This window comes from Balaenoptera ricei, chromosome 10 (genome assembly GCF_028023285.1).
Source record: "Balaenoptera ricei isolate mBalRic1 chromosome 10, mBalRic1.hap2, whole genome shotgun sequence".
In the NCBI taxonomy this organism is placed as follows: domain Eukaryota; kingdom Metazoa; phylum Chordata; class Mammalia; order Artiodactyla; family Balaenopteridae; genus Balaenoptera; species Balaenoptera ricei.
The window spans coordinates 63,189,477-63,314,778 of NC_082648.1; the positions used below are offsets into that span (position 1 = coordinate 63,189,477).

The window sequence follows — 125,302 nt, forward strand, 5'->3', positions numbered from 1 at the left end:
TTTTATAGTTTTTGCATACAGGTCTTTTGTCTCCTTAGGTACGTTTATTCCTAGGTATTTTATTCTTTTTGTTGCAGTGGTAAATGGGAGTGTTTTCTTAATTTCTCTTTCAGATTTTTCATCATTAGTGTATAGGAATGCAAGAGATTTCTGTGCATTAATTTTGTATCCTGCTACTTTACCAAATTCATTGATTAGCTCTAGTAGTCTTCTGGTAGCTTCTTTAGGATTCTCTATATATAGTATCATGTCATCTGCAAACAGTGACAATTTTACTTCTTCTTTTCTGATTTGGATTCCTTTTATTTCTTTTTCTTCTCTGACTGCTGTGGCTAAAATTTCCAAAACTATGTTGAATAATAGTGGTGAGGGTGGGCAACCTTGTCTTGTTCCTTATCTTAGAAGAAACGGTTTCAGTTTTTCACCAGAGAATGATGTTGGCTGTGGGTTTGTCATATATGACCTTTATTATGTTGATTTAAGTTCCCTCTATGCCTACTTTCTGGAGGGTTTTTATCATAAATGAGTGTTGAATTTTGTCAAAAGCTTTTTCTGCATCTATTGAGATGGTCATGTGGTTTTTCTCCTTCAATTTGTTAATATGTTGTATCCATTGGTTGATTTGTATATATTGAAGAATCCTTGCATTCCTGGGATAAACCCCACTTGATCATGGTGTATGATCCTTTTAATGTGCTGTTGGATTCTGTTTGCTAGTATTTCGCTGAGGATTTTTGCATCTATATTCATCAGTGACATTGGCCTGTAGTTTTCTTTTTTTGTGACATCTTTGTCTGGTTTTGGTATCAGGGTGATGGTGGCCTTGTAGAATGAGTTTGGGAGTGTTCCTCCCTCTACTATATTTTGGAAGAGTTTGAGCAGGATAGGCGTTAGCTCTTCTCTAGATGTTTGATAGAATTTGCCTGTGAAGCCATCTTGTCCTGGGCTTTGTTTGTTGGAAGGTTTTTCATCAGTCTCAATTTCAGTGCTTGTGATTTGGCTGTTTATATTTTCTATTTCTTCCTGGTTTGGTCTCGGAAGGTTGTGCTTTTCTAAGAATTTATCCATTTCTTCCAGGTTGTCCATTTTATTGACATATAGTTGCTTTAGTAATCTCCCTTGATCCTTTGTATTTCTGCAGTGTCAATTGTTGCTTCTCTTTTTTCATTTCTAATTCTATTGATTGGAGTCTTCTCCATTTTTGTGTTGATGAGTCTGGCTAATGGTTTATCAATTTTGTTTATCTTCTCAAAGAATCAGCTTTTAGTTTTATTGATCTTTGCTATTGTTTCCTTCATTTATTTTTCATTTATTTCTGATCTGATTTTTATGATTTCTTTCCTTCTGCTAACTTTGGGGTTCTTTTGTTCTTCTATCTCTAATTGCTTTAGGTGTAAGCTTATGTTGTTTATTTGAGATGTTTGTTTTTTCCTGAAGTAAGCTTGTATAGCTATAAACTTCCCTCTTAGAACTGCTTTTTCTGCATCCCATAGGTTTCAGGTCATCGTGTTTTCATTGTCATTTGTTTCTAGGTATTTATTTTTTCCTCTTTGATTTCTTCAGTGATCTCTTGGTTATTTAGTAGTGTATTGTTTAGCCTCCATATGTTTGTACTTTTTACAGCTTTTTCCTGTAATTGATATGTAGTCTCATAGCGTTCTGGTCGGAAAAGATACTTGATATCATTTGAATTTTCTCTAAATTTACCAAGGCTTGATTTGTGACCCAAGATATGATCTACCCTGGAGAATATTTCTTGAGCACTTGAGAAGAAAGTGTATTCTGTTGTTTTTGGAATGAATGTCCTATAAATATCAATCAAGTCCATCTTTTTTAATGTGTCATTTAAACTTGTGTTTCCTTATTTATTTTCATTTTGGATTATCTGTCCATTGGTGAAAGTGGGATGTTAAAGTCCCCAACTAGGATTGTTTTAATGTTGATTTCCCCTTTTATGGCTGTTAGCATTTGCCTTATGTATTGAGGTGCTCCTATGTTGGGTGCATAAATATTTACAATTGCTATATCTTCTTCTTGGATTGATCCCTTGATCATTATGTAGTGTCCTTCTTTGTCTCTTGTAATAGTCTTTATTATTTTTTTTTTAATTTATTTTTATTTATTTATTTATTTATGGCTGAGTTGGGTCTTCGTTTCTGTGCGAGGGCTTTCTCCAGCTGCGGCAAGTGGGGCCACTCTTCATCGCGGTGCCCGGGCCTCTCACTATCGCGGCCTCTCTTGTTGCGGAGCACAGGCTCCAGACGCGCAGGCTCAGCAATTGTGGCTCACGAGCCCAGTCGCTCCACGGCATGTGGGATCCTCCCAGACCAGGACTCGAACCCGTGTCCCCCGCACTGACAGGCAGATTCTCAACCACTGCACCACCAGGGAAGCCCCAACAGTCTTTATTTTAAAGTCTATTTTGTCTGATATGAGAATTACTACTGCAGCTTTCTTTTGATTTCCATTTGCATGGAATATCTTTTTCCATCCCCTCACTTTCAGTCTGTATGTATCCCTAGGTCTGAAGTGGGTCTCTTGTAGACAGCATATATATGGGTCTTGTTTTTGTATCCATTCAGCCAGTCTATGTCTTTCGGTTGGAGTATTTAATCCATTTACATTTAAGATAATTATCGATATGTATGTTCCTATTACCATTTTCTTAATTGTTTTGGGTTTATTATTGTAGGTCTTTTCCTTCTCTTGTGTTTCCTGCCTAGAGAAGTTCCTTTAGCGTTTGTTGTAAAGCTGGTTTAATGGTGCTAAATTCTCTTAACTTTTGCTTGTCTGTAAAGATTTTAATTTCTCCGTCGAATCTGAATGAGATCCTTGCTGGGTAGAGGAGTCTTGGTTGTAGGTTTTTCCCTTTCATCACTTTAAATATGTCCTGCCACTCCCTTCTGGCTTGCAGAGTTTCTGCTGAAAGATCAGCTGTTAACTTTATGGGGATTCCCTTTTATATTATTTGTTGATTTTCCCTTTCTGCTTTTAATATTTTTTCTTTATATTTAAATTTTGATAGTTTGATTAATATGTGTCTTGGCGTGTTTCTCCTTGGGTTTATCCTGTATGGGACTCTCTGTGCTTCCTGGACTTGATTGACTATTTCCTTTTCCATATTAGGGAAGTTTTCAACTATAATCTCTTCAAATATTTTCTCAGTCCCTTTGTTTTTCTGTTCTTCTTCTGGGACCCTTATGATTCGAATGTTAGTACTTTTAATGTTCCAGAGGTCTCTAAGACTTTCCTCAATTCTTTTCATTCTTTTTTCTTTATTCTGCTCTGTGGTAGTTATTTACATTATTTTATCTTCCACGTCACTTATTTGTTCTTCTGCCTACGTTATTCTGCTATTGATTCCTTCTAGAAAATTTTTAATTTCATTTATTGTGTTGTTCATCATTGTTTGTTTGCTCTTTAGTTCTTCTAAGTCCTTGTTAAATGTTTCTTGTATTTTCTCAATTCTGTTTCCAAGATTTTGGATCATTTTTACTATCATTACTCTGAATTCTTTTTCAGGTAGACTGCCTATTTCCCCTTCATTTCTTTGGTCTGATGGGTTTTTACTTTGCTCCTTCATCTGCTGCATATTTCTCTGTCTTCTCATTTTGCTTAACTTACTGTGTTTGGGGTCTCCTTTTCACAGGCTGCAGGTTCGTAGTTCCTGTTGTTTTTGGTGTCTGCCCCCAGGGGGTAAGGTTGGTTCAGTGGCTTGTGTAGGCTTCCTGGTGGAGGGGACTGGTGCCTGTGTTCTGGTGGATGAGGCTGAATCTTGTCTTTCTGGTGAACAGGACCATGTCCAGTGGTGTCTTTGGGGTGTCTGTGACCTTATTATGATTTTAGGCAGCCTCTCTGTTAATGGCTGGTGTTGTGTTCTTGTCTTGCTAGTTGTTTGGCATGGGGTGTCCAGCACTAGAGCTTGCTAGTCGTTGAGTGGAGCTGGGTCATAGTGTTGAGATGGAGATCAGTGGGAGTGCTCTCGCCAATCGATATTACATAGGGCTGGAAGGTCTCTGGTGTTCCTATGTTCTGAACTCATCTCTCCCATCTCAGAGGCTCAGGCCTGACACCTGGCCGGAGCACCAAGACACTGTCAGCCACATGGCTCAGAAGAAAAGGGAGAAATACATGAAAGAAAATACATAAATAAAATAAAATAAATAAGGTTATTAAAATTAAAAAAAATTTTAAGTAATAAAAAAAAAGAGGGCAACCAAAGCAATAAACAAATCCACCAAAGATAACAAGCGCTAAAAACTATACTAAGATACACATAAAATTCAGTAACTAGTCAGTCACAGACAGCAAACCCCAAGTCTACATTTGCTCCCTAGGTCCACTGCCTCAATTTTGGGATGATTAGTTGTCTATTCAGGAATTCCACAGATGCAGGGCACATCAAGTTGATTGTGGAGATTTAATCTGCTGCTCTTGAGGCTGCTGGGAGAAATTTCCCTTTCTCTTCTTTGTTCACACAGCTCCTTGGGTTCAGCTTTGGATTTGGCCCCACCTCTGCATGTAGGTCACATGAGTGCATCTGTGGGCACCCAGACAGGACGGGGTTAAAGGAGCAGCTGATTAGGGGGCTCTGGCTCACTCAGGCCGGGGGGAGGGATGGTACGGATGCAGGGCGAGCCTGCGGCGGCAGAGGCTGGCATCACGGTGCGCCGTGCGTTCTCCTGGGGAAGTTGTCCCTGGATCATGGGACCCTGGCATTGGCGGGCTGCACAGGCTCCTGGGAGGGGAGGTGTGGATAGTGACCTGTGCTCGCACACAGGCTTCTTGGTGGCAGCAGCAGCAGCCTTAGCATTTCATGCCCATGTCTGTTGTCCGTGCTGATAGCCGTGTCTCACGCCCATCTCTGAAGCTTGTTTAGGCAGTGCTCTGAATCCCCTCTCCCCGTGCACCCCAAAACAATGGTCTCTTGACTCTTAGGCAGCTCCAGACTTTTTCCCGGACTCCCTCCCAGCTAGCTGTGGAGCACTAGCCCCCTTCAGGCTGTGTTCACGCAGCCAACCCCAGTCCTCTCCCTGGGATCCGACCTCTGAATTCCGAGCCTCAGCTCCCAGCCCCCGCCCGTCCCGGCGGGTGAGCAGACAAGCCTCTCGGGCTGGTGAGTGCTGGTCGGCACCGATCCTCTCTGCGGGAATCTCTCTGCTTTGCCCTCTGCACCCCTGTTGCTGTGCTCTCCTCCACAGCTCCAAAGCTTCCCCCCCACCCCCTGCTTCCACCAGTGAAGGGGCTTCCTAGTGCATGGAAACTTTTCCTCCTTCACAGCTCCCTCCCAGAGGTGCAGGTCCTGTCTCTATTCTTTTGTCTTTATTATTTCTTTTTTCTTTTGCCCTATCCAGGTACATGGGGAGTTTCTTGCCTTTTTTGAAGTCTGAGGTCCTCTGCCAGCATTCAGTAGGTGTTCTGTAGGAGTTGTTCCACATGTAGATGTATTTTTTAATGTATTTGTGGGGAGGAAGGTGATCTCCACATCTTACTCCTCCACCATCTTGAAGGTCCTCCCCCTACATGGCTTTTTAAATGAATGAGATAGACTTTTATGTACTTGTACAAACCCTCAGCCCTACTCTATAAAAATGGAAGTTACAAGATACAAACACTAAAGGTCAAAGTATCAATTTCCATCTAATACAAATCCCAGAAAGAAAAAAATAAATAAGAAAATGGAGAGGAGGGACTCCCCTGGTGGTGCAGTGGTTAAGAATCCGCCTGCCAATGCAGGGGACCCAGGTTCGAGCCCTGGTCTGGGAAGATCCCACATGCCACGGAGCAACTAAGCCTGTGTGCCACAACTACTGAGTCCACGTGCCACAACTACTGAAGCCCGTACACCTAGAGCCCATGCCCCAAACAAGAGAAGCCACCACAATGAGAATCCCGCTCACCGCAATGAAGAGTAGCCTCCACTCGCCACAACTAGAGAAAGCCCACAAGCAGCAACGAAAACCCAACGCAGCCAAAAATATAAAAAGGAAAAGATAATGGAGAGGAAAGAACTACAGATATAATAGTCATGAAATCTTCATAACTAAAGAAAAATACATGCCCTCAGGTGAGAAGCCTCATAGAGTACAAAGCAGACCAGAAAACATAAAATAATACATATTTATAAATAGTACAGAAATATTTTAAAACATTAAACACAGAGAAATTCTCAACATTTGTAGGGTAAAATGGTAATGTTAAATTTGAATCATTGGCCTGAGGTTCCCAAAGAGCAACATTGGATGTAAAAAGATAAAAGACTAAAGTACTATATAGAGGATAAAGTATGGATTATTTTGTGAAGGATGTTGAAATAATTGGTTCACTATACTATGTAAAACACAAAGGAATTACGACTCTTCACAGAAATAAGCTCCATGGATCGAAGATACATTGCGAAAAGAAAAGCAGAATTAGTGGAAAGTGTACTCTAACATCTTTTCTCTCTCTATGGAGAATGACTTTTAAATAAGACCAAAAGGCATTAATGAGGTAAAGAAAAATCATGTATAATATTACATCAAAAATAAAGATTTCCTCAGACAAGGCCCCCTCAGATAAAGTTAGCAGTAAGAGGGTATTTGCAACATCCAAAAGTGACAAAAGGATTAAGATCTGGAATATCAAGGAAGTCTTAAAAATTATCAAGAAAAAAGGAAACCAGTAATAACTTATAATGTAAAATAATATGAAAAAAATTATATATCTGGATCACTTTGCTGTACTTCTGACACTAACACAATATTGTAAGTCAACTATACTTCAATTTTTTAAAAAAGGCTATAAAAGAAATAAGGAAACCACAAAAAATTGAGAAAGGATATGAATAGGCAATTTATAGACACAAACACCATTAAATATACAAAAAGGAAACCAGCTTCAGTAGTAATCACAGAAGTGCAAGTAAAAATAACAATGGCTACACTGCATGTTCATCATATTGGCAAAAATTCAAATAATATCAAGTATTGTTGCAGATTCAGGGAAGCAAAAACCCTGATGCACTATTTTTGGATGTAATCAGTAGCATTCATTTTGGAAATAAAATCTGTTAGTTAAATAAGGGTATGTACATCTAGAATCAAAAACAAGCTCTAGAGAAACTCTTGCTCAGGTACACAAATAGGCATGAATAAAAATGCTCATTGAAGTACAACAGTAGAAAAAAATTGGAAGCAATCTAGGTATCAATCAATAGAAGACTAGATAACCTAGGTGAGTACTAAAAGAAGATAATTCCAATATATTTATTTTTTAATCCAGTTCCATATGGGCTGAATGAAAAAAGTAAGAAATGTAATGCAACACATGTAGTAATATATGAATCTAATATTTATATGAAACATATAATTTATATATACATATATAAGTATATATGCATTATATGAAGCAATACTATATATTTTACCTTGACACATGTCAAGACATTTATGGAAGTATGAATTGGCAGGACAAAAATTAAGCACAAAAGGAAAGAAAGCATAAGGGGATGGGATCGTGCTGGGAGATGAAGGGTATAAAAATACAAAATAAAAATTTGTCATAGACTGACTGATAACATACCGAGAAATATACCTCAATTTAGTTGGATGCACTTGAGATCCTCCTTCTCAAATTATAACATTCCACATGGGCAAGGGCATAGTGAAACAAGCACTCACATATACTGCTATTAGATGATACTTTTCAGGACATAAACTCTAATCTGTGTTTTTTTGGAATGTGTAATAAACTAGTCAATTTCTAAGTCTATATTATTTTATAGGAGCAATTTCACCACTCTTGACTATCAAGGCCACGTTTAACCACCCCAGTCTTAGCCTTTATCTAGTTTCTAAGATATTTCTCTTTTATTCATTCAACAGATGTTTACCAGACTCCAATTACATTCCACAAACTCTCTTAAAAATCATCCCTGTCCTTTATTGATTCCCCTTCCACTTCTGATTGCTCTATTATTTTATTTTTTATAATTTTGATCTACCTCTAAATCTGAAAATCTCTAAAATTAAACCATATTTTTGCCTAAAATACTCTTTAGACTAATCTTCTATTCTTATACTTCTCTATATTGTCAATTTCCAAATCCAAATCTATTTTTTCATCTGGATATTTACGCTTTCATAGCATTCTACTACCTCAAACTCAACATAAATCAGTTGAATCTCATTATCTTCTACCCCAAAACATCTCCCATTGCCAATTACGGTTGGCTTCTCTGGATGCATTGTTATCCCAATTGACCACTTAAATTAAAAAAAAAAAAAAATTCATATATTTGTTTTTCTCTTTTCCTTCCCTGATCAATCACATCAACTCCCATAAATTCACATCTGTATTGATCTCCTATTGCTGTTGTAACATATTACTACAAACTTAGTGGCTTAAAACAACATCAATTTATTATCTTACAGTTTTAGAGGAGAGAAGTCTGAAATGGGCTAAAATCAAGGTGTCAGTGGGACTGCATTCCTTACTGAGAGTTCTAGGGAAGAATTCATTTTTTTTTGCCTTTTCCATCTTCTAGAGGCTACCCACCTTCCTTGGCTCATGGTCCCCTTCCATCTTCAAAGCCTGCAATGACTAGTTGAATCTTTTTTATGCTGCCATTTCTCTGGTTCTATTTTTTCTGTCTCCTTCTTCCTCGATGACCCTCTGGATTACACTGAACCCACCTGCATAATCCAGAATAATTTCCTGCATTAGCTGATTAGCAATCTTAATTCCAATTTCAACCTTAATTTCCCTCTCACCATGTAACATTCACAGTTTCTGAGGATTAGGATTTGGACATCTTTGTGGAGCCATTATTCTATCACATTATCTAATCCAAATCAATTGAAATATCACCCCCCCACCCTTTTTTTTTTCCTTTTTTTTGCTTATTTCCCCCTTATTTCATAATTTAGGACAAATCCTATGCAAAATTCTTCTCCTTCCAAGCACTTCTGGGAGTTCCACCAGGTACCTCGCATGTACTTAAACCAAGTCATATTTTTTAACGTTTCACCTGTACTGTTATCCCTCTTTTCTTCCTTAGCCTTGTTCATTAAATACAAGCGTGTCTTCTGGTTAGTGATGTAGCCTTGGAGGATCACGTTCACTGTTCCCAGCCTTGCCCACCATTTCTGCTGATGCTACAATAGTGGCACTCAAATCCCAGAAGCATCAAATTTTTGAATTGGAGGAAAATGCTTCTTTCCACTTTTTGTGTTATGTTCTACTAAAGGACAACACAGTAGAGTTGCTTGTTCCCACCTTAGAGACTTTTTTTAAAAACTTAGTTTTTACTTTAAAATATAGATCCATAGAGGAGACAAATGTAACTGGCAAAAATGATGTGTACTCAGCATCACTATTCCTCAAGGATGAAAAATGCCTGGTTTTGGTTTGAATATCTACAGATTGAGTCATTGACTCCCTCTTCTCTTAGGTCAAGTTTTCATCCACGAAGCCTCCTCAGTTAGGCAGGATAGACTCTGGTAGACCTAATCACCATCACACAGACCACATCTATCTTAAACCAATGGTGGAAACAGCTTGCTTAAATCAGCTACAACCACAGCCTCTCACACCTATTCCTTCTTTACTTTTCCATAATCGCAAAGCTTGCCCTGCAAGGGAGGTTCACGTAGTATTTATGTAATTGCAATAGCCACCACCATCACCCTATTGTCTATATAATCCTCGCCCATCCAACATGACATCATTGATTAAGATTCCTAAATCAGTGCTACTTTTTATTTGAGGATGTATAGTATTTTTCTGTGACCATTCGAAAAAAATCCAAACAATCTATCATTCAAATATCTTTCTAAAATTTATAATATGACTTCCATTGTTTTGTTTTTAGCTATTGCCTTTCTTCATCCTAGTCCTTATGTCACACACTTCCTTTTTCAAATTATCTAAGTCGCATCATCTTTAAGCATCCACCACAAATCCCCATTACCTCTCAATACAGTTGGGAAATTTTCTAGGACAATTTTAAGTCTTTTTAAAAATTCAGTAAATCAGTTGATGCTTAAATGACTAAGTACGGATTTTGTTTAATAGACGTCAGCTGATGCTTTATTGTACCTAGGTGAGAAGAGTATCTCTTAAAAATAAAAATTAAACAATTTATGCTAGGGTTAGCATTACTTTGTTATTACCCTCTCAGGCTAGCAGACCATTGATAACAGCCCCAGGTGTTACTCTGTCCTTTCTTGCTAGACTTAAACTCAATAATTCCAGATTAAGTCTCATCCTGATATCCTGAAAAACCCAATTTGGCAATTCTATTATTTCCTGTCTGTACCCAGTACCCTTAGCAAGTCTCCTTTCCTGAGGCCACTGCCTGCCTTTTTAGAAAAATTCCCCTTTATCAGTGGCTCCAAACTCACAATATTTTTCAACTGGCTTGCCTTCAGTCCTTCTGGAAATGACTGCTGCTCTTTCAGGCTAGATCAAAAATATATGTCTTTAAATTCCAGAGTTTCTCATAAAAAGTTTATTTCACCATTCATAGCCATACCAGGTCAAATTACTGCCATATGATTATTAATAAATCATGAAATTAGTTTATCTGAAGATAATGTGATCACCTTCACTGACAGAGAAAACAGGGACTATAATTCAATATCCAAAAACATTTGAGGAAGGAAGTGTTCTTCACAAAGCTTTCTGGTTGAAAACTGCTGCAAAATTTCAAAATAGCAGAATCATTTGGGCAACAGAGGAAACGAGCTTCAAGGGTTCTGAGGTTATGTCTTTACTCTGATGCATTTTTAGCGATCTCTCATGAGGACAAAATAACCCTTAAGGAGGAAAAAAATGCCAGTGTTGCTGTAATTTTTGATAAAAGCAAATAGTTCCAACAAAAGAACCGGGATTTGAGACACTGTGAGCCGAAGGCCAAAAGATCTGATACTTGGGCACCTAAAAGTTAAATTTGCTGAGAAACTCGGTGTTAGCAGTTTACATGCATTTATTGTCTCTCCTAAGGAGGTGGAAGAGACAAGCATTATGAAAACCAATTTTTTAAAAAAGTAAAATCGTGTCTTGGGGTCTTCACTGGTTATCTCTGACCTGACAGAAAAGAGTTACTGAGCTAAAGTTAAGTCATCTCATCACCATTTCAATTAATTATAAGATACATGGAGGGTTATGATGAAGGAACTTAAACTAATGACTCACGGCTTCTAACACCATGAAAAACCCTGGATTTATCAGCACTCTTAACACTGGCTGAAATCTCCTCACATATAGTCCTTACCACGTGCCTAAGACAAGCAGGGTACTGTACTTCCCACACAAAAATGACTTGTGCAAAAGTTAGAATGGAAAATATCTGAGAACAATCACCTGTGAACAATCTTCATTCTTGTTTTTCTTAATCACTGAAAAATTGCAACATCCTACACTTTCTCCTCTTTTCTTTTCCTGGGCACCTGCACAATTACTGTTTTCAAATGTCTCTTCCTGATCTTTCTCTATATTAAACAGCACAACCTCCACCTTATTCGTTGCCATGCAAGAGTCCTTTCTGTGGATAATGAACTGCCTTGTGTCCTTCTCTTTCAGGACCTCTTCCCCTCCCCTTACCTCCTAGATAATTCTAAAGTTTTCCACATACGTGACAGTGAAAAGAGAGTCTTTGGAAGGAACCACAGGACTAGCCCAAAGCAGCATTTCATAAGTGTAAATTTTCTTTGTCATTTGCTGTTTTATCATTAATGTACATAAATTTAGCATCCTACTTCAAAATGGATCTGAGTTTCTATTAATCTGAGATGTATGAAATTTTTTACCAAGCATGGAAATTGATGCTACAGGAAGACAGACCTTGATTAATTGTGACTTTTAGTACTCCCGTAAGCCTCTCTACTGAAAGCTATTCTTTTTCCGATGTCCACAGGAAAGTGGATGTATGGAGAGATAGTGGAGGTGACATTCTCCTGATTCCCTCATTCTTCTTCCTGACTTTTACTCTTCCATCTGCCTGTAAAAGTCCATCCTCATTTAAGACTATTTATTGTACATCATCCTTGTTAAGCTCATTTCATTGAATGTAGACTTTCAGATACTGGCTCACAGTATTTTTCTGCCATACTTCTGCCATAATTCTAGGAGATTTTAGAGTTCATGTAGACAAAAGATGGCATCCTAGTTTCAAATTCTCTAGACCTTTTTCACCTTACCCTTTCCTCCTCTGCATTACGGCGCTCCTCTAAAGAACACATTTTAATAGCTCACTCAGAAATTTCAAAGTTTCATATTCTATACTTTGTAAACAGATTTTTGTTTTTTCACCTCTCTCCTACTATCCTTCCCACCAAATCTGCACAACAAATTCCACAAACCCTCCAGTCCCTGGATTCCCCATTTTCTTTGGATTTATCAGTTCCATCCTAGGCTAACTTCCTTCCTTACTGAGCTTGGACCTCAGAAGTTCAGCAACAGCAGCAACTGCAAAACCCAAATCCTGGAGCAGTAACAGTTAACCTTTTTTGTTTCTACATTTTGATAGTTGAGAATACTGGATAAAAATCTCCCAATTCTTGGATTTTGCACTACTGTAAATTCATGATTTTCAGCCCTGGCTAGGACCTCAACATCAACCTCAGTACTCTTACTTTCCTTGATTAGTTCCCTCCAACCTTCCCCTCAAAACACATTCAGAACTTGCACCACTCCCCTCAAACCTCATCTTCACTCAGACTCGACTCTTTTATTCTCAGCAGATGTCAAAGTCTTCTACTTTATATTTCATCATGGGGGAAAAAAAGGTTCTCTCTTTACCTCCCTACATCCTTACCAACAAAATACATTATCCATATGGAAAAGTAGCTAAAAATTATTTTATTCAAAGAAAAAACTAAAGTGCAAAATTTAAATCATTTTCAATCATTTGAGAGGTCCTAACCCATTTGATAGCTTAGAATATGAAAATAAACCAGATCTGATCTGAATAATTATAGACAACAGGTGTTCCAGTCTTTGTATTCCTACCTAGATAGGGGCTGGACCAAAAACTACCTACTTCCCCATTTATTGCTTATAAACTATATGTATACTTTAAATTCTGACACAATGTAATTAGATTTCTAAAATGGAAAACACAGAGAGTGTGCCACTTTTGAGTTGAAAAAGACAGTGCATCTTTGATCACTGAGATGGCGAGAGAACTGCTGAGACTTCATTCTCTAAAACTCACATCCTCCAAGGATTCACTTTCACTTCATCAAGACAACAATCTTCTGGTATTGTTGACAACTCAGGAACACCACAGTTGCTGTCTTGGAGGGTGTGGGATCTGTGCCTATAGACAATCCAAACCAACTTCTTGCAACATTCAAGAGAAAATACCCAGCTAGTCATTTAGAAACTATTTACTTACCTCCAGTAAAAGGACTCAGTATCATCAATCTTTGAATACTTTATAACAAGCTGGAGAAACTGCAATAACTTAATAAACTACGTTTCTACTTCCAAATTGAGAAGACACAAAGTTAATACAGATGGCTTTGCTTTTGCAAAGACTAGTAGAAAATTGCAAGCTTTCAGCTGAGCTTCCAGTTTATCAAGGCTCAATATTTCTTTCCTTTCTGAAATATGAAGAAGTATAATAGTCTTGTGTAAGAAAAAAAAAGTTTAATACAGCAGTATGTTCCATTTCATAGTTCTAATTTTTCTTCCAAAGTTATTTTTTTCCTTCATTTTCTGTCAGAAGCAGTGCATTTATGTTGACTAATCCAGATTACTTCATGAGAAGATGAATCATTGCATTCTTCTTCAACTCTTCTGGCAGGCAGCAAAAACAACAGACTCTAGTGGAAGACAAATTTTAGGTTTCACCTTCATAAAAGCCAAGGATCTGTCCAAAATATTGACAACCAGGATGAAAGTTTATGTGCAAGATTGAAAATAAAAAAGTTGGTTAAATCCCTTAAATCTTGACATGTCTGTCTTTAACACACAATGTTATTGTTCTCAGGGGAAGCTTTCATCAAGCTCAGTCCTTTTTTTGTGGTTGGAATTTCTGTTCCTATTCCAAGTAGAGTTTCAGTAGCTCAGAGAGCTGAACTTATTCCAGACTGCCAAGACCTAAGCCCCCAGATCCTTCACTAGGTGGGAGAGGCAGCATCTGGCCTGGGGAGAGCTGAGCACAGAAGAACACTATGGACTCTTCCCTGGGTCAGTGACCCACCAGCTCAACAGTGCCCCCAACAAGCATCCAACCCTCCACCGCCTCTGCCATCTCCTCTGCAGCCTCACAGCCCAGCTTCACACCGCTGCCCATGCCCACCCTCCTACTGGCAGCACCTCCTCCTGCAGACTCTGGTCTCCCAGAAGCTCTTGGGCCATGCCATGCCATCAGCAGAAGCTGAAGCAAACCTGTTCTGGTTCATCATATTTTTAATTTCCAAAGTTAAAAATTGTTCTTTTTCTATAAGATACCGTTTTGGTTTCATAAACAGATAATCTTTTCTTCTATCTTTGATGATATTAACTCTGACTTTTTTTGGTTCTCTGTTCCATTGATTGTTTTTGTCCAAGTTGTTTTCTGTTTGTTTTTGTCTCTGCCTCTTGAGTTGTCTTTTCTCAAATGTCCAGTGATTATCGGCGTCCCCTTTATATGTAAAAATGAGAAGCTGATTGGAAGAAGTGCATTGGTGTGTGTTGGTGGAGGGCAGCAACCTGGCTGTCTAGGATTCTAGGAGCAAAGCAGGAGAAGCCGCCTGCTAGTCCAGTATTTCAATACGTAGATGTTTACATAATTCCACTATTCTTAGCTCCAACACTCACCCCTATCTTATCCTATGTCTGTTGTCTCTGAATCCAGAGCTCCTGGGCTTAGTTTCTCCAGACTAAACCTGTTGCTGCATACGATGGAGGTGGGTAGAGTCGTTCTCTGACTGCTCAGGGAAGTGCAGGGGAGCAGGCAAGTTCAACCAGTTGATGTACAGATATTAAACCAATCATGTTGCCAATTACACCTCAGCCCATGTTCTAGGCATTCTTCAAGGCAAATTAGATAGATTCTTATAGGTACCCCACCTCTTGCAGGTATTTGGATTTCTACTTCTTCTAGTCTGGTAAGTTCATTAAATCTCCGCCATCAGTTTGTTGTCTAAACATTTTTTGAAATCTTTCATCCATGGTTTTCCCTTATGTTGAATTTACCCTTGTGGTTAATACTTTTTTGATTCCTCACTGATATTTTAATGAAGTTTTTGGCGGGAGAGCTGATGGGCAAGTGTGGTCAATCTGCCGAACTTAACTGGAAGGGTTCAGTAGTTAACTGTTGATATTTCTAAAACATTGGACAACATCATAAGTGTACATATGGGTGGTTTGGGGGACAATAGGTAATGCCATATACCATTTGCAACATTAGAATATCCTTTTGACTCTACCTTCAAAGTATGATCAGAATTTGAACTCCCCAATAGCTGTCATCCTAATCCAGTGATATCATTTTATACCAGGACACTACCATCTGTCATGTGGATTGAAACAATGTAGCAAATGAGAAAAGCCAATCTGGATTTATCCTGATGCCTGAAATCTGCCCAATAGCTGACTTGAGCCCCATACTATGCCTGCTAGCATTTGGAGAAGTCCTAACTAATGCTTGTACTGTTCAATGAGTAGATGCCTAGCAGTCATTTCAAGGAATAGGCTTTCAGTTCCCCCCCAGAGTTAAATCTAACCTAACATTCATTTACCACCTTAATATGTGCTCACCAGCCCCTTAGCTCCCATTCATGGCTGCCCTCTGTAGAAGGGGTATAGACCACTGACAACCATATATTCTATGTCAAGAAAAGGGGGGTGTAGAATATAAAATGCATAAGCCTCTTTAATACAGGAAAAGATCTTTAATACATGAACCTCCAATGACAAGAACAATCTTGGTTGATGTTTTGTAGTTTTGTCAAAATAAGAGTAGTAAACTTTCATTGAGTAATCAGCCTCCTTGTGCTTATTATGTACATGCAGTTCCTATTTTTGCTTTCAGCAAACCCATAAGAAAAATGTGAACCACATGGTCCTGAGAGGAGGTAGCCGATCCAGTACTAAGACTAGGAATTTATCCTTGAACAGTCGACCATAAACTCAGTTAATGCAGCTGGGAGAATGGTCCTGGGAGCATATGAAATACTACTTTCAAGCCTCCCAGAATAACTTGGGAAAGCTTCAAAGTGAGCTTTTTTTGAATAGCCACTGGACACAGGGAAAATGCACGCCTCCTCATCTCTACCCCAATTTTTCTAACCACAAGAGAGGCCTGCCAACAATTAGGTTACATCCATTCTCAGCCAACTGCACTATTCTTTCTCAAGAATCTTAAAGTTCATCCTGTGTACCCTTGACCCCATCTTGTCCCAAGCTACCTAGTACTCTATCAGTACCTCATATTTTTTAATCTCCTTCCCTTTTATCTTCTGATTATTCTTAAGTAGTGCCCTTGCTTTATTCTCATAAATGCTTTTTGCCTTACATTGTTTTGTCCGATATTAGTTTAGCTAGATCAACTTTCTTTTGGTTATTTTTTGAATGGTATATATTTCCTCATCCATTTCTGTGTGGTTTTGATTTAGGTAATTAATTATTTAACTTGGGTGTCCCTTATAAGTAGTATGTGGCTAAAATTTTTATTCTTTTTATTCAATGTGTTAAAATCTGCCTGGTGAAATTAGCCCAATTGTATTTATTATGGTCACTAGTATACTAGGATTTTATTACAATCCTATTTTGTGGTTTCTGTTTATCCAAAGTTTTTCTTAGATTCCTTCCCTACTTACCTTCCATTTGATAAATATTTTTATGTTTTCTTTTATCTATGATGATTTTAAAACTGTAGATTACATTTTTATTCTTTTTGGTGACTTCTGCTAAAATTTTGACATGAATACTTAACTAGAATTTTTAGCAAAATGTAACAGTATTTCTACCTCTACCCCTAGCCAATCATGTCATCTTTCACAATCCCTTCCTGCACAATGTTATTGTTGTTTACAGTTTTCATTTTATTCTTTATTTTAAATGCACACACAAAATAACTTTTTATTGTCAGTTAATTTCATTTAATATTTTGTCATTTGCTTGTATTTGGAGCAGAAGATAAGAAGTGTCTTGAGTGCAAGCCCTTTAATCTTTGAACATGTGTAAGTCTCCCCCCACTGTTCTGGAGAGGTTCCAGTGCTGTCAACAGATTCTCAAAGGGGAACATTATCCAAAGATTAAGAACCACTCACCTTCAGTATAAAATCCAAGTCCCTTTATAATGCATACAAGGCTCTCCAGGACCTGCTCTGGGCTTCTGCCACTCCTTGTTGGACTAGTCAAATTCCAGCAAAACTAAACTGTATGGGAGCATACACACACACACACACACACACACACACACACATCCCACCTACTATGCTGGTCCTTACTTCTGTGCATTTGCTCATGCCTTTCTCTTCCACACTTCTCCCATCTCCATCCCTGGTATTCACTAAATAACTCCTCCTCATCCTTTAAGAAGTATCTCTGGTTTCAATTCCTATAAGAACTTTTCTCTGGTTAGCCACCACCATTACATTACTGGGACTTCCATAGTTCCTGATATTTTATAATTTGGCTTATATTTGTATAACATAGCTGTTTCCCATATGAGACAGTCACACAAGTGTAGTAACTATGTGGTTTGTGTTTGTATACTCTCAGTGCCTGGCACAGTGCCTGACATATATAGTAAGTATTCAGTATATATTTGCTGAAGGAAATAACAAAGGAGAAGTACTATGGGCCTGCTTAAGGGTAAAAAACAATTAGGCTAAATGCTTTCAATTAAGATTAGTGTTTATCGTTGAGATTAACCAAGATGGCGGAGTAGAAGGACGTGCTGTCACTCCCTCTTGCGAGAGCACCAGAATCACAACTGGCTGCTGGACAATCATTGACAGGAAGACCCTGGACTTCACCAAGGAGGATATCCCACGTCCAAGGACAGAGGAGAAGCCACAGTGAGATGGTAGGAGGGGCGCAATCAGAGTAAAACCAAACCCCATAACTGCTGGGTGGGTGACTCACAGACTGGCGAACACTTATACCACAGAAGTCCACCCACTGGAGTAAAGGTTCTGAGCCCCACGTCAGGCTTCCCAACCTGGGGGTCAGGCAACGGGAGGAGGAATTCCTAGAGAATCAGACTTTGAAGGCTAGTGGGAATTGGATTGCAGGACTTTGACGGGACTGGGGGAAACAGAGATCCCACTCTTGGAGGGCACACACAAAGTAATGTGTGCATCAGGACCCAGGGGAAGGAGCAGTGAGCCTGGGGGAGACTGAACCAGACCTACCTGCTGGTGTTGGGGGGTCTCCTGCAGAGGCGAGTGGTGGCTCTGTTTCACCGTGGGGATAAGGACACTGGCAGCAGAGGTTCTGGGAAGTTCTCCTTGGCGTGAGCCCTCCCAGAGTCTGCCATTAACCCCACCAAAGAGCACGGGTAGGCTCCAGTGTTGGATTGCCTCAGGCAAAACAGCCAACAGGGAGGGAACCCAGCCCCACCCATCAACAGTCAAGTGGATTAAGGTTTTACTGAGCTCTGACCGCCACAGCAACAGGGAGGGAACCCAGCCCCACCCATCAACAGTCAAGTGGATTAAGGTTTTACTGAGCTCTGACCGCCATAGCAACAGTCAGCTCTACCCACCACCAGAGCCTCCCATCAAGCCTCTTAGATAGCCTCAACCACCAGAGGGCAGACAACAGAAGCAAGAAAAACTATAATCCTGCAGCCTGTGGACCAAAAACCACAGTTACAGAAAGATAGAGAAGATGAAAAGGCAGAGGGCTATGTCGCAGATGAAGAAACAAGATAAAACCCCAGAAAAACAACTAAATGAAGTGGAGATAGGCAACCTTCCAGAAAAAGAATTCAGAATAATGATAGTGAAGATGATCCAGGACCTTGGAATAAGAATGGAGGCAAAGATTGAGAAGATGCAAGAAATGATTAACAAAGACCTAGAAGAATTAAAGAACAAACAAACAGAGATGACCAATACAATAACTGAAATGAAAACTACACTAGAAGGAATCAATAGCAGAATAACTGAGGCAGAAGAACGGATAAGTGACCTGGAAGACAGAATGATGGAATTCACTGCCGCGGAACAGACTAAAGAAAAAAGAATGAAAAGAAATGAAGACAGCCTAAGAGACCTCTGGGACAACATTAAACGCAACAACATTCGCATTATAGGGGTCCCAGAAGGAGAAGAGAGAGAGAAAGGACCAGAGAAAATATTTGAAGAGATTATAGTCGAAAACTTCCCTAACATGGGAAAGGAAATAGCCACCCAAGTCCAGGAAGCGCAGAGAGTCCCATACAGGATAAACCCAAGGAGAAACACGCCGAGACACATAGTAATCAAAGTGGCAAAAATTAAAGACAAAGAAAAATTATTGAAAGCAGTAAGGGAAAAACGACAAATAACATACAAGGGAACTCCCATAAGGTTAACAGCTGATTTCTCAGCAGAAACTCTGCAAGCCAGAAGGGAGTGGCATGATATACTTAAAGTGATGAAAGGGAAGAACCTACAACCAAGATTACTCTACCCAGCAAGGATCTCATTTAGATTTGATGGAGAAATCAAAAGCTTTACAGACAAGCAAAAGCTAAGAGAATTCAGCACCACCAAACCAGCTCTACAACAAATGCTAAAGGAACTTCTCTAAGTGGGAAACACAAGAGAAGAAAAGGACCTACAAAAACAAACCCAAAACAATTAAGAAAATGGTCATAGGAACATACATATCGATTATTACCTTAAACGTGAATGGATTAAATGCCCCAACCAAAAGACATAGACTGGCTGAATGGATACAAAAACAAGACCCATATATATGCTGTCTACAAGAGACCCACTTTAGACCTAGGGACACATACAGACTGAAAGTGAGGGGATGGAAAAAGATATTCCATGCAAATGGAAATCAAAAGAAAGCTGGAGTAGCTATACTCATATCAGATAAAATAGACTTTAAAATAAAGAATGTTACAAGAGACAAGGAAGGACACTACATAATGATCCAGGGATCAATCCAAGAAGAAGATATAACAATTATAAATATATATGCACCCAACATAGGAGCACCTCAATACATAAGGCAACTGCTAACAGCTATAAAAGAGGAAATCAACAGTAACACAATAATAGTGGGGGACTTTAACACCTCACTTACACCAATGGACAGATCATCCAAAATGAAAATAAATAAGGAAACAGAAGCTTTAAATGACACAATAGACCAGATAGATTTAATTGATATATATCGGACATTCCATCCAAAAACAGCAGATTACACGTTCTTCTCAAGTGCGCACGGAACATTCTCCAAGATAGATCACATCTTGGGTCACAAATCAAGCCTCAGTAAATTTAAGAAAATTGAAATCATATCAAGCATCTTTTCTGACCACAACGCTATGAGATTAGAAATGAATTACAGGGAAAAAAACGTAAAAAGGACAAACACATGGAGGCTAAACAATACGTTACTAAATAACCAAGAGATCACTGAAGAAATCAAAGAGGAAATCAAAAAATACCTAGAGACAAATGACAATGAAAACACGACGACCCAAAACCTATGGGATGCAGCAAAAGCAGTTCTAAGAGGGAAGTTTATAGCTATACAAGCCTACCTAAAGAAACAAGAAAAAGCTCAAGTAAACAATCTAACCTTACACCTAAAGAAACTAGAGAAAGAAGAACAAACAAAACCCAAAGTTAGCAGAAGGAAAGAAATCATAAAGATCAGAGCAGAAATAAATGAAATAGAAACAAAGAAAACAATAGCAAAGATCAATAAAACTAAAAGTTGGTTCTTTGAGAAGATAAACAAAATTGATAAGCCATTAGCCAGGCTCATCAAGAAAAAGAGGGAGAGGACTCAAATCAATAAAATCAGAAATGAAAAAGGAGAAGTTACAACAGACACTGCAGAAATACAAAGCATCCTAAGAGACTACTACAAGCAACTTTATGCCAATAAAATGGACAACCTGGAAGAAATGGACAAATTCTTAGAAAGGTATAACCTTCCAAGACTGAACCAGGAAGAAATAGAAAATATGAACAGACCAATCACAAGTAATGAAATTGAAACTGTGATTAAAAATCTTCCAACAAACAAAAGTCCAGGACCAGACGGCTTCACAGGTGAATTCTATCAAACATTTAGAGAAGAGCTAACACCCATCCTTCTCAAACTCTTCCAAAAAATTGCAGAGGAAGGAACACTCCCAAACTCATTCTATGAGGCCACCATCACCCTGATACCAAAACCAGACAAAGACACTACAAAAAAAGAAAATTACAGACCAATATCACTGATGAATATAGATGCAAAAATCCTCAACAAAATACTAGCAAACAGAATCCAACAACACATTAAAAGGATCATACACCACGATCAAGTGGGATTTATCCCAGGGATGCAAGGATTCTTCAATATACGCAAATCAATCAATGTGATACACCATATTAACAAATTGAAGAATAAAAACCATATGATCATCTCAATAGATGCAGAAAAAGCTTTTGACAAAATTCAACACCCATTTCTGATAAAAACTCTCCAGAAAGTGGGCATAGAGGGAAGCTACCTCAACATAATAAAGGCCATATATGACAAACCCACAGCAAACATCATTCTCAATGGTGAAAAACTGAAAGCATTTCCTCTAAGATCAGGAACAAGACAAGGATGTCCACTCTCACCACTATTATTCAACATAGTTTTGGAAGTCCTAGCCACGGCAATCAGAGAAGAAAAAGAAATAAAAGGAATACAAATTGGAAAAGAAGAAGTAAAACTGTCACTGTTTGCGGATGACATGATACTATACATAGAGAATCCTAAAACTGCCACCAGAAAACTGCTAGAGCTAATTAATGAATATGGTAAAGTTGCAGGATACAAAATTAATGCACAGAAATCTCTTGCATTCCTATACACTAATGATGAAAAATCTGAAAGAGAAATTATGGAAACACTCCCATTTACCATTGCAACAAAAAGAATAAAATACCTAGGAATAAACCTACCTAGGGAGACAAAAGACCTGTATGCAGAAAACTATAAGACACTGATGAAAGAAATTAAAGATGATACCAACAGATGGAGAGATATACCATGTTCTTGGATTGGAAGAATCAACATTGTGAAAATGACTATACTACCCAAAGCAATCTACAGATTCAATGCAATCCCTATCAAATTACCAATGGCATTTTTTACTGAGCTAGAACAAATCATCTTAAAATTTGTATGGAGACACAAAAGACCCCGAATACGCAAAGCAGTCTTGAGGCAAAAAAATGGAGCTGGAGGAATCAGACTCCCTGACTTCAGACTATACTACAAAGCTACAGTAATCAAGACAATATGGTACTGGCACAAAAACAGAAACATAGATCAATGGAACAAGATAGAAAGCCCAGACATTAACCCACGCACCTATGGTCAACTAATCTATGACAAAGGAGGCAAAGATATACAATGGAGAAAAGACAGTCTCTTCAATAAGTGGTGCTGGGAAAACTGGACAGCTACATGTAAAAGAATGAAATTAGAATACTCCCTAACACCATACACAAAAATAAACTCAAAATGGATTAGAGACCTAAATATAAGACTGGACACTATAAAACTCTTAGAGGAAAACATAGGAAGAACACTCTTTGACATAAATCACAGCAAGATCTTTTTTGATCCACCTCCTAGAGTAATGGAAATAAAAACAAAAATAAACAAGTGGGACCTAATGAAACTTCAAAGCTTTTGCACAGCAAAGGAAACCATAAACAAGACGAAAAGACAACCCTCAGAATGGGAGAAAATATTTGCAAATGAATCAACGGACAAAGGATTAATCTCCAAAATATATAAACAGCTCATTCAGCTCAATATCAAAGAAACAAACACCCCAATCCAAAAATGGGCAGAAGACCTAAATAGACATTTCTCCAAAGAAGACATACAGATGGCCACGAAGCACATGAAAAGATGCTCAACATCACTAATTATTAGAGAAATGCAAATCAAAACTACAATGAGGTATCACCTCACTCCTGTTAGAATGGGCATCATCAGAAAATCTACAAACAACAAATGCTGGAGAGGGTGTGGTGAAAAGGGAACCCTCTTGCACTGTTGGTGGGAATGTAAATTGATACAGCCACTATGGAGAACAATATGGAGGTTCCTTAAAAAACTAAAAATAGAATTACCATATGACCCAGCAATCCCAGTACTGGGCATATACCCAGGGAAAACCGTAATTCAAAAAGACACATGCACCCGAATGTTCATTGCAGCACTATTTACAATAGCCAGGTCATGGAAGCAACCTAAATGCCCATCAACAGACGAATGGATAAAGAAGATGTGGTACATATATACAATGGAATATTACTCAGCCATAAAAAGGAACGAAATTGAGTCATTTGTTGAGACGTGGATGGATCTAGAGACTGTCATACAGAGTGAAGTAAGTCAGAAAGAGAAAAACAAATATCGTATATTAATGCATGTATGCGGAACCTAGAAAAATGGTACAGATGAGCCAGTTTGCAGGGCAGAAGTTGAGACACAGATGTAGAGAATGGACATATGGACACCAAGGGGGGAAAACTGCGGTGGGGTGGGGATGGTGGTGTGCTGAATTGGGCGATTGGGATTGACATGTATACACTGATGTGTATAAAACTGATGCCTAATAAGAACCTGCAGTATAAAAAAAACAAACAAAACAACTAATACTAAACTTTCATTGGGTTATTTGTATGGAAATATGTTAATATAAATGTTTCAGACATTACATGAAATTTCTAAAAATCTTATATTTGTATTTGTATGGAAATATGTATGGAAATATGTTAATATAAATGTTTCAGACATTACATGAAATTTCTAAAAATCATATTTGTATTTGTATGGAAATATGTATGGGAATATGTTAATATAAATGTTTCAGACATTACATGAAATTACTAAAAATCTTATATTTGTACTTGTATGGAAATATGTATGGAAATATGTTAATATAAATGTTTCAGACATTACATGAAATTTCTAAAAATCTTATATGTTCTGGTATAATGTTATAAGTAATAATCCTAGTTATTACTTTAAAATGTATATCTCAGAAATAACTAATTTTCTTGTCAACTGCATTATTATGAACTGTCATCAAATCTTTAACTGTGGTCATTGTTAAGTCTTTTGTCATTTACAGACAGTTCTGGGTGTACTCTGATGATTTTGCAAATATGTTCCTATAAAAGGGTTTCATCTTCAAGAAATACATGGAAAAGACTCTGACAAGTACAGGTTTCTGGTAACGGACTGTACTGCTGAACTGAATGAATAAGCATTTTCAGAACTCTAATGAAAAACTGATGAACTCATAAAAGTGCTAACAAAAGATCAAGACGAAAAAAAAAAATTAATTACATGGGACTGAGTGAACTGATGAGGATGAGTATAATTTTTGTGACTTTCTGTCTGAATTTAAAAAAAAAAAAAAAAAAATTCCACAAGGACTCAGAGGCAAAGAATATACAAATCAATTTTCACTGCAAAGTAAAGGAGCTGTTACAGTGGAGGATTACTGGACTGAATGTCAATACTATGACATAGTATGAGTGTGTTTCATGTTTGGTAATTGCAATCATTGTTGCTTTTGTTGTGGTCATCCATGTACAATGCTTGGTGTCAGTCGATTTATCTCTTGTAAAAATAAAATACAATGTGTGTGTGAAAAAAAAAAAAAAAAAAGATTAGTGTTTATCTGTAGCTTCAGAATTAGCCAACAATAAGGAACACCAGTGAGACTCTTAATGAAGAAACTACAATTCAGTGATTTAATTGGAAAATAATACTGAACAGGGATTGTACAAAATAAATGTGTGTGTACACATACACACATGCATACACGTATTTTTGTTTCATTTTTCTAAAAGATAACTTCTTCTTACTGAGTTCTGAGGAAAAGCTGGCTCAGGAGATGCAATTGATAGGTCCTAACTTGGGGATGGGACGGGGGAGCTTGCAAGGTAAAAGGAAAACCAGAAAACATTAATCTGACTCCACTGCGAAAGAAAGAACTTTAATACAAGTAAAGGATATAGTGACATATAAACATGGATCTTTAATACAAAAAAAAGGATATAGTGACATATGAACGTGCCATTTATAAAATAGAAGATAGTCAAGAAAAATATGGAGAACAGCAAACATTTAATATAAGAAATATGGATATGGATCATCATTGCAATCCAACCTTAAAATATTCAAAGAAAATACCTGAATAATAGAGCAAAATTGATAATCCACATTATAATGTAAAAATTCTGAAAAATAACTAAGGTGAGAAATGGAAAAATCAGAAAATATGTCTGGTGTTAAATGAACAAGCTGAAGTCAACACTGGGATATGTCCTAATAAAAGCCTTAAATTTCAAGAAAAAAGAATTCACTAAACTTCAAAAGCAGAAGGAGAGTGAACAGATTACCACCAGGAAACCAAATTTAAGAGTGCTTCAGACTACCAAAGACAGTGGAGTGACGTCTCCAAAAGCCTGAAAGAGAAAGCAGGTGATCTAAGACTAATCTCAAGTTGTCCCTACTGCATGGTGGCTATAGGAGCCATACTAAGAAAGGCCAATTTCCAACATCTTTTCCACTCATACATCTTTCTTCAAAGGACAATAAAGTATAGCACTTAGAACGTCAATAACTAAAAGATTACAGGAAAACTCAAAAAAAAGTCTTTGGATGTTTTATAAACTAACTACTTTAGTGATTCATAAATAATAAAAAGAAGATAAAAGTGATCATTTAAAAGGGTAAAATACAAACATTTAGAAGAAGTTGGTGTGGAATTTAAATAACTCCAGTAACTTTTGAACATAACTTTCAAAAATATCAGTTCTTCATATAGAAATCATAAAGAATATGACAGGATAGACAAGATAAACAACATAAAATATATGATATAAAAATGATCCAAAAGTCGTGGTATTGTTGAGGTAGATACAATTTTATGTATTATGTCAGTGGACAAATATTCATTTTCTATTTATGTGCCAGACACAAAACCAGGAATTGCACTAGACTATGAGAATATAGTGATGAACAGTTAAAAATGTCAACTGCCCTCTCAAGGAAGATAATAATTGATTTAGACAAATACTAGTGGCAGAGTGATACAACAGATAAAGAGAATCTTATGGAGGGTATAAAAAAGGAGTCCTAATATTTCTGGCATTACAGATGAAACCTGAAAGTGGGTTTTAAATTGTTCACAAGAAATTTCAGAAATAGAATAGTTACCTTCTAAGTGATACTGAAATACAAAAGAAAAACATAAATAGGAAATACATCAAAATCTTACCCTCCCTCTGCCTTCCAGCCTTCATTGCCTTAGGTAACATTTAAACTTGCTTACGTATCATCTTCTTTGTCTCTTCCCCCATTGTCATGACACATATACAAATGCACATGTGTTCACTTAGAGTATTATTTCTATATCTATGTTGTCAATCACTTGTCACACTTACTATAATCATTGACTTCTGGATCTGCAGTCTCCAGGACCCATAAGCCTTTTTGAGGACAGAAAGCACCTTTTATTCTACTTTGTTACCATGAAGATCTAGCATAGGAAAACCCTTTCCTTCTCTGTCCCAGTAGAAACTCAAATTTTACTCTTCCACTCCAGGTGAACCCATATCCATTATAATCTACTTAAACTCCGTCCAACATGCGCACACACACACACACACACACACACACACTCAAGATAGGTGAGGTTCAGATCCTGATTTGAGTTCTTGGCATTTCTGCTTCAGACCTTGGAACAATAAAAACAAAAGCTTGCCTGTCTTCTTGGAATAGGACTGGAGGGATCTCTTTTACTCTCTTCTGTATCTTATAGGAATAAGAACCAAACATAAATTATTATCTCTACAAATTATCTTGCCATATTTATTTGAGTCATTGGTGAAACTGTTAGAGGAAATAAGCAAATATTCTCAGCAAGAAAATTATATGATACTTAATTTAAGACCATAATAAGTAAACTATTTGCCAGAACTAATATAATATAAAGAGTAACTGCTGCAGTGGTAAAATAACATGCTCTGCAAGGTTTTCATTTTACATTACGATTCAATTTGGTTTATCTTTCATAAAGTATGACCTTTTGGATTCTGTGTATTACACATTCCATCAGATAACTTTCTACCACACAACTGAAATCATATAGACTTATCATGTCTATTTTTTCCTTTAGTGTCTCAAAAGAATTTTATAAACTGTTGCCATATAAATTAAATTCCCTGAATATTTGACAAAATGTTTTTAATATCCTTGCTTTATTCAAAGCTTAAGGATTTGTTTAACTATTTTTATATAAAAGTTAACTCCAAAACTTAGCAGGTTAAAGCAACCATTTTATTTTGCTCTCAAAGTTATGGATCAATTATATCTCAATAAATCTGAAATTAAAAAAAAAAAGATATGGAAGGGCAAAGGGTTCAGCTGGGTGGTTCTCATTTGGGGTCTGTCATGTAACTATAGTGAGATGTTGGCTGGGACTGGAATTAACCCAAAATGACTCACTCACCTGGCAGACAGTTGATACTATCTACTATCTGCGAGTGCAGATTTGGCTATTGATCAGAGCACCTGCATATAACCTCTGCAGTTTGGCAGTCCCACGTCGCTCAAGTATCAACAAATTTGGCAAAAACTAGATGGCTTTTTCTTGCCTAGTCTGAAAAGTAACACAGCATCACTGTAGCCATAATCCTTTGTTACAAAGAAGTAACAAGTTATCCACAACCAAGCAAAGGGGAAATAGACCCCACTTCTTGATGTGAAGCCAAATTCACTATGTAAGAACACTATATGGGATGGGATACTGTTGCAGCCATCTTTGGAAAACAATCACTTACAGAATTCCAGGCAGTCTATTGTCTTACTGTAACACACCAAAGATATTAGAAATGTCGCCTAAAGTCTGTATAGATATAAACTTAGTCTTCCATATGTATCATCTTTCAATTAATTTCAATAACAATACATTTTATTACTAATCACTAAAGAATTGATAGCCTTAATACAAGATTTTGAATTTCCTTCATGGGCTCTGATGAAGGAAGAGAATTGATAATAATGAGAAGTTTATTAGATGCAGGAGTAAATCGTGACATACAAACTATTTCTACCCATACTATATATCCCTTTAAAAGAACAGCTCTACAGCCGCATAGCACAGGGAGATCAGCTCGGTACTTTGTGCCCACCTAGAGGGGTGGGATAGGGAGGGTGGGAGGGAGACGCAAGAGGGAGGAGATATGGGGATGTATGTATATGTATAGCTGATTCACTTTGTTATACAGCAGAAACTAACACACCATTGTAAAGCAATTATACTCCAATAAAGATATTAAAAAAAAAAAAAGAATAGCTCTTATGATTGCCATTTGGGATTAATCAGAAAAAAATAAGGAAAACATTTGATTACTTTATTTCAAGCAAGAAAACAAAGGAACTAAATGTATACTGAGTTACATCTGTCTGCTAGATTGGGCTAAATACTGTATCTAGATATGTATTTACACTTAACATCTTTAAGTATATCCATTTCTATATCTATATTCAACCCTTATTTCAACCTTCAGATGCAGAAGTAGAGACTGAGTGATACTAAGTTGCTTCCCAAAGTCGTATAGCTGATTTGTAGCAGAGCTCAGGTTTGAAAGCAGTATTCACTGACTTTAAAGCTTGTGCTCTTTCCACAACATCATTTACATTAAAATATTACTATAAGCACATACTTTTCTTTGATGTGGTGGTCACCTGAATACTTCCCCCAAATTACTTTTCCTTAACAACTTAAAAGTTCTGTAAGAATCTCTTCAACTACTTTATAAGTGTCCAACTTTGATAAGTGACACACAATGATTTCCTTGAATTGCAGTCATTTGTTTCACCCTGGCTTTCTCATCATCTGAAAATCGCAGAAAACTCAACATACAGTTGCAAGGGTGAGGAATCTTTTTGTTTATATCTACTCATTCAGCCATGGCTCAGAAATCCCATTCTAACTTGATAAAAAGAATACTTAAACACAACAGGGACCATGATTGTTTTCTCTTGGCCTAAAATTTGTCACCAGAGAGGTAATTTTTATTCAAATCCTTCCAAATAACTTTACTTGCTTGGACATCCAAAAACTATACAAATCAGCTTACGCAGGTTATTAAAGAGAGAAATCTGAAAATGTGTATCCACTAATACATTTCTAAAATCTCCATGATCAAATCTCCAAAATCTTCTCTGTTTCAGCTTATATATATATCAATAGAACCTTTTAATTGCCATCTCAATAATACCTTAATAAATCGAATATTTTCAGAATGGTGTGTTATTATTATTCCCCTGGGATGACACAGGCAGCCCTTCCATGCCCCACTGTGCCTAGTTTATGCCTGTGTTATAGCAATCATGAATTAGGTTTGGGAATTTCTAACTCTACTACCTTAGGCATTGTGCCATGCCGTATTTGGGTCCGTGATGCCTACTGTAGTGTCTGACAGAGAACTGCAGCTGTGACCTAACAACTAACTTAGGAGTAGCTAATTTAGTTGTACACAAGTAATAGGTTCTTTATGGTAGTTAACTGTGACTTCCCAACCCTCCTTAAAATCTTTGAGGTAGGTGAGAATTAGCTATTCCTCTTATCCTCACTACCCAGTTATAACGAAATAAATTTCAGAGTAAATTCTGCCAAACGTACAGACGTTTATTAAACAAGCACATCTTAGCAAGGAGGCACAGAGAGATTACCAAACCTCTTCTGTAAACTCGGTGAAATCCCAGCAGTCTGTCCTTTTGGGAACTCCAATCAATGCTGTGCTGAAATGCTCACCAGAGGAAGAAGCAGCCACGCTCCAGGGGAGGGATCTGGTTACCGCATTGTTACAGTTGGTCAGCCAGAAGTCGTTCTAATCCGTAGGTGGACACGAGACCATTTAGGACTCTAACAAGACACTGTTTTCATGAATAAAACCCATTGTGTTTAGGAGGCTAATTACCTAGGCATCCGATAATGACTGAGTCCCAGCTAACTGAAGTGAATATAGTACCCCCTGAGCCGTGAGGCCTTGTTGATGAAGTGCAATCTGTGCATTCTTTATTAGGGAAACTTACTGGCCCTGTAGTTGAAGTTTGCACTAAAGTGCACATTCATACTATGTACATGGTCTATGCTAAAACGTTTTAATGCAAAAGTGTTCGTATGTAAGAACCATTAACAGTCGAGGCTCAGTAAATCACACGTGTATCCTGTCAACAAATTTTGATTTAACACCTACCACAGGTCAGATACAATGCTAGACACCATAACGTTAAATAAGATATGGTTCTTATCCTCAAGAAGCTTACAATCTAGTTGGAGAAACATAAGCGAAATAATCACTATAGTATGAAGTGATAAATGCTGGATTAAGGGCACATCCAAGGTGCCAAGAGGATCCCAAAGAAGGGCAACTACATCAGACTCAAGAGTTTGTCCGATGTAGCTTTCTAAAAGACATGGTTCTTGAGGTAGTATCAGAACACAACTATGAATTAATTTAGATGCACTAAGTGGAAGAAATAATTTTGGACAAAAGTAGCAGAGCAATTCTGAAGGCAGAGAAGTTTGAAACCTCACAAGCCATTTTAAAAATTGTAAGTAGTTCAGAATGGCTGGGGGATCATGGAGAGTGAGCTGAGTGGAGAGAAAGGAGCTTAGGGAGACCAGATCATTTAGGTTTACGTGTTAAGGTAAGCAGTTTGAACTTTTCTAAAAGATATGGTATACCAGGGGAAGATTTTAATCATGGAAGAAGTGTACATTTTAGAAAGATCATTCCAACAGCAATATGTAGGATGTGTTGAAGTAGGACTGGGGAAGAGAAAGAGTTGATGAGGGGGTATGCGGTAAAAGCTTGAGCAAAGGCATAAGCAATTGAGAATAGTGAAAGGAACAGATTCAAAAGAAAGAAACCAAAGGACCTGAGACTGAGTGGATATACAGAGTGTGAGAAAAATTTAGAATACCTCTGCCTTGGGCAATTGTATGGATAGTGCTACACAATAGGTGTAAATGACTGAATGAATGAAGTAATGATCAAATGAACAGTGGCTCCACTATGGAGTATTTATTCTTTACTGTATGAAGACATCCAATACGTAAGTTGTCCTTAGAAGTTTGTATAACCATAAAATAAAAGTAGGAGGCAATGACACAAGCTTCTTCTCTCATCAGTTTCTAATAAGCCCTGTCAACCCAGTGGATTCTCTTCTCTTGCTTGGCTTCTGTTATACAGGCTCAGTCCCTTCTACTTCTTTAAGCACTTTCATTGTAGATGTTTTTTTCTTGCTGGTCAACCTAGTAGTGATTACAATTTATCACAGTACATATTTTATTTTGCAAGCACTATAGCATAAACTGTAATCTCACAAATGCATGTTAGATAATCTGCAGTAAGCACAGCTTACTTTATACAATTCTCTCCTGAAGTAACTGACAACTTAGATTGACTAGAAATCCAAAGTAATTCATAAACTAAGATGTGTTTTACAGCTGCATCTACATTATGAATTATCCTAAGTGACTCTCCCTGTGCAGAATCACTGGCTTATTAAGTACATATGTACATATACCATAAAATTTAAAACAGAAACATATACTTTTATCTATACTATACTCTAGTTGCTCCATCATACAAATGTATATTCTTTCCTAATTAAAATACAGCTAAAAGTTCCTAAATAATATCCCTTTTCTAATTAAATATAAATTTTCCCTGAAAATTCTGTAAAACTTTACTTATAAGAATAGAAACAGTAAAATCAATATATAGAATTCAATAAACAGTATGGTTACCTGGAAAAGCAATTCTATACCACAAACAAATAACTACCTTTTAAAGATCTAGAGAACAATGAAATACTCTTAACCATAAACTTCATGTAACATCGTTACAACATATAACAGTATTCTAAAGCTAATCAAGGGATTTTTAGAATAGGAAGACTATATTTTTAATATAATTTCAAAAGTCAATTATTATGTTGTGGATGTTTGAAAATGTAACTTCTATTAAATGCTCTTCTATTAAATTGAATACTAAACAATAGATTTTTACTATACCAAAGAAGAATGCAGACAGTGAGGCAAAAGCAGAATGATTTATTGTGCCACCAATTATAATTTAACAAAATATGCCAAATAACATACTGAACATGTATTTTCTAGCTCTACATGAAAATGAGAGTGTAAAATAATAAGAAATTAACTACAAGAAGTTACATCTCCTAAACAGAGAAAATTCCTACAAATAATCACATGAATATTTATATTAAGAGGGTGGAGGTTTATTGAAGAATATGCTGTTATATTAATATGTTAAATCCTGGAAGAATCTCCCTGCCCCCTTTTTTTCCCCCAATATGACAGCCTATACATTTTCTGATTATATTCACAGGAAAATATGACATAACAATATTAAGAATAGATTTGTTAAGAAGAACTAAATAAAAATTTACCAATGAAAAATATTACATGCATATTGAACACCCAGAGTTATTAGTCATTTTAATGTGAAAACAATTTGTAGGGTTTAAAATGACTATAGTTGGATAAATTTTTCCAAGAAAAAGAATGTGACTCAGAAATAGTGTTATAGACTTATTTCTGTCAAAACATCTTCCAGCATATTGTTTTAATTACAATAACCTAACTGAAGAAGGAATAAAGAATTTAGCTAGAGAAAATAGCACTAAAATGTCCATGCATACTTTGTTTCTGATATTTCAGTAGAAAGTTTTAGTACCTCCTCGAATCTTGAAAAAGTACTACTTTAAATTTATGGGGTTCACACACATCACATTTCTGATAATGTTGTCAAAGATATGAAGTTATATGCCAAAATTCATATTCTACACAGTATTTTCATTTTTCAACCACTTCTTATTTTGCTTGACACTATTTTTTATAGTTTGTTTTATCTTAATACATAAAATTTTAAATCACAAACTTGAAAATAACTCTATAAAGTTTTTTCTTCTCTCTGTATTTCCAAAGAGATGTGAGGAACGTAGAAGAATTTATAAAGAATGATTACATCTAACTGTTAAATAAGATCTATTTAGAAAAAAATGTTTCAGTTGTTTAGTATACCAGAAAGAAGTGTTATTTAGGATAGCATACATTCATTTTAGGACACAAATGAACTTTTTACATTTTGGTTAAGAATTACTAAATTATCCCTTAGTCCATACAAGTGATAACATACTTTTTGAGGTCTTTATTTAATATTCTAAGAAAATATTTCTCTTCCCATTTTGTATTGTTTCTAGTTAAATAATAATTCTGTGCAGGTAATAGGAATTGCAGTTAAAAAGAGAATAAAAGAACAAATAGAACTGGTCACCAGAATAATTACATTGTGCTCTATTGAACAAGCAATAGTACATGATTTGGAAGACAAGAATTCACAAGACAAGTCAGTGTTTAAATAAGCATTTGAGGGGTAAGCCTCCACCATTCTAAATATTTATGTACAGAAAACATCTATAATCACACTGCATGGAAAGTTTCTTTTGCATATCCTTTAATTCATTTAACATTTTCAGATGTTTGAAGCAAGCTGAACTATTTCAGTCTCATAGGCTTTGGGCCCAAGTCTAGTTCATCAAATTGAGAATGGTGGCAATTATATTTTGGGGAATGGGTAGCAAAAAAAATCAATGGACAAGAAACGTGGTTACTGTATAGCTGCTCACCGATTGTTTGCTACAGATGTTACTTTTCTATGAAAGCTAATAAAATATGACCTACTAAAATTACTTGAATAATTACTCATTCAAGATAAGTAATAAATCAAAAAGAGAGATCTTTATAAACTTATAAGCAGGCGAGCACTCGTACATGTGTGTGAATTTACACATACCCTTACATCTATCTTTCTGAATACTTCTCTTTCCAGGCTCAACTTTTTTGAGAAAACAACAAAAACAAACAAACAGAATAATGAGAGCCCTAGAAAAATACATTCCAGTGTTTGATACTTAACATTCAATTCATCTCTCCTTTAAAATGCTTAGTACTGATTACATACTCATTTTAAAAAACTAGATCCCCCATGGAGTACGTAAGATATTAACAAGATCTTCATCATCTACTATCCCTATACTTAGACCTTCATAGTAATCTTCAAATTCACCATATGACACTTCATCAGACTTACTGCAGGTATCTTTCAATGTTTCTAGAAAAGATGTTTTGGTTTCTTCCTCTGTGGAATGTCCTGTAAAATAGTACTGACTATGAAACAATGTCCTTAAAAGTTCAGTGAAATGGCTGATGATGATAAAGAAATACTTAAGTCACCTGATGAAATCTTTCCAACAATTTGAAATCTTATGTCAAACTACCCTTCAATTTATTTAAACATTTTCTTGTATGAACTAGAATTTAATGGTGAGGACTTTAACACACATTTGAAGCATCTTTTAAAAGCGTCTGACAGGGTGTATCTTTATGTATAGGCAAAATAATAGTTACTACTGTAGATATTCTTGTATTTGTTAATGTTTTAGACAACTCGGTTTCATTCCCATTAGAAATGAGGAAAGAAGAACACAAGTAAATAGTTTCATGATTTATAGGCTGATAACACAGTAATGCAATGTGTTAAAGGCATTAGTTACTTTATGAAGCAGTTACTCATAACTGCAGCTAGAAAATATTACTGCAAACACAGGATTCAGAGGCCTATGAAAATCTTTGCTGGAAGATATTTTACTTGATTAACTCATTCTATTTTTAATCTCTGACATTAAGTAGGCTATTTCCACTGGTCGGACACAGACAGTAAATGGTTAAGCAGTGAATTACGTGGATCTCTCTGATTGGAATTCCCACAGTTTTCCCATTAAACTTTGCTGTATCTCAGGAAGGGCCTCAGCCGTTTATAGTAAAAGAACATACTAAACTTTACTGTTTGGCTTCAAGATGCGGAAGAGTAAGACGCGGAGATCACGTTCCTCCCCACAAATACATCAGAAATACATCTACATGTGGAAGAACTCCTACAGAACACCTACTGAACGCTGGCAGAAGACCTCAGACCTCCCAAAAGGCAAGAAACTCCCCACGTACCTAGGTAGGGTAAAAGAAAAAAGAAAAAACAGAGACAAAGAATAGGGACGGGACCTGCACCAGTGGGAGGGAGCTGTGAAGGAGGAAAGGTTTCCACACACTAGGAAGCCCCTTCGCGGGCGGAGACGGCAGGGCGGTGGGGGGGTGGCGGAGGGGGTGAGCTTCGGAGCCACAGAGGAGAGCACAGCAACAGGGGTGCGGAGGGCAAAACGGAGAGATTCCCGCACAGAGGAACGCTGCCGACCAGCCCTCACCAGCCCGAGAGGCTCGTCTGCTCACCCGCCGGGGAGGGTGGGGGCTGGGAGCTGAGGCTCGGGCTTCGGAGGTCGGATCGCAGGGAGAGGACTGGGGTTGGCGGCGTGAACACAGCCCGAAGGGGCTAGTGCACCACGGCTAGCCGGGAGGGAGTCTGGGAAAAGGTCTGGAGCTGCCAAAGAGGCAAGAGACTTTTTCTTGCCTCTTTGTTTCCTGGTGCGTGAGGAGAGGGGATTCAGAGCGCCGCTTAAAGGAGCTCCAGAGACGGGCGCGAGCCGCGGCTACAGGGCGGACCCCAGAGACGGGCGTGAGGCGCTAAGGCGGCTGCTGCCGCCACCAAGAAGCCTGTGTGCGAGCACAGGTCACTCTCCACACCGCCCCTCCCGGGAGCCCGTGCAGCCCGCCACTGCCAGGGTCCCGTGATCCAGGGACAACTTCCCTGGAAGAACACACGGCGTTCCTCAGGTTGGTGCAACGTCACGCCGGCCTCTGCTGCCGCAGGCTCGCCCCGCATCCGTACCCCTCCCTCCCCCCGGCCTGAGTGAGCCAGAGCCCCCTAATCAGCTGCTCCTTTAACCCCGTCCTGTCTGAGTGAAGAACAGACGCCCTCAGGCAACCTACACACAGAGGCGGGTCCAAATCCAAAGCTGAACCCCAGGAGCTGTGCGAACAAAGAAGAGAAAGGGAAATCTCTCCCAGAAGCCTCAGGAGCAGGGGATTAAATCTCCACAACAAACTTGATGCACCTGCATCTGGGGAATACCTGAATAGGCAATGAATCATCCCAAATTGAGGAGGTGGACTTTGGGAGCAACGATATATATATTTTTTCCCCTTTTTCTCTTTTTGTGAGTGTGTATGTGTATGCTTCTGTGTGTGATTTTGTCTGTATAGCTTTGCTTTTACCATTTGTCCTAGGGTTCTCTCTGTCCTTTTTTTTTTTCACTTAAAAATATATTTTTTCTTGAAAATTATTTTTTATTTTTTATTTTAATAACTTTATTTTATTTTATTTTATTTTATCTTCTTCTTTCTTTCTTTTTTTTCTCCCTTTTACTCTGAGCTGTGTGGAGGACAGGCTTTTGGTGCTCCAGCCAGGCGTCAGGGCTGTGCCACTGAGGTGGGAGAGCCAAGTTCAGGACACTGGTCCACAAGAGGCCTCCCAGCTCCATGTAATATCAAACGGCGAAAATCTCCCAGAGATCTCCATCTCAATGCCAAGACCCAGCTCCACTCAATGACCAGTAAGCTACAGTGCAGGACACCCTATGCCAAACAACTAGCAAGACAGGAACACAACCCCATCCATCAGCACAGAGGCTGCCTAAAATCATAATAAGGCCACAGACACCCCAAAACACACCACCAGAGGTGGACCTGCCCACCAGAAAGACAAGATCCAGCCTCATCCACCAGAACACAGGCACTAGTCCCCTCCACCAGGAAGCCTACACAACCCACTGAAGCAACCTTAGCCACTGGGGACAGACACCAAAAACAACGGAAACTATGAACCTACAGCCTGTGAAAAGGAGACCCCAAACACAGTAAGTTAAGCAAAATGAGAAGACAGAGCAGATGAAGGAGCAAGGCAAAAACCCACCAGACCTAACAAATGAAGAGGAAATAGGCAGTCTACCTGAAAAAGAATTCAGAATAATGATAGTAAAGATGATCCAAAATCTTGGAAATAGAATAGAGAAAGTACAAGAAATGTTTAACAAGGACCTAGAAGAACTAAACAGCAAACAAACAATGATGAACAACACAATAAATGAAATTAAAAATTCTCTAGAAGGCATGAATAGCAGAATAACTGAGGCAGAAGAAAGGATAAGTGACCTGGAAGATAAAATAGTGGAAATAACTACTGCAGAGCAGAATAAAGAAAAAAGAATAAAAAGAATTGAGGACAGTCTTAGAGACCTCTGGAACAACATTAAATGCACCAACATTCGAATTAAAGGGGTCCCAGAAGAAGAAGAGAAAAAGAAAGGGACTGAGAAAATATTTGAAGAGGTGATAGTTGAAAACTTCCCTAATATGGGAAAGGAAATAGTTAATCAAGTCCAGGAAGCACAGAGAGTCCAATACAGGATAAATCCAAGGAGAAACACACCAGGACACATATTAATCAAACTATCAAAAATTAAGTACAAAGAACAAATATTAAAAGCAGCAAGAGAAAAACAACAAGTAACACATAAGGGAATCCCCATAAGGTTAACAGCTGATCTTTCAGCAGACACTCTGCAAGCCAGAAGGGAGTGGCAGGACATATTTAAAGTGATGAAAGAGAAAAACCTACAACCAAGATTACTCTACCCAGCAAGGATCTCATTCAGATTCGACGGAGAAATTAAAAGCTTTACAGACAAGCAAAAGCTAAGAGAATTCAGCACCACCAAACCAGCCCTACAACAAATGCTAAAGGAACTTCTCTAGGCAGGAAACACAAGAGAAGGAAAAGACCTACAATAATAAACCCAAAACAATTAAGAAAATGGTAATAGGAACATACATATCAATAATTACCTTAAATGTAAATGGATTAAATGCTCCAACCAAAAGACATAGACTGGCTGAATGGATACAAAAACAAGACCCATATATATGCTGTCTACAAGAGAACCACTTCAGACCTAGTGACACATACAGACTGAAAGTGAGGGGATGCAAAATGATACTCCATACAAATGGAAATCAAAAGAAAGCTGGAGTAGCAATTCTCATATCAGACAGAATAGACTTTAAAACAAAGACTATTACAAGAGACAAAGAAGGACACTACATAATGATCAAGGGATCAATCCAAGAAGAAGATATAACAATTGTAAATATTTAGGCACCCAACATAGGAGCACCTCAATACCTAAGGCAAATGCTAACAGCCGTAAAAGGGGAAATCGACAGTAACACAATCATGGTAGGGGACTTTAACACCCCACTTTTACCAATGGACAGATCATCCAAGATGAAAATAAATAAGGAAATACAAGCTTTAAATGATACATTAAACAAGATGGACATAATTGACATTTGTAGGACATTCCATCCAAAAACAACAGAATACACATTCTTCTCAAGTGCTCATGGAATATTCTCCAGGATAGATCATATCTTGGGTCACAAATCAAGCCTTGGTAAATTTAAGAAAATTGAAATCGTGTCAAGTATCTTTTCTGACCACAATGCCATGAGACTAGATATCAATTACAGGAAAAAATCTGTAAGAAATACAAACACATGGAGGCTAAACAACACAATACTTAAGAACCAAGAGATCACTGAAGAAATCAAAGAGTAAATCAAAAAATACCTAGAAACAAATGACAATGAAAACACAATAACTGAAAACCTATGGAATGCAGCAAAAGCAGTTCTAAGAGGGAAGTTTATAGCTATACAAGCCTACCTTAAGAAACAAGAAACATCTCAAATAAACAACCTAACCTTACACCTAAAGCAATTAGAGAATGAAGAACAAAATAACCCCAAAGTTAGCAGAAGGAAAGAAATCATAAAGATCAGATCAGAAATAAATGAAAAAGAAATGAAGGAAACGATAGCAAAGATCAATAAAACTAAAAGCTGGGTCTTTGAGAAGATAAACAAAATTGATAAACCATTTGCCAGACTTATCAAGAAAAAAAGGGATAAGACTCAAATCAATAGAATTAGAAATGAAAAAGGAGAAGTAACAACTGACACTGCAGAAATACAAGGGATCATCAGAGACTACTACAAGCAACTATATGCCAATAAAATGGACAACCTGGAAGAAATGGACAAATTCTTAGAAATGCACAACCTTCTGAGACTGAACCAGGAAGAAATAGAAAATATGAACAGACCAATCACAAGCACTGAAATTGAAACTGTGATTAAAAATCTTCCAACAAACAAAAGCCCAGGACCAGATGGCTTCACAGGCGAAATCTATCAAACATTTAGAGAAGAGCTAACACCTATCCTTCTCAAACTCTTTCAAAATATAGCAGAGGGAGGAACACTCCCAAACTCATTCTACAAGGCCACCGTCACTCTGATACCAAAACCAGACAAAGAAAGAAAAGTACAGGCCAATATCACTGATGAACATAGATGCAAAAATCCTCCACAAAATACTAGCAAACAGAATCCAACAGCACATTAAAAGGATCATACATTATGATCAAGTGGAGTTTATCCCAGGAATGCAAGGATTCTTCAGTATACACAAATCAATCAACGTGATACACCATATTAACAAATTGAAGGAGAAAAACCATATGATCATCTCAATAGATGCAGAGAAAGCTTTCGACCAAATTCAACACCCATTTTTGATAAAAAACCCTCCAGAAAGCAGGCATAGAGGGAAATTTCCTCAACATAATAAAGGCCATATATGACAAACCCACAGCCAACATCATCCTCAATGGTGAAGAACTGAAACCATTTCCACTAAGATCAGGAACAAGACAAGCTTGCCCACTCTCACCACTATTATTCAACATAGTTTTGGAAATTTTAGCCACAGCAGTCAGAGAAGAAAAAGAAATAAAAGGAATCCAAATCAGAAAAGAAGAAGTAAAATTGTCACTGTTTGCAGATGACATGATACTATATACAGAGAATCCTAAAGAAGCTACCAGAAAACTACTAGAGCTAATCAATGAATTTGGTAAAGTAGCAGGATACAAAATTAATGCACAGAAATCCCTTGCATTCCTATACACTAATGATGAAAAATCTGAAAGTGAAATTAAGAAAACACTCCCATTTACCATTGCAACAAAAAGAATGAAATGTAGGAATAAACCTACCTGAGGAGACAAAAGACCTGTATGCAGAAAATTATAAGACACTGATGAAAGAAATTAAAGATGATACAAATAGATGGAGAGATATACCATGTTCTTGGATTGGAAGAATCAACATTGTGAAAACGACTCTACTACCCAAAGCAATCTACAGATTCAATGCAATCCCTATCAAACTACCACTGGCATTTTTCACAGAACTAGAACAAAAAATTTCACAATTTGTATGGAAACACAAAAGACCCCGAATGGCCAAAGCAATCTTGAGAAAGAAAAACCGAGCTGGAGGAATCAGGCTCCCGGACTTCAGACTATACTACAAAGCTACAGTAATCAAGACAGTATGGTACTGGCACAAAAACAGAAATATAGATCAATGGAACAGGATAGAAAGCCCAGAGATAAACCCATGCACATATGGTCACCTTATCTTTGATAAAGGAGGCAAGAATATACAGTGGAGAAAAGACAGCCTCTTCAATAAGTGGTGCTGGGAAAACTGCTGGGACAGCTACATGGAAAACAATGAAATTAGAACACTCCCTAACACCATACACAAGAATAAACTGAAAATGGATTAAAGACCTAAATGTGAGGCCAGACACCATCAAACTCTTAGAGGAAAACATAGGCAGAACACTCTATGACATAAATCACAGCAAGATCCTTTTTGACCTACCTCCTAGAGAAATGGAAATAAAAACAAAAATAAACAAATGGGACCTAATGAAACTTAAAAGCTTTTGCACAGCAAAGGAAATCATAAACAAGATGAAAAGAGAACCCTCAGAATGGGAGAAAATATTTGCAAATGAAGTAACTGACAAAGGCTTAATCTCCAAAACATACAAGCAACTCATGCGGCTCAATATCAAAAAAAAACAAACAACCCAATCCAAAAATGGGCAGAAGACCTAAATAGACATTTCTCCAAAGAAGATATACAGATTGCCAACAAACACATGAAAGAATGCTCAACATCATTAATCATTAGAGAAATGCAAATCAAAACTACAGTGAGATATCATCTCACACCAGTCAGAATGGCCATCATCAAAAAATCTACAAACAATAAATGCTGGAGAGGGTGTGGAGAAAAAGGAACCCTCTTGCACTGTTGGTGGGAATGTAAATTGATACAGCCACTATGGAGAACAGTATGGAGGTTCCTTAAAAAACTAAAAATAGAACTACCATAGGACCCAGCAATCCCACTACTGGGCATATACCCTGAGAAAACCATAATTCAAAAAGAGTCATGTTCCAAAATGTTCATTGCAGCTCTATTTACAATAGCCAGGACATGGAAACAACCTAAGTGTCCATCAACAGATGAATGGGTAAAGAATATGTGGCACATATATACAATGAAATATTACTCAGCCATAAAAAGGAACGAAACTGAGTTATTTGTAGTGAGGTGGATGGACCTAGAGACTGTCATACAGAGTGAAGTAAGTCAGAAGAAGAAAAACAAATACCATATGCTAACACATATATATGGAATCTAAAAAAAAAAAAGAAAAAAGGAAATGGTCAGGCGAACCTAGGCGCAAGATGGGAATAAAGATGCAGACCTACTAGAGAATGGACTTGAGGATACGTGGAGGGGGAAGGGTAAGCTGGGACAAAGTGAGAGAGTGGCATGGACATATATACACTACCAAATGTAAAATAGATAGCTAGTGGGAAGCAGCCGCATAGCACAGGGAGATCAGCTCAGTGCTTTGTGACCACCTAGAGGGGTGGGATAGGGAGGGTGGGAGGGAGACGCAAGAGGGAGGAGATATGGGGGTATATGTATATGTATAACTGATTCACTTTGTTATAAAGCAGAAACTGACACACCATTGTAAAGCAATTATACTCTAATAAAGATGTTAAAAAAAAGAAAAGAAAGCTCTCACATTTCTGGTTTAAAAAAATAATTATTTATTTCCTCACTTAATGGCCTCAAGTCCATGCTATAAATTAGTATAATTTAAAGATAGTACTTTGATTAACTCACATTTTAGAAATCTAATGTATTTTGACTTGTAATAATTACCTGAAATTACTTGAGGATGCTTCTTTGCACAATAACATTTTCTTATGTCTATAACAGGCGCACTGCCTGTTTTGTTAAAATCCAGTTTCATAAAGGCCTAAATAAAGAGAGAAGTGTTATTTTTTTCTATGAAATCATTAGAACCTAATTTTCTATTCTGCAGTAGGTTATTTTTGACCTCTAAACAAGACAGTTTAAAGTACTAAAGTGGTATATGAAGGAAGCATCATTGAAACAGGGAGAAAGATATTGGAGCAAGATATTCGGTAACCTGCACTTAAGGTGCACTACCACTTTCTAGCACCCTGACCTTGAGAAAGTAACTTAACCTCTGTTACCCTGGCTTTCCTCTTCTGCACACTGAGGAGTTGGGTAAAAGACCTCTCAGGTAACTTTCAGCTCTACGAATCACATGAAATTGATAAATGGCCAAGACAAATGACCAGGACTATTTTGATTCAAAAAGTAAACCTGCAAATATTCCATTACTAAAATCAATGAGAAAGGTAAATAATTCTTAAATGGGTTTTGTTACTCTATTTCCTGAAATTTAACACTACCTTTCGAAATGCTAGTTGTTTTTTCACTCCTCTAATTCAATGCAATTCTGAGGATCATAAAATATATTTTATTGAGAAGAGGAGTGGGTCCATAGAAACATACAACTGACCAAAAGCAACATCCTACATTTGCAGATGAGTCAAAACTGGAATCAAGTTTGTTTATTCACAATAATGTCACAGGTATGTGGTACCTGTTATGGGCTGAATTGCATCCTCCCAAAAATTCATATGTTGAAGCCCTAACCTCCAGTACCTCAGCGTGTGACTGCAGAAGAAGATAGAGCCTTTAAAGAGGTGATTAAATTAAAATGAAATCATTAGGGCTGGCCCTAATCCAATATGACTGGTATCCTCATAAGAAGAGGAGATTAGGACACAGACAACACAGACTGAGGGATGACCGTGAGAACACAGGGAGAAGACAGCCGGTTAATTACAAGCCAAGGAAAGCAGCCTCAGGAGAAACCAAACCTAATGACACCTGGATCTTGGACTTTTAGCCTCCAGAATTGTGAGACAACAAATTTCTGTCGTGTAAGTCACCCAGTCTAGGGTATTTGTTATGGTAGCCCTAGCAAACTAAGTCTACTTTTGTCCTCTATTCCCAGGACCAAGACTTATGAAAGAGACAACCCTCCAGTTTCTACTCCTGATACTCACACCTATCACCAGGACATGTAAGGTAAAAATATATGCAAATTTATAAATATTATGTGGTGAATTTGTTTAACATAAGGTTTTTATTTTGTCTTTTGGCCAGTAAAGATAAAGATTTTGATATTTTCTATTTGAGATTTGTACCCGATGTAATTGTTCATACTACCCTATTCACAATAGCTTTGTTTCAGTATTAGATAAATATACATTTTATATTAGGTACATATACAAAAGAAAAAGAAAACTACATTGCTCAAAAGCATGCTCTAAAAATGGCTACCAGAACCTAATATCTTCTCCCCTACATAAGTCAGAGCTCCTGTTTTTAATTACAATTTAATATGATCATTTTAATCTTCATTTGAACATTTAGCCTGCATATTTAAAAAGTAGAGAAACATGTTTTAGTCATCATCCTAAGATAATGTGCATTGAGCCTTGACACTGGGACAGCTATAATGCTCATAATTTTACATGTAATACCTTAGACCAGTTCTGTGAGATACTGAGGCTTGGAAATATTTAATAATAGATATAGGCATATAACTATATGGAGCCAGCAACTTATGGAATTAGTAATTTGTGAACTGAAATTTAATTTCAGATTTTATTTTCCTTTTATAATATTTTCCTAAAACATAGGCATAATTTATTTTGCTTTATACTGGGTAGATTTGTATGTGTATGTGTGTGTTTGTGTTTTACTAAACCCAAAATACATTACAGGGAAAGGAATTTAAAACATTTTCAAGGGTAATTCATTAAAGATTTAAAAGAATGAACCTAAAAATCTATTAAAAGTAACTATTTGAAAGATTACTTCAAGTTACCTTTTGAACAAATGATTTCCTGTATTCATTCATTTCACCAATAACGGCACGCTTGAATTCTCCGTAATCAACCTTGCCATTGCCATAACTATTTAGAATTAGCCACAAAGACTCAAAATCCTAGAAATGATCACACAGAGACCACTGTTACACCTTTAAGTTATATATGGCCACAACAATAATCATCCTAATAGTATTTTGTTACATCTGTTGTAGCCCTAGACAAGGTAGTGGACTTAATAAGAAAATTCCAAAAAGTTACTTATAAATCCAATCAAAGGCACTAAAAAAGCTTATTTAGAGGAACTCTGTAGTGGACAGTTCCATAAAGTTAAGAAACATTTAAGAGTGGCAATAAATCACAAATGTATCTTTTTAAATTTATTTTTTTTCAATAAAAAATGCTTACCATTCACTTGAATTTGACCATTTCATTATCTTTAATGTATTATATCAGTGACAATTAAGAAGTCACTTCACTTACTGGAATGCCTCCAAAAGGCATCAGGATACTGACTGTACTTCTGCTAGTCTTCATACTTGAAAGTATAAGAGATTTGAATGACTCTAACAATTATTCCATGATTTACACTGAAAGGTGCTGTTTTGAGTAGATCCCTTATGCCAATTTATTCATTTTACTATTGCCACTTACTTCTTCGGCAAATGCACTATTTAATAGAATATTCTATTCATAAAGTTCCTAACAACAACCAAAAAAAATACAGCATGAGATTTTCTTAAACTCAGATAAATAGATTTTCAATATTTCAGTCAAGTTGTTAGCTTTAAATGAGAATATAAATAAAACATCTAGCAAGGTGACTGACAAATAATGGTTACCTCCAAAATATTCTCTTCCATTTCCTCCTAATTTTTTCAATTAAAATTTTAATAAGGAAACTTAAGACGCCCTGCCCCCGCCCCCCCCCCGCAGTTCTCAACAACCCATACATTTTTTTGGTCTGTTGTAATGCCCTGTACATAAAAAGACTTTAAGGTCTATAAAATGAGCTTTTAAGTGTGAAAATGAGCTTAATCTTTAAAATCATACGTAATATGGATAGAAGATGAATTTGCTCACCCAACTCAAGGGATACTAGAATTAAAAGATAATGCTAGAAGCATAAAAGAAACATTTTTCAAGAACTGAATAATTTACCAAAAGTGGCAACAAATTTATATAACTCTTTCTAAAATATGGTGCAGGATGGAAAATGATAATTCAGTTGAAAAGAAAACTAAGGTATATTTATTGATAGTATCTCTATATAAATTAGGCAATTTAGGGGGCATACCAGTTTTTAAAATTTCAAATTAGTAAGAATGACTTTGCCTTCCCTAAAACTAGTGCCAGAATTAGACCCAGGTTGGTGATTCTTATGTTCTTGTTTTTGCTTCTCATTGCATGGGCAGTCTCCAGTGATATTATAGAGGAAAAGAAAAAACAGGGTATAAGACACCACATCTTTCTAATTTTCTATTGCTGTTTTATTACTATTATTATTATTATTATTAATGCAAGGAAGAGATGAAGTTAGATAATCCCTAGTGTGTGTCACTAGGTGGGCCACAAGGTTAAGTATTGTAAAAAAAACACAAGACAGGTATGGCACAGCAATGATAAGCAATACCATACCGGCACAGAAGTTTACAATTGATAAGGCATGTAATTTTCTCATTTGAGTTTCAAAGCAACTCTGACTATAAGTATTGTCTCTGGATTGCTCCAGCAGAGTCTGTCTGTCAGAAAAGTGAAAAGCCTATTCAAGATCACACAGTTCAAATGTTAAGGCTAGAACTTGAACCTTTATCTCATAAATTCAATTTCCAGTGTTCCTCCCACAAAATGTACTGTATCTTGTGACAAGACGATTTGAAGCAAAAGAGAACAATGCAAGAGAATGCCTTATCTAAAACCCTTGAGGTAGACATGTTTCAAATTCATATACACTCAGGATAAAATCCAAACTTCTGAGCATAGCATGCAAAGCTTTAATGTAATGGACACTGCTAGGCTTATTTCTCTCCATTCTTCTCTTTTCCTTCCTTCCACCTATCTATCTATTTCAACTCATGCATCGTCTATTTATTCAGCACCTGCCAAACGCCAGGTTCTATTCGAGGTATTAGAAATAGAGCAGGAAACAAGAAGCACCTTGGTCTCTGCCCTGATGGGACTTCCATTCTACTGCAGGCAGAGCCAGAGAATATATACAAAGTGGTATAAAGAAAACAAAATGGATAAATGGTATAGAGAGGATCAGGGATCACATGGGATGCTCCTTTAGATGGAGGTGTCAGTGTAGTGTTCTTAGTAGAGAAAACCTGAATGATGAGAAAATTCAGCCATGCAAAGGTCTGGTGTAAGATTACTCACAGCAGAGGGAAAGGTAGGGGTGAAGCCTCTGGGGCAATTCCTGGAACCTGCCGCACTCCTTCTCCCCTGGAAGCCTTCACATGTGCTTCTCCCTTTCCTGAAGTAGCCATTGTCTGATCCACACTCCTCCTCCCCTCTCATCTGCTTCATTCCTCCTCATCCTTCAAAACTCAGCTCGGACATATACCCACCTCCAGGAATCCTATAAACTTCCTTCTCCATAACCTGGCTTGCAATTTATCTCACATGTTCTAAAAGCATTCTCTATTTAACACTTATCATGTTGTTTTGTAATCATTTATATTTTTCTTTCCTTTACTTATGAAGACCATAAGAGTACAGAGTATGTCTTCTCAGAGTTTAGAACAATGCCCACTTATTAGGCTCTTAATAAGTATATGAGGGACGGATGAATGTCGACATTTAAAAAATCAGCAGGACTTGCCTGATGGCTTAACACTGATAATGAGGCATAAAGAAGGAGACAAATGAACTACTAAAATTTCAGTAGAAAATTGAATAAGACCACTGAAGAATAATATGTCATTCACTGCAGAGAATTATCTGTGGTACATACATTTTCGGACACTTCTAAGTGAAATACTTTTAAAGCTTGCTTAAAATCTGCCTTATCTAAAAGTCCATTTCCTTCCTTGTCCAATTGTTGAAGGTATTTTCTCAATCCAGTCAAAATACAAACACCTCTTTTACATAGCTGTTCTTTTAGCACATCTGTTTAAGAAGAAGGGAGATGGAAACAAATTATTCCTATGCACAAATGTATCAAATTGCAATTGTCTCTCTGGTAAGAAAATTAAAGTTGATATAACTGACATAAGGGATGTGAATATGCAACCAGATCATACGTATGACTGACAAAAGGCTTTGAAAAATAGAATGCTCTTAGTAAAGGGGGTTATATACAAAATCACATGTAAAATATACCAGAACAAGAGCACCACTGTGTGGTGAAAGTGTTATATTTTGTATATAGGAAAATAATGGTTCACTTTATCAGCATGAAAATAACCTAAATGTTACAAATAAAATCTTAGTTTTTAAAAAATTTCCAGGTTTCCTCTTCATCTGTCAAGCCCATATCTTTAATCTCTTTCCTCTTTCTTTGTAATTACCAACTGAATTACAGATTTTTGAGTGATCTGCCTGACATCAATTCATCAGTTCAAAATTTCTAAAGTATTTTGAAATCTTCAAACTGTAGGTTATATATTAAATAGCATCAAGGCTTTGGAATGCTATCCTATACTTATACATTTAAAGTAACCCTTTCTTCTAGGAATTTATAAGAATTTATATTCTTAGGCTCATTCTCTTTGTGGGACAGATTTCATTTGATGCAGTTTGTGCCATCTTTACTTGAGAAAATATAGGTAACTTTACCAGAGCAGTTATTAAATATAATACATTAGAAGAAAAAACAAATGTCACTAGATACAATAGTGACAAATACCATATTGATCGTGATAGAACAGAGAAAACTATTTAGTAACAATGGCATCAAGAATATTTGAGAGTTCAAATACCAATCCCAGACAACTTTTAAATCTGTTTTTAGTCTTCTTACTCCCATATCATCTTTATATGATAAATCAGGATTTATCAAAATTTATAAATTATATGTTGACTTCTGTGATTACTTGTTTAATGCCTTCCTGCCTTCTTGACTATGAGATTCAACAAAGGACTTGTCTATTTGAGCCTAGTATACTGTATTGATTACAAGAGTGGACTCTAGAAACAAATCTATAAAATGCTTTAGAGTACCAAAACCTACATATATTTCACTTATCACCTACAACAACTCTGAAAGTTAATAAAAGAGGTTATTATCCCTATTTTAGATATAATGAAAGAGGTGCAAGAGTATACACAGTCATATGTCTACTGGATGAACGGCTCCAAACATGAATCTGGCTCCCAGTCTAGTATTTTTTTTTTTTCACACTAGGCCGCCACAAATCTCTTTAGGATATCATCTAATGCATAAGACAAGTACTATATTGCAAAAATCACTTATATTCATTTCATGAATAAAACCCATACTATCTAGTACTTTCTAAAATTTTTAAATTCATAAATCATAAAATACTAGTTATTCAGTTAGACAGGATCATTAAAGTAGGAGAAATACTAAAAATATTTTTAAACATGTATGTGTGTATAAATTTATAAAAAGATAGGAAAGCAAATAGGAAATATAAATCAAGTGCCAAAAAACTAAGCAATATCTGGAAAATACTGCTTTACTACTTACAAAGAAAATGGTTGAAAATTAATACTTAAGAGTATAGTAATGACACACACCTTGAATGGCCTTGAAAACCAATCTATCATTGGCTTCTTCATTGGTTACATCATCATGTTCCACAGAATCAGTTCTGCAATTGACATGTTCGCAGTGATAAAAATATATTGTTTTGCAATCTTGAGTATGGAAACTCTAAGCTTTCCCTGCTCTAGACTCAAAGAAATTCTCAAATAAATTCTCACTCTTAATAAGCTACAGAAAGTTGGAAGAGTGCTTAGAGATTAATCAAGTCCCACCTTTGCTCCCTGCTTTAATCCTTGGGAGAATTAAATATGATAAATCAAAAGCTAAAATCCTTAAACCTTCCAAGAACTACCTTTAAACATTATATTCAGTTTTGTAGCTATTTAAATGTTCTTTTAAAATACTTAATTAAAACTATTAAATTTAAAAGCAGTTTTACCTTTAAATGTATAAAATGTAAAAATGTTATTTTAAAAAGCAAAAAAAAAACCAAATGCAATCATATTGAACAATACAGTAAAAGACAAAGAAGCACAGACTTCCTTATAGCCAATTCATGACAAATGGCCTCTAATGTACAGAGAGTACACCAATTATTGTTATCTTGATTATATTTAGCACCAAAAAACACTCCACAAGAATGGCATATATGTTTTCTGTGATAAGAAAAAAAAAACCCCAAAATTCATTTAAAAGCTTTTGATTCATAGCATTGTTTTTTCATTATATGTATTATCAATCAATGAACACCACAAGCATGTGGGACCCAAGACTTTTTTTAGTGCTTAAAAAAAGCATCACACTAAAAATGTGGAAAAAGTTGTTATTATATTGTATTGTATCCCATCTTTTAAAATGTATTATTTTGGTAGCATTCGGTAAAATAAAAGTGTTATAGCACAGGCAAATTAATAAAGTACTTTAACTAACTTAAAATGGGACATTTTAAATTTCTACTTGATTATAACTGTTCCCACACATGGAGTGTATTTGAGTACAAGATATAGCACATAAAATAGATATGTATAGCTATGCTTTATTTTTTTAAATATAAATCTTAACTAAAATCAAAATGCTTTGATATAGAATCTCATTTTAATATAATAAACATAATGTTTTCACTTACCTCCAAAATGACAAATGCATGTTTGACTTACTTGAGAGAATCCAAAGCTCTCTGATCAATATTTGTGATTCGAAGTGTAAGCAATGTGTTTTCTTTTATGCTTTCTGGAAGTCTGGGATGATCAGAGCTCAAAAATGTCAAGTTTGCACCCTAAAGAAATGAACAAATTGAATTATTTAAACTATAAAATATATAAGAAGTAAACTACAACTAATACTAATTTTAAATATTCAAGTTTGATTATATCTGATGTGATATACTTTTATACTAATAAAAAAGTATATTGAGAGAATATTTAGAAACCACACAGGCTTCAGCTAATAATATAGGAAAATAGGAGAACTAATTTCCCAATCTCCCAATTAGAACAATCTTAGATTTAACAATTCATGTGAAAAAAATAAGAACTCCAATTGTTTTTTAGAATCAGAGGAAGAAAGGACAAGTTATTTCAGTGGAAATTATGACACCGCAAAATACAGAAATAGAGCTATTGATCCACAGAAAGATGTGCTGCAAATTGATGAACTATGACAGGTTCATCACCCTCTTTCACCTGGTCTTTTGATGACAAACATTACATAAATGTAAAACGAATTTTAAGCTATTTAGAGTATCAAGGCTTTGCTGAAAAAATTCCCCTCAAAAATCCTTAATCCAAACTTAGAAAATTGTTATTATTTTAATTTCTGAGTTTCTCAAATAAATATGGTCAAATATGGACAAACACAAATTTAAAGTAAGAGGCTTAATTATCTCTTTTGAAAATAAGGGAAGAGATTTCTCTCCTCTCCTTTATCCTGGAGCATTTACTTTAGAAAACTTGTAACTATAAGTACCTTCTTCACTCTTTGAAATGTATATAAATTTTCTTGAAATTATTATTTAAGCAATTAAAGAGACTACATGATATGTGTAGCAGTGTTATGCATATAAGCATATGTGTGTATACATACATGTGTGCGTAACGGTACATCTATGAGGTCTGTGTCAGTGCATCCAAAGCAATATACGTATGTATGTGAGTGAACATATGTGGGTGCACTTTTATGTGTGTGTGTCTAGGACACAAGTGCATGTTTCTATAAGTATTATCTTAACAGCTGGCATTACAATTTATTTTAGGGAGTATTTAGAAAAAAGACCTTGATGGGGTATATAGAAATGAAAAGATAAGTTCCAGAGCAACACCTGGAAGGCAAAAGAGACCCAGCGCCCCCCAAAAAGAAAGATAAGGTTGAATATTTCTGCACAAAGAAATAGAAGATTGTGGGGAAGAGCAAGAGGTGGAAGGAGTCAGAAAATTGAGAGGAGAGCCTTTACCATGGGAAATATTCAAAGGACATATTTTTAAGAATAAGAATGTCTAATAACAAATTGTAAATTCCGTACACTGCTGCAATATAAACCTCCCTCCATATCCCCTTCAAAATGTCTGCCACACACCCAAGGTATCATATATATAGTTTGTGTGTGGCTCTTTCTCTCTCTCTTTTTCTCTTTCCTTCTCTCTCTCTTTTGCTCCATTCCTCCCTTCCTCCCTCCCTCCCTCCCTTCCTCCTTTCTTTCCTTCCTTCCCTCTTCTCTCTCTCTCCCTCTCTCTTTTTCTTGGAAATCATAAGAGGGAGCAAAGCTCCACATCTGGTTCAAGTAATATGGAACAGGGACAGTAAGAACAAATAAATTATTAGAGACAGCAGCTCAGGGCTAGAGGTAACTTTAATCTCTCTGGGATAGGCATTAAACATTCTTCCTACAGGTTGTGAAATGTGAGTTGGAGCTACTTTTCTCAATCTCTAGAGGCTGGCTTAAGAGACATACACACAGCTATAGATATAGATAATAGATACAGATATAGAGTGTATGCATAATGTATTAAATCCAAGTTTTAGATGTAAAGGTTTTCCTCACCCCCAACTCCTCACCCAGCTGGTCACTACATCTTATGATTCTACTGCCTGAAGATTTTTAAAAAAATTTTTCTAATTAACTTCATAGCCACAGTCACTCGCCTAATTCAGGTTGTCTCAACTGCCTTCCTAGATTAATGTAGTTCAGTCCAATCTGGTCCTTTGTACTAGTCTTCAATCCATTCCCCACACTGCACCAGAGAAGTCTTTCTAAATCACAAACCTGATGATGCCACCTCCCTTCATTTCATCCACCTCTTCCCTTTCAGTGACTCCCCAAGACATTTTCGACAAGTCTTTAACAAAAGGCCGCCCTTAATAAGCTCTGATTCGTCTCTTGCCCACCCCCACCTTGAAGCAGAGTTCAACAACACTGAACTACTTTCAGTTCTCAAAAAAAGCCATGTCTTTCATGCTTTTGTTCTTTGCACCAGCTGTCTCCTCCACCTGGAAGCCTTTCCCTACCCTCTTCCATCTACGTATCCCAGCCTACCTAGGTCAAGGTTAGATGGCACTTTCTCCAAGAAGCCTCCTTTGACTCGACAAAACTGGGTCATTGCCCCTCCTATCTGGCCCTTCTGACTGTTTCCCATTAGACTGTAATTCCCACAAAAGCAGGGAATGTTTTTAAGTTATTCACAGTTCCATTTCCAGTGATTTGGCTTATGAGTATATTTTTGTTACATGATCACTGTGGATAGTGCTACATTTTAATCATGAGATGACATGAATGTAACAATTTAAAATTTAAGAGCACTATACAAATTCTGACATTACCTATGATGGACTCATGCTAGGGAATCCTTTTTATACGCTGTACGCCAGGACATGTGCAAGGCAGGGAAATCACAAGGAAGATAAGCTAACTAGGAGATATATGATGGCTCCAGAAGCCAAGTGCCCCATGTGGAGAAAAATTTGTGTCCTCAGAAGATAAGCCTGCATTAGGTGGAGAATTACTCCTGGTACTATTGAAGTGGCCACTTACCCAGTGGTATAGCCTGGCAGGGCCTTTAAAAGTACCAAGAGACAAGCTCTCCTGGGCTTATATTGTGGAATTGGTGGTGGTGGAGGGAGTGTTACAGGGAATAAGTGCTATGCTTAGATTCAGACCATTGGGATCTGGAGCTGAGAGACAGAACCTCCTGGGGAAATATCAACCATTAGCCAACACAAATGTCCCTGCTCAGGAAGGAGGGAAAAAAATAAACTGGAAACTAGAAACTCTGCTCCGCTAGCCCCACAGGACCCCTCAAAATCCAACACCAGTGAGTAAAACATATGTGCGCGCACACACGCTCAACTTACAGTATAAAAATCACCAAGTTGGTATTGTTTTCCTTTTCTTTGTCCATGCTGATGACAATAAATGTTTTTTTGAATAAAAGGAAGCACATTTGTTCTAGAAGTTAAATGACAAAAATGTAAAGTTATTCAGCTTCTCTGGGAAGTAATCATCTTGAGAGTTGTAACAATGTTTTATGGCATACCTATTTTTCCCAAATTGCCGATACTCATAAATTGTAAGGGACTGGTCATGAGTAAAAAAGAGCCCAACCAGCTCTCTGCAAGCATCACGTCCATTTCTAGAAAAGCAGAATAATATCAAAGATTTTCAAGTAGGATACTTTTCATATTTAATAATAAATGGATAGTGTATATCAAGGAGGGATAACAGGACTCGCTCAAATGTGTGGTAATGGGCAAGAGTTATGGGAAACCATGACAGAGATTGCTGAAGTGTCAACTTAAGTCAGATTTGGATGGAGAAAAAAGCTTTATCTTACACTGATACGAATATGGATATATTACAATATAGATTACTATTTTGGCATAGACGTAAGATACAGTGAAAGACCTTAAAAAAAAATGTTGAGCTTGCAAGAAGCCACTCAGAGATAGATATACATTTATTACCTTTTCTCACGGCAAGTTTAAAATCACTGAACAAATATAATTTTTAAAAAAACACCCTACCTTTAATATTCATGTAGAACATCAAGTAGCATTATGTATTACTGGAAGTTTATAAGACTGGATAACAGATTTAAGAATTTGTCACTTTACATCTACCAATAGTTTAGTGTTAACTTAAGCCATTAAAATGAAATTAAATAAAGCAGCTTACATAAGCGTTGATTTTTAAATAGTTTAGAATCTTCTAGTAGTAATATGTATCTTTAAAGATTCACCTGTAAATTTCTTTTTGAAAGACATTTTAAAATCACATTTTAAATAACTTCTAATTGAAATGTTTTTCTTTTAGACTCATACTTCCCATAATTTTTGTAACAGATTAAATATATATTACCTAAAAACGTTTGTGCTAAATTCACATTTTTCACTTAAATGTGACAAATTTAACTAATATTATTATTGCTATTTCTATTTGAAAAGAAAATACCTTTTTATAATCATAGGATTAAAAAGTTTAGTAAAATGACAATTACCTTGATATGATCCTACCATCAAATTGTACTTTATGAGAAAGCATACTTTCAGTTAATGTAGACTGAGTTCTTATCATGTTAAGAAATAAAATTGTTAATAATTATATTTAAATTACAAATTTAAATTTGATGTAAACGATAAAAGTACCAAAAAAAATTAATATTTTGAAAATGCACATATTGGATAAAGATGAGGTATAAACCTCTTTTTATTCCAGATTGCTAGCTGTGGCAGACAGAGAAGAAATTGCCCAGAGCTACGGTATATAATACATGAATGACTTTAACGTTAGAACTTATATCAAAGTGCTACAAAGTCAGTACGGAGCAGAGATAGCACATTTGTGCCTGGCACAGTTGCAGGGCTACCCGACAGCCATTTCTAACCCTCTTCTTTGCCTCTCTCCCACCACAGAATTTGCTTTCTTAGCCTCTTGCAATTAGAAGTGACTAAGGGACCCAGTTCTTTCAGTAAACTTCCAGGAAAGACTTTCTTTTGTCCTGATAAGAGAGTGGCACGGGAAGAGTTCCTGCCTGCGAACATGGCAGGGATATGATGCTAGGAGCCATTGTAGCCACCAGGCAACCATGTCGGAGAGGCGAATACAATCTCAGGGAAGCCAGCCCAGAGCTGCGCCTCACTGAGCCACTGAACTAAAACCAACTTGCCTACCTCCAAGCAGCTGGTTGTATAAGGAAAATAAATCGTGACTTGTTTAAGCCACTGTCAGTCAGGTTTTCAGTTATGCGTAGCTGAAAACATTCTTTGCCAAAATAGAGTAGAGAAAAAGAGTGCTGGATGAGGTTCCAGTCTTGGCCATAGTTCTAGCTGTGAAACTCAGATCAGTTATTTAATCTTTATGGCCTTTAGATAGCATTGAACTATCTCACAAAGACTGCCAGTCCTAAAATTCTGTTTCATAATATAAAGCAAAACCCAATGACACACACTTTGACACCCTACTACCAATAATCTCCTTTATATTAAGAAATCTGAAGATTTGGTGATGTTTCTTTACTTCCCTTCCTAAGCAATTTTATGATATTCCCATAAAACTGCAAGTATAATGAAATTGCAATAATGTAAATAGTAAGTAAGTCTGTAGCTCATTGAGATCTTGAAAAGTTATACCTCTATAAAATCTAGGTCTCTATGAAAGGTAAGCAGGATAGAGCAAATAAGAATCTGTAAACCAAATGAGAGTTTGTGAACACAGAGTGGAGCCATGAAATCTTGGTCATCTTAATTCAATTTAATCCGTTAGTATTAATGTGTTTATTGAATGCCCCCTATGTGCCTGAAACAATTCTGAATGCTGAGAAAATGAAAGTAATAATAATAGCTACTATTTATTAAGAACTTCTTAGACAGTAGTCTGTGTTAAAATCATTTTAATGTGTATTGGTTCACTTAATGCTTGCAATAACTCTAGGAAGTAAGTACTATTATCCACATTCTAAAAACAAAGTTTACAGAGTTATACAGTTAGCACATGGCAGAGCCAAAGAAAATTGCTCATAACCATTACATTATATTGCTTCTTAAAGGTAAACAGAACTCAGTTTAACAGTGATAGGTTGACATAATAGCTTCAAAGAGTCTAGAGTCTTTTTGAAAACATAAAATAATTAAATAGGCATTTATATTATAAAATGGAAAGTTCCATGTTGGGGTTTTATGTATCCAATAAGTAGCACCAATACATCTTCAAGTTCTTAACCAATAGAGAAATAAGAATCAGGCAGATGAAGACTTACATATGAATTTTATTATTGATAAAGCACTTGGAAACCATGGCTTAGAAATGTAGCAGCAATAACCTAAGTCCTTAACACTAGAATTAAACAGATCAACGCACTCATTCCAGCTAGGGAGGAACCCTGTAAAAGTTAGTGCATAGGTGAGAATGTGCACTTCTGCAGACAGCTGGCTCCTAAGAAAAAGAGAGGAAGGGCTGCACTACACATGCCAATTCCTGCTTCCCACTCTATGAAGCAGAATTTTCTCCTCCTCCTCTGGGAATAATGAATAAGGGGAGTGAAGCCTATCACTGCAATAATTGTAAGCAATACCCCTGTAGGATTTTTCATAGAACTAGACTAGCTAAATCTAAAATTTATATTGAAGAGGAACGAGCCGAGTATGCCAAGACAATATTAAAGCTAAACAAGCTTTAGGTATTTAATATATAACAATACTAATTAAGACAGGATAATATTGGTCCAGGAATGCATAACAGGTAGATGAGACTGAAAAAAAAAGCCTAGAAACGAACCATGCATTTATAACAACTTCGCATATGACCTGAGTGGCATTACGAGTCAGAGGGATGAGTTGGTGGTAGGGAGAGATTTTGTAAAGAAGACACAAAAGACACTAACAATAAATGGAAAGATTGGTAAACTGGTCTATTATAAACTTAGCAACTCTTGTTCATCAAAAGACATGGTCAAGAGAATGAAAAGGTGACCACAGGGAAGGAAAAGATACATCCAATAAATATAGCTTAAAAAGGACGCATGGGGCTTCCCTGGTGGCGCAGTGGTTAAGAATCTGCCTGCCAATGCAGGGCACACGGGTTCGAGCCCTGGTGTGGGAAGATCCCACATGCCGCGGAGCAACTAAGCCCGTGAGCCACAACTACTGAGCCTGCGCGTCTGGAGCCTGTGCTCCGCAACGGGAGAGGCCACGATAGTGAGAGGCCCGCGCACCGCGATGAAGAGTGGCCCCCGCTCGCCGCAACTGGAGAAAGCCCTCGGACAGAAACGAAGACCCAACACAGCCAAAAATTAAAAAAAATTAAAAAAAAAAAGGACGCATAACTAGAATATAGAAGTAAGTTCCACAAATCAATATGAAAAAGATAACCCAATAGACTTAGATGGACATTTCCTATAAGAGGATATCCAAATGACCAATATACATATGAAAAGTGCTCAACATCATTAGTCTCCAGTGAAATGCAAGTGAAAATCACCAATATATACCCATAAGAAGAACTAAAATGAAAAATATAGACAATTCCCAGCACTGGCAAAGATATGGCGCCACTGGCACCTTCCCACTGCTACTGGTGGGAGTTTTAATTGCAGCAACCACTTTGGAAAACTATTTGGCAGTATTTTTTAAAGCTGAACATATGCATACTAAATGGGCCAGCGATTCCACTTGTAAGTGTGTATTAAGCAGAAATGGGTACATATGTTCACAAAAAAAATGCACAGAAGTTCACGGCGGCACTATTCATAAATTGCCAAATGTCCACCAACAGCTGTGAGTAAATAAACTGTGCTATATTTATACAATAAAATACTGTACAGTAATGAGAATAAAGGACAACTACAAATAACATGGATAAAATTCACAAACATAATGTTGAGCAAAAGAAGCCAGACACAGCGTCCAAATTTTGCGATTTCATGTTAAGTATATAACTAGATAGTTATATTTACAATATCAAGGGAGAGAGGTTAACCTGGTATGGCAGAGGAGGTGGGTACTGGCTGAGGGGAAGCACATGGAGGGTTTCTGGGGTAATGTCCTATTTCTTGGTCTAGGAATGATACATGAGTATTGTTCAGTTTGTGAAAATTCCTATGGTGTACATTTAAAATGTGTATACTTTGTGAATCAATGTTTTATTTCTATAAAAGTTTACTTTAAGAAAGAGATGTTTAGGTATATGGTAGCTGAATGATGGCCTCCGAAAGATATTCATATCCTAATCCTCAGAACACGTAATTAGTTAATTTACATGATATGGTTAAGAGGGACTTTGCAAATGTGATTAAGTTAAAGATCTGGAAATGAGGAGATTAACCAGGATTATCCAGGTGGGTTCAATGCAATCACAAGTGTTTTTATAAGAGGAAAGCAGAGAGATATGTGACTACAGAAGAGGAGCCTCAGACTGATATAACACGAGCCATTACCGGCTTTGAAGATGGACGAAGGGGCCACAAGCCAAGGAATAAAGGTAGCCCCTAAAGACTGAAAAAGGCAAAGAAATGAATTCTTCCCTGAAGCCTCCAGAAGGAATGCAGCCCTGTCAACACCTTGATTTTAGGCTTCTGACCTCCAGAACTGGAGGAGAATAAATTTGTGTTGTTTTAAAATACCATTTGTGGTAATCTGTTACAGCAGCATTAGGAAATTAATACATGATACCTTCCAATATTTAAAGACATGGAAACAAAGGCTTCCAGAAAATAAGAATGAGATAAAAAGATAAAAGTTATAAGAAAGTACTAACAATTATGGCAGTCTGAAAATATAAAAGAACTGCTGCAGGAACTGGTGGGTTTTCTATTCTCTTAAATCTGAGGCTAGATGTCAACTGTCCGTGAAGTCACTGAGAAATTTCAGGGGACTGCACTAGCAGACTGTAAAAGTCCATACCAAACAAAAGATTTTATAAAGTACAAAGTAAAAGGCAGAAAGTAATAATTTTTAAACAATACTAATTTTGAATATATTATGTCATTGAAATTCAGCCAATATATATTGTGCACATACAAATGTCTCAGTTACTATATTGTGTCTTTTCACACATATTATCGCCTAAGGTTCTGGCTATGATTCCTAAATTCTAAATACAACATCTGGAGGGCAAAGTGTACCCCAATATCTTAAAGTGGCAGAACTGGGATCTGAACTCCAAAAATTCCACTTTCCTTTATATAGAAAAAAGCAAAAACATGCAGAAAAACTTTTCCATTAGATACAAAAGTACATTTGAAAAATACATTTATAACATACTACATTCTCATTTTATATAAGTAAAACCTTCTTACTTTGTTTCATGTAGTGTTCTTTTCCTAAATCGAAGAGGTACCAGCTTTGAATTTGAAAGGATATGAGCAATTTCTTGCTTCTCAGTGGTTAAATTTTGTTCTGGATCACTGATTACAGCCCTATTCAGGAAAATGCAAAGTCTGACAATTAAATGTTATAATGAATTGCTCTAGCATCCACATATTTATAAGCAGTTGGAAAAGCTCATATACAAATGCCAATTTATACTACTGGCAGAATACATGATCTGTCAGATGTTAAATGAATAAATTTAATAATTAAAAAACACTGACCATAAAAAAGTGAATATTCTTATTTCTCTCTTTTTCCATAAGCGTTATCTAAAAATAAATTGAAATTTTTGAGGGAACTCAGAGCTTCATGTCTTCCTCTTACTATTCTTTAAACAAAAAGACAATGTGCTAGTGACTTCTGAATAAAGACAGAAAGCAAAGTAAGTAAGCAGCCATATGGATTTCTGTGGGAAAAGCATTTCAAGCAGAGAGGGAAATAAATGCAAAGCACCTGAGACAGAAGTGAACCAGCTATGTTTCAGAACAGGGAGGAAGCCAGATGGTGGAGCAGAGTAAACAAGAGGGAGAGAAGTAGGAAAAGGGGTCCAGGGTCTAACGGTGGGCAAATCATGCAGGGCTTGGGGAGAACGTATTATTGACCTCAGTTTTTCAGCACTCCTGATCCACATCCTTGCCATGGCCTCATTATAAGTGTAGTGAACTTTCTTTCCCTTTGGCTTTAAGCTTAGCTATTTGATTTGCTTTGGCAGCTGGATGGCTCTGCTGATCTCAATTGAACTAATTCATGCAAGGGTAGGTTGGTTGGAGATCTGCTCATCTAGGATAATCTTGGCTAAGTGGCCTGGCTGCATTTATAAAAGTGTTTTCTTCTTGAGACCAGTGGGTTGACCAAGCACAAAAAGGCAAATGGAAACACATGAGGTTTCTTAAGGCTTAAGCTCAGAATTAAGCCCATTGCTTTTACTCATATATAACTGGCAAAAGTAAGTGAAAGAGCTATTCAGCCAAGCCTAGCCTGGACAGCTGACCTGAAGATAGATGAGCTATCATTCATGACTGCTGTTTTAAGCTACTAGGTTTTATGGTGATATATAACCAATACATAGGTCTTATAGATTTTACTCTGATTGAGATGGGAAATTACTGGAGGGTTTGATCTGACTTGCCTTTTTTTTTTTTTTTTAAAGTTTTAATTTATTGATTGATTGATTGCTTGATTGCTATGTTGGGTCTTCGTTTCTGTGCTAGGGCTTTCTCTAGTTGCGGCAAGCGGGGGCCACTCTTCATCGCAGTGCACGGGCCTCTCACTATCGTGGCCTCTCTTGTTGCGGAGCACAGGCTCCAGACGCGCAGGCTCAGTAGTTGTGGCTCACGGGTCTAGTTGCTCCGCGGCATGTGGGATCTTCCCAGACCAGGGCACGAACCTGTGTCCCCTGCATTAGCAGGCAGATTCTCAACCACTGCGCCACCAGGGAAGCCCTGACTTGCCTTTTAATGGACTCACTCTGGCTGCTGGGTTGAGAAAAGACCAATAGGGGCAAATGCAGATACAATGAGTCCAGTTAAAAAGTGTCTGAAATAATCCAGGAGACAGAAGATGACAGTGTGCCAATGGAGAAAAGACAATCTCTTCGATAAGTGGTGCTGGGAAAACTGGATAGCTACACGTAAAAGAATGAAATTAGAACACTCCCTAACACCATACACAAAAATTAACTCAAAATGGATTAGAGACCTAAATGTAAGACCAGACACTATAAAACTCTTAGAGGAAAACATAGGAAGAACACCCTCTGACATAAATCGCAGCAAGATCTTTTTTGATCCAACTCCTACAGTAATGGAAATAAAAACAAAATAAACAAATGGGACCTAATAAAACTTAAAAGCTTTTGCAAAGCAAAGTAAACTACAAACAAGACAAAAACACAACCCTCAGAATGGGAGAAAATATTTGCAAACGAAGCAACTGGCAAAGGATTAATCTCCAAAATATATAAACAACTCATGCAGCTCAATATTAAAAAAAAAACAACCCAATCCAAAAATGGGCAGAAGACCTAAATAGACATCTCTCCAAAGAAGACATACAGGTGGCCAAGAAGCACGTGAAAAGCTGCTTAACATCACTAATTATTAGAGAAATGCAAATCAAAACTACAATGAAGTATCACCTCACACCAGTTAGAATGGGCATCATCAGAAAATCTACAAATAACAAGTGCTGGAGAGGGTGTGGCGAAAAGGGAACCCTCTTGCACTGTTGGTGGGAATGTAAATTGATATAGCCACTATGGAGAACAGTATGGAGGTTCCTTAAAAAACCAAAAATAGAATTACCATATGACCCAGCAATCCCACTACTGGGCATATACCCAGAGAAAACCATAATTCAAAAAGACACATGCACCCCAATATTCATTGCAGCACTATTTACAATAGCCAGGTCATGGAAGCAACCTGAATGCCCATCGATAGACGAATGGATAAAGAAGATGGTACATATATATACAATGGAATATTACTCAGCCATAAAAAGGAACGAAATTGGGTCATTTGTAGAGACGTGGATGGATCTAGAGACTGTCATACAGAGTGAAGTAAGTCAGAAAGAGAAAAACAGATACTGTATGCTAATACATATATATGTGTTTAAAAAAAATGGTTCTGAAGAACCTAGGGGCAGGACAGGAATAAAGACGCAGACGTAGAGAATGGACTTGAGGACATGGGGAGGGGAAGGGGAAGCTGGGACGAAGTGAGAAGATGGCATTGACATATATACACTACCAAATGTAAACTAGATAGCTAGTAGGAAGCAGCCTCATAGCACAGGGAGATCAGCTCTGTGCTTTGTGACCACCTAGAGGGGCCAGATAGGGAGGGAGGGAGGGAGACACAAGAGGGAGGGGATATGGGGATATATGTATATGTATAGCTGATTCACTTTTTTATACAGCAGAAACTAACACACCATTGTAAAGCAATTATACTCCAATAAAGATGCTAAAAAAAAAAGAAAAATAAATATCATATATTAACGCATACATGTGGAACCTAGAAAAATGGTACAGATGAACTGGTTTGCAGGGCAGAAATAGAGATATAGATGTAGAGAACAAACGTATGGACACCAAGGGGGGAAAGTGGCGGTGGTGGGGGGGTGTGATGAATTGGGCGATTGGGATTGACATGTATACACTGATGTGTTTAAAATGGATGACTAATAAGGACCTGCTGTATAAAAAAATAAATAAAATTAAATTAAAAAAAAAAAGAAGATGACAGTGTGAACAGGGATGGTGGCCGCAGAGGGGGTAAGTTTATTCTGATGGTAGACCTGAGAGTGTTTGCTGACAAACTGCATAGGATTTGAGTGAAAGAGAGGGATTAAATGCATCACCAAGATTTTAGGCCTAAATAACTTAAAGAATGGGGTTGCCATGGAGGAAAACTAAAGAGGATTTCATCATGAGGGAAGGGAAGGGAAACCACTTTCAGGAACCCAGTTTGGAAAATGTTACTTTGGGATCTTGGATTAGGGAAGCATCAGCAGGTAGATGATTCCTGAAGACATGATACTGGGTGAGATCACTTAGGAAGTAAATGTAGAAGTCTAAGAATTGAGCCCTTGTGTATTGCCATGTATAAAGACTGGAGAGATGAAGAGGAACCAGGAGAGGAGGCTGAGGAGTGGAAGGTAGGAGGAAAAACGAGCCAAGTGTGCTATGCCGGAAGTCAAGGGAGAAAAAGAAAAGTGCTTTGAAGGGAAGAAAGTTTTCAACCCAGACAGATGTCGCTGATGGGTCAAGTAAATGAGAACCAAGAAATCACCATTAGTCCAGCAATATGTATGTCGCTAGTTATCTTATGAAGAGACGCTGTGGTGGCATTTTGGGGGTGAAAACATAAAGTCAGTTCATGAGATAATGGAAGGAGATACACCGAAGACTGTAAGTAAAATAAATTGTTTCAAAGAATTAACTAAGACACATGCATGTAGACCATCATTCTTTCTCTCTGCCACCCAACGAAACGATTATTTTTTTCAAAGCTAAACTTAAGTCTTACTTCTTCCTTGAAGACTTCATAGACTATTCCAGCCTCTTCTGAATCCTACAATACTTACATATTCATGCAATTTAGCACAGCAGGTATTGAAACTTTATATAGTTTTCTAAGGGTTGTGAAACTTTACATTAGGTTTTAAAATTCTTGATGGTCTCACAGTTCCCAAACTGTGCACTAAGTCACACTGGGATGTCACAGGGAACTCACAGGGACACCTCTAGATATTTTTAACTTTTGAGGGACATAGTGATACTTCATATTTGTTGGATACCACAAAAACTACTAGTTCAAGATAATTCACAGTTTCAACAAGATATCATGCTACACTCCTCCAATGAATGATATCACAGCTTTGCAAAGCCGGCTTTTCTAGAGTTGCTGTGATAAAAAGCAAGTGCCATGTGGACTAGAAAGTGAGGGTGGCAAAATCCTACACAATTCTAAGGTTTGAGAGATTGTGTGGTGCCAAGAAGTGCAGACATCCCATTAGTAGGTAATTGTGCTTATTTAAGAATGAAATTAAAATATTTTTTCTTTCAATTTATGTGTATTATTTTTCAGATGACCATTAAGTTGTTAGAAAGTAAATATTTACTAAGTTGTTTAGACAAAAATAGTTAATAAATAGAACTGTTGGGTATTTCTATTGGCCAAGGAGTCTGGTGAAAAAATTAACTAAAACACAACAAGTGCAGTGAACACAGAAAGTGTGGAAACTTCTGAGTTGACCACTTGTTGATTGACACCCAAAGATATGGGTGTCATGTACAAAAAAAGAAATTTAATGAATACCTTCTGAATGGATTTCTATTACGAGTTACTAACCCTTACCTGGATAAGTGGTCTGTCGTCACTTGCTCTGCAACAGTCTGTTTCTTCTTCTCTGCAGCCACAGTTTCCTGAGAAGAGAAAATAAAGAAAATGTCACTGTCCATAAGGCAGAACAATCCTATAGTTAACACAAGAGTCCTAAAATATAAGTTAAACACTTCCAGTTTCTTTCTTAAATATAGATTACTATATTCATCATTAATAAATTTAAATTCCAATTTTTTAACCTAAAAATACATTTATTTCCTAAAAAATAATACACTTAAATTTTGTTAGAAATCATAGGAGATTTCCATATTGGCCAGACAATGGATGTAAAACCCAGAAGCAAGCAAAAGAGGTGACGTTAATGAATACAGAGTCCACGCTGAAAGCCCACCTTGGGCGTTGACATTTATGGTGGCTTACACTTTGGAGGAAAGGTTAGAACCACCGTCAGGCACACTGATTTAGAGGTCTGTGTAAACAGAAAGCAGATTAGAAGCAGAAGTCACACAGATGCAAAGGATCTGATAACACTGAAAAATGACAAACTAGAAGAGATGGACATAAAAACCACAGGGTCACTGCTTCTGTTGTTTATTTAGTTAAAAACTAAATTGAAGTGTTTCCACCTACATTTTAAAAGTAAATTGGTACTAATTTCAGATGCATTCAAAGTTTACTCACATAAACTTTCCTTTAAAAACCTGATAAATTAGTGCTACCACAATAGAGTAAAATGTGCTTGACGGTGAATTTAGATATGATGTCACTAAGAAAGTAATTATAAGGAAAAGAAATTCACTGACACCCAAATGGCTTTGGATTATACCAAGAACAGTACCCAATGCGCCTTAAGTAACATCCATGCAAGTATAACTTCAGGAATATATCAAAATAAGCCCTATCTGGGACAAAACTTTGCCCTATAAAGTCGCTTTTTAAATTTTTTTTTCATCCTGGCAATACTCCTTATTCTATTAAGTATAAATATCTACACAATAATAGGCATAGAAAATAATGTATATGTGATTTTAGTAAAAGAACAAATTACTAACTTGGGACAGCCACAGAAAATCAGTCCAGCTGGCCCAGAGATTGATTACAAATCGCTGTCAGTTCAAAATGTATTGATTCTGGATGATTGTTATCCAAATAAAATCTATTTTGAATTTCCCCTCAATGATAATGATAATGTAACTAGTTAAATCCATGTTTTATTATTATTTAGGCCATCTAAAGCAGAATTTTCTCAACTCTTGAGCCAACACATACTGATATTCCATCAATCCATTACAGGTGTGCCTAAGATTTTAATCACCTGGAGGTGTCTAGGTAGCCAGCGGACTTCAACTCCAAGCAGCTTGGTCTGCTTACATCAGGACACTATAGAAATGTTATAACCATCTATTTGTACGAGAACTGGTCTAAGTAATACTCATTAAGCAATCTCAGTGATTTTGTAAAACATATAATTTAAAGTTGAGATATTGAGAGTCTAGAGCTTTGTTTCCCTTTTCCTAAAGAAAAACTGCTTTATCCCTGCCATTTTTCTTAATTGGCCTGAGTTTCTACAGTTTTATTAGTGTGTAACTTTCAAAAAATAAAAAATAAATCATCCAGCTACTTCTCTCTGGGGGAAGGGGTGATGCAGATTAGCCCATTGTCATAAGTAGTGGTCAATGAACATTTTGAACAGTATAAACTAAATTTTTACGAACTCCCAAAGATTCAAGATGATTTTTCCACAGTAAACATACCAAATGCCAATCTGTGGTAAGAGTGAGGACTGAATTTGCATATTAATGAATATTCGCCTCAGTCCAAATTCAACTATTGCAATTATCTATTCAATTTTAAGTCTGTAAAATCTTGGAGGGCAAATTATCTTATCGAATGAGTAAAAATACCAATAACTTACAGCATCAGATTTTCTTGTACTCTGTTGTGTGATGTAAGGGTTGTCTGCATAACCTTGCTGTAGGAGGGCTTTCCTATCCAGAGTTGTAAGATCATCTGTGATGGCTTCTGCACCTTGTACACACTAGACGTGAAGCAATAAGTGAACCCTCACACACATACTTAGAATATTTGTTTTTAACAAGATAAAGGATAAAATGATCACTGGATATGTCAAATTAAGAGTACAGGCTCTGACAATCAGACTGCCTGTTTGAATCCAGCTCTCCCACTTTCTAGCTAGACGACACCTCTGTGCCTCGGTTTACTCATAGATAAAATGGGAATTAACATTAGTAACTACTTCACACACACGAAAATGATAAATGAGATGATACATGTCCAACACTTATAAAAGTACCCGACATATAGTAAGCATTTCATAAAAAGTAGCAACTATTATAATTGTCCATTTGAGTCTTTGTGAACTTAATAAATATGGGCATGTCACTCCTTTATAAAATTAAGTTCGCAAGTAAAGTACCAGTAGATGGGGTGTATCCTTTGAGATTGTTAAAATCAAACACAAACAGAGATCAGCCTTGAAAATTCCCTGAGCAGACAATACCAGTTTAGTCATAAAAGCAAAGCTTAATTTAGCTTATTTTGCAAGACAAGTGAGACTAACTTGACCTGGGTCATTTCTTGCTTGTGTCTCTGGAAATCATAAGCAAAACGTAAACTGTTCCCCCAAATTGATACCCACTAACCAATCCCCTATCATTTAAGAAAATTTTCATATTATAACCAACCACTGTGAAGAATAAAGTCACTGCCGCCTCACTACATAAACTGCTTTATAACAATAGATTCCTGAGTCTCATCCCATGTCTGATTTGAGTACTCCCAGTTCACAAACTGTCTTTTTGGTGTGTGCACAAAACTTTTACTAATTACTACTTCGGTGATTCATTGGTTTTATGTCTGCTATTTCTGAACTTTTGACAAGGATCCTAAAGAGATAAACACTAAATTTTTCTCTGAATATAGGATGTGCTTACATGAGCTTAACAAAAAATAATGCCCCAATACGATAGCAACTTGTCAAAAACATAATAGATTTCAAGAGTCTTTCCCCCAGGATTTGTTCTTACTTTAGATCTTCCTTGAAAGGTTACATTCCATCTTCATAATCTTTGCTGTCTTCATGACCTTTGATTGCTACATGAAACTTTATTATACATTTGTTTATGACTTGTTGCCTGCCTCTCCTGATACAAGTTCCAGGAGGGCAGGAACCTTGTCTGTCTTTTTCATTGCAGGATCCCTGGTGCCAGAACAGGACCACATGTAGTGAGCACTTGCTATTTATTCAATGAATGAATGATAAATCTTAAGTATGTACTATTGGGGAACAAATTTACGAGGATACCTTATAATTTTATTTATTTACCCACTAATATCTGTTTTTCCTAAATAGTGATTTATTTTAACAGGCACCAAAAAGATGTTTAGCATTATATAAGGTAAATTTAAAAGATTAAATTGACAGATATGTTTAAGTAGAAGCCAAGCTCTGCATTATGTGTAGGTTGGAGGAAACTTTCAAAAACATTTTATTTTGCTTCAACTTGTTTTTAATCTTTTACAAAAAGGAAACAGTGGCATTCCCACTTAGTATTCAAATTTAACCTCCCCAAATCAGACTTCACAGTGGTCTTCCCCACTCCAGTTATTGACAAATCCACCCTTCCGATTGCTCAGCTCAAAAGCCTTAGAGTCGCTTTTCATCTTTCCTTTCTCTCAAGCCTAAAACCAATCCATCACCAAATATTCTCAGCCCTACCTTTCAGAATCTATCTAGAATCCAACTCCTCCTCGTGACCACTTCTTATCCAAGTCTGCTGCGACCACCTCGGTCCAGGCAAGCGTCCTCACCTCTTGCCTGGATTACTGTGATGACCTCCTCAATAAAACCCATCCTCAACAGAACAAAATAGAAGGCAAAGTCCTTAAGCAGTCTACAAGACCTCCATGGTCTGCCTCCCAGCCTCATCTTCCCTTTAACTCACTGAACAATCTCCTCCCACCTCTCCCTCGCCGTTCCCCCTCATCACACTGCTCCTGATATTTCTGAAACACTCCAGGCCCACTCCTACTTCATGACACTTCATGACAGAGTTTCTCCTGGCTGGCTTACCTCTTACCCCTTTCATATGTGTGCTAAAATGCTACCTTATGGAAACGATCTTCTCTGATGATCCTGTACAAACTGCTACCCCAGCCTCAAGTCCTAGCCTTTCCAGTTCCCTTCTACCCATAGCATTTATCATCATCTCTCATAATTAGATGAACTGATCAGTTCATTCATTCATTTCATTTGTTCTTTTTTTTTTTTTTCTTGCTTACTCCTTAATTAGGTTATATGCTCTGTAAGGGCAAGAATTTTTGTCTGTTTTACTCACTGACCTATCACCAGTGCCTGGAAAGGTACCTTGCATGTAGTTAAACATTAGATAACTATTTTTGAAAGAATAAACAGTGAATGGGTGAATTAGGGTGATCGTTTCTAAATCCAAAAGGTGTTTTGTCTTTTTAAATAGTTGGTGAAAAAAGGTATATCTGGAATGATTAATAATAAGTACAATTAATTAATATTAATTTGGGAATTAATATTATTTTCTGTAAAATTGAAGTTTAATGATTTTCATGTTTTATTTAAAGATGTTTCACTATTTAAAATACATATATATATATAGACACACACATATAAGTTTACGTTTCAGGTGGCAAAACAATTTGACAATAAGAGATTCACCACCTTTTTATACTAAATGGAAGGAAAACTCAACACAGGAAATTTGCCTTTAAAAATCAAGCAGGGGGCTTCCCTGGTGGCGCAGTGGTTGAGAATCTGCCTGCTAATGCAGGGGACACGGGTTCGAGCCCTGGTCTGGGAAGATCCCACATGCCACGGAGCAGCTGGGCCCGTGAGCCACAACTACTGAGCCTGCGCGTCTGGAGCCTGTGCCCCGCGACAGGAGGGGCCGCGATAGTGAAAGGCCCGCGCACCGCGATGAAGAGCGGTCCCTGCACCGCGATGAAGAGTGGCCCCCACTTGCCTCAACTAGAGAAAGCCCTCGCATGAACCGAAGACCCAACACAGCCAAAAATAAAATAAAATAAATAAATAAAGTAGCTATAAAAAAAAAAAAAGAAAAGTGCTTTAAAAAAAAAAAAAAAAAAAAACTTCTTTTAAAATCAAGCAGGGTGGGCTTCCCTGGTGGCGCAGTGGTTGAGAATCTGCCTGCCAATGCAGGGGACACGGGTTCGAGCCCTGGTCTGGGAAGATCCTATATGCCGCGGAGCAACTGGGCCCGTGAGCCACAATTACTGAGCCTGCGCGTCTGGAGCCTGTACTCCACAACATGAGAGGCCGCGATAGTGAGAGGCCCGCGCACCGCGATGAAGAATGGTCCCCACTTGCCGCAACTAGAGAAAGCCCTCGCACAGAAACGAAAACCCAACACAGCCATAAATAAATAAATTAATTAATTAAAAAAAAAAAAAATCAAGCAGGGTGGAACTTTTATTTTACTGTTTGACATTATCAGTTGACTGATGTATCAGCCTGATTAGTTAGTAGCTATGATCTTTAGTTATTATCTTGGATTCTAAATATATCTAACTTTAGCTTTTCTTTATCAGCAAAGAGAATCAATTTACATGTGGCTCCCTGCTTTAAAGAGGGGCTTATGTTTTGGATATCAGGGACCTCTTCTATTTCCAGAGATTACTATTCCAGTGTTAATTCATGTAATAATAATAGGATTTACTAACAGCACGTTTATACAGCAGTTTTGGTTCTCATAATGGTATACATTTTAAAAGACATCAGATAAGTTGCTCAAACCCCTTAAGTACAAGATTATTGTATATAGAATATATAGAAACCAGGGCTTTTTCACAAGACTATCAAGAACATATTAAACTTTTAATATGTAGGTTAAATGCAGGTTAAAAAAAAAAATCGAAGAAGTAAAACAGGATCTTCACCAGAAGAAATATGCAAATATTGGCTTTTATTTATAAAACCCTTTATTCATACTATATAAATATTTACAATCATATGGGAAGATTTACAAACAATATTTGTCTTCTCTTAAACCAAAAGTAAACAAGCGTCCTCATTTGAACTTGTGTTCAAGGACACCAAGGTTTTACTTTAAAACTATTTGAACCGTTTTGCCATGGAAAATAAAGCACGCACTTATAGAAACCTTCATTCTATTTTCCCAACGTTATTACAGTGATCTAAATGTCACATGGTAGATCCTACAAATAATACACAGCCAGATGCTAAATGGTTATGAAATTATCCTGTCTATTACTACAGATACTAGAATATTATATTTATGTGCATCTGTTTGGATCTGGAAAATTTGTTTTGAAATAAAAGGGACCAAATAATCCCATAACTTTTGTTACTCTTTCAGCTAAACACCATGTGATTTAGTCAGTTCTAGATAGTTCCTACATGCATCAGAAAAAAAAAAGCTGATATGCCGCATCTACTTACAATTTATCATTTTTTTCCCTACAGTAAAATGCTAAGTAAATACAACCATCAAACCTCCCTGAAAATACATTATTCTTATTAAAAGTTAACTGAATGAAGAATTGTACCTAAGTGCTCTCATAAAGTATGGCCAGTAGTATCATAAACTATGTTTTCAAACCTTTGTAAAATTCAAGATTGACCTTTCTGGTATGCTTGTGGAAAGCCATTAAATTTATTATGTTTACTTTGCTCTTATATTCATGAACGGTGAGTTTATACCTAATTAAGATTAAATTAAAGTATAACAGTTTCAGCAATTCGATATTAAAAACATCTCCCAAACTGAGCTAGAAGACAATCATGGAGTGATGACAGTTTTAGAATAAAACAGGGTCGCTTTAAAGTCTGAAACCATTTTCCAACTTTAAAATTTAATCTGTGAGACCAACAGAGTTCAAGACAGCTACATCAAAAACAGATGTATAATACTGTCTTATTTCCAACCCAAGGCAAGTGGAAAACTACTAACAGAGAAAAGATGAATAGGTCAGTAGGTCGTATAAGTAAAGTTTTCATGCCTGAAAATGGTGATAATAACCCATTATGGTTGTTGTGAAAAAACTAGTTAATGTAAGTAAAATACTTAAAATAGTCGCTGGCACACAGAAATAAATGTTAGCTACTGTACTTTATTATGACTAACAGCAAGACATATCAGACAAAAAGATGTTTCTATAATACGTGTAACTGTTTTCTTTAAATTTCATTACTATTTTATAAAGCGTTATACATTACCTTGTCATCTATCTTGTTTCTCGGAGTCTGTTGATGTGTGATATTTGACTTTGTCTTTTGCACATTTCTCTGACTATACTGTTTGTATCCCTCTTTCATTTCAGTTTTGTATTGCTGATATTTTCATTTATATTTGTCTGTTGACGCTGGCAAATTTTCAGGTATTATGTCCTACTCCTAGAAGTAAAAAGTATACTATTGCCATAAAAAAATCAGAATTATTATTAATTTTCCTTATTAACATTAACAGGTTTACCATTTACCTTAGCATTTATGCCTAAGAAACAGACCATTATAATCTATTTTCTAAAGAGAGGTCATATTTAAAACATTTAGCTGGTACAGCATCACTGAGCAATCAAAGCACACAGAACTGCTCAGAATGGGCACTGGCCTCAAATACCAGTTAAGCCTGTATCTTGTTTCCCAGCTGGAGATCAGTCCTGGTTCTTTTTTTTTTTTTTTTTTTTATGCAGCAGCTTCTTATTAGTTATCTATTTTATACATGTTAGTGTAGATATGTCAGTCTCAATCTCCCAATTCATCCCACCACCACCTCCCCACCACCACCACTTTCCTCCTTGTTCTAAAATAGAAGAAAAAATGACTTTTCTTTCTTCTTAGGAGTTTTGGATAGGTTTTTTATTCCTGCCCCAGAAAAACTCCATTGCCAATCATTTCTTCCAGAACAGTCATTGGAATTGGAGATCACTAATACTGAGAATCTCTGGTTGCCATTTCTAGAATATTGAAATATTCTATCTTCTGGTGTTATTTGGCTCCCTGCCACAGTTCCATGGGATGAAAGATAACACAGCCAGTGGATAAGAGAAATCTGAAAAGAGTACTAAGCAAATATATATTGTCCCAGAGAGGGACAGTAGCTCCAAAAGTAGTATAAAACCAGGACAACCCTTTGAAAGTGTTGTATCCAAGTCTATACCCAGAGGAGAAGGATGAGGCAAGGCTTCAGAGCCAGAGCTGTTAAATTATAATACAAGTTAAAGAACTTGGACCTTATCCCAAAGGTAATGGGAAGACAGTACAGGATTTTAAGCAAGGAAGTAACAAATATATACAGGTATATGTTTGTAAATGTTTGATTTTATTGCCAAAAATTGTGCAAAGACCTGAAAATTACAGTGAGTTTAGCCACCATGGAATAAGAACTATGTATGAATCTTAGGGAAAGCTCAAGTTAATAAAAGCAGGAAATAATTTACCCATAAGCATTTATAGCTTACTTCTGAAATATCATCTAACGGGTCATTTTTGTTGCCCAAGACTGGGCTTCATCACTCTGACAGTAAGAGTAAGAAAAAACAAATTCAGCTCAGTATCAATTTTAAAATGGTATTGTTTTAAGTACTATCCTAATAAATAGTTAAAATGTAGAAATGTAAAATCACAAGGTGATCATTTAAATGGATATATATATTTAATATATAATAATAAAATAAAAACAAATGTATATAATATTGATTATATTTAATTAATTTTAATATAATATATATTATTATGTATTATATATGAAACATAGACTAAAATAGCAGCACACTTCTATCACCCATCAAATATTTTCTTAATTATATTTTGGAAACATTATAACATCATCTAACTTTAGGAAGAAAATTTAAATAAAATATAGCTGTAGTTTTCATAATCATCATGATCATTATTATTCTTCAGAAAATGTTTTAATAGACTTATTCAAATCTGTTAAATAGATCTATTTAATAATGAGATCATAGGGATAAATATTTCAGAATGGCAGTTACCTTTCCTATCTAATTCCAACCAAATTGCTAGCCAATCCAGAATAAAGGTAAATTATAGTTTATAAATCCCTAGGCCAGCAGTCAGCAAACTAGGCCCAGCTCTGTTTTTATAAATACAAAAAGGTTTTATTGGAACACAACGATGCTCATTTACTTACGAACTGTCTATGTGTTCTCACAAAAACAGCAAAGTTGAATGGTTGCAACAGAGACTGCATGCCCATGAAGCCAAAAATATTTACTATCTGGCCCTTTATTTTAACAGTTGGATATTTTTGTATCCAACAATTTTTTTATCCAACTCATTTTTTTTTAATGAGTTTTATTTTTTAGAAGAGTTTGAGGTTCACAGCAAAATTGAGTGGAAGGTACAGAGATTCCCCATATCCCCCCTGACCCTCCACATGTACAGCCTCCCCCAGGAAGGGCTGCTTTGATTCAAATTATCAAATAATTCAGATTTAACTCGTAATATTGTGAACCATAAAAACCTCAAAGCACTAACTCATGTATATAAGGGAGATGGCTGAACACAGAGTAAAGAGCACAGATCTTGAAGTCAGAACTAACGTTCAAAATCCTGGCAAGTCACTTAATCTCTAGGAGTCTCAGTTCTTCCATATCTAAAAGCAGGTTAGGCCTCTCACCTTCTGAGATGGCCCACGCTCTGTGGAGCGTGTCTCTCCCAGGGTCTCTCTCGCCTTTTGAGACAGACCACATTCTGTCTATGGAATTTGTACCTCTATAAATAAATCCACTTCTTACCTATCACTTTGTTTCTCCCTAAATTCTTTCTGCAACAAGACATAAAGAACCTGAGCTTCAGTAAATCCTGATGCCGGCCTCCAGTTAACTCTGGGATGCTTTGAAGGAACCCTGAGACATCTCAGAGAAGAATGTTAAACTAATTAGGTTTATTTGGAACTAAGGCCCCCACTCAGGTGGGGGATGGAATGATGATTTGACCCTCCTGACTTCAGTCAACTAAAGCTTGGACTCTGTTGAACTTTCCCCCAATTATATGCTGAATTCTCCTCTGCTCTAGCCCCCTTATGAATATGCATGTACCCTTAGTTTTAAATTTCCCCAATTTTGCAGTTCAGGGAGATACTGCTTTGGGAAAAGATCCCTGGTGTTCTCCTTACTTACTGCAAGTAATAAATCCTTCAGTCTCCCAGATAGATAGATAGATAGATAGATAGATAGATAGATAGATAAAAAATAAAAGCAGGTTAATAATAATGCCTACCTCAAAGGTTTGTTGTAAGAATTAAGTGATATAAGTTATTGAACATATATCATGTTCACTGATGAACAGTAGGCATTCAATATTTGAAACAGTAAGAATAGCAAAGAAATATATATCATTTTTATGTATTTCTAAACTAAATTTTATATTTGCTCAATTCTGTGGTGGTTACAGGGACAAAGTAGCTTTAGACTTGCACCTAATCAATGATATACACAACAGTGATATTACGAAGGTTGAAAAGAATAAAAGTCCTAATAGTAGAAGCCCAGATTCTCTTCCTACCTAGCTTACACAAAATATATATTATTTTCTTCTTCTTTCTACCATTTTTATTTTTTTATATTTTCTGCAGACATACATAGATAATTTTTTAAATAATAAGAAGAAAACAATGATAAGCTTAATTAAAAAAAATAAAACTGGGACTTTCCTGGTGGCACAGTGGTTAAGAATCTGCCTGCCAGTGCAGGGGACATGGGTTCAAGCCCTGGTCTGGGAAGATCCTACATGCCGCGGAGCAACTAAGCCCCTGCACCACAACTACTGAGCCTGTGCTCTAGAGCCCCCAAGCCACAACTACTGAGCCCACGTGCCACAACTACTGAAGCCCACACACCTAGAACCCGTGCTCTGCTACAAGAGAAGCCACCACAATGAGAAGCCCGTGTACCGCAACAACTAGAGAAAGCCCGCATGCAGCAACGAAGACCCAACACAGCCAAAAACAAATAAATAAATAAATTTATATTAAAAAAAATAAAAAATAAAAATAATTCAAGTAATGATCAATTTTCAAATAATGATTATCTTCAGTTTTGCTGGTTCAACTATTCAAATCTAGGAAATGTTAATCCTAAATATTTGGGAGTATAAGTAGTCATAAAAATATGAAGAAAGGAGTCAGAACATTATTTAATGAATCATCCTACAAGAGGAAAATTATATAGCATACATACATGTAGTGGCTTCTTTCTTTTAGAGAATGGCTGAGTTTGACTTGTAGGAGAAGCAGCAATTCCTTTAACCTCTAAATCCATTCAAGTCCATGTATTTATCATGCAGTGTACTTTGAAAAAGGTCAAACAAATATAAAATGGTAATTCTTATTCTAATTTTAAATAAGCCATACAAATTACATAATAATATTATATGGAAAGAAATTGGGTGGTTAATCACTTTTACACCTTTCACCAAAATCAGCTTTTTGTGAGGCAACTACATTATGCAGGGCAACATTTATGGGGTAAATCCTAGTCTGAATAATGGCCCCCTGAAGATGTTCATGTCCTAATCACCAGACCCTGTGAATGTTACCTTAAATGGCAAAAAAGAACTTTTCAGACATGATTAAGTTAAGGATTTCAAAATGTGGAGATTATCCTTGATTATCTGGTGGACCCAATTAATCACCTTATAAAAGGGAGGCAGGATGATCAGAGTGAGAAAGAGAAGATGTCAGGATGGAAGCACAGGTCAGAGAGGAGCTAAGATGTCAAACAGCATTGACTAGTACTAGTACTCCTTCAATGATAAGGCTCCCTCTCCAGGTGATACTGACTCACTGTGCAGGTGTCCTTTTTGAAACCTTGAAGGAATGTGCCCCTGTCATGATGTTCTTTTTTATGACAAGATATAAAACTGTGCTGAAAGCCAGGCTTCTCCAGAGCATTTCCTCAGAGCTATCTGAAAGGATGTCTCCCAGGCTATAGTCCTCAGTTTGGCTCAAATAAAACTCTCTTCTATTCATATTATAGATTGGTTATTGATTGTTTCCATTGACACCCATTTCCATAGCCCTCTCCCCTAAAAATCCCTTGCCCTAAGCCTGGGATTCTACTGCAAGAGTAAAGTCAGGAAGATTTACCAACCAATAGCAGACATATTCTGAAAGCATCACAGATCATTAGATTTGAAAATACCCCTACAGCACTAGCAAATGGCTTTCTTTTCAGAGATATCTTTCAGGAAGAAGCAACTTTTAAAAACTGTTACTGGTTTGGCTGGGGGGAGGGGGGTTGTTTGCTTTTAGTCACTTCACAAGACCTATTGTATTTGCCAGGATGATTAGTGGCCAACGAACCCAAGTTGAAACACAGATACTAAGCAGTCGGCTAAGTGATTTTCTCCATACATCAGCCTCACAGTTTTTTATACCTTAGTAACATTATAGCCATTTCAAATCACTATAGGCCACTTTAAGTCACTATAACTCACTTGAAAATAATAAAAAAAACAAAATTTATACTCTTAAATGTCCGTGTCCTCCTCATTCCTTACTTCCCCAGGCATGACAGTCATCACTCTTCACGGAAATTAGCTCTTTTTATCTCTCTAAAAAACTATCAAGACCACGAAGGTTGGTATCTCATGCCCTTAATATAGCAGATGCTTAATAAATATTTAGTCAATAAGTAAATTAATGCATAATCAAATACCTGAATACATTTTAAACACATCCTTAGTTTCACTTCTCTGCACTTAATTATGACATGATCATAATGCCCATCTATAAATTCTGTCTTCAAAAAATTAGATAAGGTGTTTAAAGCATGAATGGTAGCTATTATTCTTCACCACTCTACTGTAATCCTCAAAAAGGCAAGGGTTACTACTGGTTTTCCTCACCCTGTACGTCAGCACTTAACAGGAAAATAGTGGGAGCTTAAATATTTATTAAATAAGTGCATTCAGTCAATTCAGATATGAGTTATTTCAGAATTACAATTACTAGCATAGATAAAAGAGCTCAACCTTCTGACTTTCAAACCCAGAAAAGTAAATTTTACTTCACCAAATTATTTGCTAGTTATTGCAGAGTTTAAAGTCAAACAGGTTTCAGACCTCTTTCCAGTGCTACACCTTTGCTGGTACAGGTAATAGGGAAGGGGAGGGGAAGGGAAGGGAAGGGGAATTAGCTGCAGAGACTAAAGAACACCAGAAACTAAACTTGGTGGTAAAAGAATCAGCATTTCACACAAATGGCCTGTGAGCTAATCTTTAGAATGCATACCAAGGGTTGTCTTTGTCCTAAAGCACTGAATATCCAGTTGGGCTATGTTGGGGTTGGCAGTAGCAAGAGGAGGGAACAGCACTTCTTTTTTTTTTTTTTTTAAACTGCAGGTTCTTATTAGTCATCAATTTTATACACATCAGTGTATACATATCAATCCCAATCGCCCAATTCAGCACACCACCATCCCCACCCCACCGCGATTTTCCCCCCTTGGTGTCCATACGTTTATTCTCTACATCTGTGTCTCAACTTCTGCCCTGCAAACCGGTTCATCTGTACCATTTTTCTAGGTTCCACATATATACGTTAACATACGATATTTGTTTTTCTTTTTCTGACTTACTTCACTCTGTATGACACTCTCTAGGTCCATCCACGTCTCAACAAATGACTCAATTTCATTCCTTTTTATGGCTGAGTAATATTCCATTGTATATATGTACCATCTTCTTTATCCATTCGTCTATCGATGGGCATTTAGGTTGCTTCCATGACCTGGCTATTGTAAATAGTGCTGCAATGAACATTGGGGTGCATGTGTCTTTTTGAATTATGGTTTTCTCTGGGTATATGCCAAGTAGTGGGATTGCTGGATCATATGGTAATTCTATTTTTAGTTTTTTAAGGAACCTCCATACTGTTCTCCATAGTGGCTGTATCAATTTGTATTCCCACCAACAGTGCAAGAGGGTTCCCTTTTCTCCACACCCTCTCCAGCATTTGTTGTTTGTAGATTTTCTGATGATGCCCATTCTAACTGGTGTGAGGTGATACCTCATTGTAGTTTTGATTTGCATTTCTCTAATAACTAGCGATGTTGAGCAGCTTTTCATGTGCTTCTTGGCCATCTGTATGTCTTCTTTGGAGAGATGTCTATTTAGGTCTTCTGCCCATTTTTGGATTGGGTTGTTTGTTTCTTTAATATTGAGCTGCATGAGCTGTTTATATATTTTGGAAATTAACCCTTTGTCCATTGATTCATTTGCAAATATTTTCTCCCATTCTGAGGGTTGTCTTTTCGTCTTGTTTATGGTTTCCTTTGCTGTGCAAAAGCTTTGAAGTTTCATTAGGTCCCATTGTTTATTTTTGTTTTTATTTCCATTACTCTAGGAGGTGGGTCAAAAAGGATCTTGCTGTGATTTATGTCACAGAGCATTCGGCCTATGTTTTCCTCTAAGAGTTTTATAGTGTCCCGTCTTACATTTAGGTCTCTAATCCATTTTGAGTTTATTTTTGTGTATGGTGTTAGGGAGTCTTCTAACTTCATTCTTTTACATGTAGCTGTCCAGTTTTCCCAGCATCACTTATTGAAGAGACTGTCTTTTCTCCATTGTATATCTTTGCCTCCTTTGTCATAGATTAGTTGACCATAGGTGCGTGGGTTTATCTCTGGGCTTTCTATCTTGTTCCATTGATCTATGTTTCTGTTTTTGTGCCAGTACCATATTGTCTTGATTACTGTAGCTTTGTAGTATAGTCTGAAGTCAGGGAGTCTGATTCCTCCAGCTCCATTTTTTTCCCTCAAGACTGCTTTGGCTATTCGGGGTCTTTTGTGTCTCCATACAAATTTTAAGATGATTTGTTCTAGTTCTGTTAAAAAATGCCATTGGTAATTTGATAAGGATTGCATTGAATCTGTAGATTGCTTTGGGTAGTATAGTCATTTTCACAGTATTGATTCTTCCAGTCCAAGAACATGGTATATCTCTCCATCTGTTGGTATCATCTTTAATTTCTTTCATCACTGTCTAATAGTTTTCTGCATACAGGTCTTTTGTCTCCCTAGGTAGGTTTATTCCTAGTTATTTTATTCTTTTTGTTGCAATGGTAAATGGGAGTGTTTCCATAATTGCTCTTTCAGATTTTTCATCACTAGTGTATAGGAATGCAAGAGATTTCTGTGCATTAATTTTGTATCCTGCAACTTTACCAGATTCATTGATTAGCTCTAATAGTTTTCTGGTGGCATTTTTAGGATTCTCTATGTATAGTATCATGGCATCTGCAAACAGTGACAGTTTTACTTCTTCTTTTCCAATTTGTATTCCTTTTATTTCTTTTTCTTCTCTGATTGCCGTGGCTAGGACTTCCAAAACTATGTTGAATAATAGTGGTGAGAGTGGACATCCTTGTCTTGTTCCTGATCTTAGAGGAAATGCTTTCAGTTTTTCACCATTGAGAATGATGTTTGCTGTGGGTTTGAGGTATATGGCCTTTATTATGTTGAGGTAGGTTCCCTCTATGCCCATTTTCTGGAGAGTTTTTATCATAAATCAGTGTTGAATTTTGTCAGAAGCTTTTTCTGCATCTATTGAGATGATCATATGGATTTTTGTCTTCAATTTGTTAATATGGTGTATCACATTGGTTGAGTTGCATATATTGAAGAATCCTTGCATTCCTGGGATAAATCCCACTTGATCATGGTGTATGATCCTTTTAATGTGTTGTTGGATTCTGTTTGCTAGTATTTTGTTGAGGATTTTTGCATCTATATTCATCAGTGATATTGGTCTGTAAGTTTCTTTCTTTGTAGTATCTTTGGTTTTGGTATCAGGGTGATGGTGGCCTCATAGAATGAGTTTGGGAGTGTTCCTTCCTCTGCAATTTTTTGGAAGAGTTTGAGAAGGATGGCTGTTAGCTCTTCTCTAAATGTTTGATAGAATTCACCTGTGAAGCCATCAGGTCCTGGACTTTTGTTTGTTGGAAGATTTTTCATCACAGTTTCAATTTCATTACTTGTGATTGGTGTGTTCATATTATCTGTTTCTTCCTGGTTCAGTCTTGGAAGGTTATACCTTTCTAAGAATTTGTCCATTTCTTCCAGGTTGTCCATTGTATTTGCATAGAGTTGATTGTAGTAGTCTCTTAGGATGCTTTGTATTTCTGCGGTGTCTGTTGTAACTTCTCCTTTTTCATTTCTGATTTTATTGATTTGAGTCCTCTCCCTCTTTTTCTTGATGAGTCTGGCTAATGGTTTGTCAATTTTGTTTATCTTCTCAAAGAACCAGCTTTTAGTTTTATTGATCTTTGCTATTGTTTTCTTTGTTTCTATGTCATTTATTTCTGCTCTGATCTTTATGATTTCTTTCCTTCCGCTAACTTTGGGTTTTGTTTGTTCTTCTTTCTCTAGTTCCTTTAGGTGTAAGATTAGATTGTTTACTTGAGATTTTTCTTGTTTCTTGAGGTAGGCTTGTATTGCTATAAACTTCCCGCTTAGAACTGTTTTTGCTGCATCCCATAGGTTTTGGATCATGTTTTCATTGTCATTTGTCTCTAGGTATTTTTTTAAAATTCATTCATTTTATTTATTTATTTTTGGCTGTGTTGGGTCTTCGTTGCTGCGTGCGGGCTTTCTCTAGTTGCGGTAAGCGGGGGCTACTCTTCGTTGTGGTTCGCGGGCTTCTCATTGTGGTGGCTTCTCTTGTTGCGGAGCACGGGCTCTAGGTGCGCAGGCTTCAGTAGTTGTGGCACGTGGGCTTCAGTAGTTGTGGCTCACGGGCCTAGTTGCTCCGTGGCATGTGGGATCTTCCTGGACCAGGGCTCGAACCCGTGTCCCCTGCATTGGCAGGCAGATTCTTAATCACTGCTCCACCAGGGATGCTCTCTAGGTATTTTTTGATTTCCCCTTTGATTTCTTCAGTGATCTCTTGGTTGTTTAGTAAAGTATTGTTTAGCCTCCATGTGTTTGTATTTTTTACGTTTTTTTCCCTGTAATTCATTTCTAATCTCATAGCGTTGTGGTCAGAAAAGATGCTTGATATGATTTCAATTTTCTTAAATTTACTGAGGCTTGATTTGTGACCCAGGATATGATCTATTCTGGAGAATGTTCCGTGCACACTTCAGAAGAAAGTGTAATCTGCTGTTTTTGGATAGAATGTCCTATAGATATCAATTAAATCTATCTGGTCTATTGTGTCATTTAAAGCTTCTGTTTCCATATTTATTTTCATTTTGGATGATCTGTCCATTGGTGTAAGTGAGGTGTTAAAGTCCCCCACTAGTATTGTGTTACTGTCGATTTCCTCTTTTATAGCTTTTAGCAGTTGCCTTATGTATTGAGGTGCTCCTATGTTGGGTGCATATATATTTATAATTGCTATATCTTCTTCTTGGATTGATCCCTTGATCATTACGTAGTGTCCTTCCTTGTCTCTTGTAACATTCTTTATTTTAAAGTCTATTGTATCTGATATGAGTATTGCTACTCCAGCTTTCATTTGATTTCCATTTGCATGGAATATCTCTTTCCATCCCCTCACTTTCAGTCTGTATGTGTCCCTAGGTCTGAAGTGGGTCTCTTGTAGACAGCATATATATTGGTCTTGTTTTTGTATCCATTCAGCAAGCCTGTCTTTTGGTTGGAACATTTAATCCATTCACGTTTAAGGTAATTATTGATATGTATGTCCCTATGACCATTTTCTTAATTGTTTTGGGTTTGTTTTTGTAGGTCCTTTTCTTCTCTTGTGTTTTCCACTTAGAGAAGTTCCTTTAGCATTTGTTGTAGAGCTGGTTTGGTGGTGCTGAATTCTCTTAGCTTTTGCTTGTCTGTAAAGCTTTTGATTTCTCCATCGAATCTGAATGAGATCCTTGCCAGGTAGAATAATCTTGGTTGTAGGTTCTTCCCTTTCATCACTTTAAGTATATCATGCCACTCCCTTCTGGCTTGTAGAGTTTCTGCTGAGAAATCAGCTGTTAATCTTACAGGAGTTCCCTTGTATGTTATTTTTCGTTTTTCCCTTACTGCTTTCAATAATTTTTCTTTGTCTTTAATTTTTGCCAATTTGATTACTATGTGTCTTGGCATGTTTCTCCTTGGGTTTATCCTGTATGGGACTCTCTGTGCTTCCTGGACTTGGGTGGCTATTTGCTTTCCCGTGTTAGGGAAGTTTTCGACTATAATCTCTTCTTATATTTTCTCTAGTCCTTTCTCTCTCTCTTCTCCTTCTGGGACCCCTATAATGCGAATGTTGTTACGTTTAATGTTGTCCCAGAGGTCTCTTAGGCTGTCTTCATTTCTTTTCATTCTTTTTTTCTTTATTCTCTTCTGCAGCAGTGAATTCCACCATTCTGTCTTCCAGGTCACTTATCCATTCCTCTCCCTCAGTTATTCTGCTACTGATTCCTTCTAGTGTAGTTTTCATTTCAGTTATTGTATTGTTCATCTCTGTTTGTTTGTTCTTTAATTCTTCTAGGTCTTTGTTAAACATTTCTTGCATCTTCTCGATCTTTGCCTCCATTCTTTTTCCGAGGTCCTGGATCATCTTCACTATCATTATTCTGAATTCTTTTTCTGGAAGGTTGCCTATCTCCACTTCATTTTGTTGTTTTTCTGGGGTTTTATCTTGTTCCTTCATCTGGTACATAGCCCTCTGCCTTTTCACCTTGTCTATCTTTCTGTGAATGTGGTTTTTGTTCCACAGGCTACAGGATTGTAGTTCTTGTTGCTTCTGCTGTCTGCCCTGGAAGAGCACTTCTGATGGCTTCTGTCTCCAGTCAAACTGTGGCCAAGTCATGAGATGTTATTTCTAGCATGTAATGAATGTTGTGGACTAACAGATCCACGTCTACCATGTTAGCTTTTGTGCTACCAAAAAGAATTGAACCCACCTCCCACTTCTCTCATTTTTAAAGATGATTATTTCCAACTCCAATTATCATCACTTCTCTTTTGGTTAGTGGTATTAGTGGCTATGGCGTTGCTTATACAAAATCAGAACATAGTAGAAAGCAAAGAATAAATTGATCAAATTCAGCCCATAATCAAGGAGAGAGGAAAGAGATGTGTAAATAAATTGTTAGTATTTAAGCTCCATGCCGGTGAGGTCCAAGTCTACCTTGGAGCCCAGGTGATAACAGACATAAGTATCTGAATGGAACTTGGGGTCATTCCTAATTTCAAAACAATCAGAGTAATTGCCCCCAATTCACTCCCCCAAAAGTTGAGATTATACTTAAGCGCACCTGCAATGTACTAGCACCCTCTTCCTACCTGGGATTCATGGACTAGGGTGGGACACAAGCGGCAACCAACCTGAATTGACCCAACAATCCGGGTAAAGACTAAGTCCAAAATGAGAGGACTGGAAAAGGTATAAACTGAAGCAATTCCACCGAGAGAACTCCCTTGAGATGGCTTCAGACAGGAGGAGCAAGAAGGAGACAGTTCCCAGCAAAGGCTCTGGCCAGCCCAGGCCCGCGTCTGCAGGTTGCCGGGGAACAGGTGTCTCCACGCTGGGCCTCCGAGCCTCCAGGGAAAGAAAGGTCGTAGGCGAGTCCCCCGCTCCTTTCGCCCCACCTCCCGGCCCCCAGCTGCCATTCCTTCTGCCAGTCCTTCTGCAGCCGGGCCTTCGCCGCAGGAGCTCCCGCCGCCCCAGCGGTACTCGCGGAAAAGCCCGAGGCATGAACTCTTCTAAGTCAGGGCCTCCCGAGCCTTCTAGGGTACCAGCTCCACAGCGCCTCTAAACCTCGGCGCGGGTCTGCAGCGGACTCACTCATCTGCGCTTGTCCTGCGCAGGGAGAGAGACAAAGTCCGGCCCGGATCCGCGGCAGTTGTGCAATTCTTCATTTAAGTGAATTCTATTTAACATATTTTATAGGGCACATTACCGGGTGTTCAGGTCCCAGGTGGATGTTTTGAGAAGGATAGAAATTAAGGCGTATGCCGTGATGTCCACTCTCCAGGAGCTTGCAATTATTTAAAAAGACAAGACTGCAGTATATATAGAGAGACAGAGAGACAAAGGGAGGGAGATAAGAGAAATATATTACTTTAAATATGTGCACATTTACACATATACATAAATGATCACATATATAATTATATATATAATTACAAATTAAAATACTGATAGAATGGAAAGGGGAAAAGCCTGGGAATCAGGAAAGCTTCCTTTTATTCTTTGCTCTGCACACAATGTCTTCAGGCATCAACTCTTCATCAGTAAAAGGAAAGGTCTGGTTTGAGATATTTCTAAGGTTCCATTCTACTCTAATATGCTGTAACTTTCCTGAACTACTCATCCAAGTGTCAGATACCCAAATTAGAACTAAGATCTTTTGAAGCCTAATCCAGTTCTCTTCCCACAAAATCAAGTTGTTTTTCTAATCTGCTGTTGTTTTCAAAATTAACTCCCGTCAAAATGTGTGTATCAAAATATATAAACAGCTCATGTAGCTCAATATCAAACAAACAAACAATCCAATCAAAAAATGGGCAGAAGACCTAAATAGACATCTTTCCAAAGAAGACATACAGATGGCCAAGAAGCACGTGAAAAGCTGCTTAACATCACTAATTATTAGAGAAATGCAAATCAAAACTACAATGAGGTATCACCTCACACCAGTTAGAATGGGCATCATCAGAAAATCTACAAACAACAAATGCTGGAGAGGGTGTGGAGAAAAGGGAACACTCTTGCACTGTTGGTGGGAATACAAATTGATACAGCCACTATGGAGAACAGTATGGAGGTTCCTTAAAAAACTAAAAATAGAATTACCATATGACCCAGCAATCCCACTACTGGGCATATACCCAGAGAAAACCATAATTCAAAAAGACACATGCACCCCAATGTTCATTGCAGCACCGTTTACAATAGCCAGGTCATGGAAGCAACCTGAATGCCCATCGACAGATGAATGGATAAAGAAGATGTGGTACATATATACACAATAGAATATTACCCATAAAAAGGAACAAAATCGAGTCATTTGTAGAGACGTGGACGGACCGAGAGACTGTCATACAGAATGAAGTAAGTCAGAAAGAGAAAAAAAAATATTGTATATTAATGCATATATGTGGAATCTAGAAAAATGGTACAGATGAACCGGTTTGCAGGGCAGAAATAGAGACACAGATGCAGAGAACAAACGTATGGACACCAAGGGGGGAAAGCGGTGGGGGGATGGTGGTGGTGGTGCTGTGATGAATTGGGAGATTGGGATTGACATGTATACACTGATGTGTATAAAATAGATAAATAATAAGAACCTGCTGTATAAAAAATAAATTAATTAAATTAAAATTTTTTAAAAGTGTATCTAAATTTGCAAATTGGAACCAGTTTTGGAGTGAGAATACAAATACATTTTTAAAGCGTAAAATGAGTGAAGTCAATGGGTATAAGGTAATCACTCCTACTTCTTCCCTATACTCTATAAAATTTCATCCACCTATTACCCCCATACAGAGAGAAAAGCAAAAATAAACTGAAAAAAAATGAAACTAAGAACTTTAAAAAAGTAATCAAAAACCTTAAAAACTTCTAGTGCCTGACTAATTCTGCCCATTCCACAAATAGATATTCAAGAAAATAACATTAAGATATATCCTTCCCTGTTCCTGGCACTTAGGTTTAGTACACCTAAATTGCTTCAGCGTTTCTGAGTACAGAAATCATCTAGTGTAGAAGCAGTAATCTTGGATGATGTGTTGATCATATAAATTGTACTTTTTTGCCAATTTTCAAAACAATTCATTACAAAAGCTCTTTTGTTATTACTGCCAATTAATTTCTCTATACACAAAATAAAACTAAATAGCTATATGTTAACCTCGACTATTTGCAGATCCAAAGTAAATTGTATTTGAAGCTCAAAAAGCATCCATTGAACACCTACTATTTGCAAATATATCCAGTGTTAGAAAAAGTAAAGGATATATGCCTAGCCAGTATTGCCTTCTAAATTATTTATTGAGTCTAAAATATTTAGTGAGTCCCTAGTATGTCTATGACAAATAAGATATGGTTTCTAAAGAAGCTTACAGTTGTATACAACATTTTTAGAAAGTAAAAGAGTGATCGTTTCTTCATTAATTCATTCAACAATATTTACTGAGGGTATAAGGGTTCAGTACCTGCTCTAGGTGCTATAAATACAGCAGTGAAGCAAACAAAGCCACTCTTTTATTGAAGGTTACAATCTGATAGAGGTGACAAACATTAAATAAATAAATAATGTCCGGTAGCAATTCATACAGTGAAGAAAAATATAAGAGGTTAATGGGATAGACACTGACAGTAGGAGATGTTGTATGATCAGGTGTGGTTTCCTTGAGGGGAATTCGCAGGCAAAGGGAACAGCAAGTGCAAAAGGCCTGAGGAGAGGACATCCTTGTCAAGCTGATGGATGTGGCTGAAGCAGAGTGCGCCAGGGGAGAATGTAGGTTATGGGCCAGAGATTAGCCATGGTCAGATTAAGCAGTGCCTTGTGAGCCACATCTAGACTTTCAATGTTATAAGTGTGACAGGAAGTCATTAGAGGGTTTTGAAAAGAGGGGCACTTATGTTTTAAAAGGAATAATCCAGCTTTTCTGTTGAAAATAAATTGTAATGAAGCGAGAATGGATATAGAGAAACTGAGAAGGATACTACTGCCTTTGTTCCAGTAAGAGATGATGGTGGTTCTAACCAGGGTGTTGGCTGTCCATAGCATGGGAAGAAGTGTTTGGATTATTTTAAAAGTAGAGCCAAGAAGATTTGTAAATTGATTGAATGCAGTATATGAGGGGAAAAGAAGAATAAAGTAATAAGATAGGTACATGAAGTGTTTGGAGGAATAAGAGAGTATGATGATTAATTTTATGTGTCAACTTGGCTAGACAGTGATGACCAGTTGTTCGGTCAAACACCAGTATAGTTTTTAGATGTGATTAACACCTAAATCAATAGACTTTGAGTACAGCAGATTACTCTTCATGGTGTGGGTGGGCCTCATTCAACCAGTTGAAGGCCTTAAAAGCAAAGGCTGAAGTTTCCCAAAAAAAGACTGGATGTAGAGGCAAAATAGAAATTCAGTCCAATATAAAAATTCAGCCTGAGTTTTTAGCCTGCAGACTGAAGACTGCAAAATCAACTCTTAACTGAATCTTCAGCCTGTCAGCTTGCCCTACAGATTTGGGGCTTGCCAGCCCCCGCAATTGTGTAAGCCAATTCTTTAAAATGTGTGTGTGTGTGTGTGTGTGTGTGTGTGTGTGTATATGTGTATAAAGAGAGGTTGGGGATATATGTTCTATTGGTTCTGTTTCTCTGAACAACCCTGACTAGTACAGAGGGGAAAAGAGAAATAGAGTATTGGGGTAAGGGTTATGAAGAAATATAAAACAGAAAAAGGCCAATAGGAAGTGATAGGTATAGGATGGGTAATATAAAATACCACTCTCAAGTATTTTGAAAAGATGTAAATTGAGCAAATATTTAATAGAGCCATGTAACTTTCTGGGGAAAAGAATTTAGGCAAATGAAACAAGAGCAAATGCCCTGGAACAGGAGCGTCTTAGCTTTTTCCAGGAATGACAAAGGAGCCAAAGTGTCTGAAAGAGAGAAAAGGAAGGGGAGAGAAGTAGGAGATGAGATCAGAGAGGGGCTGCATTGTTTAGGGCCTTGAAGTTTAATGTGAGGACTTGGGATTTTGCTTTGGATGCCATAGGAAGCCATCAGTTGGAAGGTTTTGATCAGTGGAGTGACACGATCTGACTCACATTTAACAGAATCACTCTGGATGCTGTGTTGAGAATAGTATTTAAATATTTGAATATGAAGATAAGTATACATAGAGGCAACGGTATGAGGTCCTAGAAATACTCAGAAATACTCTCTTATTTTCCTGTAGAGATTTTTTCTCACATTTAAGTCTTAATATGGAATTTATTTTTGTGTAAGAAAGAGATTAAATCTTACATTTTTCCATAGGGATAAGTAATTATATAAGAATATTTTTAAAAAGTCCTTATCACCTAACTCATCAGAAATGCCATCTCTATTATACACAAGTTCTGGGATGTATATATGGATACTTCTTGACTCTTTTTTATCTTTATTTTATCTATTTCTTCATCTGTGTTCCAACAGCAAAGGTTTTATATCACATAGTTCATATTCTCTGATCACAAATGTAATGAAATATAATCAATAACCAAAAAAATGGCTTAAAAACCCATCTGGAGAAATCTAAGGAATTTAAGGAATCAAGGAATAAGTCATAATGGAAATTATGAAATATTTATAATTTAAAAGCAATACACTCTCAAACCTTATGAGTTGCAGCTAAGTTGTAATTGAAAGAACATGAATAACCTTAAATACATACATGAAGAAAGGAAAAAAGTACAAATTCTTTCTGATTTCTTGACTTCTCTTGGAATGATTATTCTTCATCTGTCGTTTTCCCTCTACTGGTTTGGTATTCTTTCTTTTAATAGTCATTCTTAAATATTTAACGTGTGCATTACTTAACGAAGTCAAAAGTTGCTCATTATCGCTCCTTTTCTCTCAGTAATACAAGTACCTTAGAATAGTTCAATTATAATCACTAAGCTCTCCCATATTCCACATGATTATTGCCTATATTATAGTTCCACCTTTATTTTTTTTTTGCTTTGTTTTTTGGGGTTTTTTTAAATTAATTTTTATTGGAGTATAGTTGCTTTACAAGTTCCACCTTTATTTAAAGTTCTTCCTTGAACACTCTTCCTCCAGTATCCACATGCTTCCGTCTTGCATCCCCTTCAAGCATTTTCTCAAAAGGCACCTTCTCAAAGACATCCACACTGATCACCCCATTTGAAATCACAACCTGCCATCACCCTGCCATCAACCATCACCCCCACCCTCACCCCAGTGTTCCCAAACTCCTTAGCCTAATTTATTTTTTCATAGATATAATCACCATTTTATCATACTGTATAATTTATTTATCATGCTTATTATTTATTGTCTGTCTCCCTTCACTAGAATTCCAGCAAGGCAGATTGCTTTGCTTTATTTTTTATGGTTGTAATCTCAAGGACCAAGGAGAATGCCTGGTACATAGTAGACACTAAAAATATTTAAGTATACTAAAGACTATATAAAATCACTCTGACTGCTATCTTGGGAAAAGACTACAGGAGATTAAGAGTGGGAGTAGCAATATCCACTAGGAAGTCATTGTAATTATCCATGAAATCAAGGAGGTGCCATTTCAAATGGTGATCAGTGGTCAAAGTCTGAAAACATAAAGACAAAGCCAACAGAATTTACTAAGGGACCAAATGCCTCCAAAGTTTGGGGCCTGAGCAGTCAGCAAAATGGAGCTGCTATTAACTGAATTAGGGAAGATTATGGGAGGATCAGGATTGGGGTGTGGATATCAGAAGCTCAGTTTGGACTATGTAAATAATGCTAAAGTCACATATATTGCAATTCTCCATTGGCATATAGTAGACCAGAAATATTTTCTCTGTTGCTCCATAAAATTTCCAATAGGATCCTTTTATTTTTCCCCATTTTATAATTTAATTTTCTGCTTTCTATTAAAAAAATGACTAGTTGTATCAATTTGTTTTTCTTTTAGAGGCAAGGTTAACTGACTACTAGAATTGGCTAGAATATCAGTAAATGTAAATATATATGTTCATTTGAATTAAATGGCATTGTAAACAACCTCAAATAATCAAAGACATTTATTTGAAACACAGAAATACTGAAAAAATGTCATTTAATGTCACAGGGGAAAAATGCTGGATATCATTGAATAACAATATTACATATAATGGATTTAAAACATTAAGCCAAATGAAGTTGATTCATATTGCAGTGTCGGTAAAATAAGCAATCAAATGTACTCTGTCCTAGTCTTTAGCATCCCAACTAAAGCAGTCCTTTAACTGAAGTTTACTAGTCACCAAACAGTAGGTCTGTTCCAAATTTAAGTATCAAGAAGGAAAGATTTTGCCCACTTTTCCACATGTCTATGTTTATCTTTCTAGGCAGTCTGTCTCTTCAGCTGAGACCACAGAAGCAAATTATTAAATAATTAAATGTTTGACAAGGTAATAATTAAGGATCTCTATGTCATCGAGTATACAAAATGCCTATTCTTGCTTTATTCCCGGTCTCTGAGGAAACACACAACATGATGCTGCGGTTTATTTAAAACAATGAATTTTTTAAAAGCTATACATGCAAGCTGAGTCTATGAAACTACTCTATAGGGCTTTGCCCAGGCTCGGTCCACTGTCAGCATCCTACACGTGTTTTCCTTTTATACACATGTGCTGCCTGCATGTTGCAATTTGGATTACAATCCAGGTGCCCTCTGCAGTGGTTCCAGATTGGATCCACAGAAAGCACCTTGGATGGTTAAAACTGCACCACAAAGAGACTCAGGGCTTTATCCCTCAGCCCAGGGCTTTGTGGCGGGCCAATCCTGCAGCCTGCCCAGCCTCCCTGCCTGGAGCCCAGTATTCCGCGAATCCCCGCGCTGGCCTCGAGGCCACGCAGGAAACTGGAGGCAGCGGAAGAGCGTGGTCCGCAGGAGCCGGGAAAGCCAGACTGAGCCGTTACCGGTCCGTGCAGTCACGGTGTTCTCTGCGTCCCACCATGATTCTAGGGAAGAAATTGAGTTGCTTATGGACCTTAGGTCTTTGTCTGGTAGCCAGTAAATCGCCTCCCAAAGTCCCCTCCATCACAAATCAGACGTTTATAGACGAGTCCGTGAAAGCTCACAACGAAGCGCGTGGCAGAGTCCAGCCCACCGCAGCCAACATGAAACACATGGTGAGGAAAAACCCTTACTTCTCTGGTTCATCCTAAGGTATCTGGGCGATAAGTGTCGTGGACTCATTTGTATGAATTCAGTCTGGACCTTTTGCATGCAGCTAGAAATCACACCTTGGCTGGGCTATCTCCTCCAAGGTAGTGGTAAGAGTGGATGAGAAAGGAAAACTTGGAGCTGTTCCTTGCCTAGACTTAGCTCCCTTTTACGCAGGTTTGCTGGGGCCAGGGGGGTGGCAATCGTTGTGGATACTCTTGGCCTAGTGACTGTCTGTCCCGCACATAAACAATATGCAATGGTAACACATAGACAACTATAACAAACACTTCTAATCAGAAAGTGGAAGAATGGGAGCTACACAGCAATCATTGGTTCAGAGCAATTCTGAAATCTTTAGGGTAGATATTATGAAGACCTGCTATACTGGGAGTCAGAAAAGTTATTTGATTAGAGGTGATAGGTGTTCCCTTGTCCATTGTTTTCTGTGATCCCTATCTTCTCCCTTAAAAATGTTCTTCCTTATCCCTCATTCTCCTTGGACCAGTCTGAACTGGGCCTTCGGAAATATGCCATCTTTGAGGGCTACACAGCCTTCTCAGACTGCTTTCTGCCCACAGAAGTTTAAGGTCTAAGAGTCATTAAAATATCTTGCATTCATTGCTTTTTCATAACAGGTTTACAGTATCTTTGGGAATACACCTCTCTCCAAAACTCTGAAGGTCTTTCAGCTATATACCTCCAGTCAGTTCCAAGTACCAATATCCATGCTTAAAGTATAGTTTGGAGAAATTTTCAAATCTTTATTTCTTTGTTTTCTCACCCTGGTGCTTTTCTTTTCCATCTTACTGCCAGTTACCTTGAAACATGAATTTTCGGGAAATGGGTACAGTCTTAAACTGTTCCATTTGCTGAGGCAATTTTTAATCAATTAAGAGGATTTCCTTGGAATCACATACTTCATCTTCTCTTTGCCCTGAGGCTTTTAATCACATGAAAGTTTTACAATATTGGTCTCTCAAAGCCTTTTATATCAAAGCAGCTCCTTTTCCATTTCTCCAAAGCCCCACATTTCTTGATTCTCTCTTTCTGCTTCCAAACCGGCCGGTGTTTTAAATATTTTTATAATATCTTCTTGAACCCACACTACAACCTACAAAAACTATTAATTATCTGTTTTCCAACCTCTGCTTAGAGCTTCAAGTTCAATGGACTCATGATCTGCCTCCTGAGTAACAGATCACATTTTTTCAGATATTTTGGCTCTGAGTCACATGGATTGCCATCATTCCTCTGACATAAGTTTCCTCACTGCTCGCCAACTAACTGGTAGTCTCTACCACATAGCTAAGGCAAGCTTGCCACTAACATTTGTGGGCTAGAAGAAGTACAAAAATGGAAGCCCACATATAGTCTCATTGTTGGCTCAGTAGTTAAATTTTTATTTAGTAAAGAATATGTGGTTTCAGGGACTTCATCTAATCTGCTCAGATCTGGATTCGGTCAGGATAATTTTGCTCATTTTCACTGATGTTATTAACTAAATTTCCATTTCTTCTAAAATAATCAAAACTGTCCATTAAAATTATAGCTACAATTGTATAGTTATAACTATAACTACAGGGTTAGGGTTAGGGTTAAAGTTATAATGAATGGTCATCAATTTTAGTATTTTAAATATTTTTTAATTTTTTGGAAAATTTAATTGTCTTCTTAAATATTTTTATAAGTATAAGATTATTTACTATTCTAGTGCTCATATCCATCTATTGGCCAATGTGAAGAACTGATGTCATGCTTCGCTTAGGTGACATAAAAAACTACATTTATCCCTACTTAACAGTAATAGAAACTTGTTCCCATTGCAAAATGTCTCCTTATCCCTGAACTGGGAATATGAAGAGAGAAGTGAGGCAACAGATCTTCAGTAGTACTTCTAAACAATATTATATTATTCATGAATCTACTGCTTTCGTGCTGAAATGAAAGATTTGACAAGTTGAGCTTTTCTCTTAACCTAAGAGCTTCCATGGTTCAAATCTTTCTTGGACTCTGAAGCAGTGTCTGTCTCCAGTGTCATCAGCAACAATATTCACAAGCCTTTTTACCATTCAGATACAGAGGCCTTTTGCTTTAAAAACATGTGGCAAAAGATTCAGACATTCAGTGTTGCAGGTCTCACTGAACCCATGCTAAGGTTATAATGAGGAGAATCTCTCGTTTTAAAATAAAGTGTGTGTGTGTGTGTGTGTGTGTGTGTGTGTGTGCATGTGTGTGTGTGTGTGTGTAATATGTGATGTCCTATAACGTCTGGACCCAGAGCAGGGGTCCTTCCTACCTAGGTCTCAAGTGGTATGAGCTTGGATTTTTATTATGGGTGCAATGCACTTCCAGCAATAAGTTTTACAAGAGGCTAGGCTGAGCTCTGGTATGAAATAAACCCTGAAATCTCAGTGGCTTAATGAAACAAAGTTTAATTTCATACTTAACACAGGTTGTAGAGAAAATGAGTTAGGATTCAGCCTCTCTGGCTGGGGCACTCTGAGTTTGGAGTGCCCCCAAACTCAGCTAGCTCAGTGACAGGCAGTATAACAAGAGCTCCCAAGGTCATTCATTGGATAATTGCTTTACCAATGTGAAGAATAAGAGGGTATCTACTGATCCTCTTGCTATTCTAATGTAAGAGGTTTAGCATCCTTTTGCTTTCTTTTCATCCCCATTTTTTATTAAATTAATGACTCATTCAGATTGTTCTTCTTCTTAACTGCAAATGTTTGTTATGCTGGTGGTAACTAATTATAATACAAACAAATTTTAAGATAAGTTTTGGTGAGGTTGTGGAGAAATTGGAACCATGGTACACTGTTAGTGGGAATGTAAAATTGTGCTGCACCTATGGAAAAAAGTATGGAGGTGCCTCAAGAAATTAAAAAATAGAACTATGATATGATCCAGAAATCCCACTTCTGGGTATCTAACCAAAAAAAATTGAAAACTCAGGATCTTGAAGAGATATCTGCACTTCCACGTTCATTGCAGTACTATTTGCATTAGCCAAGATATAGGAACAACCCAAGGGTCCATCAAAAGATGACTGGATAAAGAAAATGTTGTATATACATACAATGGAATATTATTCAGCCTTAAAAAAGAAGGAAATCCTGCCATTTGTGGCAACATGGAAGAATCTGAAGGACATTATGCTAAGTGAAACAAACCAGTCACAGAAGGACAAATACTGTATGATTCCAGTTATTGGAGGTATCTAAAATAGTCAAACTCATAGAAGCAGAGAATACAGTAGTGGTTGCCAGGGGCTTGGAGGTGGAAAAATTGGGGAATTGTTATTCAAAGGGTACAAAGTTTCAGTTACATTAGATGAATAAGTTCTAGAGATCTGCCAAATAGCATGGTACCTATTGTTAACAATAAGGTATGGTGCACTTCAAAATTTGTGAAGAAGGTAGATCTCATTTTTTAGGTGTTTTTACCATAAAAACAAACAAAACACAAAGGGAGGGACTTCCCTGGTTGCACAGTGGTTCAGAGTCTGCCTGCCAATGCAGGGGACGTGGGTTCGAGCCCTGGTCCGGGAAGATGCCACATGCCACGGAGCAACTAAGCCAGTGTGCCACAACTACTGAGCCTGGGCTCCAGAGCCTGTGAGCCACAACTACTGAAGCCCACGCGCCTAGAGCCCGTGCTCCGCAAAAAGAGAAGCCACTGCAATGAGAAGCCCGTGCATCGCAACAAAGAGTAGCCCCCGCTCACTGCAACTAGAGAAAGCCCACGTGCAGCAACGAAGACCCAAAGCAGCCAAAAATAAAATAAATAAATTTATTTTTAAAAAAAGAAACACACAAAGGGATACAAGTAAATACTGGGAAGTGTTGATTATGTCTGTTACCTTGATCGTGGTGATGGTATCATGAGTGTTTGCATATGTCCAAACTCATCAAATTGTACACATTTAATATGTACAGTTTTTTTCTATATCAATTATACCTCAATAAATCCATTTTAAAGTATTATTTTTGTCATTTGCACTATTTAGTATATTCCTTTCAGGAATTTTGAATAGTGACTACTATGCTATATATTTTTATTGCTGAACATTTTTTTATCCTCTCTGTGTATAGAATAAATTCTTCAGTAGCATACAATACATCCCAACATCCTCCTGCTCTCAACCCTATGCACAATATAATGTTTCTTGCTACAGCATAAGCAGAAGCATCATGATTATCTGAGCATATCCTTAAAAAGTAGTGTGGGAACTCTCCATCAGATGAAAATATTATAAATATCTTTGTGTTTAGTTTCTATTTTGAAGAATTTCTTGGTAGGCTTTCTTCTTCTTCCTTGTGCAGAGGAACTTGTTATATAGATGTGATTCATAGTATGAGTGTTCGTGATTACAAGAGCTTCTAGAATGTACTTGAATTATTAGTTACTAGGCATAAGACAAGTGATTAGGCTTTTTAAAGAGATTCATGTCTATAAGTCAAATTCTTCCATTTACAAGTTAAGGCAGAATACTGCTCAATAAAAATTTTCCCTTAGGGCCAGAGACTTAATAGCAATTAAGTTTTAAGTGAAAGCATTGCCAGATCTGAGAGGTCATTAAATTTTTTTCTAGAAAAACTTTTAATTACATTGTTCAATCAAAACAAATGAGCTATAATTATAGACTCCTTGGGAATTTTAAAATGCAAATATATGTTTTTAGTTATACATACATCTAGGGAATTATAATTTGTACATGTTGTGTATGTTTGAACTGGTTTGAAATACATGCTTTGAATAAATATAATTCCTTAGCCATCAGATATTAATTCTTACTTTTTCAAGACCATAGTCTATACCATTTAGATAGTAATAATTCTAGATCTTAATTAGAATGACAGAATAGTTTTCTTTTGTACCACACTTTGGATAGAGGATGACTTGGTACAAGCTATTTCATGGTAGAACTGTACTTTAATTAATATTTTTTCTTTAAAATATACACCAGATTAAAGCTAATCATTTTTCCCTTTTAAAGCAGAGAAATCTCCCAATGATCCAAGCAAAAGACTAGAATTCTCACAGGCTTAATGGGAGGTAAAGTTTTCTAGAGGCTATAGATATGCTGAGATATCTTGGAAAAGAAATGAATTGCATAAAAACTATAGCTAGGAATATATTAGGTGAAAGGAACTGGCTCGAAAACATTTCTTTGCTGTTGTTGATTTCTTGGTTTGGTTCTGAATTGTATCTGCGAGAAAAAAATGGAGGCTTTGTCTTTGTGGTATTTTACCTGTTTCAAGTTCATATAATTTTGGTGGAGGTTGGTATATCAGAACTCATCACTCAGTCTATTCATTTTTCAGAAGAGTAAATTATGTACCATCCTCTGAAAACTACTGAAGTCTCTCTTGAATACTGAAAACAAAATTTTTGATACGACAATTTTTACAGTTTGAAAGAAAATTAGTGATTAAAATGTCAAAAGAAGAATATAGGAAATTAACCAATGAGGTTAATACCATGAATTTAAATCTACAATCCTAAAATGGAAACATAATGGCATTTATTTATTTTCATTAAATCAACTTCAGTGTAATTTTTAATCCTCACATTGACAAGGGAGTTAAAAATGCGATCTTTAACATTTTTGGACTTATATTCCCCCATTGTTACACACACACACAAAATCTGAAGTCTTTGTTCCAAAAGATAAAGGAAGCATCTTTAGGAATCAAGTCAATAATCATTATTATCCTTCCCAACCAGTGACCACTGGGATGCCAGTGACATTGTCCTTCCAGGTTTGGACATGCTACTGCTTCCATGGTAGTCCTACGCCACAGAAATCATGATGAAGGCTGGAAGAACCATATTAGATACCCTACCTTCCGAGTCCAATGTCCTACCGTTCCCTCTGAGATCTTTTTGTATGCTCAAGGCTACGATTCTGATACTGGTAGCAGCCTTTATTTTTAGCTGCTCAAGTTTCTGCCATGCCAAAATTCTTGAGTCAAGGAATTACAGGGTATCTATGTATCTATTGGGAATGCCTTCTTTTAGAGTTGTGGAGTTAGGAATGGGAAATACAATGAGCAAAAAACTTTAAAAAATTACCTTCCCAACAAGATGGAGTAGATCCATTTGCCCTATTCTCCCCATTAAGTATAGCTAAAAACCTTGGATATTCTATATAAAACAAATATCAGAAGACTTAAAGTTGGAGAAAAGAAAGCAGACAGATCCGCTAGAGACGCCAAGACTCAAGGAATGACACAAGGTGAGTTCCCTGGATTTCCTTTTTGACTCTTGTAAATCCTGGAATGGGTACTAAAGAAGCCTGAAATCCAAAAATGTCAATGGATGACAGAAACAAAAGCCTCAAGAAAAGCCTGCCCTCTCTTGCCAGAGAATAAGGAAAGGGACAGCCTAGTAAGGCAGAAATGTTTTTTGTTTGTTTTATTTTCTACAGTAACCATCCTCTTCTGGACAAACAACATGCGGAAAAAACAAGCCTCTTATTCTTTTCAACAAAGGCCAAGTGGAGGACTTAGACTATCGTCCTTGCCTGACACTTGTGAAGCACCCCTCCCACCACCTCTCCACCAGTGATGTGTCAGAGGAGAGTGAGGAGACTTCCAGCCCCCACCAAGCAGTAATGAGGTGCCCCTCTCCCTCCCAGCCAGTGTGGGGTCAGAGGAGGCCAAGCATGGAGCATACTCTTTCACTACCACCCAGCAGTAATGAAGTGCATGTCACAACAACCCCCCCCAACAGTGTCATTGGAGGCCATATGGGGAAACAGGACTTCCAGCCTCATCTGAGGCAATAGATACCCCTTCCTCTCCTGAGGTGTCAGCAGAGGTCAAGTGGGGAGCTTAGACTTTCATTCCCGCCTGGTCATAACAAGGTACCCCTTTCTCTCCCCATGAGATGATGTCAGCAGAAGCAAAGGGGGAGCCTGGATGTCCATCTCCTTCCAGTGGTAACAAGATAACCCTCCCCACAGCAGGGTTAATAAAAGTGAGTAGGGAGGGCTTCCCTGGTGGCGCAGTGGTTGAGAGTCTGCCTACCAATGCAGGGGACACGGGTTCGAGCCCTGGTCTGGGAGGATCCCACATGCCACGGAGCAACTGGGCCCGTGAGCCACAATTACTGAGCCTGCGCGTCGGGATCCTGTGCTCCGCAACAGGAGAGGCCGCGATAGTGAGAAGCCCGCGCACCGCGATGAGGAGTGGCCCCCGCTCGCCGCAACTAGAGGGGGCCCTCGCACAGAAACGAAGACCCAACACAGCCATAAGTAAATAAATAAATAAATTTAAAAAATTAAAAAAAAAAAAAAAGTGAGTAGGGATCCTGGACTTTTGCCCACCAACCAGTGATAAATAGGACTGCCCCCGACTGGAGCAGTGTCAGTGAAGACCTGCTAAAACTGGAAGATTGACTAAGATCTAGAATCTCATAATATAAAACTCAAAATGTCAAGGATACAATTTAAAAAATCAGTCATATACCAAGAACTAGGAAAATCTCGATGTGAATGAGAAAAGACAACAGATGCCAACACCCAAATGGCACAGATGTTAGGATTATCTGACAAGGATTTAAAAGTAGACATCATAAAAAGAATATATACATATATATACATATATATAATATATATATAGACATCATAAAAAGAATATATACATATATATACATATATATAACTTTGCTGTACACCTGAAACATTGTAAATCAACTATACTTTAATTAAAAAAAGATATCAAAAAAAATCATAAAAATGCTTCAAGGAGCTATGATAAAAATGCTTAAGAGGAATGAAAAAAAATAAAGTCTTAGCTAGGAAATGAAAGTTACACATTCAAATGGAAATTTTAGAACTAAAAATAGACAAACCAAAATTAAAAATTCACTGGATGGGCAATGAAAATGGGAAAGGAAAAGACCAGTGAACTTGAAAATAGAACAGTAGGAATTACCAAATCTGAACAACGAGAAAATGGACTGAAAAAAAAAATGAACAGAACATCAGGGATCTATGAGACAATAACAAAATATAATATCTAATATTCATGTCATTGGAGTCCCAGAAGGAATTGAGAAAGATGGGGAGGACCAGAAAAAACATTCTAAGAAATAGTGGCTGAGAACTTCCAAAATTTGGATAAAGATATAAACAATTCTGAGTAAAGACCAAATATGATAAGCCCAAAGAAATTCATTCCAAGATACATCATAATCAAACTTCAGAGACCCTAAGACAAAAAAAGCTTAAAAGTAGCTGGAGAGAAACAATACATTACAGATAGGAGAACAACAATTTCAGTGTCTTCAAATTTCTCAACCAAATCCAAGGATGCCAGAGAAAGTGGCACAACATTTTCAACTTTAATTTCAATTTCAAAAAAGAGTCAAGAATACTACATAGAGAAAATATACTTTAGGAATGAAGATTGAAATTAACACATTCTCAGATTCAGAAAAACTAAGATGATTTGTCATAATCAGACGCACTCTAAAAGAATACCTAAAGAAAGATCTTAAAATAGTAAGATAATGATAAATCAAGGATTCCTGGAACATTAGGAATGAAGAAAACTCAAGGCAAAGAGTAAAACTATGAGTAAATGTAACAAACTATTCCCTTATCTTTTCTAAATTATGTTTGAGAGTTAAAGCAAAAATTATAACATTGGTTATGGTGATATTGGTTATATTATATTGGTTATGGAACATATATGGTTCTTGATATAGAAGAAATATTTAAGACAATTGTATTATTGGTGGAGTGAGTGGCAAAGTGACCTAAATGGAAGTAATATTTCTACACTTCATTCAAACTGGTAAAATGGTGACACCAATAGTTTGTCATAAGTTACATTTATATATTATGTAATACCTATAGCAACCACTAAAACATCTATATAAAGATATATACTTAGATAGCCTCATCCACCAGAGGGCAGACAGCAGAAGCAAGAAAAACTATAATCCTGCAGCCTATGGAACAAAAACCACATTCACAGAAAGATAGACAAGATGAAAAGGCAGAGGGCTATGTACCAGATGAAGGAACAAGGTAAAACCCCAGAAAAACAACTAAATGAAATGGAGATAGGCAATCTTCCAGAAAAAGAATTCAGAATAATGAAAGTGAAGATGATCCAGGACCTCGGAAAAAGAATGGAGGCAAACATCGAGAGGATGCAAGAAATGTTTTACAAATATCTAGAAGAATGAAAGAACAAACAAACAGAGATGAACAATACAATAACTGAAATGAAAAATACACTAGAAGGAATCAGCAGCAGAATAACTGAGGCAGAAGAACGGATAAGTGACCTGGAAGACAGAATGGTGGAATTCACTGCTGTGGAAGAGAATGAAGAAAAAAGAATGAAAAGAAATGAAGAGAGCCTGAGAGACCTCTGGGACAACATTAAACGAAACAACATTCGCATGATAGGGGTCCCAGAAGGAGGAGAGAGAGAGAAAGGACCCAAGAAAATATTTGAAGAGATTATAGTCAAAAACCTCCCTAAAATGGGAAAGCAAATAGCCACCCAAGTCCAGGAAGCACAGAGAGTCCCATACAGGACAAACCCAAGGAGAAACACGTCAAGACACATAGTAATCAAATTGGCAAAAATTAAAGACAAAGAAAAATTATTGAAAGCAGCAAGGGAAAAATAACAGGTAACATACAAGGGAACTCCTGTAAGATTAACAGCTGATTTCTCAGCAGAAACTCTACAAGCTAGAAGGGAGTGGCATGATATACTTAAAGTGATGAAAGGGAAGATCGTACAACCAAGATTACTCTACCCGGCAAGGATCTCATTCAGATTCGATGGAGAAATCAAAAGCTTTACAGACAAGCAAAAGCTAAGAGAATTCAGCACCACCAAACCAGTTCTACAACAAATGCTAAAGGAATTTCTCTAAGTGGAAAACACAAGAGAAGAAAAGGACCTACAAAAACAAACCCAAAACAATTAAGAAAATGGTCATAGGAACATACATATCAATAATTACCTTAAACGTGAATGGATTAAATGCTCCAACCAAAAGACAGGCTTGCTGAATGGATACAAAAACAAGACCAATATATATGCTGTCTACAAGAGACCCACTTCAGACCTAGGGACACATACAGACTGAAAGTGAGGGGATGGAAAAAGATATTCCATGCAAATGGAAATCAAAAGAAAGCTGGAGTAGCAATACTCATATCAGATAAAATAGACTTTAAAATAAAGAATGTTACAAGAGACAAGGAAGGACACTACGTAATGATCAAGGGATCAATCCAAGACGAAGACATAACAATTATAAATATATATGCACCCAACATAGGAGCACCTCAATACATAAGGCAACTGCTAACAGCTATAAAAGAGGAAATCGACAGTAACACAGTAATAGTGGGGGACTTTAACACCTCACTTACACCAATGGGCAGATCATCCAAACAGAAAATTAAAAAGGAAACACAAGCTTTAAATGACACAATAGACCAGATAGATTTAATTGATATTTGTAGGACATTCCATCCCAAAACAGCAGATTACACTTTCTTCTCAAGTGCGCATGGAACATTCTCCAGGACAGATCACATCTTGGGTCACAAATCAAGCCTCAGTAAATTTAAGAAAATTGAAATCATATCAAGCATCTTTTCTGACAACAACGCTATGAGATTAGAAATCAATTACAGGGAAAAAACGTAAAAAACACAAAACACATGGAGGCTAAAGAATATGTTACTAAATAACCAAAAGAACACTAAAGAAATCAAAGAGGAAATCAAAAAATACCTAGAGACAAATGACAATGAAAACATGACGATCCAAAACCTATGGGATGCAGCAAAAGCAGTTCTAAGAGGGAAGTTTATAGCAATACAAGCCTACCTCAAGAAACAAGAAAAATCTCAAGTAAACAATCTAACCTTACACCTAAAGGAACTAGAGAAAGAAGAACAAACAAAACCCAAAATTAGCAGAAGGAAAGAAATCATAAAGATCAGAGCAGAAATAAATAAAATAGAAACTAAGAAAACAATAGCAAAGATCAATAAAACTAAAAGCTGCTTCTTTGAAAAGATAAACAAAATTGACAAACCATTAGCCAGACTCATCAAGAAAAAGTGGGAGAGGACTCAAATCAATAAAATTAGAAATGAAAAACGAGAAATTACAACAGGCACAGCAGAAATACAAAGCATCCTAAGAGACTACTACAATCAACTCTATGCCAATACAATGGACAACCTGGAAGAAATGGACAAATTCTTAGAAAGGTATAACCTTCCAAGACTGAACAAGGAAGAAACAGAAAATATGAACACACCAATCACAATTAATGAAATTGAAACTGTGATTAAAAATCTTGCAACAAACAAAAGTCCAGGACCAGATGGCTTCACAGGTGAATTCTATCAAACATTTAGAGAAGAGCTAACACCCATCCTTCTCAAACTCTTTCAAAAAATTGCAGAAGAAGGAACACTCCCAAACTCATTCTATGAGGCCACCATCACCCTGATACCAAAACCAGACAAAGTTACTACAAAAAAAGAAACTTACAGACCAATATCACTGATGAATATAGATGCAAAAATCCTCAACAAAATACTAGCAAACAGAATCCAACAATACATTAAAAGGATCATACACCATGATCAAATGGGATTTATCCCAGAGATGCAAGGATTCTTCAATATATGCAAATCAATCGATGTGATACACCATATTAACAAATTGAAGACCAAAATCCATATGATCATCTCAGTAGATGCAGAAAAAGCTTTTGACAAAATTCAACACCCATTTATGATAAAAACTCTCCAGAAAGTGGGCATAGAGGGAACCTACTTCAACATAATAAAGGCCATATACCTCAAACCCACAGCAAACATCATTCTCAATGGTGAAAAACTGAAAGCATTTCCTCTAAGCTCAGGAACAAGACAAGGATGTCCACTCTCACCACTATTATTCAACATAGATTTGGAAGTCCTAGCCACTGCAATCAGAGAAGAAAAAGAAATAAAAGAATACAAATTGGGAGAGAAGAAGTAAAACTGTCACTGTTTGCAGATGAAATGATACTATTCATAGAGAATCCTAAAGGTGCCACCAGAAAACTACTAGAGCTAATGAATGAATTTGGTAAAGTTGCAGGATACAAAGTTAATGCACAGAAATCTCTTGCATTCCTATACAATAATGATGAAAAATCTGAGAGAAATTAAGAAAACACTCTCATTTATCATTGCAACAAACAGAATAAAATACCTAGGAATAAACTTACCTAGGGAGACAAAAGATCTGTATGCAGAAAACTATAAGATACAGATGAAAGAAATTAAAGATGATACCAACAGATGGAGCAATATACCATGTTCTTGGATTGGAAGAATCAATACTGTGAAAATGACTTTACTACCCAAATCAATCTACAGATTCAGTGCAATCCCTATCAAATTACCAATGGCATATTTTACGGAACTGGAACAAAAAATCTTAAGATGTGTATGGAGACACAAAAGACCCCGAATAGCCAAAGCAGTCTTGAGGGAAAAAAACGGAGCTGGAGGAATCAGACTCCCTGACTTCAGACTATACTACAAAGCTACAGTAATCAAGACAATATGGTACTGGCACAAAAACAGAAATATAGATCAATGGAACAGGATAGAAAGCCCAGAGATAAACCCACACATATATGGTCAACTAATCTATGACAAAGGAGGAAAGGATATACAATGGAGAAAAGCCAGTCTCTTCAATAAGTGGTGCTGGGAAAATGGACAGCTACATGTAAAAGAATGAAGTTAGAATACTCCCTAACACCATACACAAAAATAAACTCAAAATGCATTAGAGACCTAAATGTAACATCAGGTGCTATAAAACTCTTAGAGGAAAACATAGGAAGAACACTCTTTGACATAAATCACAACAAGATCTTTTTTGATCCACCTCCTAGAGTAATGGAAATAAAAACAAAAATAAACAAATGGGACCTAATGAAACTTCAAAGCTTTTGCACAGCAAAGGAAACCATAAACAAGATGAAAAGACAACCCTCCAAATGGGAGAAAATATTTGCAAATGAATCATTGGACAAAGGATTAATCTCCAAAATATATAAACATCTCATGCATCTCAATATTTAAAGAAACAAACAACCCAATCCAGAAATGGGCAGAAGACCTAAATAGACCTTTCTCCAAAGAAGACATACAGATGGCCAAAAAACACATGGAAAGCTGCTCAGCATCACTAATTATTAGAGAAATGCAAATCAAAACTACAATGAGGTATCACCTCACTCCTGTTAGAATGGGCATCATCAGAAAATCTACAAACAACAAATGCTGGAGAGGGTGTGGGGAAAAGGGAACCCTATTGCACTGTTGGTGGGAATGTAAATTGATACAGCCACTATGGAGAACAGTATCGAGGTTCCTTAAAAAACTAAAAATAGAATTACCATATGACCCAGCAATCCCAGTACTGGGCATATACCCAGAGAAAACCATAATTCGAAAAGACACATGCACCCCTATGTTCATTGCAGCATGATTTACAATAGCCAGGTCCTGGAAGCAACCTAAATGCCCATCAACAGATGAATGGATAAAGAAGATGTGGTGCATATATACAATGGAATATTACTCAGCCATAAAAAGGAATGAAATTGGGTCATTTGTAGAGACATGGATGAACCTAGAGAGTGTCATACAGAGTGATGTAAGTCAGAAAGAGAAAAAACAAATATCATATATTAATGCATATATGTGGAACCTAGAAAATGGTACAGAAGAACTGGTTTGCAGAGCAGAAATCACGACACAGAAGTAGAGAACAAACATATGGACACCAAGGGGGGAAGTGGCAGGGGGTGGGTGTGGTGGTGTGTTGAATTGGGAGATTGGGATTGACATGTGTACACTGATGTGTATAAAATGGGTGACTAATAAGAAAATAAATAAATTAATAAATAAACATTTTTAAAATTAATTAATTAATTATTTTTTATAAAAGATATATACTGAAAATCACTATGAATAAATCAAAGTAGAATTCTAAATAATGTTCGGGTAATTCACAGGAAGTCAGGAAAAATAAAACAGGAATGAAAAAGAGAGGGAGCAAATAAAAAATAAACAATAAAATGGTAGACATGCTTGAATATATATCAATAAAGGTATTAAATGTAAATAGTTAAATACATAAATTAAAATAACAGAGATTGGCTAAGTGGATTAAATACAAACATCTAAACTTTACACCTTATAATACAAAAATTAACACTAAATGTATCACATTAATTAAATGCAAAACATAAAACTGTAAGACTTTTAGAAGAAAAGTGGAAAAACTCCTCAGAATCTACAGCTAGATGGGGCTTCCTAATATGTTTGATTACTTTGATTACATATGACACCAAAATCACAAACTATAAAAGAAAAAGTCATAAATTGAACCTCATAAAATTAAATCCTTCTGCTCTTTAAAATACCCTGCTAAGAGATGAAAAGACAGCTACAGGCTAGGAGAAAATACATACAACAAACAGTGTGGATGGATCTCAGGGAATTATGCTGAGTGAAAAAAGCCAACCTCAAAATGGTTACATACTGTAAGATTCTGTCTATATAATATTTTTTAGATGACAAAATTATAGAAATGGAGAACATATTAGTGATTGCCAGGGATTAGGAATAGGGTGGGGGAGTGAGTGAGCATGACTTTAAAGGGTTAGCATGAGGGATAATTGTGGTGATGATAGAGTTATGTATCTTGATTGTGGGATGGTTACTTCAATTTACATATGTGATAAAATTGCATGAAAACACACACACACACACACACACACACAAATGAATGCATGTAAAACTATTGAAATCTTAAGGTCGGTTGATTGTACCAATGTCAATTTCTTGATTTTGGCATTGTGCTATATTTACATAAACATTACCAATCCAGAAACTGTGTGACATTTACACAGGACCTCTGTGTACTATTTTTATAACCTCTTGTGAATCTACAATTAATTTAAAATAAAAATATTTTTTAAAAATCATCTTGCCAATAATACCTATACTAAGACTAAACTATACCTATACTTTTGTCAAAAATTATTTCTAGACTCTGTTTTGTTCAATTGGGCTATTTGTCTACCCTCCTGCCAATATTGCGATGTCTTAATGTAGCTTTATGATGCTTTGATGTCTGGTGGAGTAAGTCCTCTAGCTTTGTTTTACTTTTTAAAGGTTGCCTTAGCTATTGCTTCTTCTTTGAATTTCCATATAAATCTTATAATCAATTTGCACCCCCCTATAAAACCTACTTAGATTTTCATTAGGAGTGTATTCAAATCAAGACCAATATTTTTTACAATATGGAATCTTTCAGCACATGAACATTTAATATCTCTCCATTTATTTAAGTCTTTTAAAATTTCTCTTAGTGATGTTTTATAGTTTTCAGTATAGAGATAGTTTTTATATCATTTATTAGATTTAATTATATATATTTGATATTTTTGCTATTGGTTTCTGAAGCTATTGGTTTCTGAAGTGTAAATGGAAATACAATTTTGTATCTATTCCTGGTATCTGACAACTTTGATAATTTTACTTATTTCTAATAGTTTCGTTTGTGTATTCATTTGAATTTTCTAACCCAGTCATGTCATCTGTGAATAATGAGAGATTCCAATCATTATACGTTTTATATCTTTTGTCATATATTTATAGCTCCCTATTTTATTATACTACCTAACCTCCAGAACAATTTTAAGCAGAAATAATTAGACATCTTGTTTCATTCTCAATCTTAGGGGAAAGCTTTCAATATTTTACCACTATACATTAATGCTTATTGTAGGGTTTTGATTTTCTTTTGTAGATACTCTTGATCAGATTAAGGAAATTCTATTCTTAGTGTGCTAAGAGGCTTTTTCTATTTTTAATTATAAATGGGTTCTCATGATTTACTTATGATATATTTGCGTAACCTTCTGAATTACTAGACTGTGAACTCTGACTTATTTAAATCACATTCAAATATATTTGTTGAGTGTCTCTACTGTACCAGGCCATCTGGTAGGTACTGGAAATACAAAAATGAACTGTCATAGAGTGGGTACTAAATAAGTGCTTCTGAAACAGAACTAAAGAGAAATGACTCACTGTGAACATAATAAATACCAAAGAAAAGCTATATTTCATTAAATAATAAATTTAAATAAAAATTAATTTATTACAATCATTAGAATAACTTTAATCCGAACAAATATGCACAATTCAATGTAAATTATTTTTATCTTTCAGAGTTGGGATGAAGGTTTAGCGAAGACTGCTAAAGCATGGGCGAACAAGTGCAAATTCGGACACAACCCCTGTTTATCAAAATCATATCAATGCCATCCAACATTTCAATTTGTTGGAGAAAATATCTGGTTAGGTGCATTAATTATATTTACACCAAAATCTGCTGTTGACTTTTGGTATAATGAAACTGAATTTTATGATTTTAATCGTCTATCATGTTCCAAAACTTGTGGTCATTATACACAGGTAAGTATTTCAGATTTTATTGATTAGTTCTTATGTATGCATAATTCAATCACAAGACAATTTTTTAGCATTTTCTTTAGCGTTTCTTTTGTGTATCTGAAAAACTCACCCTCGTTTGGAAGATTTTCACTGGGAATAGAATTCTATGTAGTGAGGTTTTTTTTTTTCTTTAACTTTAAAATCTTACTCCACTGTCATCTCGCTTGCCCTATTTCCAACAAGAAATCTACTGTAATCCTTTTATTTATTCCCCTGTATGTAATGTGTCTTTTTTCTCTGACTGCCTTTAAATTTTTTCCTTCATTACAGGTCTCAAGCAATTTCATAATAATGAAACTATTCTTCTTTTCACGTCGGGTAAATTTTATTATATTCCCAACTTTGTAAATCTTGCCCTGTTGGACGCTGGATTTCTTTATATACCTATAAATATTCTTAACTGTCTTCTGGGATGTAGTTATCTGGAATTTGTTTGTCCCTTTTGGTTCCTGCTTTTAAAATATGTTAGATGGAATTAAAGCAGTATTTAGTCTGGGGCTAATTCTCTCTCACCAATGAGGCAAGATTCTTCTACCGGATGCCCCAGAAATGATTAAATTTTCCAGTCTGGCCAGTGGGAACAGGCCCACTATCCCTATTCCTGGCCCTGTGTAAGCCTCTGTATTCTTTCCTCTAGTTTTTATAGGTGATTCTTTTCCAAGCCTGGGGTAGTTTTCACACATGCATGCTCTGATTAGTGCTCTGCTGAACTGATGACGAGTACCCCCTAGAGACCTCCACAGTTGTGTCACTTACAAGATTTTCACCTCTCCCCTACTCCTGCTTCCTTGGTCTCCCCAGACTCTCAGCTCTGTCCCTCAACTATGTGACTCCATCAAGCTTCTCCTGACTTCTCCACCATCTCCACCCCCAAACACAGCCTGGAAACTCACTCAGTACAATAAACTGAGACAATTGTACAGCTCGCATCTTTTCCCTTCAACTCTCGGGAACATTATCCATTGTTGCCTGATGTCCAGTATCTTGAAAAACATTATTTCTTATAATTTTTCCAATCTTTTGGTTGCTTTGGGTGAGAGTTTTTGGTAAGAAGAGGAAGTCACTTTTTAGCTAACCTAATCCTCGACATGGCACTGAGCTCTTAGAAAGGTCCATTTAAGCAACAGAAAGGGCTAACTTTATTTTCCAAACTGACTCATCTGCATAAGTCGAATGAACATATAGTGTCTTAAAGCAAGTCATTTTTATCAGAAATTAGCAGTTTCTATGCTCCCCTTTAATCACTCTTTGTCCGATAACAGAATGCTATAAGTGTAGAAATCCTTCTCAGGATAGATGTCGTTTGCAAAGAACATGGTTTGGCTTCTGCTAGGAAAACTGAGAGAATGGAATCACACCTCATGGGCTAATTTACACATATGCTTAAATCATTAGGAATTGGTGCATTCTTCCTATTGGTTCAACAACTATATCTTGCTTAATTTTCTAAACAAAATGAGCTAAAATTTCTTGCGTTTACCATTTGCAGATAGTCATGTTGAAGTTGCAACCAATGTTCATATTAATGTTAAATCTAGTCACTTTAATGAAAGCAGTACATTCAAACCTATACATAGTATTTATTTTTACCATTCCCAAAGCCAAAAAAGGATCAATTTAAATATATTAAGCAAATAAAATTTCACAGTGTAGTCAGTTGTTCATGAACCGAATTTTTAAACATGATTAAGTTAAAATATATGTACTTGCAGTCATATAGTTTATCAACTTTCTAAAACATTCAAAAGGAAAATGATCTTTCAAGGATCTAGCTTAATCTCATTATATTAGGTGGGAAATGAGCTCAGAATTGATCTGTCACTCTCCGAAGACACACACATGGTTAGAAGCAAAACTCATCTATTAGTTCTCTGTTCACTGTGTTTTTATTGCACTTTGCTGCCTCTCAGGCAATCAAAGAGCATTAAAATATATTTTCAAAACTGTTGATTCTGGCTACACCCCGGCCCTCGAAAATAGTGACTAATACATGGGTTTATAAAATATGTTAGTATATTTTGTTAATTGAATTGTAAAATAAATGAGTTCAGAAAATTCATTTATGTTGTCAAAATCAACCTTCCTTAGATTATTTTGTTTTCCAAATGGAGTAGATCAGTATTTTTCCCTTTGTTCATCTGGGAAGTAGAGAAATTTTTCATTCTGTCATGTCACAAAGGAATAGTTATGTACTTCACTTCTTTATCTCTCTCCCCATGGCTAATTTTCCATGGGAGTCTTCTTCCTTTCAAATAACTTTGCTATTCTTTGCAAATAGACAAAAATTAAGATTCACCATCCCTATGGCAGGCATTTTTTTTTTTTTTTTGCAATAAGCTCAGTATGTTCTTAATCTCTATCCCTACCTGTCTCTTGTGATTTGACAAAGGTAAGAATATGGTTAAGACCACAAAATTTAAAATGTGGTCATAAATTTAGAATTTTTCTGAGAAAAAGAAATAAAAGTTAATTATTGTTTTCATTTATAATCTGGTTTTAATGCTTTTTGTATGATATACCCATGGAGAAAATAAAAATATATTTCATAAATCATCTAGAAGAAATTATGATTTTGGCTATATATTATAGCCTTCTCTTGATTTATGAGAATTATCAGTGAGGAAAGACTAGTTAGGTAGCCCTCATGAATGCAGCCTTAACAAAATAATTGTTTTAAACTAAATATTAGAAATTAAGAAAAAATAGTCAATAAATATTTATGTATATTCATTTTTTGTAGCATGACAAAGATTACACCTGTTCCCATAATGCACTGTTTGTGTAGAGTTGTTTTGCATATTTTATTTTAAAATTCCTTTCTTTATAGGTAGTTTGGGCCAATTCATATAAAGTTGGTTGTGCAATTACAATTTGTCCTAAACTTGGGAGACCTGACACTGCAATATTTGTATGTGACTATGGACCTACGTAAGTTATTTTGCTATTAAAAATATTTTAAATTGAAATATATGTTAAGTATTGTTTCTAAAAATAGGATCTTATACTAAAGAGACAAGTATATTTTTTATAAGTGGGGTCTCCCTCTATAATGCTAATCAGAAGAAATAAATGAAATAAAAGTTAGTAAGAGAATGTGTGAAAAATTATGCCTGTCATGAATTATTTAATCTTGAGAGGGAAAATGATGGAGATCATTTGTTAAGTAAAAAAAAAAAAAAAAGATAATATAAAATACATTGTCACAATAATATTTAAATACTAGAATACAAAATAGGTTGGCAGATGTGAATATAATATAATATAATATAATATAATATAATATAATATAATTTGAATGGGTAAATGATTGAGAATGATGGTGAAAAGCACATTCTTCTAAGAAAAGAATACTATAAATTTTTGACTGCCTTGCTGGTAATTGCATATCTAGATGAAATATCACAAAAGTCTAATGGGAGTCTCCAAAAATGAAATTCTGGAACTCAAATCCCAATATATCTGTACAAGGAAGATTAAATCAGTTAATAATCCAACTCTTTAACAAACAAACATGTAAAAATAAAATGTGGAAAAGATGAAAACATTGGCAAAGAATAAATATACAGATTTGGCAAAAGGGACTTGACATATGTCGAAATTGCTATGGAGAGGTACAAATGTGTATATCTCTTTCTGTATTTTCTTTCATTTCGTCTCAGTCAGAAGTAAAACCAAGAATGACAAATATATAGTCTAAAAGCTTGGGGCAGAGTACAATTTTTATAAATAGCAGAGAAATTGTAGAACACTTATTTATTACCATCCAAAGTAGAATACACAGAGGAAAAAAAGAATCCAAAAGAGATAAAAAGAGAATCCAAAAAGAGATAAAAAGAACTGTGAGATAACTTTAGAGGGAATTGATTTCCTGAATGAGGCAGGGATAGAAAAATATTTGAAGAAATATGGCCCAAAACTTTGTATGCTTAAGGAAAATTATAAACTCACAGAACCAAGAAACCTAACAAGCCCCAATCACAAGAAACATGAAGTAAACTACACCAACTCACCTTATAATCAAACATTTCAAAACCAGTAATAAAGAGAAAATCTTAAAGGTAACCAGAAAACAAAGACATGTTACATACATACAGAAGAACAAAGATAAGGATGACAGCAGATTTCTCACTTGAAACAATGCAAGAGAGAAGACAACCATATCTTTAAATACTGAAAGAGAAAAAAAAACCAAACTATTGACCAAGAATTCTATTTCCTGTGAAAATATTTTTCAAAAACAAAAGATAATTGTGTAATCAAAGATAATAGAAATGTATTGTGAGGGTTATAATATATGTAAAGTTAAAATCTATGATAATAATAGCATAAAGGCTGAGAGGGGAAAATGTAAGTGTATTACCTTAAGGTTCTTCTACTCAATGTTAAGTGGAATAATTTAACTTGAATGAGATAAGTAAAAGATGCACACTATAAACCCTAAAGTTACTACTAAAATAACAAAAGCAACAGTAATAGCAAATAAGCCAACAAAGCAGGTAAAATTAAATCTTAAAAAAATATTCAATTAATCCAAAGGAAGACAGAAAAAGAAAAAGGGAACAAAGGGCTAATGGGACAAATAGAATAAGATTTGATAGCCTTAACTCTATGTCAATAATCCCATCAAATGTAAATAGTACAAATACCCAAATAAAGAGGCAGAGATTGGAAGATTGGATAAAAAATCAAGAACCAAGGGACTTCCCTGGCTGTCCAGAGGTTAAGACTTTGCCTTCCAATGCAGGGGGTGTGGGTTCAATCCCTGGTCAGGGAGCGAAGATCCCATATACCTCGTGGCCAAAAAACCAAAACATAAAAAAACAGAAGCAATATTGTAACAAATTCAATAAAGACTTTTAGAAAACTGGTCCACATCAAAAAAAAAATCTTTAAAAAAAAAAAAGAACGAATTATATGCTTCCTACAAGAAGAATATTTTAATTAAAAGACACAAATAGATTAAAAGTAAAAGAATGGGAAAAGGTTTACTATGCTAACATTCATCAAAAGAAAGTGGCAGGGTCTATGTTAATATCAGATAATGTAGATTTTATAGCAAAGAATATTACCAGGGATAAAGAAGGTTATTTCAAAATAATAATGGAATTAAATAATCAAGAGGCAACTAGGAGGAAATGGAAAAATTCCTCAAGAGACACAAATTACAAAGGAGAAATAAAATGAAAACTACAGAGCAATATCTCTTTTTTTAATCTGTGCAGAAGTAATTTACTTATTTTTATAGAAGTATAGTTGATTTACAATGTTGTGTTAGTTTCAGGTGTACAGCACAGTGATTCAGATATATATATATATATATATATATATATATATATATATATATATATATATGAATATATATATATTCTTTTTCAGATTATTTTCCCATATAGGTTATTACAAAATAATGTGTATAGTTCCCTGTGCTATACAGTAGGTCCTTGTTGTTTTATCTATTTTACATATAGTACCATGTATATGTTACTCCCAAATTCCTAATTTATCCCTCCCCTCACATTTCCTCTTTGGTAACCATAAGTTTGTTTTCTACATCTGTGAATCTGTTTCTGTTTTGTAAATAAGTTCATCTGTATCATCTTTTTAGATTCCACATATAAGTGACATCATATGATATTTGTCTTTCTCTGTCTGACTTACTTCACTTAGTATGATAATCTCTATGTCCATCCATGTTGCTGCAAATGGCATTATTTCATTCTTCTTTATGGCTGAGTAGTATTCCATTGTATCTATATATATCACACCTTCTTTATCCATTCATCTGTTGATGAACATTTAGGTTGCGTCCATGTCTTGGCTATTGTAAACAGTGCTGCAATGAACGTTGGGGTGCATGTATCTTTTTTAAAATATTTTATTTATTTATTTATTTGGTTGCACCGGGTCTTAGTTGCAGCAGGCGGGCTCCTTAGTTGTGTCTCCTTAGTAGGCTCCTTAGTTGTGGCATGCGAACTCTTAGTTGTGGCATGCATGTGGGATCTAGTTCCCTGATCAGGGATCTAACCCGGGCCTCCTGCATTAGGAGCACAGAGTCTTAACCACTGCGCCACCAGGGAAGTCCCTGCGTGTGTCTTTTTGAATTACGGTTTTCTCTGGATATATGAACAGGAGTGGGATTGCAGGATCGTATGGTAGCTCTATTTTTAGTTCTTTAAGGAACCTCCATACTGTTCTCTATAGTGGTTGTACCAATTTGCATTCCCACCAACAGTGTAGGAAGCTTCCCTTTTTTCCACACCCTCACCAGCATTTATTGTTTGTAGACATTTTGCTGATGGCCATTCTGACTGGTGTGAAGTGATACCTCATTGCAGTTTTGATTTGCATTTCTCTAATAATTAGTGATATTGAGCATCTTTTCATGTGCCTGTTGCCATCTGCATGTCTTCTTTGGAGAAATGCCTATTCAGATCTTCTGCAGTATCTCTTATGACATAGGTACAAAGATTCTAAACAAAATTTAGCAACTGAACCCAATAGAGTAAAAGCATAATATATCTTGTCCAAATGGATTTTGTTCCAGTAATTTAGGGCTGTTTTAACATTCTAAAATCAATGTAACTCACCATATTAATCAACCTGTAAATAAAGATTATACCATCATCTCAATAGATTGAGAAAAAGTCAAGCATTCATTCTTGATAAAAGTTCTCAGAAAACTAAAAATACAAGGGAACTTCTTAAACCTAATAAAGCATATCTATGAAAAGCCTACATGTAACATTATACCAGTACTAAAAAATTTTTCTGTAAAGTACTAGACAGTCAGTAAATTAGGCTTTGCATGACACATACATTCTGCTACATATTCATCTTTGTTTTGCATTGTTTTAAATAACCCCTTAAAAATATATTTAAAAAAAAATTCTTTGCTCACAGACTGCACAAAATCAGAGCACAGGCCAGATACGACCTATGGTTCATACTTTACTGACTGCTGGTCAGTAGGTCTATATAGAAATCCAATGGAATCTATGAAAACTCTTCTACAACTAAAAAGTAAGTTTAGTAATTTTTCAGGATATAAGATCAACATTCAAAACTTAATTACATGTCCATATACCAGCAATGAACAATCATAAATTGAATTAAAATAAAAATACCGGGCTTCCCTGGTGGCGCAGTGGTTGAGAATCTGCCTGCCAATGCAGGGGACACGGGTTCGAGCCCTGGTCTGGGAAGATCCCACATGCCGTGGAGCAACTAGGCCTGTGAGCCACAATTACTGAGCCTGCGCGTCTGGAGCCTGTGCTCCGCAACAAGAGAGGCCGCGATAGTGAGAGGCCCGTGCACCGCGATGAGGAGTGGCCCCCGCTCGCCGCAACTAGAGGGGGCCCTCGCACAGAAACGAAGACCCAACACAGCCATGAATAAATAAATAAATAAATAATTAAAAAATAATAATACCATTTATAATGGCATCAAAAAATATAAATTATCTAGGGATAAATCTGGCAGAAAACATGGAAGACCAATACACTGAAAACTACATAATAGTCACAAGAGAAATTAACAAAGACACAAATAATTAGAGCAATATACCTTATTAATGGATTAAAAGACTCAACATTGTTAAGATATAATTTTTCACTGAACAGATCCATGGATTCAATACAATCCCAAGAAAAATTCCCAGCAAGCATTTGTAGTAGAAATTGACAAACAGATCATAAAATTCATAAGGAAATGCAAATGACTTAGAATAGTCAAAACAACTAGAACAAATTTGAAGTAGCTAACACTATTGTTTTCAAAAATTATTAAAATAGAATAATCATGACATTGTGATATTGATGTAAAGTTAGACAAATAGATCAGTAGAATAGAATACAGAGTCCAGAAATAACCCCACACAGTTGACCACATATGTTCAACTGATTTTTCACAAATGCACAAAGGCAGCACAGTGGAAAAAAGATTTTTCAACAAATGGTGCTGGAACAATCTGTCACCCACATATAAAAAACAAAAGTAAACTTGGATCTACAAAACATACAATCTATGATCTAAATGTACAAAACATACAATCATAGATCTACATGTAAGCCTAAAACTTTAAAACTTTTTGAAGAAAATATAGGTGAAACCTTTGTGACCTTCAGATAGCCAAAGATTTTTTAGCTACCAAACCAAAAGCATGTTCCATAAAAGAACAAGTTGATAAGTTGGATTTCATTAAAATTAAAAATGACTGCTATTCAAAGAAACTGGTAAGAGAATGAAAAGACAAGCCACAGAATGGAAGAAATTCTTTTGCAAAACAAAGACCTTACACCAAGAATATAGGAAGAACCCTTAAATATCAATACTTACAAAAACTTAAAACTCAATTAGAAAAATGGACAAAAGATTAACAAGATATGCAAATGACAATTAAGCCCACGAAAAAATGTTCAAAATCATTAATCATTAGGGAAATACAATTAATACCACAATGAATACCACCATACAACCATTATAATGGCTAAAGACTGGCCATTCTCACACACTGCTGGTGGGAATATAAAATGCTACAACTACTTTGTAAAAAATATTGTGGCAGTTTCTTAAAAAGTTAAATATGCACCTACCGTATGATCTATTCATTCCACTCCTAGGTATGTATACAAGAAAATGTATGTCCATATAAAGACTTATATATGAATGTTCAAAATGTGCATAGTAACTTTACTAATAATACCCCAAAACTGGAACAACCCAAATGTCCATCAACAGATGAATGAATAAATTGTGGCATATTCTTTAATGGAATACAACTCATATTATTAATGTTTTTCTTTGTGTACTCTAGGTAAGTAACACTTTTTAAAGTCTTCCACAGACACAGAGATGGGAAAAGAAAAAAAGAGGTTAACATGTATCAGCTTATATTATTGAAAGTCAGGCATAATAGCTGCCAAATCTTTCTGCTACATCATCAAATAGAACTAGATAACGACTATGGTATTGTATTTTAAATTAAACTATAAAACATATGTTTCCATTTGCGATTTAAATTTCCGTTTAAAAAATCAAGAGATAATCATAGTGTTTACAACAAAAACTTTGGCTGTCACATGCATAATTATATTGGGTTCGCATCTAATTTGTGTTCTAGAGAACATTCAAGAATACAACTGCCACAGGGATTGGGGACATCCTGTAAAGAATAATTTTAATAGTTACTTTAATAGTTTAATAGTTTCTTTTGTCAAAAAAAAAATGAAAAACAAACAAACAAAAAAAAAAAACAAGAGAAATAAGTATAAAATTGGGACCTAAGTTGTTATTTTTTTCCTTTTCAAAATTCATGGTTAGGGACCAAAACAACTTGCATAAATGCATGCACAAAATAGAGAAATTGATAGTTATTTAGCTAATCATTGTTTCTCTTTTTCACAGAGGAAATTATCCAAATATGCCCCCTTACACTAATGGAACACCTTGCTCTCTGTGTGAAGAAGGAGATACTTGCATAAAGAAACTCTGCCGTAAGCAAAAAGGAAACCAAATAATCATGGCATTCTATTTGGAAAGCAAAGTTTCCAAAAATTCATTACATTTTAAAATTTGGCTCCTCGATTTTATAGAGAAGACAAGATTTGATTGCTGCTATATAATGATATACAATAAATCATTTGTCATAAATGATCATATTTAAATCCAGAGGATCCCTCCCTTCTTCACTGATTATTTTCTCTCTCAGGCTAAAGGACAGAAAGGAGCAAAACATAACTGATGCAGTTTGCTGCAACACTCAAAATAACTACTGGCTGACATGTTTTTCTTATTTGTATTTGCTTCCCTTTCATCTCTTTTTACTAGTTATTATTAAAATAGTGACTTGCTCAGAAGTAATACATTAATCAATGTCCAAATTAATTGTGGTTTAAAACTAATATGTGTTTCTTCATCATCAGCCTTTTGGTTCTCAGGACAAAGACTTTTTAAGTATAAATATAAATTTTTGATTCTCAGAGCAGACGGGTTCTCAGTACAAAGTTACTTTTTAAGGATAAGCATAAATTCTTGACTGAGGACAGAGTGAAGGAGGTGAAGAGAGGAGATAATTTGAAAATTGTGAAAGATGTGTGATGCCATGAAAGAAGACAGACACACTCAAAAAATGTATATTAAATGATTCCATTTATATAAAGTTCAAAACCAGACAAAACTAATCGAGGTTTAGAGTCAGGATAGTGGTTACCTTTGGAGAGGAAAGAGGGGTGAGTGTTTAGAAAAAGGTACCAAAAAGACTTTCTGGACCTATGCTATGGTTATCTAGGTGTGTTCACTTTGTAATAGCTCATCAGTCTTTCCAGTTGTGAGGTATGCATGTTTCCATATTCATGTCATACTTCAATTAAAATATAAATTGCAAGCCTGGTCTCTCTAATATGAGATTTCATTCAAAGTGGTTTAAAAAATAAATTTCCTGCATACCTCCTATTTGCAAACTACTGTTTTCTAGACAAGGGGATATAAAGATAACAGTGATACACTCTTTTTTTTTTCACTTCCCCTTCCTACCCAGTATCCAGATCACTGCCATTTCTTGCCTGAACTAGTGCAGACTCCCCACTTCTCTTCCCACTCTATTCAAAGCTGTTCTGCACACACACACACACAAATTAGATCAAATTACTTCTTTTCTTAAAATTCCTCAACTGCTTCTTATTGCAACTAAAGGAAAATCTGACTCTATTCAATGAGGCCAACAAGCCCAGGTGTGATCTGCCTCTTGCCTCTCTCTCCTACCACATTTTTGGTTAGTCTCCCTTTGACACAGTCAGCTCCATCATCACCACGCTCAAATACTCCAACCTCTTTTTAAAAACTCCAGCATCCAGATCACCTGTGAGCCTGTTTTTAGTTTCAAGATTGTTTTTTCTCTTGGTTTTGGTAACATGCTCTGTATCTTGGTATGGGGAATTGTCCTTAAAGATGACCATCAATGATTCCTCCTTCCTCTCCATGCACGCCACTCTTTCCATCAAGAAGTCCAGACTATTTCTCCTCCCCTTGAATACAGACTTGATGTTGTGCCAGTTCTGGACCTAGCCTTTAAAAGACTTGGCAGATTCGGCTTTTGCTCTGTTGAAAGCTGTCCAGCATATCAAGAAATCCATGCTTTCCTGCTGGAGTGGTCACACTGAAAAGGCCCTGGAAGAGGAGAGGTCATCTTTCTGTTTAAACCCCAACTGAGCTCCAGCTAAATGCACCCATGTCCTTGAACCCTGATGACACTAGATACAGCAGAGAAATTGCCTAGTAGAACCAGCCAACCTGGGTAATTGTGAGAAATAATAATAAGTTGTTACTGTTTTAAAGTTTGTTCCACAGTAGTAGATTGTAGAAACACTTGGTGTGCCTAATAAGTTAAACACCTAACAACATGGTGTGAAACAAAAACATAGAGTTCTACCTTTTCCTCTGCTGAACAGATAGAGTCAGGGTGGTTCACCTTAATCTAAACACAACTTAGTCAAGGCTGGGTTAGAATTTACCTAAGGCGTGTTCTACCTCTGTTTGCTCTGTTCCAAAAGTATAGACTTCGGGGGCTTTCCACTGGGAGACTGGTGTGTTTATTGTTGCCTTTCCCTAATGGGTTCTGAACTCCAATCCTTATTGCTTTAACACACAGAAATTACTGAAACATCTACTTTGATTTCCAAAGGCTTTCAGCCTAGGTTTTTAGCCTCCTACCCCTCATAGTTTCAAAATTAAACAAATAGCTTGAGGACAAAATGGGCATTTCTTGGGCTTATTTCCTCCACCTTTACCTTCCACCTGGATCTTGAACTACTCAATACTCCAGTTTTATCTCTCTAGTTCTGTAAGGCCAACCAAAGCTCTGCCGGTTTCTCTGTTTCCCAAAAAATGGCCTCTTCCTGGGCAAAGCCCAGTTTTTCAGCCCTAGACCTGGGCCCAAAATCAACAAATGGCCCCAAGGAAAGAGCAGCGTTCATAACATCAGCCCACCTCTTTATGGATCTCCTGCTCTGAAATCTGGACCCTCCAGTCTTTGCTGCTTTTGCAAATCTCTGATGCTCTTAAACATTGTTTTTGTTGTATTTTATTTGGATTTTCTAGTTGTGCTTGATGAGAGATTTTGTCCATTACAAACATTTCCATCCTGGAGACTTAGACAGCTGTTGACAGTGGGTCTCCAAGATAGCACCATACAAGCTACCAACGCTACAATAAGCTTTGATACTTGGTAGGAGGTAACTTGTTCCTTTTCCAAATTGTTCAGAAACTATTTGGCCATTCTTGGCCCCTTGCTCTTGCAAATTAGTGTTAGGATAAGCTTATCAATGCCACAGAAAACCATGAAATTTTGATTGGAATTACATTGAATTTATAGATAAATTTGGGAAGAAATAACATTTTTACAGCGTTGACTATTTCCATTAATAAAGATTGTTTACTTGGGTCTTTTTATACATCTTTTACATTTTGAAATTTTCTCAGTAAGGTCTTGCATCTTAAATTAGATTGCTTGGTAATCTATAGTTGATATTATAAATGGTATTTTTAAATTATATTTCCTAATTGATTTTTTTGCTGATCATAAATATAAATGCAAGTTTTGTTCTTTCTTCTAATCTTTATATCAGTTATTTATTTTATTAATATTAATAGTGGGGGCTTCCCTGGTGGCGCAGTGGTTGAGAATCTGCCTGCCAATGCAGGGAACACGGGTTCGAACCCTGGTCTGGGAAGATCCTACATGCCGCGGAGCAACTGGGCCCGTGAGCCACAGCTACTGAGCCTGCGCGTCTGGAGCCTGTGCTCCGCAACAAGAGAGGCCGCGATAGTGAGAGGCCTGCGCACCGCGATGAAGAGTGGCCCCCGCTCGCCGCAACTAGAGAAAGCCCTCGCACAGAAACGAAGACCCAACACAGCCATAAATAAATAAATAAAAATAAATTAAAAAAAAAAACCCAATAGAGCTGAACACAGATTTAAAAAAAAAAAAAAAAAAAAATATTAATAGTGAATTCTCCAGTGCAGTGTTGAACATAAGCTGTAACAGTAGCACCATTCTCTTATTCCTGACAATGTTTGGCTATTATGCATATTTGGTTTAGATTGTTTTTAATTAGTCGTCATTGCCAGGTTATGGAAGTTTTCTCTTTTCCTCATTTTGCTGTGAGCTTTTATCTTGAATAAATGTTTAATTTTACCAGATTTTTTTCCTGCATCTCTTGAAATGATCCCCAATTTTTTCCCTTTAATGTCTTAATGTTGTAAACTACATCAAATGATGTTTTTCTTTTCTTTTTTTTTTTTTTTGGAAACTGTTTGGAAATAATATTTTGTGACTTTTTAAAAAATTACTTGTGCTTTAAATTCCTCTTTGAGTAAATGCAGTTTTTTAAATTGGCCCATTTCACAAATATTTTCAAGTTATTGTAAAGAGGTAGGTACATGATGTTTTTTAAAAATTTTTATAATCTATCTTTTATTATATTCTATATCCTATTTCCATTTTGTTTATTGTTTCTCTTATTATTATTATTTTTTTTTTAATTCTGAAATCCAATTAGCTAGAGCTTGCAAGTTTTTTTTTTTTGTTTTGTTTTTTTATAAATTTATTTATTTATTTATTTATTTATTTATTTATTTATTTATGGCTGTGTTGGGTCTTCGTTTCTGTGCGAGGGCCTCCTCCAGTTGTGGCAAGCGGGGGCCACTCTTCATTGCGGTGTGCGGGCCTCTCACTATCGCGGCCTCTCTTGTTGCGGAGCACAGGCTCCAGACGCGCAGGCTCAGCAATTGTGGCTCACGGGCCTAGTTGCTCCGCGGCATGTGGGATCTTCCCAGACCAGGGCTCGAACCCGTGTCCCCTGCATTGGCAGGCAGACTCAACCACTGCGCCACCAGGGAAGCCCTCTCTTATTATTTTTTAAACCTTTTTTTGAACTATGATTGCCATACAAAAGCTGTATATATATTTAGTGAATACAACTTAACCAGTGAGATTTATATTTTCATATAGATATTGAGAGTTAAGTGATAGCTCAGTAATCTAATTTTAAACTATTCTTTCATTCCTATGATAAACCCAACTTAGTCATGAGGTTTCTTTTATAGATGGCTAAGTTCTTGTTAACATTTTACTTGTAATTTTTGCATTTAATTTCAGAATTATGATTGGCCTGTAATTTTCCTTCTTCATTTCTCCTCATATGATTTTTGACTTCAAGGTTGTATTAGCCTCATAAAAGAAGTTGAAAGTTGGGAACGTTACTTCTATTAATATTTTGCTTATAGTTTGTGTAAGATTCTCACTTATTTTTTGAATGTTTGGGAGAAATTTTCTGTAAAACTATTTTGTTCTGGTGTGTGTGTGTGTTTGTAAATGTTTAATTACTGATTTAACTTCTTTAAATGTTATGTGATACTCAGGTTTTGGGGGGGGAATTAGCAAATTTTTGTTTTATTCAAGTTTTAATGACATTCTCTTATATTTTTATCTCTGCTATATCTGTTGTGTTCCACTTCTTTAAGTCCTATGACTTTTGACTTTTATTGATCAATTTCTATAGAAAGCCAACTTTTATCTTTTTTACTTCCTTTTTGAGGATAGGAGATATAGCACAATGGTTAAATATATAGGCCTTGGAATCAGATGGCTTAACTCAGGAGGTGATTAAGAGGATTAAATATGATAAACCATGCAGAGTGACTTGGGCCCAAAAAAAGTAGGTTCTCAATAAATTTTAGCTATTAACATAGTTAAGTTCCTCATTATTTTCTATCATTTGAACCTTTTTATCACACTAATCACTCTCTGAAATGATATTTTTTCATCACTTTTATTCATTTATTCAATTTTAAAATTGATGATAGTTTTTCTCCCCTTACTCTTCTGTAAGGAAAAGAACTTTATTTTGTTCCCAATCACCATTATATCAAAAGCCTAGAATCATGCTCAATACATAGTAGACACACAAAACTGAATAAATGAATAAAAATAAATGAAATAAATAAACTCAATAAACTGCAGAATCCTGGTACCCAAACTCAATATGAAGGAATTATTATCTTTTTCGGGGACTTTAAATGGGTATGACAGAGTGCCAAAAATAAAGTTAACTACTATATATAGTTTTATCTATTTCAGGCCTTTGTGTCTTCAGTATGAGAGATGTTCTAGAAATATTTGTTGACATGGCATCATTGTCAGGGGACATCATACAGATTTTTAAGTAGTGTGGGATTTGCAGAGAAAGCTTTAGTTTTCTTAAATTAAAAAGCCAAGCTAAGTTTCCTAAGTTGATTATCTTATTCAAAAAGCCACAAAAGCAAATGAATGATTTTAATTTGTAATATTATTTTTTTTCTATTTTAGAAAATAAAGAACGTGATAAACCTCGAAGTACGTATCAGAATATTTCAGTATTAATTCAATTACTTCCTCTTCTTGAAACTAAATTGAGCTCTTAACTATTGTTTTTTATTGACAGCATATCCAAATTGGAATCCACCGGGGATAGCACCTCAGCTGATAGCGTGTACTCCATTGTACCTGATTTCTGTTTTTCTGAGACTATTTTAATTGTCATTTATGTACAAGGGAAATTCTCAGACATGACAACAAAGGAATAGTTTATGGTTAAATGTAACTCTTATCTGTTTAGTTATTAAAACTTCTAAACTCTTATCTGTTATCTAAATTTAATGTCTCTTTTTAATTCAAAATATGTACTGTGGTATAGAAGAAGGGTAGCAGTTAAAAACAAAAAACTTAAGGAGATTTAAAAATTTTTTACATGTATCAAAAGATTCCTGTTATCTAATATTCTAGATTGTCATTTTAGTTAGAGTAGACTTAAAGAATTAAACATTTCAGATATTAAATATTTTCCTTATATGCCAATAGTTCCCTTTAAGAATTCCATCAACATTATTCAGAAACAAAATGTTATTAAGTTTCAAATAGCATGTAATGTTATATTATGGTCATAGTCAATAGTTGGGGAAATGGATGAGAACAGATTAAACTCAAAAGGGAAATCAATTAAATTTTAAACCTTTGAAAGGTAAATGTGTGTTCTAAAATTAAAATCACACTCCTTTAGTATTAAGAGATTTTAATCTCTTTTAGGAGATTTTATTTTAAAATGTACCCTGTATAAAATAACAGGATGCAGGTATACATTTAAAAACCCTGTACAGAATTATCTGTAGTATAGTTAACAACATCTCTAGAAGCCAAAGAACTGGTGAATTCTGGCATTTCTTTTGTCTGAAGACCAAAAAAAAAAAAAAAAGATTATTCAATAAATTCAGTTTTTAAAATTGCTTATGTTGAATGGTTGACTCCTATGGACTAAATTATCTAAATCTTTTTCTTCTCAACTAAAGCAACCACCAACTTCCCTCAGCTATAAATATTTAAAATCATAATATTTTTATGATGCAAATGTATTTTTATGATGGTAAAACGTAAATGTGTTTTCAATGTATTTTTAACATGATTGAGAGTTACTTTGTATATACTGCCAAATACCTAGGAATTTCCACATAGTGGAGTGATTGATGTTATTCTTAAAAGAGAAGCCAAGTGATTTTATATTTCAAATCTGCTTGTATTACTCAAGGTTTTCCAGAGAAACAGAACCAACAGGGAAGGAGATGGGGGACACAGGTGAAGAGAGAGAAAGGAGAAATTTTAAGGAATTGGCTTACACGATTGTGGTGCCTAGCAAGTCCAAAATTTGTAGAGCAAGGTGGCAGGATGGAGACTCAAGAGTTGCTGCTGCAGTCGTGAATCTGAAATCTGGGAAATCAGGCAGAATAACTACGTTGCAGTATAAATGCAGAATTCATTCTTCTTCAGGAAATCTGTCTCTGCTCATAAGGCCTTCAACTGATTGGATGCAGCCCACTCACATTGTGGAGGGTAATCTGTTTTACTTAAAGTCAACTAACTGTAAGTGTTAATCACATCTAAAAAATACCTTTACAGCAATATCTACACTAGTGTTTGACCAAATATCAACCAACATAGTCTAGCCACACTGACACATAAAATTAACCATCACACTGCTATTCAGCATCATGTACATGGAGTCACTATCTTTTTACTAAAATAAACTATTGCTGTTTGCTTAACTATTGCATTGTTAAAATTTAAGTTCATGATTAATTACTCCTTAACTTGCAGTTTGAAACAGGCTAAAGGTAAACTGACATATACATAGTATACTTTTCTACCTGTTTTATTGTTTATTGTTTATTGTTGTATTGTCTTCATGGATTTTTTTTTTTCTTTTTGCTGCATTGGGTCTTCATTGCTGCATGCGGGCTTTCTCTAGCTGCAGCAAGCAGGGGCTACTCTTCGTTGTGGTGCGCGGGCTTCTCATTGCGGTGGCTTCTCTTGTTGCAGAGCATGGGCTCTAGGCGCGGGCTTCAGTAGTTGCAGCACACGGGCTCAGAAGTTGTGGCTCGCAGGCTCAGAAGTTGTGGTTCATGGGCTATAGAACGCAAGCTCAGG

The 125,302-nt window shown here is 36.3% G+C and overlaps 2 protein-coding genes and 1 pseudogene across 2 annotated transcripts; 1 reads left to right on the forward strand and 2 right to left on the reverse strand.

The window, feature by feature from the left end:
- Positions 1–13,377: 13,377 nt before the first annotated feature.
- LOC132373770 (cyclin-G2-like) lies at positions 13,378–14,284 on the reverse strand (annotated as a pseudogene).
- Positions 14,285–34,242: 19,958 nt separating this feature from the next.
- CAPS2 (calcyphosine 2) lies at positions 34,243–75,648 on the reverse strand. Its single transcript, XM_059937378.1, is given in 14 exon segments — positions 34,243–34,418; positions 42,380–42,476; positions 44,430–44,549; positions 47,387–47,541; positions 49,135–49,208; positions 50,260–50,378; positions 53,447–53,540; positions 53,629–53,724; positions 54,589–54,663; positions 59,383–59,502; positions 64,321–64,388; positions 66,224–66,346; positions 71,558–71,728; positions 75,544–75,648. Coding segments are annotated over 14 exon segments (1,590 nt in total). The 5' UTR covers positions 75,646–75,648.
- Positions 75,649–90,979: 15,331 nt separating this feature from the next.
- On the forward strand, positions 90,980–123,399 carry GLIPR1L1 (GLIPR1 like 1). Its single transcript, XM_059934699.1, has 6 exons — positions 90,980–91,156; positions 107,509–107,754; positions 110,621–110,721; positions 117,196–117,284; positions 123,155–123,181; positions 123,270–123,399. The coding sequence occupies exons 1-6, from the start codon at positions 90,980–90,982 to the stop codon at positions 123,359–123,361; spliced, it is 732 nt and encodes a 243-aa protein (XP_059790682.1). The 3' UTR covers positions 123,362–123,399.
- The last annotated feature ends 1,903 nt before the right edge of the window (positions 123,400–125,302 follow it).

Excerpts from the sequence above, each read along its gene's own strand:
- GLIPR1L1 (XM_059934699.1), top strand. The coding sequence starts at position 90,980 with ATGATTCTAGGGAAGAAATTGAGTTGCTTATGGACCTTAGGTCTTTGT. Across the intron at positions 110,722-117,195 it reads GTATGTGACTATGGACCTAC|AGGAAATTATCCAAATATGC; the intron begins GTAAGTTATTTT and ends TCTTTTTCACAG. Across the intron at positions 117,285-123,154 it reads TTGCATAAAGAAACTCTGCC|AAAATAAAGAACGTGATAAA; the intron begins GTAAGCAAAAAG and ends TTTCTATTTTAG.